The sequence below is a fragment of the Arachis ipaensis genome, chromosome B5, assembly GCF_059453495.1.
Source record: "Arachis ipaensis isolate K30076 ecotype BB chromosome B5, ASM5945349v1, whole genome shotgun sequence".
Lineage (NCBI taxonomy): Eukaryota > Viridiplantae > Streptophyta > Magnoliopsida > Fabales > Fabaceae > Arachis > Arachis ipaensis.
Genome location: NC_142440.1, coordinates 155450734 through 155583154, shown reverse-complemented (window position 1 = coordinate 155583154; position 132421 = coordinate 155450734). Strand labels below are relative to the sequence as shown.

At 33.1% G+C, this 132421-nt stretch overlaps 10 protein-coding genes, 1 long non-coding RNA gene and 3 other non-coding genes across 20 annotated transcripts; 10 read left to right on the top strand and 4 right to left on the bottom strand.

Annotated features, from left to right (window-relative positions):
• Positions 1-8982: 8982 nt before the first annotated feature.
• On the top strand, positions 8983-9492 carry LOC148566330 (uncharacterized). Its single transcript, XM_088487507.1, has one exon. The coding sequence runs from the start codon at positions 8983-8985 to the stop codon at positions 9490-9492; it is 510 nt and encodes a 169-aa protein (XP_088343633.1).
• Positions 9493-15166: 5674 nt separating this feature from the next.
• On the top strand, positions 15167-19022 carry LOC107644682 (uncharacterized). The gene is made up of 8 exons (XR_015883705.1): positions 15167-15418; positions 15900-15979; positions 16126-16252; positions 16596-16692; positions 17620-17835; positions 17953-17998; positions 18211-18286; positions 18516-19022. It is a non-coding gene; the product is annotated as an uncharacterized LOC107644682 (transcript).
• Positions 19023-19300: 278 nt separating this feature from the next.
• LOC148566329 (U1 spliceosomal RNA) lies at positions 19301-19464 on the top strand. Its single transcript, XR_015883988.1, has one exon. It is a non-coding gene; the product is annotated as a U1 spliceosomal RNA (small nuclear RNA).
• An 880-nt stretch (positions 19465-20344) lies between these two features.
• Positions 20345-20505, top strand: LOC148566328 (U1 spliceosomal RNA). The gene has a single exon (XR_015883876.1). It is a non-coding gene; the product is annotated as a U1 spliceosomal RNA (small nuclear RNA).
• A 758-nt stretch (positions 20506-21263) lies between these two features.
• Positions 21264-23095, top strand: LOC107642194 (peroxidase 47-like). 6 transcript variants are annotated; one of them, XM_016345497.3, is made up of 5 exons: positions 21264-21560; positions 21687-21714; positions 21912-22000; positions 22081-22243; positions 22506-23095. In XM_016345497.3, exons 1-5 carry the CDS (start codon positions 21393-21395, stop codon positions 22883-22885), a joined length of 828 nt encoding a protein of 275 aa, XP_016200983.1. In that variant the 5' UTR covers positions 21264-21392; the 3' UTR covers positions 22886-23095. The 6 variants fall into 6 exon arrangements, with proteins under 6 accessions (XP_016200983.1, XP_088344577.1, XP_016200982.1 ...); XM_088488451.1 differs by having other exon boundaries at positions 21897-22000; XM_016345496.3 differs by having other exon boundaries at positions 21882-22000.
• Positions 23096-46494: 23399 nt separating this feature from the next.
• Positions 46495-47285, top strand: LOC148566327 (uncharacterized). Its single transcript, XR_015883580.1, has 2 exons — positions 46495-46730; positions 46856-47285. It is a non-coding gene; the product is annotated as an uncharacterized LOC148566327 (long non-coding RNA).
• Positions 47286-50873: 3588 nt separating this feature from the next.
• On the bottom strand, positions 50874-52341 carry LOC107641467 (Tetratricopeptide repeat (TPR)-like superfamily protein). Its single transcript, XM_016344957.2, has one exon. The coding sequence runs from the start codon at positions 52221-52223 to the stop codon at positions 51195-51197; it is 1029 nt and encodes a 342-aa protein (XP_016200443.1). The 5' UTR covers positions 52224-52341; the 3' UTR covers positions 50874-51194.
• A 1288-nt stretch (positions 52342-53629) lies between these two features.
• Positions 53630-56667, top strand: LOC107641466 (protein ALP1-like). 2 transcript variants are annotated; one of them, XM_088486458.1, is made up of 5 exons: positions 53630-53909; positions 54392-54652; positions 55049-55533; positions 55655-55886; positions 55999-56667. In XM_088486458.1, the coding sequence occupies exons 2-5, from the start codon at positions 54397-54399 to the stop codon at positions 56469-56471; spliced, it is 1446 nt and encodes a 481-aa protein (XP_088342584.1). In that variant the 5' UTR covers positions 53630-53909; positions 54392-54396; the 3' UTR covers positions 56472-56667. The 2 variants fall into 2 exon arrangements, with proteins under 2 accessions (XP_088342584.1, XP_088342585.1); XM_088486459.1 differs by having other exon boundaries at positions 53644-53909; positions 54392-54769; positions 55999-56661.
• Positions 56668-56853: 186 nt separating this feature from the next.
• On the bottom strand, positions 56854-64647 carry LOC107644677 (uncharacterized). The gene is made up of 12 exons (XM_016348597.3): positions 63938-64647; positions 61660-63083; positions 60731-60738; positions 60409-60590; positions 59786-59846; positions 59589-59687; positions 58910-59007; positions 58388-58501; positions 58184-58251; positions 57872-57982; positions 57280-57508; positions 56854-57177 (listed from the first exon to the last, which is right to left on the bottom strand). The coding sequence occupies exons 2-12, from the start codon at positions 62982-62984 to the stop codon at positions 57067-57069; spliced, it is 2406 nt and encodes an 801-aa protein (XP_016204083.1). The 5' UTR covers positions 62985-63083; positions 63938-64647; the 3' UTR covers positions 56854-57066.
• Positions 64648-73476: 8829 nt separating this feature from the next.
• On the top strand, positions 73477-75438 carry LOC107644679 (extradiol ring-cleavage dioxygenase). Its single transcript, XM_016348601.3, has 3 exons — positions 73477-73820; positions 74484-74857; positions 75131-75438. Exons 1-3 carry the CDS (start codon positions 73581-73583, stop codon positions 75336-75338), a joined length of 822 nt encoding a protein of 273 aa, XP_016204087.1. The 5' UTR covers positions 73477-73580; the 3' UTR covers positions 75339-75438.
• Positions 75439-76661: 1223 nt separating this feature from the next.
• Positions 76662-78334, top strand: LOC107644680 (extradiol ring-cleavage dioxygenase). The gene is made up of 3 exons (XM_016348602.3): positions 76662-77037; positions 77392-77765; positions 77972-78334. The coding sequence occupies exons 1-3, from the start codon at positions 76801-76803 to the stop codon at positions 78177-78179; spliced, it is 819 nt and encodes a 272-aa protein (XP_016204088.1). The 5' UTR covers positions 76662-76800; the 3' UTR covers positions 78180-78334.
• A 781-nt stretch (positions 78335-79115) lies between these two features.
• Positions 79116-81681, top strand: LOC107644678 (extradiol ring-cleavage dioxygenase). Its single transcript, XM_016348599.3, has 3 exons — positions 79116-79591; positions 80824-81194; positions 81293-81681. Exons 1-3 carry the CDS (start codon positions 79217-79219, stop codon positions 81489-81491), a joined length of 945 nt encoding a protein of 314 aa, XP_016204085.1. The 5' UTR covers positions 79116-79216; the 3' UTR covers positions 81492-81681.
• Positions 81682-81950: 269 nt separating this feature from the next.
• Positions 81951-85790, bottom strand: LOC107644681 (Got1/Sft2-like vescicle transport protein family). Its single transcript, XM_016348603.3, has 6 exons — positions 85360-85790; positions 84030-84083; positions 83679-83752; positions 83089-83206; positions 82912-82970; positions 81951-82497 (listed from the first exon to the last, which is right to left on the bottom strand). The coding sequence occupies exons 1-6, from the start codon at positions 85510-85512 to the stop codon at positions 82419-82421; spliced, it is 537 nt and encodes a 178-aa protein (XP_016204089.1). The 5' UTR covers positions 85513-85790; the 3' UTR covers positions 81951-82418.
• Positions 85791-105455: 19665 nt separating this feature from the next.
• Positions 105456-128992, bottom strand: LOC107641464 (peroxidase 47). The gene is made up of 5 exons (XM_016344955.3): positions 128556-128992; positions 128377-128431; positions 106398-106586; positions 106155-106317; positions 105456-105891 (listed from the first exon to the last, which is right to left on the bottom strand). Exons 1-5 carry the CDS (start codon positions 128990-128992, stop codon positions 105512-105514), a joined length of 1224 nt encoding a protein of 407 aa, XP_016200441.1. The 3' UTR covers positions 105456-105511.
• Positions 128993-132421: the final 3429 nt, after the last annotated feature.

Below are 132421 nucleotides of genomic sequence, written 5' to 3'. Positions count from 1 at the left end.
AGTAAAAACTACGACTTCACTACCAAGATAAAATTAAATATTAATTTTATTTTTTTAATATACTTTATTACTTTTACAACTATTATTATTTTTTATCATTATCACCACTAAAATTTTAACATCCACCTAAATTACTACCAAGAACTCAACAAAACATTTATATCAATAATTAACTCAACACATTTTTTAAAAAAATAAAACAAAATTGAACCAAATATAAACAAGAAAAAAAAAAAAAGAAAGAAATATGTTGATGGAGGTGGAGGGACCAAGTGGTGCGGCACAGAATTGGGAACATTTGTCAAACACTCAACACCTGATGGAATTTTATTGGCTTGCCGGCCGATGACTTCGTGGTCAGCTTCAGTTCCGGTATCGTCCTCGCTTAGAATTCTGATCTCGTTCCTCTTCTGTCGTTGATAACTGCAAAATTGTTCATCTCTGTCAATGGTCTTTCATTCTAATTAAGATCCATCGCACGCATGATCTCCACTATAGATTCAGTTCTCCAGTTTCACCTCCTTCTCTCTGTTTTAATTTATGTTTTTGAGTATTGGTTAATTTAAACTGCAAGTGCGAGAGTGTAATTATATCTAATAATTAAGGGAAATGTTATTTGTACACCAAAATCAGCCACTAAACTCAGCTACCAATATAGTTATGTATAAATACATGTGTAGTTTAATTTATTTTCAATATGTATTTATATTTCAGTGTATATTTTATACTGGTGACTAACTTTAATAACAGATTTTGATGTACACATAGCATAACTCATAATTAATATCCATATCTCAACAAATAAACACACTCTTAAACACTTTTTCAACATGCTGGAGGGCCAGTTAGGTATTTGCCTACTATTTTCTCAATTCTTTTTGGCATCACATTACATGTATCAATGCCCTATATATCTAGCTTGTAATTTTGTTTTATGAGCGCCTAATTCATTTAAGAATGTAGCTAATAAATGTGTCTAAAGTCTTAAAGTGGATCATGTAATTGGTCTTGCAAATCGAAATTGTATTTGAGATTCTAATTACACTAAAAATATTTTTGAGATTGACCAGGGTAACCTACTTTAATTTATTAGATGTTTTTTGCTAATGATAGTTTGATATGATATAATGACATTGATAAATAGATAATAATATTTTATGTTACGATATAATATAGACAATTTATAGAAATAAAATTATTGAAGAAACCTATACGTAAATACAATATTGACAAACTCCAAACGCAAATGCAACAAACGCAATTGTATGTAATTTGTTATACTCTGTAGCGGAACTCAATTGTACGTAATCCGCTACAAGCTGTCGCGGATTACGTTAAAAACTTCAATACTCATAAACCACTACACCATATAGCGGTTTATGGCCAAATTGTGTTTGTGCATAATCCGCTACACCCTATAGCGGATTATGAGTAGAGTGAGTAATTATATATACCGCGTGAGGCTGTAGCGAAAATCATTTGAAATAATTTAGAAAGAAAGTTAGAGAGAGAAAGTAGAGAGAAGAGAGAGAAAATTCTTGAGCATTGGAAGAATGGAGGATGAACGGTGGTTGTACCGGCTCGACGGCGTTGCTCACGTATTGATGAAAAGGTAAGTGTCTCTATTTTCTTTCAATATTTTAATAACTGTATATTTTATTCAATATTAAGGAAGTAATTTATTAATTAAAAAGATAGAGACTTAGTTTAACTTTTGGTTTGAAAATGAAAATTTGAAATTTAAACTTTGACATTTAACATTTAATAGTAAAGGTAGAGAAGTAGGATTTTAAGTTGTGGATGGTAAATTAGTAATTTTAAAACCTAAGTAGCTTAAGAATAGAAACATAAGCTATAGTTTGGTGATGTCATTGTTAGAAATTAAGCCAGTGTTCTTTATTTCTGAAAATGCAGCCAACCCGATGTGTGTATAGCGTCTGTAGGCAACAGAATATGTCGTTACATGATAGGATCATATCTTGGAGAGGGCTGGATTGTACCACCTGGCTAGGCTGAACGCGCATTGGTTCTAGTTGGATGAGCCTCTGGTCAGCGCATTTATCGAGAGGTGGCGGTCTGAGACCCACACTTTCCATATGCCATTCGCGAGTGGTGCTAGCTCGACGACACGATGCAGGAGGAGCATGTTGATGGTGATGACGGAGGCCAGGCAGATCATCACCTTCGTCGATCTAGTGCTAGACGACGTGTTGCTCGTGCTGGACGACCACCTCCCGTCCACCATGATGACGAGGCTGGATCGTCCCGTGGACACCCTACTGACACTCAGGTTGGTGGCACTGCGGAGGCTAGTATGGGTGGTACACCTTTTACTCACGTATCTAGCTCTCCGGTACTGCATGAGTGTAGCACGCAGATGTTAGCTGATCTTGCTACCACTACTTTCACCATGGATTTGGACGATCAGCTGGCTGGACCCCACTTCTATGCAGATTTTGCTGAGATCATACGGGGTGACGACGTTCATCAGTACCAGAGTTCGATTCTAGGCGGCCCGTCCGACCCTCCGGAGTATAGGCCACAGCCAGCGGATGTGCCGTCCTAGGTTCCTGAGACCCAGCTCCCGGTCGACCTGAATGAGCCCGCAGGCAGCCCGTACGACACTTGGTTCGACATGGGGGGACACCACCATCTGCATTTGGAGTTGGGCTACAGGAGGCTCCACCCGGAGATCGGCGAGCGGCCAGGGTTAGGCGTCCGACTCGATGTGGTACAGGCTCACACCTACTTGGTCCATTCGGGGGCGACCATGATGTTGATGGTGACTAGCAGTAGCGCCCATTGTCTTATTTCCGATCGTTATCCTTGTATGAATTATGACTTATTTATTTTCTGTTAGAGTTAACGACTTGTGACAGTTATATTTGTATGACTTATGTAGTTAACTTATTTTGTGTTATTGTTACTGTCTAATGGCTATTATTTTCGTACGACTTATTGCAAATGACGATTACATTTTGTATCAATTCGTGCATTTTGCATTATCAGTTGTTACTATTGCACATGTATATATAATCATCCACTTTACTCATAATGTAGCGGATTATGCACAAACACAATTTGGTCATAAACTGTTATAGGGTGTAGCGGTTTATGAGTATTGAAGTCCTCAACGTAATCCGCGACAGCCTGTAGTGGATTACGTGTAATTGGGTTCTGCTATAAGGTGTAGCGAATTACATACAATTACGTTTATTGCATTTGCATCTGAAGTTTGATAATATTATATTTGTGTAAAGATTTTTTTCAATCATTTTATTTCTGTAAATTGCCCGTATAATATCGTGGGTGGACTATATGTGTCAATAGTGATATGTTAATGCCGATGATAATGAAATATGTCACAGTCATATTATTTATGTGCCAATTTGATATCATATATTATCATGCAATTTGTTCACATTATCTAGCATGTTATCATTATAAGATCAAATTGATTATTAAATTTATATTAAGCAATTGATTTTAGTATTCGAAATTAAACAAATGCAAATTAAATTAATCCAAAGACCAATTATATAATTCTGTTAAAAAAATGAGTATTGTACATAATATCCTTATTTTTTAAATATTTTTATTGTAAAATAAACAATTTTCATCTCTTAATTAAAAAAAAATACTTTTTAGCATAATATTATCTCTTTATATAATTATATTGCAATTGCTGAATTGCTGCTCTGCTTTTCTTGGCCTGGGTAATGGCCTAATGGGCTTTGTGGTTAAGACAATGATGCTCCTACCACCAAGAAAAAAAAAAGGTAAAGATGCTCACGTTATAAAGTTTGCTAATTGTATTGAAATTTGAAACATTGTGTCTAAGGCAGCTGAGACTTAGCTCAACTGGTTAAAAATAATTGATTTTCAACAGGTAAAATCAGGTGAAGAATTTTAAGATATGCGTAAAGTTAGACTGAAAATTTTCTAAGAGTAGAATTAAGTTTTAAAAAAAAATTAAATTTATAAATAGAGTTGAAGTGGAGTCTAATTTCTACTCTACCTTAATTAACCACAGAGAGGGACAATTTCTTGTTGATAATTTCTGAATAATTTAATTTATGGATAATTTCTTGTTGATTTAGGCGTTTCTGGAAATGACATTGTATTTACATTTTATTGTGTTTTTTTTTAATCTTTATTTTAATGCATCGCAACGAACTGTATTTATTTCTTACTATATATTTTGCATCTATAAATACTAACCTAAGGCAGCATAATTGAGAGCCCAATCAACATTAATTAGTCATTTATCTACACTATCTTATTTAGAGCTATTATCTTATAAACATGATCTATAAAGTAGCGGTTGGTGGAGAGACAGAGATTAAAATAAATCTCAGTATTTTATTTGGTGTAAAATGAGAGATATAAATTGAAATACGAATGAAACTTTAATTTAATTTGCACAAAAGATAAAATTAGAATTAATTAATTGAAATAAGGGTATTTTAGATATAAAATGTTATTAAAATTTTAGTCTCCATCTCTAAAAAATTTAGTCTCTTGTGTTATCACTTTTTAGAGGTATTGAAATACTGAAATTTTGGAGACAAACAAAAATTTTAGTACCAATCTTTAAACCAACAAACATAATACTAAATCTCGATCTCTGCTGTCTCGGTACCTCAAAACAAACGCTACCTAAAATATATCACAATCTTGGAGCTTTGAGTTATCTGTTATTCGCTTCAAATACCAAATTTGTATTAACCATCTTCTATTTGCTTTACTTTTATGCTTCCCTTTTCCTTAGCTTGCATTATTAATTACATTAATTAAAATGCAAAAAAATCTAAGGAATCTTACACATGTTAAGTGGTACCACTAAACTACTAATTTAAGTTTGTTATTTTCTATGGCATAAAAGCAAAACCATGAAACTTTTCCAGATTATTTTCCTCTTTGTCTATCTATATCTCTTGTAGATGGTGGTACTTTTTTCCCCTCCTTTTAATAAATTAATTAATGAAATAAAGGCTAGCACAATAATGCTCGTAAAATATCACTTTCGTAGTTAATGAATTAATCTACTAAATTTTGCACTTCCAAGGCATTTTATTTTACACATTTGTCACTAACTTTTTCCTACATATAGAAAAAAGAGCATAAAATTAAATAAAAGTATAAAACTACTACTTGTGTATAAGGAAATGTATATCAATAAAACTAACATGCACTTCTCAACTGGTGCCATTTTTTTTCATATTTCCTTAATTAGTATCAATTTCGTTTTCTCTTTTTTAAAGTCAAGATTACTCTATTAAGAAAGATGGGACATATATATTGTATTATTGTGTAGTAGTTGTTCATCACAAACAACAGATGAATAAATTTCTTATTAGTTTCTTTATCTAATAATAAAATATAGAAGAAACCTTTTGTGGTACGACATATATAACTCAGATCAGATTTATATTTAATATATATATAATACAATAATTAATAGATGTATATAATATAATGAATATCAATTACTACACGTATGTGTGATGACTGATACTCCTAACTAGTATTAATATTTATGTGCAGCTAATCAAGATTTTCTTTACTGAAAAGTTAGATTAAGAAGTAACATACAAACATAGATAATTGTATGACGGATCAACCCAATGATCACGTATCTTAATTAAATATGAAAATTAAAGGAAGAACGGTATCAAAATATAATTAACCTGTTTCGTTTCATCTGTCCATCTGTTGATTAAGTATTGGGCCAAGTAATAAGTTATGTAAGTATTATTAATTAATTAATTTAAAGTATGTATTTTAATCGTGGGGCAAACTAACAGAAACAATATTATGTTGCTAAAGTAGGAGTAGTTAAGATTGGAAATCAAGGATGTAATAAAAAGTGACGAATATATATAACCCTAAATATTACAAGCCTTGTAATTAAAGAGTATAGATCAAACCTAAACTAAATAAATTAAAAGAACCTAACAATAGTATTTAGTTATTTACTAATAATCTGCAATAATCAGAATTTAGGAAGATTAGTGGTAGATATATAGTTGAATAAGGATATATAACTACCACTCATTTATTCATAAATAACAAAATAAATGTGTCTATATACATATAAATATTGTCATATATTATGCTGACAAAATTTCGGACACCATTTTAAGTATATGATATACTTTTTCAAATAACTAACTAGTTAGCTAACATGATTCAAAACATAAAATAAATTTGTCAACAAGAAGCTAGAAGCAAGAGAGTGTGTGTATATAAGCAAATGATATTGCATTGTGCATAGCATAGCATGTGAACCTTTTTGTGAAGATGCGTTATATATTAACTAAATCAAAATGTTCTCAATTCCAAAGCTTAGTCCTTATTATTATTCCTTCAGCAAATTCATTTTTTTATTAAAAAAAAATTATTTATTATAGAATAAAATATATTTTTTGTCCTAAAATTTTTTAAAAATTTAAAAAATGTTTTTAAGTTTTATTTTGTTTTAATTTTGTATCAAAAGTTTTTTATTTACATCAAATATACTTCCGACGGTTAATTTTTAAAAAAATTTAAGACCAATTTAACAACAATTTCATAAGAACAACCTTCAATATAAGCAAATCAAGCATAATTTTTATGCATTATTGTTAGATTGGTCTTAAATTTTTTTAAAATTTAGCCATCGATAGTATATTTAATGCACATAAAAAATTTTGAAACAAAACTAAAACAAAATAAAATTTAAAAATATTTTTAAAATTTTTACCAAACTTCAATAACAAAAAAATATACTTTACCCTTTATTATATATACAGTAGTAGCAATATGTAGTAGTAGTAATATATAGTAAAGTTATTGTAGTTTTTTAAAGTTTCTTAAAGTATGATGACAGACCTACCTGTGTAAAAGATATTTCAAATGTTGTAGTTTTTTAATTAAGAAGGATCCAGAAATTGAATTGTACTTTTTATGTGTGTCCTTTGCATATATAGGAACTTAATTAGCTTAACTCATTTTTTTCTGAAAATATTATTACTAACTTGTGTCATTATCCAAAGCTCACCTCTAGTCACCAAAAAAATGTAAAAAAAGTCACCAAAAAAAAAGCTCACCTCTAATCTCTAATGACTAATATCTCTTCTATATGACTTATATCGTTATTGACCAATTATATATTTTATTATTTTTTTCTTCCGAAAGTGTATTTCTCATATGTGTAGTAAATTAAAGTAATATTAATTTACCAACGAGTTATAACTCAAACTGCATAATCTTTTTATACTCACGTAAAGTTCGCGAATTTGAGTCATTTTATTTTTAGTAAAAAAAAGAAAAGTAATATCAATTTATAGTAAAGTGTTATAATTAAGCCAATAAAAAAGGAGTTTTAATTTATGCTTGGCCAATCTAAAAAATAACACTCTAGATTTTTTGTTTATATAATAATCATATTTTTATCATAAAACATCAAAATTTTACTTCACAAGCAATTAAGGAGCACCTGCTAAAAAAATTATTCCAATCAATAATCACAGGAATGGTAATGAAGTGAGCAAAGGATGGGTTGCAGTGAATTGCACCAATAATTGGAGGCAGTGCGATATAAATACGAATTTATTGGGTTCTACAATTAAACACATGGCACCTTCTTGCTGAAGCACGTACCCTTTGGTAGTTAAAATGTTAAATACAGTTCACTCTCTAATCTCTTTGGCTACGTTCGGAAATAAAAAAAATTTAGATTAATAGATAAAATTAAGAGACAAAGGTTAAATTAAAATTTTATATTATATTTAATAAAAAAAATATATAATTAAATTATATTTTAGTTTTTTGTTTGATTTTAAATAAAAATAAAAATAAATATTAATAATGACAAACTTAAAAAATTTTAGTAATGAAAGCAAAACTAATTTTTATTGAACATCGATATTTAATTATTTATATTATATATAATGAAATATGAAAATTAAAAAAAATTATTTGAACAACTTTTTTTTTAAACTATCATTTATTATATATAATTTATAAAAAGGATATTTTTTGGTTAGTTATTTTCTGAGATTAAATTATATATAAACAATTTGTCATAATAATAATTAATTCTGGTTTTATTATTCTTATACATTTTTAATAAATAAAAAAATAAACAAATAGATATGTTAATGTCTATTAATACATAACATTTAATTATTGTGTTGATTTATTAATAATTTTTTAGTATTATACTAAATAAAATTTAACAAAATAAATATTACTGTTTGTTAAATCAGTTTAATAGAATACAATATTTTTTTAAACATAAACTTCAAAAAATCTTTTAAAATTTATTATGTAGAAAAAATTAACATATCAATAGGGACAAATATAAGTATATAATTCTCATCATAGACAACACAACTAGTAAGAAAAAGATTGTTAATGAGTTATAACATGTCATACCATAAAATAATTTTATTGATGTGGAATAAAACGATTTTTTAGATGAGCAACTGTTATAAATGGGAGAGATGGTTGTGTGTGAATAGTGTGGTGCTAAAAAATAATTTTAAGTGTATTTTTTATTTAGTGTATGGTGCGCACTAAAAGGAAGAGAAGCTTGTCGTGTGGAAAGAGTAGAGCTTTTTATCTAAGCTTTGTCAAGTACCTTTTTGTTATTTGGGAGACTTTAACGAGGTTGTTCAAGTGGAAGAGAGGAAAGGATTACCACTTTGACAGTGACTACAGTTGAGTTTAAATCTTGGATTCAGGATATGGAGCTTTTGGACCTTGCACTTGCTGATCGTATATGTTCACATGGTTTAGGGGTCAGTCATATAGCTGCATTGATATAATTCTAGTTAGTTTGGAGTGGTTGGAAGGGTTTCCTAAAACAAGGCTTAGAGGAGGTTCGAGAGGTTTATCAGACCACTATCCATTGATTGTGGATATTATAAGATTGGGAGGGGGCCGAGACCTTTTTGGAGTTTGGATGCTTGGTTTACTCATGAGAGTTTTTTTAGGATGGTGAAGGAGGAGTGGAGAAATTTTGGCGACGTACAATTTATTGACAAGATAAAGGCTTTGACGGTCCCGCTGAGTAAATGGCATAAGGAGAATTTTAGGGACATTGATATGAAAATTATGAAGTTTGAAGTAGAGATAAAGAAAGTAGATGATATGGTTAGCAATGGGATTGTTAATGGAACTGTGGAAGCAAGAAGGAGGGCGCTGGTGAGCTCTTGTAAGAAATGGTATATCAGAAAAGAGTTACATTGGAAACAGATGTCGCGATCTAGGCATGCCAAGGAGATGGATAAGAACACCTACTATTTTCACAATCTAACCTCAACTCGGAGGAGAAACAATCGGATTGATCCCTTACTGATTCATGGAAGGATAGTGAGAAATCAAGCAAGGATTAAGGTTGCTATCAAAGACTTTTATAAGAATTTATATCATCAGAAGACCTTGCCGGCAATAGAATTCCGTGATGGGCTGGTTAACCGGAAAACTGAGGAGGAGGCAGCATAGTTGAAATGGATGCCGTCTAATGAGAAAATTAAGGATGCAGTTAAGCAGTTTGGGATTGTGAGTCAACTAAGGCACCAGGCAGTGATGGGTATAATATGAATTTTAGTCAGCTGTTTTACCTAGGGATGCGAATGTTACTTGGGTGGTTTTGGCGCAAAAATTTGTTGGAACTAAAGAAATCAAGGACCTTAGACCAATTAGTATGGTGGGTTGTTTTTATAAGGTTATATTAAAGATCCTAGTTCGGATGATACAGAAGATAATGGCAGGGTTGGTAGGAGAAACACGGAGTACTTTTGTGCAAGGTAGGAAGATAAATGATGGGGCTTTGATTGCATGTGAAACTGTGCAATAGCTGAAGTTAAAGAAAAAAAGCTCGGCAATTATTAAACTAGACTTCCAAAAGGGTTATGATCGAGTCAAGTGGAGTTTTATAGATTTTGTTTTGTAGAAGATGGGGTTTGACCGTAGATGGAGGGAGTGGATAAAAAAGTGTGTGTGTTATGCGTCTATATCGGTCCTAATAAATAGCTCTCCCTCTAAGCCCTTCAAAATGGAAAAGGGTCTACGATAAGGGGATCATCTTTCTCTCTTTCTATTTGTGCTTGATGTGGATGTTCTACATAGGATGATTAGAGAGGCAGTGCGGAATGGACGCATTACTCTGTTGTTGGTTGGAAGGGATAACATTGAGTTGTCATATTTGCTGTTTGCGAATGATACTATACTTGTTTGCCCTTCTGAAGAAGAGATGATCAGAAACTATAAGCGTTGCTGCGCTGCTTTGAGATGATGTCATGGTTGAGTATTAATTTTGACAAGTCCAACTTGATCTTGGTTAATTGTGAGTAGAGTTGGGCACGACAGATATGTCGACTATTCGGGTGTAAAGAGGCGTATTTACCTGTTAGATATCTTGACATTTCTCTGGGGGCGAATCCGAGGCTGGTCAAGACGTGAAAACCAGTGATTGACAAGGTAGAAGAAAACCTAAGTCTGTGGAAAGCAAAGTCTCTGAATAAAGTGGATAAGTTGGTTCTCATTAAATTGCCTGCCTATTTACTATCTCAGCTTGTACAAAATGTCGAAGGTAATAGCAGAAAAAATAATATATTTACAGAGAAGTTTTTTGTGGAGTAAGGAGAACGGGAGGGACGAGATACCTCTAGTGAAATGGAAAGTTGTACAGGCCCCAAAAAGGTAGGAGGTTTAGGAGTTGGTAACGCGGTAATTCAGAATGCAGCGCTCTTGTTCAAGTGGTGGTGGAGATTTTTGAAAGAGAATTGTCCACTTTGAAAGAAAATTGTATGTTCCTGTAATAACATAAATTTTTCTAAGATGATTTGTGACCAGCCTATGCCTAAAAGAGGGGGTCCTTAGAAGGATATTTGTCAACTACAAATCAGGGAGGCACAAGTGAGAGAGAAGATGGTGAGAGGCTTAGATATGGAACTAGGGGATGTCAGGATAATCCAATTTTGGGAGGATAGCTGGCTACCTTGTGGTGCTCTGAAAGTTATTTTTCCAAAACTTTTCTCGGTCTCAAATCTTCAAGGATCGGTCATAGGGGATTGTGGGTTCTGAGATGGGTTATAGTATATTTGGAATTTTCAGTGGCGACGAAAGTTATTTTAATGAGAGTTGGAACTAATAAACCAACTTCATACGGTTCTGCAATCAGTGAAACTGACAACTGAGAGAGATGACAGAGTGTTTTGAAAATTTGATAAAAAAGGTGTTTATTTTACTAACTCTTTTGTGCAGGTATTGCAGGCAGAGATACTTCCGGCGGATATCACAAGCTATAGTTTCACTAGTACTATTTGGAGAAGATTCGTCCCACTAAGGGTTAAGTTGTTTACTTGATTTACACTGGTTGGTAGGGTGAATACAAGGAAAAAATTGTGTAGATTAGGTGTTATTGGTCAGAATGATAACATGTGTATTTTATGTCACAAGTCTGTTGAAATTGCTTTTCACTTGTTCATTGGTTGTAAGCTCACTTGGCAAGTGTGGTGTGCTTGGTTGTTCGCTCTTGGAAGGATATGGACTATTTCAGGTATACTCAAGCAACACTATGAAAGTTTGACGAATATATTAGCGAGAAAGATGGAACGGAAGCGATGGTTGGTTGGCTTTTTTGCGGTCATCTGGACAATTTGGTTAGAAAGAAATGATAGAATCTTCAAAAATCAAGATTCAATTGTGGTGGACATTATTAACAGATCCTTTACAAGTTACGATGAGTAGATTGGTGGTAAACCCTGTAGTTGTTGATGACAATGTTAAAGATGGTTAGGTAGCGTTATGAATATTTATTTCTTTTCTTTTGCTCCACTTTATTGTGTTGAACTCTTTTACTTCTAAAAAAAAAAAATTATTACAATATTAATCATTCACCAATAGAATTAGCTAGAAATATTCATTATAATACATTATTAAAATAAACCATTTTATACAAGCAACAAAGTAAAACTAAATAGTTTTAATACTGTACCTAGTTATATATAATTTAAGCTACAATAGATTATTTTAGGATTTTAAAATAATAATTATTTGAAAAATCAATAGTATAAGCATGCAGCTTTAATTTACCAAAAGCATAAAAATCTTACTTTTACATAAAAAAAAAAAACTTTTTCACCTTGGTTTCTTTAGTCTGAAAAGCCAAGATTTTTAACAAAAAACTGATCACAATACAATGTAATCTTATGCATGTAATATTGAATTAATATTTAATTTGATTCTTAAAATTTGATATTAAACTCAAATTGACTTTTAAAATTATGATTGATTTAATTTGGCTTTTAAAATTTATAATAACAATTCACATTAGTTTTTTAATTAATTTTTGTGAATAATGTATTAATTTTACATATTAACTTACTAAGATTTGAATTTTTCGACTAAATTCTATGTAAATAAAATTTATTAAACCTCATAAAAATTTAATTGGTTCTCTAATATTTTTACAAAAACGATAATAATAAATTTAATTTAAAAATTTTGCGACTTTTGAAGCTACAATTAAGTTTTTAAAATTCTAATAAATTTTGATCATATAAAATCTAGATAATTAATTCAAATTGCAATAAATTAATGTACCAAATTAATATGTTGTTAATAAAAATTAACTCAAAAAATAAATATAAATTATGATTATAAATTTCAAAATTCAATTTAAATTCATTAAAATTTTAATAATTTAATTAAATCCGACTTTAATTTTAAAAAATTAAATTGAGTATTAACTCACGCAATATTAGTACTTAAATTAATTTGAAGAACAACCATAATCCCATTATCTATCTAATTTAACTACTAATTTTGAGGGCACAACTTTCAATCAAATGGGTCCCATCCTGATCCCTTTTCCAGTTACACCCATCGCATTTAATTTAATTTCTTAATGATCATATCATATTCACCTTGCACATTATTATTATATATTCAATGCAACATTGACACGTGTCTCACCGTTGTTGCTTAATTGCTTTATATATAGCCCAAAGTTGCACCTCAAATTTGGTCATGTAATGTATCCTACACTTGTTAATAAAAAAGACACAACCATGAAAGCATCACCGTCATCCATCCTAAGGTACCTCTTCTTTCGCCGGATTCAGCCGAAGGCGCCAGCGGCAGCAGCTGTTGCCCCATCACCGGTGCCAACCCAATTCGACCGAGTACTCGCGACGGAGTTAGACACACTCGAGTTATCACTAGGCAATAGTACTACTATTAGTGGTGAAATTGGTTTGGTACATTTTCTTGATGCAGCCATCACCACACAAGAAATTGCATTGGGTTCACTTTTGAAGAACACTTCTAATTTCGAAGATGACAAGGATCGTGTAGCTGCCGAAGATTATCTAGATAGCAACATTGAGATTCTTGATGCATTCAATCATCATGTTGAAAAATTAGGCCACATGAAGAACTATGTGGACTCATTGAAAATTGTTGCACATTTGATTGAAGTTGGGAGCGGAAGGCCGAATTGTGCGGCGACGGGGCGCGCATCGGAGCATTTAGTTTCATGCCATGGCATGGAGAAGAGGTTCAAAGCAATGGAGAAGCATGGATCTAGCTTGAGTAGGAGAGTGTTGAAGAAAAGACTAATACGTAACCATGAAAGAATGCTGAATGATGTTTTGTTTAGTTCTAAGGCTATGGCCTTAATGGGGTGCAAGTTTCTTGAACTTGGACTTTCATTTGATTCATCAAAAATTAGGTCAATACCTTTGAATTTGATGAAGAAGTCTCACCCTAGAACAAGTTCTTTGTCATGGTTGAGATTTGTTCAAGAGTTTGATAAGATGGGGAAATATGCATATGGGTGTTTGTTGATGAATGAGTTGTTGGATGCTTCAAAAGAAATGAAGGAGTTGCTGAAGGGTAAAAAGGGAAATAAGATGTTAGTAGAATCTTGTGTTGAGAGAGTAAAGAGAAGGTGCAATGAATTGGAGGATTTCATTGAGATTATAGAGGGAAGAGTGAATGTTCTGCATAAAAGTTTGATTGATGTTAGAATGGCCTTGATGGGAATTCTATCTCATTAGGCCTATTAGAGTAGATGTAAAAAACTCACTAATGAAAGATGTACATGGAATTGTTCTAAGATATATTGAAAATATGAATTTCATAAGTAACCAACCCCCTTTCTAGTTTTAAGACACAGAAGAAAGACATTATGTTCTATATTTAAGGATCACAATAAGGGAATCGAATTAATGTTGGTTGCTCGGTAGTAGAGAATCAACTATGACGATATTCCTGTGACATTGCGCATAAAGGATTCAGATTCAAATGTTTTTAGAATTTGTTTATGAAATTGTCTTTAGTTTTCTTAAAGAAAAAGATTAGTTGGCAACGAATTAACTCCAGAAAAGGAGCTTAGGAATATCTTTGAATTACAACGTATGTCCCTTCCCTCTACTCTAAATGGTTTTTGGAATCCCCCATCCATTGGTACTTTTAAGATTAATTGTGATGCTAGTTATTTTGGTTCGGGTGATAGTGTTGGTTTTGCTTGTGTTATTAGAGATTGTAATGGGAGCTGGCAAAGGGGGTGTTTGGGAATGATTGAGAGTAATAGTATTCTTCAAGGAGAATTATTTGCTATTTGGAGAGGATATCTCTTAGCTTGGGATGTGGGTCAACGAGATGTTATTTGTGAGACGGATTGTGTGGAAGCATTTAATCTTGTTACTCAAGATGATTTTGGGTTTATTGATCCACTGGTGCTCAAAATAAGAGATATTATGTATTGGAATTGGCGGGTTGACTTTCGTTTGATTATGAGAGATGCAAACACGATACTATGGCAAAGATGACGATGAAGTTACAACTTTCGCATGTGGAGCTTTTTTCACCTTGGGAGGAGTTTAAGAGTAGTCTTAAACGGGACTGTCTCTCTATTTAGGCAGTTCCTTATTTTGTTTGTTTTATTTTTCTTTGTTTAATTTATTTCAGTCACCAAAAAAAATAAATGATATAATCTCTTTTTACTCATCTAAATATTCCTATTTTTGAAAAAAAAAAAAGAGATTAGTCACTTTAAAAAATATTATCTGTACAAACAAAAATTAACTACTAAATTAATTATCCTATTATTAATTTATTATTCAAATTTCAGCATAAATTTTATTCTTATAGGGTGTACAAGATTCTATCCGGTTGGAATCCGATCAAATTGAACCAAATTTACGGATCTAACCATTAACCCTGGACTGGCCTGGTTCAGAGAGTACTAACCCGGTCGGGTTCACACTAGTGCCTGAGCTGAAGCCTTGAACTCTCTCAGTCTCTCACCTTCTTCTCGCTGTGAAGCTCTTACGCCATCTCGCCGAGCTCCGTTGCTGTCTCGGTTCGTTTGAGGGGTCACCGTTGGAATTTGGAAGCCGTCTTCTGCCACTTCCTGCAGGTGATAATCCTTCATTATTACCGTTGATTATATATTGATTTTGAATGGTTCCTGTGCTATTGATTCGGTTTTACTAATTTAAACACACTGAATTTCGAGTGCAATTGATTTGGTTTTACTCTTGTGATTACTCTTGTAAGCTAGTTCGTAAAGAAAAAAAAAGAAAGGGGGGGGGGGGGGAAGATGAGTAGTCTTACCTTGCTTTGTGAATTGTGATTGTGATGGATGGAAACCTCATCACATTGGACGATGCACTATCATATCATGCATACAACGATTTCTTTGACAAGTTACTGATGTTGCCACAAAAATTTTTCATGTTCTTGTTACTTTCCAGACTTATATGAAGAATCTTGAATTATCCCGTTTAATCTGCATTCATGTTCTTATTGCTTTTGGTGTCTTCGTTACAATGTTTATCACTTTTATGATTCTGTATGACATCTTATCTTCTTTTAATGGCTTCGGGTGCAAGTTTCAGGTCCAGATTGAATACCTATAACTATGAATATTGATTCTTTCAAGCGGGATGTTGATGAATTAATTGGTGAATTCACTCAGGTATTATTAAGATCTTACCTGTGTGTTTACTAGTTGTGTTGGTTTGTTTGTAAAGTCAAGGTGCTTCCCATCCTTTTTTTTAGTTAGATATTTTAGCCATAGATTTTTTACTCTGCAATTCCCTGAGAGATTTTGAAGAGTCGCAGAATGAATCAACTACTTTGGCTGACATGAAGAGAGTATGGCTTTCTAAGAAGTTCTCCTACATTTATGAATCTAGTCCTTCTACCAACCTCGCCTTCTTTATGCAATCACTGTATGCTCAATGTATAGGTGTGTGTTTAGATTCCACGATGACTGTTTTAAACAGATATACAAGCTTGTTACTTAAATTCAGAATTTTCAATCAATTGTGTTGGTAATTTTTATTTTCAATGGTTTTATTTTGTACCAAAACTTTTATTAAAAAAAAATTGTGCCAAAACCTGAAAGAAATTCCACAAGTGGAGGTCACAAATGTAAAAAGGCAGAGATGCAAACTTACAGTAAATTTTATATATTTATAGAACTCCCACTATTGTGTGATGATTATGATATTTTCAAGCGTAGAAACTTGCAGTTTATTAGCTTTAGATCTTTATTTCAGTATACAAACTTTCTTTATGTTCCTGTGCAGGTTACATGTGTGGTACTGCTTCTTAATCACACAGATTGGGTGGCCTTTATTGTCTCTATTGTCTGTATGAGACACAACCATTTAAACCTACTTTTATGTTAATTTCTAAGCTTAAATGATTATGATTAATGTACTTTTATGTGATTTGATGCAATTTGATTGGTCAAAGACTCACAGTATTTTTTACGTTTCAATGATCTATTTGTAATTTGTACAATTCAAATTCCAGTCTTGTAGCTTCTTCTATACTTATCAAATTCCTTTTTTTTATTGATGGTAGTGATTGAGAAAATTTGATTTATGCAAAACACTTTGATTGTCATTTTGTATTTACGTTTATGTGTGTGTGATTTCATAGGATTACAGTTTGGCATTTAGTACTCATAATCATAATATGTCATATAACTCAGAATATTACACATGCTTTTGCTCCAGCATCTTGTCTACTTCCTCAAAAGGGAAAAAAATTGCATAATGAAGAACTTAGCTATTCAATATAGGGCATTCATGCTTTCATGGTGTTATGGTTTAAAGATAGACCTTCCTTTTTTTATCCTCATCAACTTTTATCATGGCCAATGACGTGTTTGATTTGTGCTGATGAATATTAATGAGGGTATTATGTGAAGTTGTCAACCTCTTCATTGTCTTTTTATTGTTTGGAACCATACATGCCTCATGTAATCCATGTAAAACCCCCTCTAGTGGGAAAAAGGCGTCTATCATTGTTGCATGTTGTTAGCAGCATAGGCACATGCATATTTTAAGGCTGACACCGGCTATTTAGATGATTGATGCAATGATGCGTGGCAGAAGAAACATATATCTTTTCTTATATGATGTTGATGAGTGTTTCTCTAATAAAGCATGAGTGTTATCAGATTGGTCTATTACTGAATACTGAAACAGCCCTTTTTAATTTTTTATGTGTTGTGCATTGTCCAACTTGATGCTTTGTATTTTTTGTTTTTCCTCCTTATTTTTTCTATTAATAATGGTTGACATTTTAAAAAACATGCTTAAGCGTGTCCATTTACACAGGAGAGATAATGAAACTCAGAACCCTTATGGTGGATGCAAAAACAAAGGATATTAAAGTGGTACCTTCTTTGGTAAAGAGAATGCTGGATAGAAACATTTTCCTTTTTGGTGCTGTTGACTTAATGGCTGATTCTGTCACGGAGACAGTTAACCAACTCCAACAATTGCAGGATGCTCGTATCAAACACGCATATGAAAAGTAAACAACCATATTGGACTGATGCTATATTTTCTCCTTTCCTTTTCATGTTATTATTCATGATAATGTGATTATAATAACAACTCACTGCTTTCATGTTTTTCCGGTTCGTGACAGATTATTTCACAGCACACCAATTGACAGATATGTTCACATGGACCTTGTAAGTATCTGCATGCTTTGTGACTTGCAAAAATTATCCAATCTCATTATTGTTTTACTATTAGATGCTCATCCAACATGAAATGGTGCTCTGTAAATTGTATAACATGCCTTTTTGTGACAACTAATTCCTCCAACTTGAGTTGAGGCTTCGAGCGGAAGTAACAGCATTCAAAAGAATTTAAAAGCTATTTGACTGCAGTGTATAGCCAGGAAATGGAAGTTGACCTTGGAAAGCTGCAGAAAATGTCATCGGAATATGCTGTGGCCAAGAATGTAGCCATTGCAGGTATTTTTCCCTTTTGTATAGGTTGAAGTTAATTGCTTATTCAAAAGCCAAGTGTTTGTTTATTTATAATATGACTCTCTTTGGTTTAAGAAGGTAACATGGCTACCTCATTCTTAACCGTTTTTCTTTCTGCGTCGATGTTCTCTATGACGTTGTAATTTTTGTAACTTGTGATATGTTTATCTGATTTTGATTCTTTGCCTTTTATTTTTTCCCCTCCCTGATAAAGAAGCAAGCAATATTTTAGATGTTACAAACATAAAGCACCTATCAGAAGATAAGGAATCGATAGGAGATGTTGTGAAAAAGATTGCCGATGACTGGAATGACCAGAAAGAAACATTTTATAAGCAAACCGGGTGTGGAGAGGATGAAATGTATGAGCAAGAGCTGCTACAACAACTTCTGAAAGACAACGATGACGACGAGGATAATGAAAAAAGAGGGTAGTAAAGATTGAAGGTATACATTTGAGCTGGGGAATTCATAATGCTAATATGTTAGCCATTATTTTGGTATAAGGAATTCATGCTTTCCCAGGGGAAATATGGTCTTATAGGTCCCTTTTTTTTTCCTTTCCCTCTATCCACTTTGTTATCAACAATGTGTTATCAACTACTTTCACACTTTCGATTCTTGTTGCGTGTATTTTGGTCTCTTCAACTTTCTTTCTTTTGCTGGATCGGCTTGTTTGTGGAACTAAATTATGCAATCATAATTCTTATCCTTCTCGCTATCCATGAAATAGCTTTGGTAAAGATAACATAGTCTTCCAACATCTGAATGTCTACATTTTTGGAATATGAAGTTTTCCTTTCCCCGTTCTATCGCCGAGAATCACTACATCTGGAGACCAATAACCAGCTGTTCAATGGCTTCATTGAATGAAATATTCAAGTCTTACATTGAAAGCAAGAGGCAAGATGTCTGGAATTGAAGTCTTATATAGGGTGAAGATGAGTCTCAGAAGTCTGCAACACGACATAAAAGGGAAAGCACTACAACAATTACAAGATACTTACCTGGACGGGTCAATGGACGGTCAAAAAGACCTATGGCCTAGGGCCTAGGCTGGTGACTTCCATTGCACTTTAGAAGGGTGTCCGCTTAAGGTCTACTCAAGTGGTGAAGCCTACGTCATAATTTGTGGTAATAGGGATTTACGTTTGCAGTCTCTGTATAAGTGAAGTTTAATGTTTGTTTATGTAATTTAAATATTTTTTTAAACATTAAATGAATGTAACTAAAGGTTTTTTCAAATATTAAATTTATTAGGATTTTGTGCCTCATTAGTATAATTATCTACAGTGATTACAATTTATTTTTTTATTGGACAGTTTGGACTCACCTAAAGTCTTTTAATTTTTTTCATATAATAAATTTTTTTTCTCAAGAAGCACCATTTTTTCTGATCCTGTACGAATGAGTTAACACTTAACAGTTCAGAGATGTTTATTTTATCTCGAGATTTTTACCATCAGCAATGGCAAGTTTAAACTCAACGATAATTTAGTAATAGTTGTTTATTATTTCTTTATTTTCCAGAGGCTTCAAGAGTTAATACAACATTTTTTTTCATCCATATCAACATAGATGCATTCTAATTGACAAAAGTTATTGGACCTCTAATTTGATAATACCTGATACTAGAAAGTTGAGAAAACGTACAAAGAAAATAAAAACTACTCTTTCCCGATTAAATTTTTTGGAGAGTACACGAACTATTTTTGTAGGTAGAGCAACACAAATGTTGATATTTTAATCATAAAAAAGGACACAAATGTTGATATTTTAATAATAAAAAAAGGTTCGAAATTTGCTTAGAGTTTATGGTTTCACTTTCTTGGTTACAGTAAACTATGCTAATTATTGGTATTTGATTGCTTGGGAGACTCTAAATTTGTTATTCAATGTCATGGTTGAATAAAGTAGTGGAGAATTTGGGTAAAAGATGTGATGGAAGGAAGACAATTTACATTCAAGTATCACATCGAAGGAATATCTCGCTGACAAAGCTGTCATGCAGTATAAAATGAAAGGCACGACGACAATTGCAATATACTTACCTGGACGGGGTCAATGGGTGATCAATAAGGCTCATGGCCTAGGGCAGTGACCTTCATTGCACTTAGAAGGGGTGCTGCTCTAAGGTCTACCCAAGTGGTGGAGCCTACGTCATAATTTGTGGTAGTGGGAGCCTGCGTTCGCGCGGTTCCTACCAATAATTTAGTTAAACCATTTATGTTATCTATAGTTATGTGGATTTGGAAGTTGTGTTTAGCTCGATTCATTTCATCATAAACATTTTTCTTGAATTATGTTGGATAAGTAACTATTGTCAAGGATGATTGATAACTAGTTGTTTGTTTGCAACCTTTAAACTTTATGGACCATACAAGTTTATCATTACATTTCAAATTAGGTAGATGATATAATTTAGGAGGAAGAAAAAAAAGCCAACCATTACATCCAATGTTCTTCATTTAACTGCTAAGATCACAAAGTTAAATACACACACAACAATACTCTTATTCTTATGGGAGTGGATTTTTCCACACACTAACTGATAATATCAATCTTCTATTATATTATTTTTAAATTTCTCTCAATTTTTATGGACCATTTTCTATCACCAAAAAAAAAATTCATGAGGATAGAAGGTAATTTGAAAAAATAATGACAAAAAATGGTATTGGCACTATATTTAGTTATTTACACTAAAGCTTAGTTGAAATTTTGCTAGCATGTAACTTGTACACCTAACACCAATCAAATCAAACTAATAATGGGACCAATCCTGAAGTGTCGTTGTAAATTGTAGAAGACAACTTTGGTTCTTACTTTTGGAGGAAACAATCTCCCTAACATTCATCGATGTTGACAGGAGACTGCATCTAATAATGACATATGGTTTTCAGCTAATAGTTTCTTTGTTGCATATTTGCAGAGAGATTGGAAGAAAACTTGTGCTAATCAATCCCAAAAATATGGCCCTCAATTACATTGCAATATACAAATTAAAAAATTCTATAATGATTAGTAGTGTCAAATTCTAGTTCCTCCTACACAATCCATTTTCTTGGAGAATAATCATTCCTTCATTTTGATGGAATTGTTCCGACTAGAAATGTGCTACCTAACTTTCAATACTGTAAATTCCTTCTCATTCTTATTCCATCTTATCATCATTTCATTCAATCATACTAAAAGTATAGCCTCAACAACAATCAGGTCTTATCCTATAGGCAAAGTTGGCTACATGGGTCATAACGCCGTAGTATCCTACTATCTTAACCCTTGTGTATTTCTTGAATTGCATTTGTTATGTACTACATGTGTATCAAATAGTAAGATATGCCTGGTTGACTAATGTTAACTCTCTTTTTTCAATTTTTAAAAGGTATATCAGAATGGAGGTTTGCAAATTGGTAAGCTTGTGTCTTTCTTACTCTTTATTACATTGAGTTATATAGCATGTATATTTAAGCTTTTTTGGAATGCCTCAAGCCATGGTTTTGTGGTTCCAGAAAACTAAACCAAACATGTTAAAATTCTATTTGATTTATGCTTAAAATTAGCTGTCATATCCATTTAGTTTTCCTTTTGAGAGGCTATGAAATCATAGATGACATCAAAGAAGAGCTTGAAAGACAATGCCCTGGAGTTTCATGTGCTGATATTCTCGCTTTAGCTGCTAGAGATGCAGTTTTCTTTGTAAGATCAACCTACTTATATATTTTTCTACTTACCATTAATTTTATACTAATATATATTATGAATGGCACAATGAGCAGGCAGGGGGGCCAGTTTATGACATACCAAAGGGAAGAAAAGATGGAACAAGGTCCAAAATTGAGGATACCATTAATCTGCCATCTCCCAACTTCAATGCTTCTGATCTCATCAAGATGTTTGGCCAACATGGCTTTTCAGCACAAGAGATGGTGGCTCTCTCTGGTAATTAATATACATATATGTCCCTATGCTTCTATTTCTATCTATACATGCTTCTTGATGAATAATGAATATCATAATTCAGTGAAACTTTTGACAAAGGCTTCTAAATTCATAATTACTAGCTTTCACTCTGTCATTCCTTCTGTTACAAAATATCTATATATTAAACTATAAATGCATATAATTTTCAAATAGAATAGTTGATAGAGATTATGCAACAAGGAAGCATTTTTAATAATGTTTTGTGGTTTTGAATTTTCAGGGGCTCATACAATAGGAGTAGCTAGGTGTTCTTCTTTCAAGAACAGGCTAACAAAAGTGGATCCAAATTTGAACTCAGAATTTGCAAAGACACTGTCCAGAACATGCAGTGCCGGTGACAATGCTGAGCAGCCCTTCGATGAAACAAGGGATGATTTCGACAACTTGTACTTCGACGCTTTGGTCTCCGGCAATGGGGTTCTCACATCTGATCAAACATTGTTCACTAGTCCAAGAACTAGGAATTTTGTCAACTCTTATGCACAGAACCAAGCCTTGTTCTTCTTGGATTTCCAACAAGCCATGGTCAAAATGAGCTTGCTTGATATCAAAGAAGGTTCCAAGGGTCAAGTTAGAGATAACTGCCGCAAAATAAATTGAATTGGAGGATCTAGCTATGCCTTATTTAAAACAAATATATGATCTATGTATTTATATATCTATGGTTTGATAAATATTACATTAGCACTGATGAACATAATTGACAATTATTAACAGTTAATATAGAATTGAATAATTTCTCCAGAAATTTTGTAATTTCATTGAAATTGAATATGTTACATACATCTGAATAGTACATTGTTCCACCAAGATTGGTATCGACTATATGGAAACTCGGCTTATGTAGGTTATGCCTCCTTAAAAAACCCCTATGGACAAAACCCCTGGAGCTTGGGAAAAAATCCAATAGAGGAAAAAGAGTACATCAACCTTGCATAATTTAAGGAATAATGAAAAAAGAGCTCAACAATTTTTATAATCTCATACAACTAAGCTCTAGAATAAAGAACACCCTTGGAGTCGGCAAGAAGAAGGTGAGTGAGTTCCGGCGGAGTCCTATTCAGAAGAGAAAACGCAGAACTCGAACAAGAACCTATTTTTGCCAGAAAATCAGCACACGAATTTGCTTCTCTCATGACATGGTAGATAGTGACATCCCACTCAAGAAGCATGAACTGATAAATTTCTTCCACAATGTCTGCGAATTCTGGGAAATCTTCGGCATTGTCATGAATAATCTCGAGAGCCACCATGCAATCACTTTCACATTCCACCTTTCTATATCCAAACTGCCACGCCAACCACAAACCATGGCGAATAGCTACTAGTTCCGCTTCAACGCTGCCGGCGAAACCAATATGACTGACAAATCCGGTAATGCAGTTGCCATCTTGATCTCTAAGTAAGCCACCACATCCGGCTCTTCCTGGATTTCCTCTTGAACTTCCATCCACGTTGAGTTTGATAGCCACTTCAGACGGTGGAACCCAGCGAACTAACATCCTTTGTATACAAACACAGTAAATTGTCAAACTAAACACAACTATATCTGATCTTGGTTGCCATATTCAAAGATGCTATTATAATTTTGCAAGGATTTTGTAGTGTGTACATAGCTAAGGAAAACCAATGGCAAAGAGAAAAACATGTGGGCACCAAAACCACAGGACTTCAATTTAGAACGAACTTGATCATACATATGTGAAACATTTTTGTATATAAAATGGTACATGTTCGTAGCCAAAATAAAAATATTAAGTAATAATAAAGAGATTATTTACTTGATTTTAGACTGGGTTGGATCACTGATTGAGAGGAATAGAATGATGTGATGAACAAAAACAAGAACTAGAACTTGAGTGGGTTGTAGGTTGATGGTATAACTGTAAGCGAATGAAATGGTCAATTATTTTTGTACAGATTTATAGAGATTCATTGTCGCATCTTATATTGTTTTCAGTGAAGGGTATCAGGCCTCAGTTGGAGAGGATGAGGAAAAAGAGGGATTTGAGATGAGGTGAGAGAAGAGAGGATTTAAGAGTGTGAGCTTCAGATTGTAATTGTATTCGTTCAATAACCGTTTAAACTGCATTGCTTAAATAGCACAGAGTAACTAACTGAACTCTCACGTGTAACTAACTGTTGACTCTCAAGTTATTTTATTTACATGTCTAGTATAGAAATTTATATACCGACTGAATCTCCATTTTGAAGTGGTATCTTTTTTTTGCCGATTTAGGAAGAATAATTTGGCAATATATATTTTCGTTACGTAATTTGAGCGACGAATCATTACAAAATGTGTCCCCCTTATAATTACTAATTTTCCTTTTGCTGTGTACTAGCAGATAAGGTCTAACATAAATAATAAATCTAATAAAAAGTCTAGAGTCACACTACGGTACAGATGTAAGGTATAGAAATTCTCCCTGAAATTTTTGTTTATGGACACATGTCTTTACTCTCTCTCTTGTAGCAATCAGAGCTTGTGACCATGGCTGTGGAAAGGCTGGCTTGGCTAAAATCATATTTGAGTGATCATATGTAAAAATTTGATAACTTAATTTATTTTTTATTCAAGAGTTTTAAGAGTTTTGTTCAAGAATTTTTTTTTTGCCTAATAACAATTTTATAGTAATATAAATTTTTAATGGAGGTTTATCAAAAAAGTTATTTTTAACAAAGATTATACGTTTTTTTAAATACATTTTCATAAATAAATATCTACATAATTAGTTAACAGTACCATAAATTTCTAAAAATAACTAGCAATAATTACAATTTTAAATTAAACTTTAAATAATAATTTTTGGATTAGCAATGTATTGGATAATAATAGAGTAGAATTTAGATTTTATCCTAATTCTATCCGCGTGTTTAAATTATTTTTAAAATTCAACTCTGTTCTATACTTCTATTCGCAAGCTAAGGATCTTTGAACTCTAACCATACTGGTATCTTAAGGTTCTCTATCTAAGTCTATCTACAATAAATTATTTTTTTAATCAAACATAATATTTAATTATTTCTTAATTCACAAACACACTGATTTAGTATCTTATTTTTTGTGTATATTATTATATCGAATATAAATAAAATAAATTTAGAGTCAATGCATCAAATATTAGTATATCAGTACAGACAAATGTTAGTACACTTTAAAAAAAAATAAAGAATGTAGTGCTCTGTAAATTTAACTTGCTATTAAAAGTAAACAAAAAGAAAAGAGAAAACAAAAAAATAAATAAATAATAAAACATCATAAACTCTAAATCTAAAACTTTAAAACGTAAACCTTACAAAATCATAATTGATATGATCGTTATAAATTGGTCATACCTTATAATTCGGCCAAAAATGTTATAAATTGGTTATCAATAATGATCATCAAAGCAGATATCAAAATGCTCAAATGCGCTATTATTCTCCGTTAATGGCAAAATTACTCGGAGACTCAACGGGGGTGAACGCAGATTGGATCAGATCGGATATGACCAAAATTTCGATCCGATCCACACTAAAATCATCAGATTGGATCGGATCCAATATCCGCAGTTTTTAAGTTTGATTCCGATCCGATTCACACAATTGCGGATTGGGTCGGATCGGATATGTACGCAAAACACAAAAATATTTTTAAAAGTTTATTTTTATTAAAAAATATCAATAAAATTCATTTTTTCTGTTCTTTTAAATATGTTTACTCTTAAAATAATATTAAACATACTTTTCTTAAATAATAAATGAAAATAATACAACATATATGATAATTATTAGTTGAAATAAAACATAAAAAAATATTTACTTATTTATTTCTTTATTTTTGTGGATACGCGGATATGTGGATTGGATATGCATACATACACAAAATCCGCAATCTGATCCATATCCGCAATTTTCGGTTCAGATTCGGATAAACACCGCGGATATATATCCAGCAGAACCGCCGCTTAGCAGCGGTTTATATGAGGACTAGCGGCGGCTTTTAACCGCCGCAAAATGAATTACCAGCGGTTCAAAAACCGTTGCTGTATAGGGCGTAGACATTTGATTTTGCTGTGGTTTCGTTGAACTGCTGGCACAACCGCTGGGAAACCACTTGATTGGCGTCGATTGATTTAGCGGTGGTTTGAAACCGCCGCTATTTGGCCAACAGGAAATTCGGCCGCATTTTCTGGCGGTTTTGAACCGCTGCTGTTCTTTTGTATTTTTTAAAATGTATTCTCCGCTGCTATCCGATTTTTCAAAAAATTTAAATTTATCTTCGGCCATTTGATAACTGCAGCTATTGTTTCGTCTAAATGGCCGCAAAATGACTGTATTTTGCACCGGCAATCAACGCTCTTTTAATTACTGAATTATTTTTTTTGGTTATTTTTTGAATTTTTTCTGATATTAGAAAACTTAATTATTTTGTAATTGAATGAATAAATTGATGGGTGAACGAATAAAAATCAAAAGAAAGGGTAAGAATGTTGTTCAAATTATTACAACTTGCAAAGCCTATTATTCACTTATTGACTTGAGCGTCGGAGTGATTTTTACAGATATCCACCCTCTTATTCTCTTATTGCCAACGTATAACTCATCTCAACAAAAAATTTGCAGAAATTTATCGACAAACGAGCTATATAACCACCAACCTCCATTAAAACAATAATAATTATAACCCTAAACTAAAACCCAAGTCTTATACTCTTAAATCTTAAACAATATAAGCTAAAGCTTACTCAAGTAGTTCAAACTAACTTTAACCAATTTTCTTATTGAGATCGTTTAGTTTTAACTAGGACTAGATTTAATTGAAATTTTATTGTTTCAGTTGTGGATTAGATTACATTTTAACATTCTTTTTATCTTAATTAAAAAAAATCCATTCTTAATTTTTTTAATTTAAAACAATCTATTATTTTTACTTTTTTTAATTTAAAGACAAATAATTCATTGACTAATCAAAAATATAAAAACATCTCTCACCTTCTAAGATACGAGATATGATACGTGCTTCAAATGTTCGTGATATGAAGAGTTCAAGAGTTATTTAGAAGATATTTTTGTTTACATTTTTAGAATATTTTATTTAATGTATTTTGATTTTGTTTATTTAATTACTAGATTGGGCCTTATGTTTATGGGCTTTAGGTTTTCTTTGTTTTAACCTAATAAGAGGTTATAAATACCTTCTTAGCTATTGTAATCGTAGAATAGAATTTTTAGAGGTTTGTAAACCCCTTTTCGGTTTCGTGATGAAACCATGGTGTACACAATTGAGGTTGAGGAGTCCCTCTCTTGTTGCATCGGGGAATTGGGTAGAAGGTTGAGGAGTCCCTTCGATACAATTCCCAAACTATGGCGTTGACAAGTTAGGTTGAGGAGTCCCTTTCTTGTTGCGTCAAGAAATTGGATAGAAAGTAGAGTGATTCTCTTTGTATTCAATTTCAACCTATCCTTTTTTGTTTTTATTTCAATTTCAATGTATCTTTTCTATTCAATTTCAATTATTGTCTTGTTTATTTCTTTTATTTCCGTATCATTTGGTATCAGAGCTCAGGTATTAGATTAATTCTTATTAATCTATATTTGTTCTTCTTTTATCATAAAAAAAAGAGTCCAATGTTTGTCGCGTCTTTCTTTTTGTTCTTGTGTTCTTGTTTTCGTTTGCGTTTCATTATTGTAAAAAAAAAAAAGAAGAAGCATAAAAGTGAAAAAAAAAAAAAAGAAATTATCTTTCTTATAATTATTGTCCTTTTCATATATTATTTTTTTCCACCTACAAGATTCGAGGACGAATCTTTTTTGAAGAGGAGGAGAATGATACGTGCTTCAAATGTTCGTGATATGAAGAGTTCAAGAGTTATTTAGAAGATATTTTTGTTTACATTTTTAGAATATTTTATTTAATGTATTTTGATTTTGTTTATTTAATTACTAGATTGGGCCTTATGTTTATGGGCTTTAGGTTTTCTTTGTTTTAACCTAATAAGAGGTTATAAATACCTTCTTAGCTATTGTAATCGTAGAATAGAATTTTTAGAGGTTTGTAAACCCCTTTTCGGTTTCGTGATGAAACCATGGTGTACACAATTGAGGTTGAGGAGTCCCTCTCTTGTTGCATCGGGGAATTGGGTAGAAGGTTGAGGAGTCCCTTCGATACAATTCCCAAACTATGGCGTTGACAAGTTAGGTTGAGGAGTCCCTTTCTTGTTGCGTCAAGAAATTGGATAGAAAGTAGAGTGATTCTCTTTGTATTCAATTTCAACCTATCCTTTTTTGTTTTTATTTCAATTTCAATGTATCTTTTCTATTCAATTTCAATTATTGTCTTGTTTATTTCTTTTATTTCCGTATCATTTGGTATCAGAGCTCAGGTATTAGATTAATTCTTATTAATCTATATTTGTTCTTCTTTTATCATAAAAAAAAGAGTCCAATGTTTGTCGCGTCTTTCTTTTTGTTCTTGTGTTCTTGTTTTCGTTTGCGTTTCATTATTGTAAAAAAAAAAAAGAAGAAGCATAAAAGTGAAAAAAAAAAAAAAGAAATTATCTTTCTTATAATTATTGTCCTTTTCATATATTATTTTTTTCCACCTACAAGATTCGAGGACGAATCTTTTTTGAAGAGGAGGAGAATGATACGTGCTTCAAATGTTCGTGATATGAAGAGTTCAAGAGTTATTTAGAAGATATTTTTGTTTACATTTTTAGAATATTTTATTTAATGTATTTTGATTTTGTTTATTTAATTACTAGATTGGGCCTTATGTTTATGGGCTTTAGGTTTTCTTTGTTTTAACCTAATAAGAGGTTATAAATACCTTCTTAGCTATTGTAGTCGTAGAATAAAATTTTTAGAGGTTTGTAAACCCCTTTTCGGTTTCGTGATGAAACCATGGTGTACACAATTGAGGTTGAGGAGTCCCTCTCTTGTTGCATCGGGGAATTGGGTAGAAGGTTGAGGAGTCCCTTCGATACAATTCCCAAACTATGGCGTTGACAAGTTAGGTTGAGGAGTCCCTTTCTTGTTGCGTCAAGAAATTGGATAGAAAGTAGAGTGATTCTCTTTGTATTCAATTTCAACCTATCCTTTTTTGTTTTTATTTCAATTTCAATGTATCTTTTCTATTCAATTTCAATTATTGTCTTGTTTATTTCTTTTATTTCCGTATCAAGATATCTAAGTCTTTTTGTCCAATAAATAAATTCTTCGAAAAAACTTAAATGTCGTACAAACACAGTGAATTGTCAAACTAAACACAACTATATCTGATCTTAGTTGCCATATTCAAAGATGCTATTATAATTTTGCAATGATTTTGCAGTGAGTACATAGCTAAGGAAAACCAATGGCAAAGAGAAAAACACGTGGGCAACAAAACCACATGACTTCAATTTAGAATGAACTTGATCATACATATGTGAAACATTTTTGTATATAAAATGATACATGTTTGTAGCCAAAATGAAAATATTAAGTAATAATAAAGAGATTATTTACTTGATTTTAGACTGGGTTAGTCCCTGATTGAGAGGAATAGAATGATGTGATGAACAAAAATAAGAACTAGAATTTGAGTGGGTTGTGGGTTGACGGTATAAGTGTAAGTGAACGAAATGGTCAATTATTTTTGTACAGATTTAAAGAGATTCTTTGAAATGAAATGATTTGTCGCGTCTTGTATTGTTTTCAGTGAAAGGTACAAGCCCTCAGTTGAGAAAAGAGAGGATTTGAGAGTGTAAGTTTCGGATTGTATTCGTTCAACAACTGCTTGAGCTGCATTGTTTAGATAGCACACAATAACTAAATGAACTCTCAAATAAAGGAGGATATATTATATGGAGACCACTTTTATAAAGACATTAAAAATATTTTTTTTTTTTAAAAAAAATATTTATATATGTCAGGATATTATTGGACATCTTTGTTAAATCGATTAATAATTTATTTTTTAATAAATTAGAATAAAATCAGTTTATTATAGCAATGATAATGAACCTAATTGTCTGCACTATAATTATTAGATTCGATTTGATCCGACCGATTTACCAATCTAAACCGAATAATGTTTAAATTTTTTGATAAAAAGATAAATATATTCCTGATTTTTGTTTTAGAAAAATAAAAAAAATGATCCAGTGGATTATGTAAATTAATCGGTTCGACCAAATCTAATAACAATTAAATTTATTATTATTGTTATAAAAAAATCGATTTTATTTTAATTTATTAAAAAATTTAAAAATAATCGATTCATTAATACGTCCAATAATAATACGACATATAAGTGTCTTTACAAAATATGTTTTACGCATAATATGCGAACATCCTCCATATTATATAGATCTATCCACTATATTGTTCTATATGGAATTTAAGATGCTAACAGCCGAGTATTTCAGGTTAAAAATGTCGGCAATTAAAACATGAAGCATTTAACTTAGCTATTGTGTAGTGTGTACACTATTTTTTAGATTGCAGAATAAATTTGATAAATATCAATATCTATATGAAAAGAAAAATCGATGTATATATAGAAAAAAAAAGTTGTGAAGGGAACGGAAGTATAATTTTAATTAGTGTGAACTCAATTATGTGCAAAACTTCAAAAACGTTTAGTGGATATTAGAAAATCATATTTTTAACTATAAGGGCGAATTTATCTATTTACTTCTATTTAATGTAATTGGAATAAATTAAAGTGGACTGCTGTCCATCACTTATTTTCCCTCCAAAAGAAAACACATTAGTTATAGAAATAGTCAAAGAATTAATTATAACTCATTATTATTGATTATTTCTAATACTCATTAAATTTTTTAATTTTTCCATGCGATCGAATTAAAATTCTTTCATTTAAGTTTATACCTATTTTTTATACTTATTTCAACAAATTAACAAAACTAACTATTTCAAGTAAATAAAATATCGGTAAGATTAGAAAAATAATAAAATATTAGTCTAAAGTCTAAACAGTATTTAACATTCGTTAATTCTAACGACAATGAGCTGTTTTGGGCTAAGCTTTTGTTATAAAAAAGATTCTAGACCTTATGTTTAAATCTAAATCATCCGTTTTAAGTAATTATCGGAACAAAAATATATATTGTAATTCTAATTTTGATAATATTAATATTTTTTTATAAATTCATGTAATATACAATATAAAAAAAAAATCAAATATAGGGTGACATATAAAAAATGAGAGTGAAATTATCATTTTTCTTTAAATATATATGTTATTTTTAGAAAAAAGATTTCAAAGATTATTTAAAAATATACGTTTTTTATTTAGAAATTAAGAAAATAATAAAAAAAGAGTTTGGACTCCTAATTATTTTTATACAAATTAAATAAATTAGTAAAAAATATTAATAAAAGCATACATTAAATAGACATTTTTTTTTGCATCACACAAGTATATACATTAATTTAATCATTAAAATATTTTAGAAAATTAATATAAAAGTGATTTAAATAATGTATTGTAGTAATTTTGCATTGTCACGATATTAGTATTGGGAAAATTAACTGCGAATGAAATTTTTTTTATTAAAAATAGAAAAATTTAAACTGTAACCTTTAAATAAATATGAAAAGACTATATTATTTGAATTATAATGCTAAATAAATATGAAGAGACTATATTATTTGAATTATAGTTCGTTAGCACTGAATGTAAGTTAGTGTTGTCAAAGTTGAATACTTGAATCAATGTACTAAAGACACCCAAAAAAAAGTTGAATGTAGTATATGATAAATGTTGTGATAAGGATACTTTATCATACCTTACGTGGATGACCATTTTCCATGATATATAGTTTCTCAAGAATGACTTCATTTAATATGAGGTTGAAAAAGTTACCTAATGTACGTGTATAAATAGAGGCTTAAGCCTCTAACAATTACACACAAGCAATAATACAAATACAAAATCTTCTCTTTCTTTCTACGTACAAAAGTTCTTTTCTATTCATATATTACAACAACAACAGAATAAATATATTATCCTTCCTTCCTTCTCATACAAATAAATCCTCTTTTATGTTACAATCAAATACCCTTCTCCTTATATTACTATTACAATTCTTCCTCTTCTTTTATTTTATAAGTATTTTAAATTCTATTTTCTATTACTCTTTACATATAATATTAATAGCAATATTAACCATCTTTATTATATTGAGATTGCAACAATAAACAGATGCGATTCTCTCTCTCTTTATTTTTAATACTTCTTTCTATCTTTGTATATATATACACATTACAACATATAATATTATTATATATATATAAATTATTATTGGGCTAATTATTTTAATACTAGAGTCTTCTATTTGTACATCTCTATTATATATATCTTTTATTTCACAACACGTTATCAGCACGAGACTCTGATCAAATCTTTAGGAAGACTCAGGTAACAAATTTTCATTATGTCGAAGCTCTCTCATCTTGAATTCAATGCTCTCGATATATCTGGAAACAATTATTTATCATGGATACTAGATGCTGAAATCCATCTTGATTCAATGGATCTTGGAGATACCATTAAGGCTGAAAATAATGCATCCCAGAAGGATAAAGCTAAAGCCATGATTTTTCTCCGTCGTCATCTTGACGAAGGATTGAAAAATGAGTATCTTACATTAAAAGATCCTGCAGATCTTTGGAAAGACCTTGAAGAAAGGTATAATCATCAGAAAACGGTGATACTTCCTCAGGCCCGATATGAATGGACGCATTTGCGTTTACAAGATTTTAAATCTATAAATGAATATAATTCTGCAATGTTTCGAATCACCTCACGAATGAAATTGTGTGGGAAAAAAATAACGGATCATGATATGTTGGAGAAAACTTTCTCAACCTTCCATGCCTCGAATGTGCTCCTGCAGCAGCAGTATCGAGAGAAAGGGTTCAAAAAATATTCTGAGTTAATTTCTTGCCTTCTTGTTGCCGAACGCAACAATGAGTTGTTATTAAAAAATCATGAAGCGCGCCCAGCTGGCGCCGCCCCATTTCCTGAAGTAAATGCGGCAAATCATTACCCCAGAAGAGGTAAATGGCAAGCTTTTAATAACAAGAAAAATTATGGAAGGAAAAGGAATTATGTTCAAAAGAGAGGATCTCACCAGAAGTGGGACAAAGAAAAGAATATCGGGTAGAATAAATCAACCGAGGAGAAGTGTTTCCGCTGTGGTGGAAAGGGCCATTGGTCTCGTACCTGTCGTACCCCAAGGCACCTAGTCGATCTTTACCAGGCATCTTTGAAAAAGAACGACAAAGGAAAGGAAACAAATTTTGTTTCAAATGATGCTGAGAACTCCACCACTCATTATGATGTATCTGATTTCTTTGAAGATCCTGAAGGAAATATTGGTCATTTGATCAATGATGGAATAGTTTAATCTATGGGATTGTGAAGTATATATGTAAATAAATAATGTAAAGAACTTATTGTTAAGTTTTATTTTCTATGTATTTAAGTTTCAAATGTGATGTACATAAATAATGAAATATTAATATTTATGAATTTTGAAATTATTAATTGTGTCAAATTTTAAAATAAAATTTTAGTATATGACATTATTTTATGTACAGTATTTCTTAGAAAAATAATTCTGATCAAGTATTCAATTTATCTGTGCATACTACTCATTCTATTATTATTTGTTTTTGAAGAGAATGGCAAGGATATGTAATGAAGATGTATGCCTTGCGGAGTTGCGGATAGTGCAAGTTCGCACACTATTCTCAAAAGTGATATATATTTTACCCATCTTGTGCCAAAAGAGGAATATGTTAACACTATTATTGGCTCAGGCAATGTGATAGAAGGCTCCGGAAGAGCTATAATTTTGTTTCCTGGAGGAACAAAATTTATAATAAATAATGCACTATTATCTACCAAGTCTCTGAGAAACTTGTTGAGTTTCAAAGATAATCGCCGAAATGGATATCATGTTGAGACGATGAATGAGGGAAATCATGAGTATTTATGTATCACAACTCATGATTCAAATAAGAAAGTTATATTAGAAAAATTACCCTCACTTTCATCTGGGTTGTATTATACTAAGATTAGTGCAATTGAATCACATGCCACTGTAAACCAGAAGTTTACTAGCCCAAATGAATTCATAACTTGGCACGACCGTTTGGGCCATCCGGGAACAACCATGATGAGAAGAATTATTGAAAACTCTCATGGACATTCACTAAAGGACCAGAAGATTCTTAAAACTAGTGAATTTTGTTGTGCTGCATGTTCTCAAGGAAAGTTAATTTTAAAGCCATCACCAGTAAAGATTGGATTTGAGTCTCCTGAATTCCTGGAAAGGATTCAAGGTGATATATGTGGACCTATTCATCCACCATGTGGATCTTTTAGATATTTTATGGTCCTGATAGACGCATCTTCGAGATGGTCACATGTGTGCTTATTATCTTCTCGCAACCTGGCGTTTGCGAGATTACTGGCTCAAATTATTCGATTAAAAGCACAATTTCCAGAAAATCCAATCAAAGCAATTCGTCTTGATAATGCTGGTGAATTTACTTCCCAAGCTTTTGATGCTTATTGTATGGCTAATGGAATAAGTGTTGAACATCCAGTAGCTTATGTTCACACACAAAATGGGTTAGCAGAATCACTTATTAAGCACCTCCAATTAATTGCTAGACCCTTGCTTATGAGAACAAATCTCCCAACCTCGGTTTGGGGGCATGCTATTTTACATGCCGCAACACTTATTCGTTTGAGGCCAACGAGTTATCATCAATTCTCTCCTATACAATTAGCTTTTGGCCAGCAGCCAAATGTTTCCCATTTAAGAATATTTGGGTGTGCGATATATGTTCCCATTGCACCACCTAATCGCACCAAAATGGGACCCCAAAGAAAATTGGGGATATATGTTGGATATGATTCTCCCTCTATAGTGAGGTATCTTGAGATACAAACTGGTGATGTGTTTAAAGCCCGGTTTGCGGATTGTCATTTTGATGAATCAAAATTTCCAACATTAGGGGGAGAAAATAAGCTTCCTGAAAAGGAACTTAATTGGAATGCATCATCATTGATGCATTTAGATCCTCGATCAGCGCAATGTGAACTAGAAGTTCAGAAGATTATACATTTGCAAAGAATAGCAAATGAATTGCCTGATGCATTTTCCGATACAAAGAGGATAACCAAATCTTATATACCAGCGGAAAATGCCCCAATTCGAATTGATGTCCCAGTAGGACAAGTAGCTACTGAAGCGAATTCACGCCAGAAGCGTGGCAGGACGGAAAATGTCCCAATTCGAATTGATGTCCCAGTAGGACAAATAGCCACTGAAGCAAATACACGCCAGAAGCGTGGCAGGCCTGTCGGTTCCAAAGACAAAAATCCTCGAAAGAGAAAAGAGGTAAATATGATTCCTGTTGAAAAAGACATAGTAGAGACACCCGCAGTTGTCCAAAATTCTGATATAACGCCAGAAGACGTTCAGGTACCTGAAAATTGCGAAAATGACGAGATCTCGATAAATTATGCCTTTACAGGAGAGAAATGGGACCGAAATAAGACAATTGTCAATGAAATATTTGCATATAACGTGGCATTAGATATCATGCATGAAAGTAAGGATCTTGAGCCAAGATCAGTCGAAGAATGTCGACAAAGAAGTGATTGGCCAAAATGGGAAGCAGCCATGAAGGCTGAATTAGACTCACTTGCAAAACGTGAAGTCTTTGGACCTGTAGTTCGTACACCTGCAGATGTAAAACCTGTTGGATACAAATGGGTATTTGTGAGAAAACGAAATGAGAAAAATGAAGTTGTGCGCTACAAAGCCCGACTTGTGGCACAAGGTTTTTCACAAAGGCCCAGTATAGATTATGAAGAAACGTATTCCCCAGTAGTGGATGCGATAACATTGCGTTATTTGGTCAGTTTATCTGCATATCATAAACTGCATATGCATTTAATGGATGTGGTAACAGCCTATTTATACGGCTCATTAGACCGGGATATCTATATGAAAGTCCCCGAAGGACTAAAGATATCTAAACCATCCAATGAATATTCGCAAGGGTTATACTCAGTCAAATTACAAAGATCTTTATATGGTCTAAAGCAATCTGGACGAATGTGGTATAATCGTCTTACTGAGTATCTGGCCAAAAACGGTTTCAAGAATGATGATATATGCCCGTGTGTTTTCATAAAGAAAACTGCTTCTGGATTCATTATAATTGCTGTGTACGTTGATGATTTAAATATCATTGGGACTCCTGAAGAGATTCCAACAATTATAAAAATTCTAAAAGAAGAGTTTGAGATGAAAGATCTTGGAAGAACTAAATTTTGTCTCGGCCTGCAGATCGAGCATATAAAAAGTGGGATCTTTATTCATCAAACAACATACACAGAAAAGATCTTGAAAAGATTTTATATGGATAAGTCACATCCATTAAGTACCCCAATGATTGTAAGATCTTTAGATGTGAAAAAGGATCAATTCCGTCCTAAAGAAGAAAATGAAGATATCCTTGGTCCTGAAGTACCATATCTTAGTGCCATTGGAGTACTAATGTATCTTGCTAATAATACGCGACCTGACATATCATTCGCGGTGAATTTACTAGCAAGGTATAGTTCCTCTCCAACCAGAAGACATTGGAGTGGAATCAAACAAATTTTTCGATATCTTCATGGAACGGTTGATATGGGTTTGTTTTATCCCTATGGATCCAAGTCACAATTAGTTGGCTATGCAGATGCTGGATACTTGTCTGATCCACATAAAGGGAGATCTCAAACAGGATACCTGTTCACATATGGTGGTACAGCTATATCATGGAGGTCCACAAAACAAACGATTGCAGCAACCTCCTCTAATCATGCTGAAATACTGGCGATTCATGAAGCTAGTCGCGAGTGTTTTTGGCTGAGGAGTTTGATCCAATATATTATGTCATCATGTGGACTGATTGATCATAAGATAGCTCCAACTGTCCTGTTTGAAGATAATACAGCATGCATTGCTCAACTTAAGGGTGGATACATCAAAGGTGATAGAACAAAGCATATTTCTCCCAAATTCTTCTTCACTCATGACCTTCAAAATCAAGGGACAATTGATGTCCAACAGATCCGTTCAAGTGACAATCTGGCAGATTTATTCACAAAGTCACTCCCAAAATCCTCCTTTGAAAGATTGGTACATGAGATTGGGATGCGCCGATTTCGAGACATTAAGTGATGTCGGCAAGAGGGGGAGACTGTACTCTTTTTTCCTTGGTCAGGTTTTTTTTTTCCCATTGGGTTTTTCTTGACAAGGTTTTTAATGAGGCAGTCCCCATCACAAAGGATTTTGTACTCTTTTTCCTTCACTAAAGTTTTTTTTCCCATTGGGTTTTCTTTAGTAAGGTTTTAACGAGGCATAATCCTAAATGGTCATCCAAGGGGGAGTGTTGTGATAAGGATACTTTATCATACCTTACGTGGATGACCATTTTCCATGATATATAGTTTCTCAAGAATGACTTCATTTAATATGAGGTTGAAAAAGTTACCTAATGTACGTGTATAAATAGAGGCTTAAGCCTCTAACAATTACACACAAGCAATAATACAAATACAAAATCTTCTCTTTCTTTCTACGTACAAAAGTTCTTTTCTATTCATATATTACAACAACAACAGAATAAATATATTATCCTTCCTTCCTTCTCATACAAATAAATCCTCTTTTATGTTACAATCAAATACCCTTCTCCTTATATTACTATTACAATTCTTCCTCTTCTTTTATTTTATAAGTATTTTAAATTCTATTTTCTATTACTCTTTACATATAATATTAATAGCAATATTAACCATCTTTATTATATTGAGATTGCAACAATAAACAGATGCGATTCTCTCTCTCTTTATTTTTAATACTTCTTTCTATCTTTGTATATATATACACATTACAACATATAATATTATTATATATATATAAATTATTATTGGGCTAATTATTTTAATACTAGAGTCTTCTATTTGTACATCTCTATTATATATATCTTTTATTTCACAACAATAAAAAGTTATTTTTCGGTGTTCCATTATTTTTTTTAGACAGACAGTGTTCCTATTATTAACTACATGTACAAGTTTAAGCTTGTTCTTTTTAATTTTTTTTTTTTGGGTCAAGTGGATTGGACAACCTCCAATCTTAGGTATCACAACACACTCACCCACAAAACACTTAAGAGTTCATATTCAACACTTGATGCACTCACTAAGATTTAAATCCGAATGTACTACACACTCACCCACACAACACTTAAAAATTCATATTCAACACTTGATACACTCACCAAGATTTAAACCCAAATGCAGCATATTAAAAGGCATATGGTTTAACCAGTTGAGCTAGACCTCAACTGCGTTCTTTTTAATCTTTGAAAGTTATGTTGGCCCTATTCATTTAAGGCTAGTGTGAAGGCCCATAAAATGCGTCCGGGTAAAACCTTAATCCCATCTCCTGTTAACTCCATCACAGAACTAAGGCTCACTCCAACACAAAGCCGATGAGCCAAGCTACAGGATACATCATCATGCTTGCAACTTATGAAATACGGATATTTTGTTGAGCTATTGTGTTCGCATATTAAATATATTTCAAACACAATATTCATCGACACTCGTTCGACATGTATGTTTACTGTGTCTAATCTTGTCTTGATAAAAAAATTCGGACATACTTGGACACACTTAAGTACCATTACGTATTAGCGTGTCCAATCTTATTCTTAATATATATTTTTGAAATGAATTTAGATATAGTATATATTATTATTTATTAAAACAAAAAATATTTTAAATATTTGATATAATTAATAGGAGTGTGCATGGGTCGGTGAAATCGGGTTTGATGTGACCCATACCCGGCCCGAAATATATATCGGGCCTATTTATTAGACCCGAACCCGACTCTAGACCCGATGAAACCTATACACTTTCGGGCCACGATTATACCGGGTAAAAATCGGGTGAAAACCGAGCCGTTAACATTACATTACCTTGATACCTTCTTATAAGTTAGCATGTGAAAATATCCAAATTTTCAAGACTCCAACCATTATTTGACATGGTAAAATTCACTTAGAAAATATAACAAGAACCAACTCTTCTCTAAAATTAAAGCATAACCATAATCAATACTAATATTGTCTAATAACACCAAATATTTAAATCAATACAAATAACACAATATTATGCATTAGTCTAAAATCTTATGCATTTTAAATATAAAACATTAACTTATAGTCTTATAATAACTAATAATACAAAATATTAAGGTTTACAATACTTAAATTCCACATAAAAATAACCATCATCCATCACTAATAACACAAAATATTAATTGTGTATAATGACCGGGCCGAGTTCGGGTGACCCGAGCCATGGCCCGGACCCGACCCGAAATAATGATTGGGTCTATTTTTTGAGACCCTTACCCGACCCTAAACTCGATGAAATCATACCAAAATAGCCCCTAAAATGTTCGGGATCGGGCTGGGTCTTCGGGCCAGGCTGGGCTATGCACACCCCTAATAATTAAAATAAGACATTAAAAATAATTTAAAAAATTAATTTATATTTTAATATCAATAAAAAATCAAAATTTGATTACGATTTATCCAAAAAATACTTTATATTTTATATGTATACGTGTCCCTGTGTCTTATAAGATTTTAAAATTCGAATGTTGGCATATCCCGTGTCATGTCGTACCCTGTGTCCGTGTCAGTGTTCGTGCATCATAACTTGCAACGCTACACCCCTAATGGGTAGGGCTGGACATGGGCCAAATAAAATTGGGTTTGTCCTAATATATATCCGAATCTAAATATATATTGGGTTTATTCTTTAGATTCTAACTCGATCTTAGACTTGATGAAACTTAAATATTCTTGGTCCACAATTATATCGAGTCTAAATCAGGTGAAAGCTAGGCCATTAAAGAAGAAATTTGTTATTGAGAAGTTGATATCTATATTTGAACTTAAATTTGTCTATAAATTCTAATTTGATGCTTCTTTTATCTATTTTTTAATTCAATAAATATGACTAAAAATAAAATAATAAGCTTATAATTAATATAACATAATATTGGAATTAATTTAAAACATATATATTTTTTTAGTTTCTTTAAGGTGCACATAGGTCGGATAAAATCGGAATCATCTTGACTCGGACACAATTTAAAATAATAACCGGGTCTATTTTTTAAATTTTTACTCGATTATAAACTCAATAAAATCACACTAAATTAACACCTAAAATATTCAGGTCCAAGACGGATATTCGAGTTTTTTTTTTCAGACACAATTTAAAATAATAACCGGGTCTATTTTTTAAATTTTTACTCGATTATAAACTTAGTAAAATCACACTAAATTAACACCTAAAATATTCAAGTCCAAGACGGATATTCGAGTTTTTTTTTGGGTGATCTAAGGGGGGTTCAAACACCCCAGCAAAGGGAAAGGAAAACAAACAGAGAAGAAAAGGAATTAAGTTCCCCTAAGTCTAAGGGTCCCTATACAGTCACATCGCAAGGCATAGTTGATATCTGGAGGGGTGCTATCAAAAATGTGCAGTCCAAGGGGGAGTTCTTGTCCCTTCTTGGCTTTTGATCAGCCACCATATTTGCTTCACGCAAGACATGCATCCACGAGACTTGTTGAAGGCGTGCAGCTAGAATTCGGATGTCCTGAATCAGCAGGGCACAGTAATGGCCTGGGGAACTTCCATCCTTGATGAAATTAATAGCAGCCGCTGAGTCAGACTCAACCACCAGATTTTGGTAACCATTTGTGGTAGCAATAGTCAGCCCATGAATGATCGCCCATAGCTCCGCGTGCATAATCGAGCAATTGCCTAGATTTCCCGAGAAGCCTTTTAGGTATCTCTCAGCAGAGTCTCTGAATACTCCCCCACAAGCAGCGTTACTTCTATGAGCATACCAGGACCCGTCAACATTTAACTTGATACAATCTCCATTCGGTCTCGACCAGCTAACAAGACACCCGCTAGTAGCTTGATTGTTTTTCGGACTCAGGTTGCTATTCACCACCTTTAAGAATTCCTTGGCTCGTGCTCGGATTTGGTAGCTAACACTAGCAGCATTGACAATCTCTCCATTGAATACAAGTTTGTTCCTAAAAAACCATAATGACGAGATTGCAACTCCAAAGAGGCAAGACCAATAGTTATTCGTGGTAAGGTTTAGAGCTAGCCAATCATGGAGGCTAGTGTTAAAGAAAGAATTGATGCCATTAGATGGGATAAACCTTCGCCACACGCTTCTAGCATAGAAACAGTCCCTAAGAAAATGGAGGATTGATTCTTCATTTTGTCTGCATTGGGGACAAGCATCGTCCGTGGTTAAGTGTCTGCAACTTTTTTCCACATTAGTGAGGATTGCATTGTGTGTCACCGGCCAGAGAAAAGTTCTCACACGCTTAGGGCCCTGCCACATCCAAACTAACTGAAAGTTCTTGTTGGGAGTGACTTGGGTGTCCCTGTGGTTTTGATACGCTATTTTAATGCTGAATTGACCATCTGAGGAGGGTCCCCAGGCTATGTAATCAGCTTCCTTCCATGGAGACGGCGAGGAGATGGTTACTATCCTCTTGACAATATCCTCCGGCAAAATCTCTTGGACCTTCCTAACATCCCACTGCCCTGAAACATCAAGGAAGTCTATTAGCATATCTGAGGAGTTGGCATTGTTACTAACCTGGTTTGTAGTCGCACTTAAGCTGCCTACACCCGGGATCCAGTAGTGTTCCCAGAAACGAATTAGGGAACCGTCCCCAACTCTCCAGATGCAGTTTGACATTCTCCCAGGAGGAGAAGATGCCCTTCCAAAGATTTGAACTGTTCTGCCTCCTTTCCACTTTGGGTATGATATCCATGCCGCTGTCATACTTTGATCTGAGTACTCTAGCCCAAAGAGCCTCCTTTTTTTTCAATCAGTCCCCATCCCGCCTTCATCATGAAGGCCTGATTCATTTGGCTTGCATGTCTAATACCCAGGCCCCCACAACTTTTAGGTTCACAGACTCTCTTCCAACTAAGAAGATGGATTTTCTTTACTTGTTCTGTATTCCCCCAGAGGAAGTTCCTGCAGATATGGTCAATAGTATTACAAGTAGCAGAAGGTAAAACAGCATATTGCATATTATATAAAGGCATAGATGAGAGGACAGATTTCACCAAGGTCACTCTTCCCGCAAGGGACAGAGAAGAAGCTTTCCAAGTATTGAGCCTGGCATGAAGCTTGTTGATGATGCCCTCAAATGTATGTTTGGAGACTTTTGAATGCAGAATAGGAATGCCTATGTATTTGCCCAAATCATCCATTCTGGCAAACTGCAAAGCATTACTCAACTCTGCTCGCACTGTGTGGCCCACATTTTTAGAGAAGAAGACCCTAGTTTTCTCTCTACTGATTCTTTGACCCGAGCTACTACAAAAGGCCTCGAGACACTTATTGATGACATTCGCTTGATCCATATTAGCCTCTGCAAACAAAATAATATCGTCTGCGAAGCACAGGTGCGAAATTGTGGGACCGTCCTTCTTGAGTCGAATTGGTTTCCAAAAATCATAATCCACTGCAACACTAATGAGTTACGAGAGCCGCTCAATACAAAGCACAAAGATGTATGGGGAGATGGGGTCCCCCTGTCTAATACCTTTGGAAGGTGTAAATTCTTCCAGTTCCTCCCCATTCCACAGGACCCTCATCCTGGGAGTCGAGATACAGGAGAGAATAAGGTTCACAAGATTTTGGGGAAGCCCAATATCTGCAAGGGTCTCCTTGATAAAGCACCACTTTAATCTGTCATACGCTTTTTCCAATCAATCTTGATAGCCATCCATCCTTTCTTTCCTTTCTTCTGCCTCATAGAGTGGATGACCTCTTAGGTGATGATGATGTTATATGAGCTTTGCCTACCGGGGACAAAACTACACTGATTAGGCATAACTAATTTGTCCATCACTTTTCTTAACCTGTTTGCGAGAATTTTAGTAACCACCTTGTAGGAAACACTACAGAGGCTTATGGGCCTCAGCTGTTTTAAGTGCGAGACAGGTTCCACTTTCGGGATGAGAGTGATTAGTGTCTCATTAATCTCTTTGATCTTGCTCGGGTCTTCGAAAAAATTCTTGGTCAGATCACAAACATCAGTGCCGACTTTGTTCCACTGACTCTGGTAGAAGATAGCTTGAAGCCCATCTCTGCCAGGAGCCTTCCAACTGCCCATACCAAAAATAGCATCTCTTACTTCCTCATTTGTCACATTTTGGGCTAGGGTATTGTAGTCGGAGCTACTCAGAGCTGGGAAGTTATTTTTTAGAATGAAAGGGGTATAAGCAGGGCTGTCAGAGTAGAGATTCCGAAAGAAGGTGGTAGCCATATCCTCCAGAGCAGTCTTATCTGTTATCCAGTCCCCGTTGTCATTTTGCATTGAGGTAATCTTGTTTCTCCGTCTTCTAATCATAGTAGAGCCATGGAAGAATTTGGTAGTACGGTCCCCAAACTCGATCCATTTGGTTCTAGCTTTTTGGAACCATAAGATCTCCTCCTGAATAAGAATGTTTTCATATTCTAACCACAGCTCTTTTTGCAATTTTTCCAAGTAGTAGTTATGAAAGTATCCCAACCTATTTGTAATACCTTAGAGCCTTCGAAGGATTCTGTTTTTCCGTTTAAAGATATTACCAAAGACTGAGCTATTCCACTCCTTGATTTTGTTTTTGAAGTCTACGATTCCCTTGTCCTAAGAGTTCTTGACATTCCATGCGGCATCACCGAAATTTCCAAAGTCCGGATGGGTAATCCAGGCTGCAAGAAAGCGAAAAGGCCTTCTCCTTCTGTTCTGTGTGACAGCATTAGAAAGTTGCAAACAGATAGGCGAATGATCTGAGTTGAACATAGAAAGGTGTTTTACATATGCCTCAGGGAAGGCAATTTGCCACTCCAGGTTGCTTAGCCCCCTGTCCAATCTCTCCGCAAGGTTCCCTCTCTTCCAAGTGAAAGGCCAACCTGAGTAACCCAAATCAACCAGGCCGCGAGTCGAAACACATTCTTGAAACTCCCTACAGGCACTTTGGTTATTGTTGGTTGACCCACTACGCTTTTCATTGTTATGCAGCATAGCATTAAAATCCCCAACCAGGCACCAGGGAAGATTAACGTTTCTGGCATACGTTTCAATAGAATTCCACATGGCTCTTCTGGTCAACTTTTGGGGGCTACCATAAACAGCAGTGAGGAGCCAGGGGATTGAGTTCTTACCAGAAACTTTAAGGTGGATGTATTGCCTATCCTGTTCCACCACATCAATGCTCCAAACAGAGGAGTCCCAGAGACACCATATACCTCCAGAGTGACCTATAGCATCCACAACACAAGATTTATCAAACCCCATCTTGTCTCGAATCTGTTTGCCTCGAGTTCCACTAACATGAGTTTCTAACAGAATGAAGAAATTAGCCTTATACTCCTGTCGCAGGTCCCGAATAATTGACGGGAAGGCTTTACTGGCAGCACCCTTACAATTCCAACTGATGATATTCATTATTAGAGATGTAAAGGAATAGGAGCCATCAACGGCCAGGATTACTTGCGGGCAGAAGCCCCTTGTTCCGGACCTATACGGCCCTTGGAGGACGCTTCCTCCTTACTGTCCCTGCTACCAGCCTCTATCGTAAACACATCTGATTTCTTCACTTGGTTGCTTCGGGGATCACCAATCCCTGAACGATCACCGGTTGAATAGTGATTTGTCTCAAAATTGAACAGCATATTTTCTCGGACGACGTGGTGATCCAAACTCATACGGGCATTCTTTGAAGAATTGAAGGCTTCCCATTTCTCTCGCTCCATCCTCTTCATATAATCCCTGACCACAAGTTCCATGCTTTCGAGTTCAGGATCAGTATCTTTCCCTTCGATAGCTTTCAGTTATGTTTCCAGCCCTTTAAGGTTAGGGGAGGTAGATATCGGGTTTTTTTCCCTGTTCCTGTTGTGGTTTAGTTTTCCATCCGAATCGGGTAATCCGTTGGGGGAGGTATGGCTTTTTTTTTATTTTGGGGGGGGGGGGGGTTTCCCAGCCCCATGTCTCAGGATCCTTTTTTGGACCGGGGTCTTGTCCATTCTATTTTGGGCTTGGGTTTGTTGCAGCACGTCAACTTCTATTTCCTTTTGGACATTCTCGCCACGTTCCAAGCTTCCCTGGGCGTCCTCCGAATTTTCCTCATGCAAGACCGTGAATCGAAATCCATCAGAATCTTTCCTTCTTGGAGACTCGTCCTTTTCATCGTTATTTTTAGTAATCTGCCTTTGATTGCCATGGGATTCTTTCTGTCCTATTTGGATCTTCTTTTTATTAGAGTATCTTTTGACCATCATCCAAGGCCCAAAGTCAGGGTTATTTTGACCGTTGCCATGAATTTCGTTATTGTGCTGATTTCGTGGATCCCCAAACTTTCTATTTTGGTCATCACCATGTTCAGCCGTACTGTCCACCGGGGGATTGCTTCCGGCGCCGACACCGTCCATAGGATTTCCATTAGTTGAAAGGTTTTCCGAGCACTGCTCTGATCTATGTCCATATCTGCCACAGGAAAAGTAAATTTGATACAGACCTTCATATTCAAGATGTAGCTCACATCCAAACACCGAGATACGTGGGACAAGTTGTTTTGCCAGGTCGATCTCCACGCATATACGGGCAAATTTTCCCCTCGAGTGGATAGACGTGGTTCGATCGATTTTGAGCATATGACCAATGGTCGAGCCTACCTTCCAAAGAAATCGGTGATTATAAAGTTCAATAGGAAAATTCGGGATGCGAATCCAGGCAGCGATTTTCCTAGCTTCTGTAGGTCCTGACAAGAAAAACGGTCTCTATTTCTGAACAATAAGATAGTGCCCAACAACCATCCAGGGCCCTTCCATAAGCGCATGAGTGTAGTCCTCCTCATCTGAAAAATGAACCAAAAAATAGTCACGATTCATATCAATGACATGAATCTTACCTTTACCTTCCCAGTCTCTTTGAAGGTGCTGCTCCATAAAAACAAAAGTCACACGCTTCCCCAAGACTTTGACCATAAGAACATTTTTTTATAGTTTGCACCACTCTTCAAATTTCTCTTTTGACACTGGAATCGTAGGACATGGGTTAAATGGTTTTCCACCATTCACCCCATTCTCATCATCTTTATACCACTTGTCCTCCGAATTGGGTTTATCATCGTCCATAATGGACGAGAACTCATGGTTGCCTTCCAATCCAGAACCGGTCAGCAGAAATTCCTTATATAAACATTTTTGGATTGGTGTGTTCCTCTCCTCAACTGGTACAATTTCCTTGCAATCAGGTGGGTGATTAAGATTCACTTTTCCTTGCGTTTTAACTTTCTTAGTACTTCTCTATACTAGATCGTCTTCTTGAGTGAAAACCTGACAGAACGTTGATCAGACATATGAATGTGTATATTTTCAGTACCGCAATAACATTTTTACGGATATTCGAGTTACATCGGGCCATGTATATCCTTACACCTACTAATGGGAGACAAAAGAATCCACGTGTAAGATTCTGTGCAGAAGAGTGTGCTGGAGACACGTGTCTCTGGTTTTTCAGAATTTTGAGTTGCGTGTCGGCTAATGGTCTTGAGCCAGCTTGTAAAAGTAATGGTGTGAATAAGGTATTTGAGTTGTAGAGGATTGGGCTGTCAAGGATGGGCCGGATAAGGGGAATAGTTTGGTTGAGGGTGGCCTATTTTGTTATTAGCATACTTGTTATCATCCAATAAATATGTATTGTTTGGGCCATGATCGCTAAACCAACTCAATGGACCAGAGGGGTCGATTTCGGAAAAAGCCGAAAAATGACCAAAATCCCAAGTATATGATGATGCTTATGTTTTATCTTTTATGTGTTTGTCATTGTTCTTTATTGAGATTTGAGTATATTAAGTTCTTTATTATGCTTGCATTGATAATTTTAGGAAACAAAATTTGAAATAATTATATCTCCTTCGTTGTAATAAAACAAAATCAAACAACAAGATAAATTATCCATTTATAATTCTTTTATAATTGATTATTAATGACAAATAGTGCTTTGAAAAATGATAATAAGAGATATTATCAAACAAAAAAAAAAACTCTTAAACCGATAGAAAAGAATAAAGTATAAAATAGAAAAATAAAAGTGAAAAATATTACAAAATGATAATATCGGAATACTGAAGTATATATGTGTATAATATAATATCTTATAATTTTTTTTTTAAATCAATTGTCTGCAACATAAACCATAATGCACAGAAATATAAAAATAAATTTTAATATTCTATAAAATTATAGGTAGATAATACTGTTCGTAAATAAATAAATATATTTAAGCAATGACTATTTATTAATTATCTCAATTAAATTTTATTACGATATAACATTTTATTCATAATTCTTTCTTAATATCTTCCTTTTTTTAATCTCATTTTTCAGCTGAACTTTTTCTTATATTTAAATTTTTTATTCATCTAAATGCAAAATAAAAAATATACTACAAAATTACTCATATCCCACAAGTATAAACATTTTCAAACGAAAACTATCTAATGTTATAGATCTTAAAGAATTAAAGCATTATATAAAGTAAAAATTTAATTTATAGGCAATTTATGATCATTTTAAAATATTCTAATATTTTGAATAAAGTAAACCTCCAGAAAGCACCATAAATAAACTTAAGTATTGACAAAAATATTATTAAAAGATTAAAATAGTGAAGACACATCTAAAACATTTAAAAACATGAAACAATGTTTGTAATGGTTTTTTAATAAGTAAATAAAAACATAGGAACCTTTTTTCATCCTTTATTGTTTGATATATTCATGTATTAATGATTTCGTAATCAGTTGAATTAATTCTTTTTTTGATGTTATAAAATAAAACTTAGACATAGATTACTAATTTTTCCTATGTATTTTTTTATTTGGATAAATATTTTTAAACAACAAATCAAATTATATCATATGTATTTCGTATTTCTTTTTTATTAGTTATTTTAAATTTTTTTTTCATTATACCATTCACTCTTACTTTGGAATTAGACATAAAATACATGAAACTATTGAGTTTTTTTTTTTATGCTTTTTTGAACCAATAAATTTTTTATTTTTTGGTTTTGTATTCTTAAAAAGATAAAAATAGCAAATAAATAATATGATCTTTAATTTTTGAGAATATACGTAAAAATAAACTTTTAAAAAGGGTTGCTACCATATATATTAGTAGATATATTAACATATTCTTAAATTCTAAGCATATGTATACGAGTTAAACTCTAAAATGGTCATTGAAATTGGTATCGTATACTAAAATCGTCCCTAAAATTCTAATTGCACCAAATTACGTTATTGAGATTGACAAAAATGCACTCATTAGTCCCTAAACCATTTTTCATTAACAACATAATGACGTGAGTTGTTAGTGATACGTGTCACTCCATGATTTAGCCACGTGTAATGGTATGATGATGTGTTGACCAATGACATGTGGTATGCTGATGTGGATGATTATGCCACATGTCACAGTGCTATTTGGCCACGTGTCTATTTGTGCCAAATGTCACAACAGTATTCGTGTACGTGTCATCCATTATGTCATCATTGTAAATGCACCAAATTAGTTTCTCAATTTGCGTTAAGTGACTCATTTTAGTTCCTGAAATTGAATTTCGTGCACAAAACTAATCCCTTCACTAGTTTTTTCTCTTTTTTTTTTCTATAAATTCAAAATTCTCAATATCTTTGAATCCATTAATTTCAATTCTATTTTTTTACATGTTATTTAAATACAAGTGTTTTTATAAAATATTTTTTTCTCTTGCGGGTACTCCTAACTACTATTTTGGAGTTGATGTGAAGATATTTCAAGCACTCCCACTACTAGCTCCGACCTCGGAGCTCTTTCGTCTAGATTGAAGAAGTCGGAGATGGTAGTGAGGGTGCTTGAAGTGCCTTCAATCTAGCCCATTTACACACAACAAAAACGTGCATTTCATAAGAACAGAAAAAAATGTGTATTTTAATTATTGATTTCTTGTTAAAAACACATTTTTTTTATGAAAAAAAATGTCTAATCACTCATATAATTCTTTTTTATAATAACATACTTATATATTACAAAATTTACCAAAGTTAAATTATAATAAAAAAATTATATAATTAAAACTAAAATCTTAAAAATTTTTATAAAATCACTTATATTTAAACCATATGTAAAAAAATAGAATTGAAATTAGTACATCCAAGATATTGAAAATTTTAAATTTTTAAAAAAATGAGAAAAAAACTAGTGAAGGGACTAGTTTGTTACACGACGTTCAATTTTAAGGACTAAAATGAGTCACTTAATACAAAGTGAGTGACTAATTTGGTGCACTTACAGTGAGGACATAATGGATGACACGTGAACGAATACTGTTACGATATGTGGCACAAACAGACACGTGGCCAAATAGCACTGTGACACGTGACACAACCATCCACATCAGCATGCCACGTGTCACAGGTATCATCATACCATTACACGTGGCCAAATCATGGAGTGACACGTGTCACTAACAGCCCACGTCATCAAGCTATGTCATCACGTCGTTAACGAAAAATGGGTCAGAGACTAACGTGGTACATTTTTGTCAATCTCAAGGATGTAATTGGTACAATTGAAATCTCAAGGACAATTTTAGTGCACGACACCAATTTCAAAAACCATTTTAGGGTTGAACTCTATATTTATAGCATGTGATTTCTATAACCATGGTAATAAAACCTAACAACTTATCTAATCCACACATAAAAGACTGAAAATCTATAGCAATTACCATAAAATAAGCAGAAAATTTTCTTGCAAATAATTCCTAGAATTATAGCTAAAACAGAAAACCTCATCAGCATTTCTAAACTTGATCCATGTTGCTAAGCACTTTGACATTCAAAGCTCATAATATGCAAATGCTATACTAAAGCATTGTCTAACCTGCTACAAGTTAAAGCAAAACAAGGAGCATAAAAATCAAAGACAGAACCAACAGAGAGTTACAAAGAGGAATTATCTTGTCATTCTTTTTCTTCTTTTGTTTTGGTTAATTCACATCATCTTTAAATCAGTAAATAGTAAGAACAATAGTTAATCCAAAATAAAACGAAACTCTTAATTTACACAATAAACTTCCTTAACCTGCCACATATCATCACAAACACTTACTTAAAACTAAGAAAATGGAGGAATTTTCACGACATACAAAAGTAGTTTGTAATTAGCGAGCTAATACTTTCAAGTTTCAATTTCAAGTCAAAAGCAGCATATTGGTAAAACTATAACGAACACAGCAAAATTTTCCTTATACCCATAATTCTACTCATGTTAACCCATTTCACCCTAGAAGTCTAGATTCAGTTATTCTATCTACTACTAACATGAATTGATATGCAATCCAAACTATTGCAGAGACAAAATTTTCAATTTTTTTTTTCTCTCAACTTTAACCATAACATCACTACATCAGTTTATATCCTATGATTTCTCCTACAACTACAAGTACTAAATACTAATACTAGCATGCAAGTATTTCCTAATAAATTGTTTGATTGTCATGTTTCAAAATTCCCTCCCCAATGTTGAACTCTCAAAAATATGAATTCTCACTAAAAAACAATCATTGCACATTTGCACTAAACAAACTATTAGCCCCTCATTTTCAAAATATAAAAAAAATTGTAGTAATTACCAACACGTTCACATTCACTCTGAAAATTTCAACCCCATCAACCACTCCTCTTCTTCTCCTTCTTCTTCTCCCCTTTATCTTCATTTCCAGCATTCTTCTCATAAAAGATTCTCAATTTGTGACCCATGGGCAAACCCCTTTGGTCCATTTCCTCCAAAACAATCACTGCCTCCTTAATCCTCTTCAACCCTACAAGCTGGCTAGCCAAATACCCAAAAAGTTCAGCATCCAAAGCTTGATCTTTTCCACCAAAACCCTTCACATACCTCAAAGCTTGTTCATAGCATTTCATCTGCAACAAACCCCTAATCACAAACATGTGTGTTGAATACAAAATAGGAACTCCATCATCCACCATCCTTCTCACTAGCATCATAGCACCATCCACCTTCTTAACCTTACACGCGCCCAACACAAGCGCGTCGAACGTACGCGCATCCGCACCAATCCCATCTTCCTCCATCTTCTTCAAAACTCCGGCGGCGGCAGCCACGTCTCCAGCGTAGCAGTGTGCAACGAGGAAGTAGTTGTGTCCCGTCAGATCCAGATTCACGCCAAGCGTGGACATGAAATCCACCACGAGCCGCGCGTGGTCTATGGCTTTCTGGCGCGTTAGGATGTTCAGGACGGGGTAGAAGGTGGTCGCACTGGGGCGGCAGCCCCCGGCGTCGGTACGTGCCATATATTTGATGACGTGGAGCGCGTCATCGACGCGCTGGAGCTTGCAGAGGCGCGTGATGAGGGAATCGAACGCGTTCTTGCGCGTGACGCCGCGGTTGAGGGTGGATAGGGTTTGAAGGAGGTGGTTGATGAGGGAAGAGGAGAAGGTTTTGTCGGTGACGAAGTCGAAGGTGGACTTTGTGTTGAAGCAGTTGTCTTGGATGCGCTTGTTGAGGGCGTCGCGGAGAGCATGGAAGTCGCCGGAGCTTCCAGCAGCATTGGTGAGTTCGTCGTAAGAGGTGGAGGTTGGGTCAGCGGGAAATTGCTTGGCGGTGGCGGTGAATCGACGGAGGGTAAAGAGGGAATAAAAGAGGGTTTTGTTGAGTGGTTTTGAGTGAAACGACATCGTATTGAATGGACTGCGTTACAGTTCAAACTTAAAGAGAAACTCGCTTGCTGTGTGTTGAGCACACACCATGCAAATGCAGTTCAACTTCAAGATATGCAGGTGAAAATGTAAAATGAAGTGTGAGTTTAATTTTGAGACAATACTGTAAAAAAGTGTTAAGAAGTCGTTTTTTCAGAATTATGTAATCTGAACTTTTTAAATAACATCTTAAAAAATTAGTTAATCTGATAATATATGATTAAATATTTATCAAATATTGTTTTGCCTCCTAATTTTTTTAATATGAAATTAATGATACATATTTTGTTAGCATTATTTTTTTAAGAAAGAAATCAAAATTATTATATTTTACAAAATAAAATAGTGTAGAATTTTATTTTTCTATAAAGTTTATGAAGGTATTTTCTAGTAAAAATTTATAGGTTTATCCTTATTAAAAATAATTTGTTCAACTTGAAAGCATTTTTATGTTAAAAATATGACCTTACATAAGTAGTACTATTCTTCGTGCTGAAAATTGAACTAACAAAATGGTTTATAAATTAATTAAATCAACCATGTTTATTTGTTTTAAAATGTTAAATAAATTTTCATGGCTTTCAAAACATGATAAAATGGTTTCTTTTTAGGGATTTTTTATTTAAATTTTAAATAATTATATAATTTATCGATATACATAAATTATAGAATACTTATCTAAGTAAATAACATACTACATCTTGGATATTATGAGTCCAATAATACTAAGATTTCAAGCTATAATACGGGAAGAATCTGACGTATTCTGGACATATCTGGTATATGTTGTAAGTCGAAAAACAAATACTAAACACTCGAAATGTGTATAAAATATGATTTAACTTAAGTCTTAGTATCCGACATATAATCAAAATAGAAATTAAGTCACAACACTCAAAATGTAGTATATTACTTATTTAAATAATTATTTTACAATTTATATATATCGATAAATTATATAATTATTTAATTTAAATAAAAAATTTGTTCTTTTTAATTTCAATTAAACACATTTAATAAACCTTATTTAATTTTTTTCCTAATGGTTTATAAAATTATAAAACCTATATACATATATAACTTGATGTTTTATTTGTATAAATGATCGCAAAATGAATGCAAAATTTCTTATTAATAAAAGATGACAACTCATGTGTCTTTATACCAAGATATTTGATATTTACAATCGAATTTTCACTTTAATAAATAGAATTTAATTTTAATATAATTATTTTATATATATATTTAATTATATAATATTTAATTAATAAAAATAACTAATTTTTATATAAATTATAAATAATTATTAAAAAAAATAATTATAATTATACAATTGAATAAAATCTTTTACATCAAAATTAAACCCTATTAACATTGGATTCAAAAGTCAAGAGTCAAAAACCAAAAGAATACACTGGCATCGAGTGTACAAGGGAGTGAAACGAATGCGATTAAACTTAAATAGCGGAGGTTTTGGGGATTCTGTAATCTTCGTCGTTGTCTTCTTCTACGATTTCCATTGTGTTAGGGTTTTCAGCAGTTATTATTGATTTCACCGCTCTTATTTGAATCGCGCTTCTTCCAAACCCCACATTATTCCCACTGTACCGATTTCCTTCATCCAGAAATCGAAAGAACCCCGCGCTCCTTTCGCTCTGCCAAAAGGTACGAAGCTTTTCTTCCTTTCTCATTTGTCAAATAGCATGCCAATCCAATGCAAAAGGTCGATTTTTTCTAAATATTTTGCATGCCGAGGTCGAATAACTTTCTCTTTAGCTTTGAAAAAAAAAATTCTTTATTGTTCTTTAAAAAAAGAGAAGGAAAGGAAGCAAGTATAACTTCTCTCTTAATATTGGTTACTAACTGCTAAATTTTCCAAATTTCCTAATAATTGGGGCTACTGAAGAAAACCTTTTCGTTTTTGCCATTTTAGAAAAAATGTTGTTGAAAATTGAAATTTTGCTACTATGGAACTGGCTTTTTGAATTTTTTTTTCTGGGTGGGTACGAATTTGAGTTCTGAGATTATTGATGTTTCAGGAGCCTTCCCTTTATTGTGATTTCGAATTTATGTGTATTTTTTTTTCTTTCTGCTATGTCATGCATTGTGATATAGAGACCTGAGCTGTGTGCATTTTGGTGTTGCAGTGGCAATGACTTATGCGGATGAGGATGGCTCTTCGGGCTCTGGAGACGATGCAATCATGTTGGATGGACACAAACGCCATGCTGGCGTGCCATCTAGTTCCGGTGCCAGCCGGAAGAGAGGAAGGAAAGCTGCTGGTGGTGCTATAGTGGATGCCATGCTGGAGATAGCTGCTGCTTCGAAGATGAGGGCAAGTGCAATTATGAAGAGTGAGGACAGATTCTCCGTAAGCAAGTGCATCAAATTGTTGGATGAGACGCAAGGTGTTGATGATCGGATATACTTTCTTGCTTTGGATTTGTTTGAGGACCACCCCAATGCCCGTGAGGTTTTCATCTCTCTTAAGGATGAGAAAAGATTGCCATGGTTGCAGGGCAAATGTGGGGTTTCCTCTGCACAAATTGTTTGAGAAAACTTTTTGTTTTTGGTTTAAATGATCAATACTTTTGTACAGTTAAGTAGACTACAAGGGTAATGCCTGTGTTTCCAAGTTTATCAATTTGAAGTTCTGAGTGCAAACAAAAACAGAGCAGTTTTCTTTCAAACTACTTTTTTACTTGTTTTATGCATGATTAGAATGCTTATAGAGCTCTGAACTCAATAGATGAGAAAGATATATTATCTTGCACCATTCGAACCCTTGAACTCTATCTTTACAGATGCACCAATAAGCATGGAAGACATCGATCTAGAATTGGATGAGATGGAACTAGTTGCGGCTGCTGCTGGCTACTATTACTATAGCTGTCTAACCAAGCAACCTTCTCGTTGTCTATCACCTAGGAGATGCGAATTTGTGTCAGAAGTGCTGAATGGTCATGATGACTACTGCCGGGAAATGTTGCGGATGGACAAGCATGTATTTCACAAGTTGTGTGACATTCTCCGTCAACGAGCCATGCTACGTGATACTGCAGGTGTAATGATAGAGGAGCAATTAGCAATCTTTTTAAACATCATTGGCCACAATGAACGTAATAGAGTGATTCAAGAGCGGTTTCATCACTCTGGTGAAACCATTAGCCGCCATTTTAATAATGTATTGAAGGCTATTAAATCACTGTCTTGTGAAGTCTTGCAGCCTCCTCAGCTCACTACACCTCCAGAAGTTATCAACAGCACTAGGTTTTTCCCGTATTTCAAGGTTTTCCAATGACCTTTTTGCTTCTTCACTTTGGTATCCTCTCTTCAATTCAAATTGACTCCTTTATTTACTACTTGTGATAGTTGACTGACCTTTTCCCCTTACTCCTCTATGATTTCAGGATTGCATAGGAGTAATTGATGGGATGAGCATTCCTGCTCATGTTCCAGCCAAAGATCAATCTCGATTTCGAAATAAGAAAGGTGTCCTATCTCAAAATGTACTGGCAGCCTGCACATTTGACCTGCAGTTTATATTCATTTATCCTGGTTGGGAAGGCTCTGTCACAGACTCGCGCGTGTTAAGGGCAGTCCTTGACAACCCAGATCAGAATTTCCCTCAAATACCTGAAGGTTTGACAGTATGTGATCTGTATTTTCAGGTTCAGTATCTGTTAATGCAATGTATTATTACATTTGTAATAACTTGCTGAGTTTATTTATATCCTTTGTATTGGTCTTGTAGGAAAGTACTACCTTGTTGACTCGGGATACCTCAATACAGGAGGGTTTATTGCTCCTTTTGAAGGTGTTCGATACCAGCAATACGAGTTCAGAGGTGCGAATCAGCTACCCAGAAATGCAAAGGAGCTGTTCAACCATAGGCACTGTTTTCTGAGGAATGCTATCCTGAGATCATTCAATGTGTTGAAGGCTAGATTCCCTATCCTTAAACTTGCTCCTCAGTATTCCTTTCAGATTCAGCGGGACATGGTCATTGCTGGATGTGTTCTGCACAACTTCATCCGCCGCGAGGAAAGAAATGAGTGGTTATTTGATAGCGTTGGAGCAGCACCAGTGGATGAACCGTCAGACCCCGATGATCTACCTGATGTCCAGTTTCTCTCTTCAATGCAAGAACAGTTTGCGTACTCGTTAAGGGATTCAATTGCTGCATCTATGTGGGATGATTTCCTTAATAAATGGGACGAGTGGTGATTCTTAGCCACCCAAATTTCACAACCTTGTGAATGATTCTTTTTTGGACTTTGGGTCAATACTGATGACCACAGACCACTGACAATAGATTTGATAGTTAGGCCAATACTCAACATATTTTATTAACATGAAATTTTGTATAGGCCCTTATATTTTTTACTAAATGAGATTATGGAGGTTGCTTGGGTTACTTAAATGCAGATACTGCTATGGGCATAATCACATTGTTAGCTTGCCATGGAGCTTGATCATAGAACCATCCTTAACACATCACATTCCTTAGCTTTCCATTTTAACTAAATTGAAGGCATGCAACGAAAGTGGTGTCTGAATACGGCATTCCCAACAATGGGACATAATCATAGATTCATAGCTACGAAAATAAACAATGCAAAGCATTTTTATTGGAAACAAACATGTTCTAGTTACATGAACTGACTATATCTGTCTTGTTCTTTTTCTTTTTATAACTTAATTACATGCAAGTGTTAGTGTTATGTCGACGTATTACTTCTCCCCACACCCACCAAATAAATAAAAAAGACTATTCTATCACCCCTCACCATTTTGACACCACTTTTCCACCTGAGGTTAATTAATTCATTGACAAGAAATGGACCCGTGCTAGTGTATACTCCTTTCCAGCAATCCAAACACCAGTTTGCGACCATTGTACGTCTTCCCAGTCTAGGTTCTCCTCCAGTACCTATATTGGAAAATACAAATTTTCAATTATGGTGAAACTGAAGCAGAGTTTAATTTGATGAAATAAGAGTAGAAGTATAGGCATGATGAACACTGGCTATACCTCTACATGTTCAGGAGGCAGAGGGATGCCAATGGTGCGCATAACTTTCTGGGGTAAAGGCTTCTTACACCGAGACCAGCGAAACACATCAATCATGACGCTATCAGAATCGGCTTTGTCCCCATTTGCAGAATGATGGTGATTTTGAGATTTTTCTGCATCTGGGTTATGCAACTGACTGCTGGGTGTAGTCTTGACCATTTTCTCTCCGGCAAAACCAAGTTCATATCTGCAAAGAAATTATTAACAACATAATTATAGTGACTTCCTGACTTAAACATTGAAACGATATTTCAGACTCTAAGATGGCCATGAAAAAAGACAATTCTTTTGAAGGCTGTCATCATGAATCCTTTGAGTTACATGGATTAAGTGAGCAAACTTTGATTGAAAAACAATGACTACAGAAGGAAATAATACTACGGATATTAAGAAGCAACTACTAAAAGAAGCAGATGGACAAACATGGTTTCATAATTATAATAATATTCCGGTTGCATGCAGCATTTGCTAGCTAGTGCATACTAATTTTCAGACAAGTAATCATATATAAAACCTGTTACAATTCACACATAATATGTGTCGAATGTACCTGCATGAGTGCGTCTCTAGATACAAAACTTCCCCCTTCTTCAACCGAGCAGATGTATAAAGTGCCTTTTTGAGACCCTTGTCAGCAACAATGCTTATACTATATTTAATCCTGTGATGATTACAAACAGTAAATACTAAGAACAAGATAAACTGCAGAAAGAAGTATTGCATCTGTCTAAAGGGGTACACTCCAGAAATATCATAAGCAAAGCTGCAATGCAATTTTAGAAGCTAAGATACGTTAAAAAACTAAAAAAAAAAATACTGCAAACTATGAATCTATGTTCTTTGGTAACTACAAGTAGCATACCAAGGTTCATTGCATAGGTTGTACTGTATTGTGACTTCCCTAACAAATCTTTGCTGCCGCAATGCATTCTGAAGAAGGTCCACATAAGTAAGATGATAACATAAAACATGAGATAACTATCAATTCAACTTACCAAAAAAAAAAAAAAAACTATCAATTCAATTAAGGATGAAAAGGGGTTTGTTTATTAGAAGCTAGACAAACCGAAGCTGCAGCCCTGGTGGTCATTGTCCGCTCAACAGCTACTGGTGCAAGGGTTGGCTCGATGGTTGATGTATGCGTAAGGCACGGTTCAAGATCAATCGTTCCACCTCCTCTCTGAAGACCATAAATTAGAAAACAGTCAGTACTCAGCACCATTATTAAGTTCTTAATCACAATTTCCATCCAAGATATAATGCCCACAATATAGAGTTTTCATGTTATCTAAATATCAAAACTGAAGCATTTATGTGAAAAATAGTCAGCAACTTCTCCAGAAGGACATAAGATCATCAAAAGGAGAGTAGACTACCATTTCGGCTCCCACAAGATTCAGTTTATGACAAAATGCTCCCCCAAAAGTTTGAATGCATTTTGTCTTCTTTCCGGAAACTGAATCATTTGGGAGGGGGATAAAATGGTGGTTTACTCTCAAAAGGAAAGAGGACATCTCGTTTAAAAAGCATAATAGTGAAATAAATCATGTGACAAGAATCTATAGTAGATAAGGACTTAGATAACTACCTTCACTATGCAACACCGCTCAACTCTATAACTACAACCAATTGTTGCAGCACCCCAGGCACGGGAACGTACATTGTTTCTTAGGGTAGAAATATAGCCTGATATTTATTGCACAAACAATATGTCTTTAGATTTTATCCATGAATGGCTTCAAGGGTAAAAATGATATCAGTAACTGTAATGAGCAAGGTAAATCAACATAACCGACTAATAAATTTCCAAACCAAGGGCTTCACATAGTAAGCATATCTGTTTGTAACAGAAGCAATTAACTTTATACTAGACCTTAATAATATTAAAAACAAAAACTTTAATTCTCTCACTTCTTTTGCATTTGCTTTTGGAAGAAGCAAGTCCTTACGTGCTTTTTCAAAATAAATAAACAGAAAAAACTACTTATTTTTGTTTCTGTCTTTCTTTAAAAGCACAAGCAAAACAAGTCCAATATTTTTTTTTTTTAAAAAAAGGGAGAAGTACCTTGTTTCTCCAAGAAGCACAACTAAACAAACTTTTTTTTTTAATTTCATCATACATGTAAGTTATGAATTATGCTTTAAATTCATTTGCGATTATTACTTTTAAGACTAGTTAAATGCAATTATATGTTATCAAATATAACATTGCAAAGGTGTAATTAAGAAGTCGAGCAAAATTTCATCTTTCTGTCTACATTACATACAATCCTGTCTTGGTAGCACACGAATGGTTGCACGCAACTCTTGTATAGCCGTTGGAGGCGGAGAAGCTGTTGGGCGACAGTAACCTGTATGCATGAGAACTATACAACAAATTGCAAAGTCAGTACTAATTTCAAGCATGTCAAATTTGTCACTTAGTAATCAAAACTAGTATCCCCCTTCTTATAATAATACCTACCTGCAACAAGATCTGAGTCATATGTGTAGACATCAGTTCCCCATAGCTGGCCACCTCTGACCTGAACATATTAATATTAACTCTCAAGAGTTGGTATAGCATCAGAATTCAGATACTAGAGGCTAAAGGCATATTTTAATTTCATACATTGGGTTCCAAATAAAAAATATAGGTACACTTTTCTAATAGCAAAGTGAACAAATGAAAATTTTCATCTCATCTCATTAAATCATTTTATTAACTGGATTAATGTAAAAAAAAATTCGTGCCAGCATCAAGGAAGCATTAGTGAAAAGTATGCATTAAAATCACATAAAACATTGGCAAATGGAATGTAAACATTGCATTGACTGCAAGGATAGCAAGCAGCCATAATGAATCAAACTGAAAATCTTAAGGTTCTCTCAATAAATAACAAGTTACACATTACAACATCAGAATAAGCAAGAAGAAATAAACTAACAGAACACAAAATAAATGATTACTTTTACCAGCAACAAGAAGCATAATAAAAGTCATCAATCAAAAATAGGGATGGGAAAGTAAGCCAGCAAACTGCCTCTCAAATAACTAATTAATTTATCAATTACAATATCAAAGTGACATCAATAACTTCATCTTACTTGGCGGTTTGTAGCAGTAACATTCTCAGCTGGTATCCGAATCTCAAGAGTAGGGCCACTATTAGAGCATTCACCATTTTTCTCCACTTGAGATTGAGATGATGCATAATCATCCCACAACTTTATCAGCTCTTGCATGCTTTCACCAGCTCTATAAACAACAGAAGTTACTTCTGTTTTACCTGAAATACCAGAAATTACTTAATGCACATGCAACTGAAGGGGGAAAAAAAGAGATATCGGGCTCTAAGTTTCTCCACTCCAATAAAATCTACAAGAAGCCAAATGACTTTGAGCACCAGTGAAACAAATACCAGAATACCTTGAGACCTGAAAAATAATGAAACAGAAAGTAGTTACCTAAAGAAATAATGTCGTAAAATAAAAAATGGTTGGGTTAAATCAAATATCAAACAGAAGACATTAATTCAATAACCATGGTGCAGTAAAGCACAAAGGATTAATAAAGCATTAGCAAAGGACTGAAATGTTGGTTCAACAAAATAATAAAAACAACACGAAATTAAGTTTGTTACAAGTTCGATAACAACCACATCCTCTAAGAATGAAATTCTTCAGTTGAAAATCGACTATTACATCAACAACTTGAATTTCTATAAAGGTCATATGCATGTTTGATGGCATACTATTGGTCTGTAACTAGATTTCGCCCTCAAAAACGAAATTGAAGATTTTGTTATATAGAAGAATGCACATAACTGTATATCAAATGGACAAGGCTTTTCCTTCGAATGTCCATATATAACAATGACTAGTAACACAACAAAAGAAAACTGGACAAAAAACCTTTGTAAAATATAACCTTATTGTCATGTAACTCATTCATTTTAAGCTGGTTACCTGCCATAGATTAATTATTGCTGAAATCTACTTGTTATCCCTACAAAATTTAGGCTAGAATCCTATCAAAAATAAAATAAAAGATTAACCGGAAAAGTTAGGCCAGTGAAATAACGATGATCAATTGTTGACTACAATTATGCTACTCCCAAAAAGATACTACTAACTCTTAAAATGGGAGGCATTTGGCATCCTCCCAAATGAAATTAAAAAATTTAACTAAATAAAGGATTGAAAACATTATCAAATCATTCTAAATTTCTAGTAGGACTCTGAGGCTCCACTTTTTACATCCAGGGAAAACACGTGTGTAGAAACTCTATATTGCAAGAGAAAATATACATAATTCCAAACAATGAGTAAAAAGGAAAAATGGAGGAAGAAAAATACTCGTCATCATGTTGGCCATGGGATCTAAAACGAGGCTCGCGATTGACCAACTGAGGGCTTCCCCTTGATCTTTGTATCCTCTTACGATGTTGAACATTATAGTTGTGGACTTCCCTCTCCTTATCTCCTGTCTCTTCCCCATCAGCACTGCCATCTTCTGATTGCTTGTCAAATTTACTGCGTTTTTCAGGCCTATCTCCCTCCACATCACCATCCCTTTCTTTCCTCCTCTCTCTACCTTCTCTGTCAACATTTTTCCAGCTGTCAGCATCTTTTAGTTTCTTCTGTTCTGGTTCTTTCTCTGTGATTTTTGCGGATCCATCACCAAGCTCCTTCTCATTATTTGAAACTTCTTTCTCCATTCCATTCCATAATTCCCTTTTGAGATTATCTTTTTCTCTATCTTTTGAATTATCTCTTTCTTTTGGAAGATCTTTCCTCTCCTTGTCCCATTTTTCTACATCTCTCTCTTCTTTGGAGGGTTCTTTGCCTTCACCACTAGTATTGTTAACCTGCATAATATTTCTGTGATCACTTCTTTCTTTTTCCTTGTCCCCCAACTCGCGATGCTTTACATCCCTTCTCTTTCTGTCTTTGAATCTATCTTCGCTTTTAGAGTCAATTTTGTTTTCCCCAACAGCCTCATGAGCTTCCAAATAGTCCCTTTCTTCTGCTGTCGAGCTGTCCATCCTCTGCTTCCCAACTTCAATTGGTGTATTCCCCCGTGAAATATGCCAAGGGTCCAAACTTCCACTTGGAACATCAGGATATCTTTTCCCCCTGTATTCTTTTGATTCTTTCCAATTCAAGTGGCTGCTTACCACACCAAAGCCATCCTTGTCTTTTTTAATGTCACTGGTTGAATCATTATAAATATCCTGATCATGTCTAGTATCCTTGTTGTCATCTGATCTACCTTCAACACGCACATCCTTCTCACTCTTAGCAATCTGAGAATCCCTTCTTGCTTCACCAGGCAACTCCTTCTCTGCCTTTGTATCACGATTCTCAAACCGGAGATCTCTATTTTCCTTTAGATCCTTTGATTCTATCCTATTCTCAGTTCCAGTGGCATGATCTGCATGGGAATCATTGAAAGATGATGGCATCCGATACACTGAGTGAAGAGGTGATCTTCTATCTGCATCACGCGGTTCAGCACGAAGTGTCTTTGCCGCACGGGAATCTTGACCTATATCATAAGGAAGATGGTGCTCACCGGAAACTGATGGAATTAACTTTGAATATGCACCAGAATCTTCATGTGGGTGCTTTGAAGATTGATGAACAGTCTCATCATGAGGTCTCTTAGGTACACCACTCATAGTGAAGACTCAACAAAATCATAAACCACAAAAGGAGGTAATTTGACAGCACAAATAAATCCTATCTTCACCGTCTGTCTTACATATGGAAGTCTGTAACTGCAATCCAACCATAAAAGTTTGTAAATCATACAAGGCCCCAATACTTTTTCATGCTAAAATAAATTCAACTCAAACTCAAACTCATTGCATGAGAAGTACATAAACATTAAACAGATTAAATTGCATGCTATATACTACAAAATGCAAACTACAAGGTATGAAATTAAGAATAAGGTAGAGCAATGAATGACTTCTAGCTAGAACTCTAAACTTTGTTCAGACTAATATCCAAAGTCAGTACACATAATCATAACTAAGAAATGGTTTAGCTTCCAGTTAAAACTCTAGGTCTTATTCAGACAAGTAATAAGCTGAATAAATGAATATCTTTCTCTTCACCCCTCAACTGAGAACAAAATAAGCTCAATTTAACACTATAATTGATTACCATTACATAACAAAATGGTGAGGATGAACCTATAAGACCAAGCTCATGAATGTAGAATCTAGAAGGGGGAAAAAGAAACGAACAGCATTAACTAAGACAGTAGAACAAGCTGGCTTCAGTTTACTCAAATAACTGAAAAACAAAAGCTCGAACCTTTGCTATCCAAACTTAGATTCCCTCTTGAGAAAATTGGAACCAAAGAAAAAAAGAAGTTAATATTCTTTTTTGAAAAAAATGCAAATTGAGGAAATAACATCAAAACTCAAGACAAAAAAAATTCGAGGATAAGGAGGTGGAAATTGGGGTAATCGTAACGTATAAATGAAGTGAAATGAAATGCAAAAATGTGTTTGGGGAAGGGGAAGAAAAAGAGCATTGAAAAGAGTTTTGAAAGAATTGGAAGGAAAACCCTAGAAAGAATGAAGTGAAGAAAAGGGAAGTGAGTGAGGTAAAGGTAACCAACCTTGTTTATTCTGAGTAACTCTTCTCTTCTCTTCTCTTCTCCCTTTGTGTCTGAATATGACTCTACCGAAGGATAGATAATTCAGACAAACGCAATTGCAAATTGAAATTCTCCTCAAACAAATAATTAAATTAATAAATTAAAATAATTAAATTAATTAGTATTAACAATTAGGATTATGAAATGACAATTTTGTCCCAACGCGAACACTAACTGTCATTCATATAACAGAGATCCGATGGCGCGCGGAGGAACGTGGCGGCTTTGTGTTCCGTGAAAGAGACAACGGTAATTTCGTAGATTTGAAATCCATTTTAAACGGTTTGAATTGAATTCCATAAACTTGTGTGCGTTTCTTTCATCTTTGCTTTCTTCAGCAATCTCAATTTGGTACTCTTTCTACACTGATTCAAGCCCTTGAATCTTGAATCATGGGATTTTGACATTTTGTGGTGTATATGCTTGTATATGGGAATATGGTGTGCAGCTCCATGAAAAAACAACCTTGTGAGTTGTGATTGTAAGTTGTTCACTCTTCATTCCATTATGTATTGATAAATATTCCATTTCTTCCTTAATTTTGTTTCAAGTGTCTTATTTCAATACAATTCTATTCCACATAAAATCTCAGACACTGGTTTGCTGCACTTCCCCGAAGATAATCATGGCGGATTACGTTCCATTTCACGCTGATATAACATATTAACATCTCAAACGCTGAGATTCTTGGTCACTGCAATTATATCATGTTGTATTGTTAGCATTATTTAAAGAATGACTAATACCCCAAATCTCACAAGTTTTAAATGGGATATGTTAGTCTTTAAAAATTTAAAATACACAAATTAATTTTTAATTATGTATTTGTTTGAGCGTTATTATTTTAAAAAATAATAATTTTTTTAATAAAAAAGATTTTTTTTTATTTTTTAATGTGATTAACAAATTTTTAATAGTAAAAATAAAAATACAAAAAAAATAAAAAAAATATTTTTTTGAGAAATTGTAATTTATATTTTTTTTAAAATATCTTTTTTTTTTAAAAAAAAAAGATATTTTTTATGTAATAAATAAACAAATTTTTATATTGTTATACCCAAACATAATTAAACATAAAATTACTTTTACTTTTCTATAAAATCTTTTAATAAAAGATAATTCCAAAAAGATCATTTTTTTTAAAGCTCGCCCAAATAAGCTTTATATGTATGATGATGATTAGTTATGTCACTTTTTTTTATAGTGACAATAGTTTTTTACAATTGATTTGTGTATTTTAAATTTTTAAGAATTAAAGTGTCCGATAGCTAGAGAATTTTTGAATTTTGAGAGATCTACTTTTTTTTTTGTCCTAAATCTAATTTGGGTAAACAATTTAAATAAGCTCTTTTAAAAAAAGATAAAGTATAAGAATTTTTATTAATAGCAGCTTACAAATAAATTATTTTGTATTTAGATTTTTAGTTATAGAATTACTTATTTTAAAATTGTAGCGTTTGGATAAATAGCTCAAAAAATACAACTTTTTTTCACAAAAAATGGATATTAAAACAACGACGATAACAAATACTTTTTAATATTGAATGTTGATTTTCTATAACCTAATCACTAAGATTACAACTGTTTAGGCAATTAATTCTTTATTTGCTCTCTTATTGGTTCCATTTTTTAGGTAGAAACTGGTTCTTCTACTTCATCTTCATCCATAACAGTATTCTTGTATGTGGTAAATAGTAATAAAATTTTAATTCACAATAATCTTGATGGCAATGCCAAAGAAATTATTGTGCAGTTAGTCTTTGCTGTTTTATTGTGTATGATATGGTAGATAAAAATAAAAAATAAATGTCAAATGTGTGTCAATGTATATTTTGTTGGTGTTTTTTATTTTTTTTATTTTTTTATTATGGTCAAGAACTTGTTATAACTAACTATAAAGATAATAGCAACTATATAAAAATAAAATCACATGGAAAAAATAAAATTAAAACTGAGATTTTATATTACACACAATGTTAAATACAAATTTAATCATAAAAATAGAGTGGTAAAATGATAAAAAAAAAAAAAAGCTGAAAGGAATATATGCAATAAGTAGTTCAGATGGAACATTGTTTTAAAATGGTGGTGGAAGGTCAATATTTTCAACAGATAAATCATTAAGTAAAAATAATGGTGAAAGGCCAATACTTCTAGCAGATAGAACCTTGGGTGAAGATGGTGGTGGGGCCAATATTTCCAGTATTTTTTTTACAGAGAAAGTAGATTTTTTTGTTTTGAGGTCATTTTTTTTACGGAAATGATAGAATGACTTATCTAGGAGGAGAAGTCATATATTTTGGAAATGGATCATCCCCAGTTTTTTTAACACTTGAAAAAATAAAGTGTGATATTTCATTATCTCACCTTTAATTCTATAAATGGGACTAAAAATAAAGAAGAGAGAGAACAATGAAAGATGAGATGAAACACTGAATACCATCCCTTTTTTTTTATTGGAGAGGGTCGACTCCCATATATTTCTATTTCTTCAAAAAGTTATGAATTAACTTTTCGAAAAATTAAAATTTTTTTTAAAATAGTGCCAAACACACTTATTGTGACTTTTCATAATTCAAAAATCAGAAAAAAATAGCTTCTGCTATTTCCCAAAAGAACTCTAAGTAATCATTAGCTACTCTTGCAGTGTTTTGTTGAATATATTTTGGGTACAAGGATAATATCTCCTGTATTTCATTTATGAAATGAAATTCACCTTTTCATGAGTCCCATTTTAATGTTGATGTCCCTGGCTGTCATGTTTTGTGGAATGTCTCTACAAATTAAGAAAGAAAGACAATTGGGAATTTTTGAATTGCACTAACTTAAGATTTAAGGATAATAGAAGCTTTTTTTTGTTAAGAAAATAAAAGAGTGTTGACTAGAGGCTAATTTGAATAATTTATTCAAATAAAACAAATGAAGCAAATGTCTATCCATTGAGAATTACTTATTTATTTGTCCTATTTACATTATATATAAATTATGAAACTTCTTCCACTTTTTAAAAAAAAACACATGAATCGTAATATCTTTTTAAAGGTTTATAAAAAAAAATATGTGGACGTAAATGGTGAAATCCCTTCATGGTTTAAGAAGAAAATGTTGTAGACATAAATTGTGGTACCCCTTCTACAATTTATGAATAATTATATATATATATACATAATTCACAAGACCAAGTGATGGATTACATAGTTGAGAGTTAAAATTGATGGAGGTGAGCATTTGGGAGAGAATCAGAGGACTACAAGACTTTAAAGTGGTGGAGCCATGGAAGACCAAAATCGTATGTACCGATTGAATACCAAAATCGTATGTACCGATTGAATGGTATTGTTCACGTGACTGGAAATATTAATCAAGAAGTTAATTTTTTATATATTAAAATTTCATTAGTAAGGAGTTTTTTTTTTAACTTATATGTTAGAATTTTATTTGTGCTTTGTGTAATTCGTAAGTAATTAACAGTGAAATGATTTGTACGTTAAATTTTGATTAGTATCGAATTAATTTTTTTGTTAATGAACTATATTTTTTTTAAATTTGATTTTTCGCGAATTAATTTTCTATATTACTGAACCAAATTTTTTTAAAATTTGATGTGTGGAATTAATTTTTTTGGTTTAAGAACCATATTTTTTTAAAATTTTATTTTTTGCGAATTAATTTTTTTGTTAGCGAACCATATTTTGTAATAATTTGATATGTGTCGAATTAATTTTTTCGTTAATGAACCGTAATTTTTTAAATTTGATGTGTCGAATTAATCTTTTCATTAGTGAATCGTATGTTTTTAAAAGTGGAAGAGTGTCGAAATAATGTTGTCTTCTACATGTTGCAGCTGACTAGGTGTATTTCTTGTGTTAGGAGACAACAGAATATGCCTCTACATGAACAGATTATACCGTATTTAAAAACTGCGAGTTTGTATCACTTGGCTAAACTGAACAGTCACTGGTTCTGAGTTGATGAGTCTCTACTTAGCGCATTCATTGAGAGGTAGCATTCTGAGACGCACACCTTCCACATGCCGTTTGAAGAATGCACCATCACTCTGCAGGACCACTAGCCACCTCATCTGTCTGCTGCCGGACCGAACGGCTCTCGAATGGTATAGAACCAACTGCCACCGTACGGTCTAAATCAGCCGCAAACGAAGGAGATGCAACGTACGGATGAGTTGGTGCAACCGCAGCCATCGAACTAGAAGCACCGCTCATGGCAGTTGAGTAAGGAATCGGAGCTGATGTCCCAAAACTGTCGACACCGACCTCCAACTTAGCGTACAACTTGCGTTCTGACCTCTGAAAAACTCCTATGACAATGAAACAGAATCCAAAGATCTTCATCAAACGCTATCACAAACATATCATATTTCACAACGGTTGACACAACTATGATAGGGATCTTATAAAATAACTTCTTTACCCACTTGTTCCTGAACACCCCAAACTTTTGCAATATGCTGTGTTCTTTAGATCTGACAAGGTATTTGATAAATTGATAAATACACTCAAGAATTTTCTGTCAGTAAACTTCACACCATATTTCTTGCTTCTATGAATTTTTCAGAGCAATGTATTAGCACTAGGAAACTCTCTTCCTCAATAGCCATTGTAAAAATGATCATTTTATACACAATTGATTTTATCGTGTATATATATACTTTTAAATCCTCATAAACCGTAGTAGGAGAAGAGAGGATTATGTATGCATGGCTACTATTCGTAAACCGTAAAAGGGGTACCACGGTTTATGTGGTTTTTACCTTGTTCATAAACCGCGGTTTATGTGTTTCTTCAAAAAAGTGAAAGGAGTTCCACAGTTTACATATAATGTAAATAGCACAAGTAAGTAACCAGTTCTCAATTGTTGTATTTGGGTAAACATTTGCTTTATTTGTTTTATTTGAGCAAGTTGTCCGGCTAATTTTTTTCGATATGACACGTAGGTTGGTGTAACGCCGCGTTAAGGAAGTTAGGGGTGTTTTACACTGTTGTAATGACAGTTAACTGATGGAAAAAAATTGAACGGTCTGATTTCTTGGAGATGAGAAGAGACACAAATCGGACACTGGGCATACATTATTTACAAAAAATTTTTTAGACAATGAAATCAGACCCACTAATTTTATGCACACAAATAATAATTAATTTATTATCACACCTATAATCTTAATAAAAATTATTACTACAATAAATTTATTAATAACAATTAATAATAATTGTTCGTACCTATATCTTAATATAAATTATTACTACAATAAATTTATTACTAACAATTAATACTAATTAATTAATTTATTTATTATCATACCTATAATCTTAATAAAAATTATTACTACAATAAATTTATTAATAACAATTATAATAATTAATTTATTATCACACGTATAATCTTAATAAAAATTAGGGTAGAGTATATTTTTTGTCCCTAAAATTTGACAAAAATTTTAAAAATACTCCTAAATTTTATTTTATTTCAATTTTGTCCCAAAAATTTTTTATTTGCATCAAATATACTATCGACAGCTAAATTTTAAAAAAATTTAAGACCAATCTAACAATAATGCAAAAAATTATGCTTGATTTGCTTGAGTTGAGGGTTGTTCTTATAAAATTGTTCTTGAATCGGTCTTAAATTTTTTGAAAAATTAGCTGTTAGGGGTATATTTGATGCAAATCGAAAATTTTTTGGGACAAAATTGAAACAAAATAAAATTCAAGGATATTTTTAAAACTTTTATCAAATTTCAGGGACAAAAAATATACTTTATCCTAAAGATTATTATTACAATAAATTTATTAATAACAATTAATAATAATAATTTTATTATCATACCTACATCTTAATAAAAATTATTACTATAATCAATTTATTAATCACAATTAATAATAAATTAATTTATTATCATACACCTATAATCTTAATAAAAATTATTACTACACTATCTATTTCTATTGATCTCTAACATCACTATTATTTTAATTAAATCAAAATATTTAAAAATTAAAACTTACATAATTAAGATGATGAAGATAATTAGTAATGTGGAGTTTCGGACGATTGACGTTTTTTATTCTTCTTCTCTTTGGCATTATTAAAGGCTGGTGGTCTAATTTTTTTTACCTCCCAAGGTCCGATTCTTCAACAATGGAGAGTGAAATAAGTGGAGTTGAAAGTGAGGTTGGGGACTTGAGAGTGAGTGAGGAAAGAGTGGGACGAGAATGAAAGGGATGAGGTAAGCAGCCGTAGTATACAAGCATGGGCTAGGGGTGCATGCATGTGTAACGCGTGGCATGCAGTCCGATTTGTGCACCTGCAATGCCTCTAATCGGATCGTCTGATTACTCTCTCTCAAATTGGACCGTTCAATTTGTTGATTAAAGCCGTCACATTTTGGTTAAATTTTTTGCACTCTCATAATGTAGCTATACATCATATTTGTCCCAATATTAAAAACAATTTCTGATTCTAGAGTTGAAATTTATGATTAAAAGAAAAACTTTCTACAATGTTGTATTCGAAGAAGAAAAAATATATAAAAGAGCATAGGATATAGAATGTTCGGTTTTAATGTTGGATAATGGATATTAGGACTGTCAAACGGGCTAGTTCGGCTCATTTAAGTCCGGTCTGTTAAGTCTGTGGATTAAATGGGTTGGTCTATTTAAACCCGTTTTATTTGCGGGCCAGAATTTTTTAATCCGGATCGTTTATGGTCAGTCCGACGGGATTAAACGGCCAGCCTATTTATCATTTTATTTTATTTTTTAAAAATATTTTGACAAAAATACCATTTTTAGGTCAAAAACCATTTAAAAAATAAATTTTTTAGTTGATGAGTCGAATTTTCGGGTCAGATTGGGAAAAATATTGGCTAAAAGTGTTTTTTTTTAAAAAATGTAAAAAATAAACGGACCGCCCGTTTAGCCCGCAGACTAACCCGTTTAATCCATCATTTTTTTCGGATTAATCGAGTTCAGCTCGTTTAACCCGAAATTTCAACGAGTTTAATTTTAGAGGCAAAATTCACCTATTTAAATGGATAAACAGACTGGTGATAGGTTTAGCATATAGCTAGTTTTCATTTTTTTTTTTGATAAAAAAACAAAAAAGATGGAATGTGACTATCCAAAATTGTTACCTACCGCTATGAAGGACATTTGACTCCAACGCACACGTAATCAATGACGCACCCCTAATCCGGGGTCCTCTCCAAACATGGTATATAAAGAAGATCCTATATTAATTACTTATTTTAGACACCAAAAGTTTTATATTGATATTGTTATCTTAACAATAAAATATAATTTGATAGTGAACCATTCAAATTGCCATTTCATCAAAATCTAAGATGCTATTATAGTATTATGAAAAGACAATTTGGATAAATTAGCTTAATTGTTAGTTATCAGCTTATTTTTTAGTGGTTGAAATAACTATTTTTCCCGCAGAAAGGTTTTAGTAAAAAGAAAAAAGATTTCGGATTTCTAATGATGTTAAATTCATTAAAATTTAATTTTTTTACAAATAGTTTTTACTTTTATTCGAAAAATATTATTTATCTTTTAAATTTTTAATTTTTAGTCAATTTTTTATTTAAATAATATTGTTTAATTAATTTAAATATTTATTTTTATAAAAAATCATTTATCTTTATAAAAAATCATTTATTTTTTAATTTTTTTTAAATTAAATGATAGACAATTTTTAAAGGATATGTAATTGCATTATTTTTATTCATAACAAGTATTTTAAAAAAATTATTAACAAAAAGTTACGGCTATGCCTTCTTACACATTTTATTCACGTGTTGTTTCTTAAATTATATATATTTAATATTAGTATTTTTATTCGTAATAATATTACGAGAATATACATTTTTTTAAATTACAATCCACTTTATTCTGACAGTATAGATTATGCATGGCACAAAAGATTTATAAAATTAAATTACTTTTACAAAAAAAATCGTAGGTTGACAAAAATCTCTGACTAAAAAAGCCAAGGTATCTATAGATAAAAAATCAAATAATAAGATTTTTAGTTATTATTTTTATATAAAAATGTCTAATTTTTTATTAACAATTAATTTTAACATTCGTTATCTAAAATTTAAAACAATTTAACGTCTATACTTTTATATTTAATTAGGTATTAAGTCTATTATACAAATAAAAATTATTAATTTTTATACTTATTATTTAAAAATAATATTTTTTTCTCTATATATATAAAAATATAATTAGATATTAGTATAATAAAATTATATTGATAGTTATAAAATTAATTCAAAATTAATATTTTAAACAATTGAATTTTGATTCTAACTTTTAATTATAACATTAGTATTCTCTCCAAATTATATGTAATAAATATTTGAAAAAAAATAAAAATATAAACTAGAAAGATAAGTGGTAAATATTTAAAATTAAAAAATATGTATATAATAATAATAATTTTTATTTGAATTATATTATTTTGTTAATTTTGTTTTCTGTAGAACAAAAAGGTAAAAAAATAGAGAATGAAAGAAAAGAGAACGAAAGATAAAATAAAGAATGAGAGTGAGAGTAAGTTTGTTAATTTTTGAAAAAAAAATTTATTTTAATTGTAATAAAAAATATTGGATTACATATTTTGATTTGTCAAAATTACTAATATAAAATATAAATTATATATAGCTTAAAAATGGTAGAGAGAAATAGAAAAATTGAGAGGTAGATGAGAGAATTTAGGAAGGGGGTTTATTGATTTTGGAAAAAGATATTTTCGCTCAATTTTAATAAGATAGTGTCATGTGACACATTTGATTATTAAATTAGATAGTAATATATGATACATAATATATGTATATTTCAATTTCAATTTTAATATTTTAATTTTAATTTTAATGCAATTAAAGAATGTCATGTTACACATTTTAATTGTCAAATTAGTAATTAGTCATTGATATTAATTATAATATATAAAATAGATAGAATAGTTGAAAGAATAAGAGAGATAGAGAAAGGAAGATGGAGAAGGGGGGAACTCTTTAATTTTGAAGAGAAATATTTGATTTCAACTGTAATGAATGAGTGACATGTGATACATTTTGGTTGTAAAATTGGTATGAGAGAGGGGAGAACTCTTTAATTCTTTAATTTTGGAGGAAAAGATTTAATTTCAATTGTAACGAGGAGTGACATGACATATAACACATTTTGGTTGTAAAATTATTATGGAAGAAGGAAAAATTTCTTAATTTTAGAAGGAAAGATTTTTTTTTTTGGTGACTTTAGAAGGAAAGATTTAATTCTAATTACAATTACATGTGGCACATTTTGGGTGTAAAATTAAAAATATATAATAGGATAATAGATAATAGAATCTAAAATAATAATTTCCATTAACGTGTGTTGAAATTCAACGACGGGGACGGAAAGTGGTTGGAACCTAACGTCATTAACCATAAACGATTTCTGTATATATAAGACACAGTCATCACAAAGTCATATATATTCAAAACCGAACAAAGAAAGATTGATAGAGAAGAATCCAGAAAGAAAAGATATTCATAGTTTTGATTCGTTGATTGGAAATTATAAAGAAGGTAATGGCTTTGATGAGTTTGAAGGACACTTTCTACATATCACATGGATCACCAACGTTGGCCATTGACGATTCGATTGAGATAAGGAAGGTTCTTAAATCGTGGAATCGGATTTTCCCGCAGAAACCTTCTGCCATTCTTGTTATCTCCGGTCATTGGGACACAGCAGTTCCCTCCGTCAATGTTGTTCAGAGAAACGAAACCATTTACGACTTTTATGGCTTCCCTAAACCCATGTACCAGGTTTCGCACTCTTTCTTATCTTAAAATATATATATTTTTTTTGGGGAATATAGTTGTTTAATTAGTTCATCAACTTACTTAGCTATAATTAACTTGGATTTGATTGGTTGAGTGGTTAGTTCACATGCTTAAACAAATATCGTGGTTCCAATCCTGCCTTGTGTATGGAGCTGATCTCAGATTCGCGACAGATTAGTCCTTAGGATACCGTGAGCAACCAAAAACTTACTTAGCTATGAAAAACTCTGTTGGTTATTCGAATCGGATTAGTCAAATTCCTGCAATAGGTCCAAAAATCTTAGCCAAGTGCACGAGTTAGTTGTAATTCCTATTTCTTGCATTGGAATTTGTCCGATTCTTTTATGGTAGAGACTCACGTTTAATTATTTTCATGTGAAGTTGATAATTGAGAATCATTAGATAATTGATATATTTATGAAAACTCACATGCAATTGTTTAGGATTTAGCAATATAGCTTTAAGATACTAGAAATGATTTCTTCTTGAAGATTTGCCAATGACTTTGTTGACACAATTATGTCTCAAAAGTTCGGCTTTTGGCATTTCATATGATGCTAATGCTTGTCATTTGGCATGGTTCTCGGTTATCCATGGATGATGATCTTAATCTCTTCATTGCTTATATGCTTAATTTGCCAACAGCTTAAGTATCCAGCACCTGGGGCTCCAGAGTTGGCAAGGAGGGTGAAGGAACTACTTCAAAAATCCGGTTTTGGCCGTGTCGACGAAGACAAGAGGAGAGGGCTTGATCACGGTGCTTGGGTTCCACTCTTGTTGATGTACCCCGAAGCTGATATCCCGGTATGTCAATTGTCTGTTCAATCTGATAAGGATGGGACTCATCACTATAACATGGGAAAGGCATTGACACCTCTTAAAGATGAAGGTGTGCTTATAATTGGTTCTGGAAGTGCTGTTCACAATCTGAGAGAGCTTAGAGTTCATTCCGGCAACACTGCTGTTCCCTGGGCTCTGGAATTCGATAATTGGTTGAAAAGGGCTCTTCTTGAAGGAAGGTAACTTATTTATGCTTTGATGTTCACGTTTGCTAATTGCTTGGTTGATCTTATTAAGGATGTTAACCGCAATAGTCTAATACTCTCTCCATTTCGTAACACCTCTCACTTTGGAAATTTGATATATTCATAACTCAAATATATCTTGAGAATGTACCAAATTTGACAAAGTGACAGATATCATGAATGGAGGAAAAACATTTTAAAGCTAGCAAGCATTGAATGTTGGTTCTTGATGGATTGGTTCTGAAGGCTTTTCACTTGCTTTTGTAGATATGAGGATGTAAACAATTGGGATAAGAAAGCGCCGCACGCGAAGAAGGCTCATCCATGGCCAGATCACTTTTATCCACTTCATGTTGCCATTGGTGCAGCTGGTGGAAATCCAAAGGCCAAAGTTATCCACAGCAATATCGAATTAGGATCTCTCTCCTATGCCTCTTTCCAGTTTACTGAAGTTTCCGACTCGTGTTCTGCTTAATACTTTGTAAATGCTGTTCAGTTGTTGATAATATAGTGAGAAAAATTGATGTATAACGAACTGTTTTAATAAAAGATATTTAATGATTTCCCTTTTTGAATTGAGACGATGATTGGTTCAATATTCTTTAAAAGGGTAATTAACTCTATTCTATTACACATGTGGAATTGCAGTGATGCTTGTTGTAGCATACTCTTAATGGATTAAAATCAAGGTCTGAAAGATTCATCCTTATATTTTAGTTGTGAATTATCTGCTGTCGTATAAAAACCAAATGAAGAAGATCATTGATGTATGCATATGTATCTCTTGGATGAAAATGATAACAATGTTGTTTCCTGTAATAGTCTCTGTTCAAATTAATGTGTAGTGATGAAAAAACTGTGTGATGCACCAGAACTCTTTTCTTCTCTGCTAGAGAATGGCTTGAAACTTGATGCTTTTGCCTATAGCAGATCATGCAGAAGTTCATAGCAGGCCACTTCTTTTTTCTTATTTATTTATTTATTTGTTTGTTTATTTATGTGGAAACCACATGTATTCCTAGATCAGAGGTGACCACAAAGCTACTTGTAGAGATAAAACATTTTTATGCAGAATCTGGCATCTGAAGTTAGTATTTCAATTTTCATGTTGTTTGGTCTTTCTAAGTTATGTCTCCTATACTGCATGGAATTGAATCCCCAAGAAAGCATCAAATTTGTTAAACCTGAAACTTGATTGTGTAGAGCTGTTATGACTTATGAGGATAAGATGTGTATATTTTGGGTAAATGTGTGATATACTTTTCTTTTCCTAATAAGTAATTTAGTATCCTTTAGAAAAGACTTGCAAAAATAATTACTAATATATATTGAGGTATATCATATGTATTATCATTTTATCTTTCAGAATCTCAATGTAATTTATCATTTAAATTTTTTTTTTTTTAAAGAAAACTTGACTTTGTTATGTTTTTCCTATTTCACAGTATTAGATTATAAGAGTTTTAATTTGATCTACTCTGTTTTTCAATGTTAAACCAAGCTAGAAAAATATGCTTGAATTTGTAGATTTGATTTTGAGTGGTGTGTCATCAAAATGGGTCTAGTTTTTCTTTTGTATTTATCATATGATATATTGACAATTAACTTATTTGATATTACTTTTATATTTAAATGGTAAAAACTAAAAAATAACAAAGAAGTCAACATTTTTCCTTTTCTGGTGTTCTACACTTTTACTGTTGTTACCAGAATCCTATGTAGTATTTTAGATACACAGCAAGATAAGTTTTTTTATATGTCATAGTTTTAAATAAAAGTAGCTAAAAATACATATTTTAATTCTTAAAATTTTTCTATTTTTTTTTATAAAATCTTTGTATTCTCTCTGAAGATTCTCTCATTATTATAAGTTGAACCTTGCATCATCTAACCAACCAACCAACAAAGAAGAAAGAAGAAGAGAGCCATCATCAATCATGGCTTTGAGTTTGAAGGAAACTTTCTATATATCTCATGGATCACCCTTGTTGGCCATTGATGATTCAATTGAGATAAGAAAGGTGCTCAAATCATGGAAGAACATCTTCCCTCAGACTCCCTCTGCCATTCTCATCATCTCTGCTCATTGGGACACTCGTGTTCCATCTGTCAACATTGTTGAGAGGAATGACACCATTCATGACTTTTATGGATTCCCTAAACCTCTCTACCAGGTTTCTTTCCTTTAGATTCATTCATTTCCTTCTTTGTCATCCTTCTTATGCAAAGTTTCATTAGATTGAACTTGTTCGAATCGGATTAGTCAAAGTCTTGGTTATATAGTCTCTGGATGTCAGTGGGAAAGACCAAACAATCTTTTAAGTCTTGAACAGATTTAGAATACTCAGTTGTTCTTTTTTCAGAAATGATTGAAAATTTGGTATCTTTTTGTGATGGGGAATCTTAGCTCTTAATCTTAACCATGTTATGTTTTTGGCTCCTTTTGAAGGATACTACAAAGTAGAACAATTTTTGGTCATAGTTCTTGGTTAGCCATGAATTGATCTTAATCTTCTGTTGGCATATAGATTAAGTATCCAGCACCAGGAGCTCCACAACTTGCAAGGAAGGTAAGAGATCTACTTCAAAAATCCGGCTTCAGCGCGGTGGAAGAAGACAGAAGGAGGGGGCTAGATCATGGTGCTTGGGTTCCATTGATGTTGATGTACCCGGAAGCCAGCATTCCGGTATGTCAGTTATCTGTTCAATCTCATATGGATGGAACTCATCACTATAACATGGGAAAAGCATTGTCTTCTCTTAAAGATGAAGGTGTTCTTATAATTGGTTCTGGAAGTGCAGTTCATAATTTGAGAGAGTTAATTAGAGATGGAAGCAGTGATGTCTTTCCATGGGCTCAGGAATTTGATGATTGGTTGAAAACAACTCTTCTTCAACGAAGGTACCCTTTTCTATGTAATTGTTTACATGTGAAGTTGATAACTTAAAACCAGAAGATAATTTGACATATTTGACTAAATTATTATCTAACAGTCTTAATTATCAACTTACTTTTAGAAATTTGTTACCTTCACTGTTGAAGGTATCTTGATGCAAATTATGTCTAAATACATTGAATTATGAATTTACTAAATTTTGATATTTTAGATATGATGATATAAACCATTGGGATAAGAAAGCACCGCAGCCGAAAAAGGCTCATCCGTCGCCGGAGCACTTTTATCCGCTCCATGTTGCCATTGGTGCTGCCGGTGGGAATCCGACGGCCAAAGTTGTTCACAGTAATATTGAAATGGGATGTCTCTCTTATTCATCTTACCAGTTTAATGAAGTTCCTGGCTCTTGCTCTTCTTAATAGTGTTGATTGGGAACTGACTTATCTACGTGTGATTTAATTTAAGGAACTGACTTATGTAATAAATTGTGTTTGGATGGACTTTTTTCATTGTGTGTATTTTAATCCATGAAATAATCTTACCTAATAGAATAAAATGCTATTGTTGTCGCTAATATTTTTTGTTTTATGTAATTTAATTTATACATTTATTAGCTAGTGGGATAAGATTTCGGTGTTGTTAACGTTATCATGCAAATTTGATAAAGAAATCTTATTTGTTTTCTTCTCCTCGATATGTAATGTTGTTGATATTTTGACATGTATTTTCCTTTACTTATTAGAAGAAGCTAAATAGAAGTTTTTCATTGTTGCACAATTTTTTTTCCAATGTATTATCATCTTATTTGTCAGAAAGCATTTTGGTTGAACGAAAAAATAAATAAATAAATCAAGGGGAAAAAACAGGGGTGATTGTTACATAAAATACTTATGCTGTGATATTACTAAGAGTATAACTATTTTCTTATAAAATTTCTTAGAACCGCATGATAAACATAAGGGTTATGTTATTTGTACACCAAAATTAGTTACTAAAGTCAGCCACCAGTATAAAATACATACTAAAATATAAATACACATTGAAAATAAATTAAACCATACATGTATTTATACATAAATACATTGGTGGCTGATTTTAGTATACAAATAGCATTTTCTGATTAAATTATAATGTGTAAGATAGTGTGATCTATCTTTAGTGCCAATACATCAAAATATAAAAAATAATGTTTATTATAATTATATGAATTAATTTGTCTATAATGATGGCTGGCCGGTCCATATTGAAAATTACTCCCTAGAAAGAGTCATCACAACATCAATGATGGCCAATAGAATCATTAAGAAAATTATTGGTCAAATGTCAAAAGCAAAAACACTGAGGATTTAAGCTATAATTATATAAGATATGAATACAATTACAAAGTGCTTACATTTATATATACATAATTCCTTCATTCTTTTGCTTATCTCTTTCTAGATAGCTTGTATTTTCAATGAACAAGATCTTTAGATTGTGTTACACTTCTAGTAATTCTACACCAAAGAAAGAAATGATGAATAAAGAAAGTGGTGATTCCAATGATACAACAATAGAAGAAGTGGAAGAGAATAACAGCAATAACAATGTTATGGGGTTGATGAGAATGAGAGAAACATTCTACATATCACATGGATCACCAGAACTTGCCATAGATGAGTCAATCCCTGCATGGAAGTTCTTGAAGTCATGGAAGGAGGTTTGTCCCCAAACACCCTCTTCCATCCTCATCATCTCCGGCCACTGGGACACCGATGTCCCCACGGTCAACATCGTTGACCGCCACGAAACCATTTATGACTTCTATGGTTTTCCAAGGGCCATGTACAAGGTTAGTCTCTTCTTCATGTTTTGATGAGTTTGATTTTATTTTCATACTTCTCTAATAACTTCAATGATTCATGTTGAAATTAAGTTCCTTATTTCTTATGATAGATTTTTATGATGAGAATGAAAGATGAACGAATATTTTGGTAGTAGTGTTATTTGTATATAATATTTTTTAACAATTATATCGACATATTTTTAAATTGATCAAATAAAACGTATATTCTATCTAACAGTAAATAAAATTGTGTGAATGGAATCCCACAAATATTACATGAAATTCTAAAGAATTCAATGAATTTGGTCAAAATGTGCCAGCTTACATAAAGTTGGTCTGCATAAGCATATGAATATCAATAAGCGAATTGCTTTAATTTTTAAAACTATTTACGATTTTACGTTATATAAAGTAATTGGCCAAAAAACAATAAAATAATAAAACACGCTTTGTTCGTGTTGGCATAATAGCATGTGAATATGTGATGTGAAGCAAAAATCAAGATATAATAATAAAAAAAAAACAAATAAAAATAAACATAAACAAAAACATAAAATTAAATGCTTCCTTGGCGCTTGTTTTATCGCTTCCATTTCTGACTTTGATTTTTTTGCTAAACTTCATATAATAATCATATGTTCACGACTTCACGCCAACGACTTCCTACTACTGCTGATTAAATATTTGTGGTAGTTTTTTTGAGGTGTTAACGTTTTTGTACCACCACAAATCCAAAATACGTAAAATTGTATACTACAAGGCTTATACATTGAATATTCTATGCCATAAAAAATGTCCTAGAGATCATCGGTACATGATTATAATGGCAGTTGGCACAAACAATGCAAGGAAGCTGTATGCTAATTTAATTTAAAATCATGATTAGGAGGTTGATTAATTAATACATATTCTCTGCTTCACTTTTAAGTGAGTATCAAGAAATTCTTAAATAATTTTAGAGCATCACTTAAATATGGTTACAACTAATAAGAAGATGACTATTTAAGATATAGTTCATCATTAACTTAAACTCTTATTTTAAATAGAGTTTTTCTTTAGTTGTGAGTATAATATATATAAAAACAAAAAAAATCAGTAAAAACAAAATTTTATTTTCTATTTTACTTTCTATTTACAAAATTAAGAAAATAAACAATATCGAAAAATAAAAACATAATGCAAAGTTTGTTAGAATAACTCAAATAGAGCTGTCATATTGAGTAACTGTTGCAAAGCAGATCAAGTATCCAGCACCAGGGGCACCAGAATTGGCTAAGAGGGTGAAAGAACTACTAACATCAGCCGGGTTCAGCCGTGTGAAGGAGGACCGGAGGCGGGGGCTTGACCACGGCGCTTGGGTGCCTCTCTTCTTGATGTATCCGGAGGCAGACATTCCAGTGTGCCAACTCTCTGTCTCAACAGGCAGAGGTGCAACTTACCACTACAACATGGGGAAGGCATTGGCATCTCTCAAGGATGAAGGTGTTCTTATCATTGGCTCTGGGAGTGCCACCCATAACCTCAGGGCAATCGCGCCTCGGAATACCCCTCCAGCTCCCTGGGCTTCAGCATTCATGTCCTGGTTGAAAACCTCTCTTCTTGATGGAAGGTATCTAATCCTTTCAACTAGCTCAACACTTTTTTTTTCTATCTTATGTCTGTTAATATAATAAGTGCTTGCTTTGCAATTCCATGGCTGTAACACAGATTTGAGGATGTAAATGAGTACGAAGAGAAGGCACCATATGCAAAAATGGCTCATCCATGGCCGGATCATTTCTTCCCATTGCATGTGGCAATGGGGGCTGCTGGTGAAAAAGCAAAGGCCAAGGTTATCCATGACAGTTGGGATGGTGGTTCTATGTCTTATGCTTCTTTTGGTTTTACAGCTGCTGATACCATTTGAAACATTCATATTTGTTGGATCTCCTGGATTTCTAGTCTTATTATAGCAAAAAAAATATTCATTGTTACAATTGTACATCAAACTGTAGTTCATTGTCCATTAATCTTATGCTTCTTTAATGTGTATTTCGAATTCTTATAAACATTAAGTAATTACAATTTTTATTTAATACTTTATTTTTAATATTACATTTTTCAAAATTGTAATGTAAAGACACCTGATCTCTTAATTCCATGCAATCAATTGCAGAGAGTTATTATTTAAAATTTAATTTTGATTCACTCTAAGCAAAAATAACTACATTAAAATTAATATGAGAAATGTAAAATGACCAATAATATTTTTCCTTTGTATGTCTTATATTTGAATCAACACTAGCCAATTCTCTATTTTCTTCCTACTAAAAATATTGACTTTCTAGTAGTCTCCGAAACATGCATATAAAGAAAAGGTTTGAAATTGTGTAATGCATGCATGAAAATGCAAAACATATATTCAAGATTCTCAAACGTCAGCTATTACGAACAAAATTGTGGTATATGAGGCCTCTAAAATACATCTCCCCTTTTTAACTTTCGAATAAAAGGTTGCACACTGAAACATGGTTTTCCCTCAAGCAGCATGTGGATTTGAAGTTCCAACATGAAATTGGGGATAAAACAGTCAGGAGAGGGCAAAGTTAGGATAAACGAAATCTTTATATTAGCCCATACACAGTACACGACAAATGCACATGATTTTACTTGTTACTTTCAAGTGGAACCTAATCCTCCATGGAGGTGCAAGCAATTCAGAATCACCAATCCGTTCATTGTATTTCAGACTCGCAGTTCAGCAGCCAAAATCCCTTTCCTTTGGATAACAAATATATTGAGAGGGGTTCAATGCGATTCATTTGACAAGGCTATTGTGGCTTCAGTGTAAGATCTAAAACTCAGTATCGAAGCATGAAACCATGATTTTAGAAACCATGGATCTAGCAAAAGGGATGTAGCTCAAGCTATACCTGTCAATCAAAATATCAGAAAATAGTCAGTTTTACAAGAGAGTAACAGAGATGAGGCCATAATAGAATCATATTGCATCCAATAAATTGAAATGGCCAAACAAAGGGTGATGCACACGTTAGATTTTTATTCTTTTCCCCCCAGTGTACTTTGGCTGAGTTAAACCATATCACGTTAATTAGAGAGGACCCAAGCCATTTCAAATAAAAACAGGTCTTTTGTTAACTCCATAGATTTTCAGAATCTCTTTTTTGCTAGTGCCAGAAACCAGAAAAGTTGCCAATTGAACTTATCTAGAAGTCTCCCCACAATTGACTCGCACATACAGCACATGTATTTAATGGACTTAAACAGAAGAAAATATAAAAATAAGTTACATGGAAGGCATTTGGAAACTATAAAATATGACGTACCAAATCAGTGCTCCAAACTCCAAAATAATTGCCAGAAGTGTTAGCAACTTGTTATGAACCTGCTCAGTGCAAAACCAATAAGATGAAATGCCATTTAATAAAAAGAACGTTTTTCCTTTCCTTTTGGTTTTTTCAGTGCGGAAATAGAAGAATCTAAAGAGATGCACTTTTACTTACATATAGAGCACAGAACAAAGCAATGATCATACTTGCAATGTATATGGCTGTGGCATAGATACGAACAGGATCAAGCATCATTGTGAATTGCCGTTTAGGACCAATGAGGAAGGCTGTGCTGCCATCATAAAAGACTCCAACTTATCATTTGAAGAAATCAAAACAACTATTACACCAAATTTAACAGAACATAAATAAACAAAAGCCATCCACACTTTTTTGGCTGTAAATTATTGTCAATGTTAATTTAAAATGTTAAACACTTATGGATTAAGATGAAAGAATAAGGTGTAACAAGAAAACAGTTAATTTAGTAATAAATACAAAGAGGGACATGGGCATCAATTCCTCAAATGATGAGAGAAGGCAGAGTATACATTCAAGGCACGTATGGGGAAACTATCATTATAAGACCAGCAATCCCTCAACACTGATCAATCTAGCTACTTACAGCAACTATACAAGAACAACACAAGATTAGATGCACATTATAATGAATGTCAAACCACTAAGAGAGAGAAAAAAAAAAGGGGGGGGGGGTGTCAAGAATCACTGAATCAGTCATTATCCAGCTCCAAAACAGTCAATACCTTCCAAGTGAAAGCAAATTGCCAAGAGTGAATGCTACCGCAAACTTGATTGGTTTGAGAAAAACAAGCATTGACTGTACAATGGTAAGAATAAATGACACTACATTAGTTTCTAGCCATGTAGTCAAATATAAGTTGGAGATAAAAACCTAAGATTATACAGAAAGTACCGAAAGAATCATAGTTGTATTCTTCTCTTTGGTTTTTTTTTTAATAATAAGATTCTTTTATAGTTCAAAAAGAAAAGGATACAACAAAAGGTTTCATTATGAAGAATAATTTGCACTAAACCAAAAGCTAATATATAGCAGAAGTTCTAATTAGAAAGAAAAATCATGCTTATAGACTTACCAATAGTGTAAAAGTTAATCCAGCCGAAAAGCATATTGCAAAACCATATAACCTCTGCTCATAAACAGAGAGCTTATTAGTCCAACAGTTCACATATAGAAAGCTTACCGAGTGAAAACAACACAGGTTTTAAGATGACAAAGATTTCCAGTAAGGAAGAAAACTAGAGGAGGTTGACTCGTTGACACATAATGACATGTTTCAATACAAAATTAAAACAATACAGAAACAATAGCAACAGATTAGGATAAGACAAACATCAGCTTAAAGGGTTAACAGATCCACTACTCCTGTGGTTCTAATGGGAAAAATCAACAAAATTGGTGCTACATTGCATAAAGTCCTAACAAACCAATCTCCCACAATAAAAGTAATCTGAATGGGAAACAAATTCATTATTCAAAAGTCCTGTATATGTAATTCTTGACCCAAACAATAATATTCATCACCTTAGAAACACAATCCATCAAAATTATCTCTGCTTAGTAACAAAGTCACATCTTACAACACAAACAAGCCTCAAAGTTATACTATACCACTCTTATATAACCTGTATAACTCATAAGTATTCATACCAATAACAAAAGTACTGCATTCATGACTCGTCCAATTCATAGATTTCCTAAGAAATATTTCCCAAAGCATTTTGGTGAAGATATTCATAATTTCTCTACAAACGACCCGCCAACAATTTTCACGCATCACCTAAACTCCAGCATAAATTATCTTCTAACAACACAAAATTCAACACATAACATTTCTAGAACAAAAAGGATATCTCAAGTACCCAGTCGCCATGTCACTTGATTAATTTCCCAATATGATATCGTCCAAGGACAAAAACACAGCAACATCTTCTTCCTTAAAGCAACACTGACCATGCAATTCTCTACCTCTATATTGCATCCAGCTCATTCATAATTAAAGCATTGAAGACCAACCGAAATCTCACTGAGATTAACTCCCTAAGTAGAGCAACCTTTCTCGTCCAACGACACTCAGATCCACAATTTCCATGCCATCTATCTACTAAATCAACACTACACACACATCCAAATATAACAACAGTAAAATTAAGCTAAAATATCAAATCCTCTGAACGTTGAAAATGACACAAATGCATAATCACACGCTACGAGATCGCAATGTCAAAAATGCCACAACTGAAGCACAGATCCAGCTAACACTTACATTTCGGAAATCGAATAATCAAATTTCACTCGATTTTTTCCCTTCTATTTTCCTTTCTCAGCTCATAATACGTTGTTTTATCTCACACACAAAAAAACAAGCAACCAAAAACGGTTGAATCGAAACTCGAAAGGAATACCTGTTTGGTGGACAAGGTGCAGTTGCGGTTGAATTCGTCCATGAATGCGTAAGAGCTGCTGTCGTCCAATGCAGTAGCTCGCTGCTCTTCGTCTTCGACTTCCATTCCTACCATGATCTTCACTTTCTCGAAGGCTCTGTTCATCGTTTCCATCGTGTTCTCTTCCTCTATCTAACACACTTTCTCGAGAAACAAAAGGAAAATACACCACACAGTTGCTGAGGCACTTTAAATTGCTTCAATTTTCAGAAATTCGTTTCGGAAGTTCGTTCGATGGAGACATCGCAACCACACCACTTCACTGAAACTAAGCTCATGTGGACGAAGACCTTTCTCTCCTCATCGTATTTTTTTTTTTCCTTTGAGAAAACTTTGGAATTTGGAGTAATCTGAGATATCTAGGCCTGAGTTCAAAGCCTATAACTAAGCCCAAAACATTTGTTTCGAGAAGAAGTATGATTTAAAAAAAAAACAAATAAGTCCAGGCTTATTAATTCAAAGACAAATAAATTTTTGATAAATTAAAAATATAAAAACGTCTTTTACCTTTTAAATTACGGTATTTAAGTTTTTTCAAAAAATTTATTTATTGGACAAAAAAATTTAAATGTCTAGTTTTCTTGATTCAATTTCATTAATCATTCGTCAAGATTCAATTCATAATTACAGATGAATATAGAAGGGTTTCATTAAGGGTTTCATTTTTTTAAATCCCTATTAAAATTGACAGTAGCAGGATAAATTTGGATAACTATATTTATAGTTGGTTTCTAAATAATTCGTTAACATCCAATATCTAGTATCACGTATACATGTATTTCTTCTATACCATAAACCAATTGTTCGTGTAAGGATGATAAAAAGTTTAAGACATCTCTTATTATTTTTCAATATGAAAAAGTAATAAGAATTCAAAATGAAAAAGGTCTTCTTATTCATATTTTAGAAGGTAAAAGATGTTTTTATATTTTCAATTAGTCAATAACTTATTTGTCTTTAAATTAAAAAAAATTAAGAATGGATTTTTTTTAATTGAGGTAATAAGAATGTTAAAATGTAATATAATCCACAACTGAAACAATAAAAATTTCAATTAAATCCAGTCTTAGTTAAAACTAAATGCTTTCAATAAGAAAATTGGTTAAAGTTAGTTTGAACTACTTGAGTAAATTAAATCTTACTCTTAATAAAAATAGATTGAATTTAAACTGAGCATAAAATAAAATTTTCTTGACGAGATTCTCTCTAAAAATATTTTTGGAGTCTCTAACGGAATCATTACTAAATTTTTCTTTTGTTAGATTCAGTTTTTATAAGAGATGACGTTTTATGTATGTACTATTTAATGATGATAAGTAACAATATTTTGAATAATTATTAGATTCTAGCCTATTTTATTCACTTAAAACAATATATTATAATATTTTTAATGAATTTATGTATAACAAAGAAGTTATTTTAATGTTTCATGACGCTTATATTATTGACTTAAATTATTGTTAATTTTATTTTTGTAGCAAATTCAAAATATATGTTAGTTAAAAATATTGATATATTAATATGTTAGTATATTTGGATAGATATTATATCTAGGTAAAATTTTGAAAATACCAGAAATTTCAAAATGAAAAATATTTTATCCCAATCTTGAATTCAAAATATGAAAATCATTATTACTTGCAGGTTGCAGGTTGTTAAGATTCGTAAATTAAAAATCAACAGTTCAATACATTATTAGAAATCTTCTCTTGAAAAAAAAAATAGTCACATTCTATTATTTTTATATACAAAAACTGAACAGAACTTTCATTGCGCATACCATTACATACACTATCAACCGACCGAGCTCTAATTCAAGCTTTGTTCATCATATCGCATCACATTAACGAAGTCTAGGCCAAGTAAATATCTCTTGATAGCATCTTTGAATATTGCAATAAAGATCGAATATAGTTGTGTTTGGTTTGACAATTTATTGTGTTTGTATGTAAAGAATGTTAGTGTTAATTATTTATTTTTGGACTGCATTAAGTTTTTTTTTATTATTGTTTCAGTTTGTTGTTTTAGTCAATTAGTGGTTCCTGCACTTTAGGAGAAAAGTAGTTTTTGTTATTTCACTTCCTTATCTAGTGGGTATGTGGTAGTTTCTGTTCATCCCACTTCCTAGTTTAGTGGTGATGTGGTAGTGTCATGGATTAAAATCCTATAAATGTACTGCTTCAGTAAAGTAAAAATGTGTGATTCTCATTCCTTTCACCTACGTATTTTTCTTATATCTCTGTCCTAAATATTTCTGGTTATACCATAAACCAACAAATTGGTATCACAGCATTCTTTTTACGGGGCCTGTGAAAATGGAAGGTGAAGCAAGTCTCTCACAAATTGCTCCGCCCACCTTTGATGGAGAAAACTATGACCTTTGGGCAGTTAAAATGGAGTCTTATTTGGAGGCATTGGACCTTTGGGAAGCCGTGGAAGAGGATTACGAAATTCCTCCGCTGCCAAACAATCCTACCATGGCTCAAATAAAATTGCACAAGGAGAAAAAAACAAGGAAGGCAAAGGCAAGATCATGTCTCTTTACTGGTGTTTCATCAATAATCTTCACCAGAATCATGACTCTCAAAACACCAAAAGCAATTTGGGACTATTTAAAGGAAGAATACGCAGGGGATGAGAGGATTCGAGGCATGCAAGTGCTCAACTTGATGAGGGAATTCGATATGCAGAGAATGAAAGATTCTGAGACAATCAAAGAATACTCTGACAGGTTGCTTTCTATTGCAAACAAAGTTAGATTACTCGGCACTGAATTCACTGATTCTAGAATTGTGGAAAAAATTCTAGTTACAGTGCCAGAGAGATATGAAGCATCAATAACTACTTTGGAGAATACGAAGGATCTGTCCAAAATCACCTTAGCAGGAGTGTTACATGCCTTGCAGGCCCAAGAGCAGCGAAGGCTTATGAGACAAGATCACGTGGTTGAAGGTGCTTTACCAGCCAAGCATCATGAAGTTGGAAGTAGTCAAAGCAGCCAAAGCAAAGACAAAGGTAAAAAGAAAAATTACCCACCTTGTGAGCATTGTGGCAAAATGGGTCACCCACCCTTCAGATGTTGGAGAAGACCAGACGCAAAGTGCAACAAGTGCAATCAGCTTGGACATGAAGCTGTAATTTGCAAAGGCAAATTTCAACAACATGAAGCTAATGCCAATGTTGTAGAGCAAAATGAAGAAGATCAAATCTTTGTGGCAACATGCTTCTCAGCAAGGAGTAGTTCTGAATGCTGGCTGATTGATAGTGGTTGTACAAACCACATGACATATGATAAAACTCTTTTCAAGGATTTGAAGCCTGCTAAATTCTCAAAAGTCAGAATTGGGAATGGTGACTATATTTCTGCAAAAGGAAAAGGAACAATTGTAATTTCAACTAGCTCAGGTATGAAAACCATTTCAGATGTTCTGTATGTGCCTGACATTGACCAAAATCTGCTTAGTGTGGGTCAATTGTTAGAAAAGGGATTTAAAGTTTTTTTCGAAAATCTACATTGTCTTATCTTTGACACTACCGGTCGGGAGATTTTAAGGGTTAAAATGAGAGGAAAAAGCTTCTCATTTGATCCAATTGTGGAGGAGCAGACAGCTTACATCACCCAAGTCAGTCCCACTGAACTCTGGCATAAGCGACTTGGTCACTGTCATATTCAAAGGATGCTGAACATGAAGAGGAAAGATATGATTGAAGGTCTACCAATACTCTCTGATCATTTGCCAAATTGTAATGCCTGTCAATTTGGTAAACAAAATAGAGTGTCATTTCCCAAAACAGTTTGGAGAGCCTCTCAAAAGCTGCAACTCATCCACACTGATGTGGCAGGACCTCAAAGAACTCCATCGTTACAAGGTAGTCGATACTTTATTCTTTTCATAGATGATTTTACAAGAATGTGCTGGATTTTTTTCTTGAAATTCAAGCATGAAGTGGCTGGAGTCTTTGTAAAGTTCAAGAATATGGTGGAAACTCAAAGTGGGTGCAAGATACAATTTCTAAGATCAGATAATGGGAAGGAGTACACCTCAACACAATTTGATCAATTTTGTGAAGAAGCTGGTATTGTACATCAACTCACAACCCCATACACTCCAGAGCAAAATGGAGTTAGTGAAAGGAGAAATAGATCAGTAATGGAGATGGCCAGATGCATGCTGCATGAGAAGGAATTGCCTAAAGAATTTTGGGCTGAAGCGGCCAACACAGCCGTTTTTCTTCAAAATCGACTTCCATCCAAGGCTTTGAAAGACAAAACTCCTTTTGAAGCTTGGTATGGATATAAGCCTTCACTAACCTCTCTTAAAGTGTTTGGTTGTGTTTGTTTTGCACATGTTCCACAGGTTAAGCGCGACAAGCTTGACAAGAAAGCAATTCCGGGTATTTTTGTGGGTTATAGTTCTGTTTCAAAAGCCTACAAAGTGTATCATCCTCAATCTGGAAAGTTGACTGTGTCTAGGGATGTGCATTTCAATGAAGATCAACAATGGGATTGGAAGAACCCACAAAAAACAATTGAACCTTGTAACAATATTGAAGATGATTATGGCGGAAACCAAACAACAGAGTTGTGTCAAAATGAATTAGAAGATGATCATCCCATCAGAGGCACAAGACTGCTGTCAGACATTTATCAAAGATGCAATGTAGCAGTATGCGAACCTAGTTGCTGTGAAGAAGCACTCAAGGATCCAAAATGGAAAAAGGCAATGGAGGATGAGATTTCAATGATTCAAAAAAACAACACATGGGAAAAGGTTGACAAGCCTCAAGACAGAAAAGTTATTGGAGTTAAATGGGTGTTCAGAACAAAGCTTAATGCGGATTGCTCTATCAATAAATACAAGGCCAGACTTGTAGTAAAAGGGTATGCACAAATTTTTGGTGTTGATTATTCTGACACGTTTGCACCAGTGTCCAGATTAGATACAATTAGATTGGTGTTAGCAGTTGCTGCTCAACAAGGCTGGAAAGTATTCCATTTAGATGTCAAATCAGCTTTTTTAAATGGAGTTTTACAAGAAGAGATATATGTGGAGCAGCCAGAGGGATTTGTTATGCATGGAGAAGAAGATAAAGTCTATCTACTAAAAAAAGCCCTTTATGGATTAAAACAAGCACCAAGAGCTTGGTACAGTAGGATAAATGAACACCTATTGAGCATAGGCTTTGTAAAAAGCTTGTCTGAGGCCACTCTTTATGTAAAACATAAGGGAAAAAATTTTCTCATAGTTTCCCTCTATGTTGATGATCTTTTAGTAACTGGAGATAATACAAGTTTGGTTGAAGAATTCAAGCAAGAAATGATGCAAGTTTTTGAAATGACTGATCTTGGTCTTATGTCTTATTTTCTTGGAATTGAGATCAAACAAAATGAGGACGATGTGTTCATATGTCAAAAAAAATATGCTAAGGAAATCTTAAAAAAATTCCAGATGGAGGAGTGCAAAGCGGTTAGCACACCAATGAACCAAAAGGAGAAGCTGAGCAAAGAAGATGGTGCTGATAAAGTTGATGAAGGCTATTACAGGGGCTTGATTGGATGTTTAATGTATCTCACTGCAACAAGGCCGGACATTTTGTTTGCTGTAAGTCTTCTCTCTCGATTTATGCATTGTGCTAGTGAAATGCATTTAAAGGCAGCAAGAAGGGTATTGAGATATATTAAAGGTACTGTTGATTATGGTGTGAAGTTTGAGAGCTGTCAAAATTTCAAGTTGTGTGGATTCTCTGATAGTGACTGGGCTGGATCCATTGATGACATGAAGAGCACTTCCGGATATTGTTTCAGTTTAGGCTCAGGAGTTTTTTCATGGTGCACAAAGAAGCAGGAGACAGTAGCACAATCCACTGCAGAATCTGAATTCATAGCAGCAACAGCAGCTGTAAATCAAGTTTTGTGGCTGAAAAAGATCTTATGTGATTTACATCTCCAACAGAATCACAAGACAGAAGTGTTTATCGACAACCAGGCAGCAATTGCGATTTCAAAGGATCCAGTGTGTCATGGCAAGACTAAACATTTTAACATCAAGCTCTACTTCTTAAGAGAGATGCAGCAAAATGGAGAAATAACTTTGGTTTATTGCAGGTCAAAAGATCAATTGGCAGATTTGTTTACAAAGCCACTTCCTGTCAGCAAGTTTGAGCTATTGAGGCAGAAAATTGGAGTTTGCAGATCCTAAAGCAAGGAGGAGTGTTAATTATTTGCTTTTGGACTGCATTAAGTTTTTTTTTATTATTGTTTCAGTTTGTTGTTTTAGTCAATTAGTGGTTCCTGCACTTTAAGAGAAAAGTAGTTTTTGTTATTCCACTTCCTTATCTAGTGGGTATGTGGCAGTTTCTGTTCATCCCACTTCCTAGTTTAGTGGTGATGTGGTAGTGTCATAGATTAAAATCCTATAAATGTACTGCTTCAGTAAAGTAAAAATGTGTGATTCCCATTCCTTTCACCTACGTATTTTTCTTATATCTCTGTCCTAAATATTTCTGGTTATACCATAAACCAACAGTTAGTTCGTTAGGTTCCACCGTCTGAAAGGGGCTATCAAACTCAACGTGCATGGAAGTTCAAGAGGAAATCCAGGAAGAGCTGGATGTGGTGGCTTGCTTAGAGATCAATATGGCAACTGCATTGCCGGATTCGTTAGTCATATTGGTTTCGCCGGCAACTTCGCAGCGGAACTAATAGCTATTCGCCATGGTTTGTGGTTGGCGTGGCAGTTTGGGTACAGAAGGGTAGAATGTAAAAGTAATTACATGGTGGCTCTCTAGATTATTCATGATAATGCCGGAGATTTCCGGAATTCGCAGACATTGTGAAATAAATTCATTCCTCTTGAGTGGGATGTCACTATCTACCATGTCATGAGAGAAGTGTGTTGATTTTCTGACAAAAATAGGTTCTTCGAGTTCTGCGTTTCTCTTTTGAATAGGCTTCCGTCGGAACTCATTCACCTTCTTCTTGCCGACTCTAAGGGTGTTCTTTATTCTAGAGCTTAGTTGTATGAGGTTATAAAAATTGTTGAGCTCTTTTTTCATTATTCCTTAAATTATGCATGGTTGATGTACTCTTTTTTCTCTATTGGATTTTTTCCCAAGCTCCAGGGTTTTGTCCATAGGAGTTTTTTAAGGAGGCATAACCTACATAAGCCGAGTATCCATATAGTCCATACTAATCTTGGTGGAACAATGTACTTTTCAGAAGTTTGTAACATATTCAATTTCAATGAAATTACAAAATTTTTGGAGAAATTATTGAATTCTATATTAATTATTAACTATTAATAATTGTCAATTATGTTCATCAGTGCTAATGTAATATTTATCAAACCATAAATATATATAAATACATAGATCCTATATTAATTTTAAATAAAGTATAATTAGATTCTCCAGTTCAGTTTATTTTACGACAATTATCTCTAACATGCCCTTGGAACCTTCTTTGATATCAAGCAAGCTCATTTTGATCATGGCTTGTTGGAAATCCAAGAAAAACAAGGCTTGGTTCTGTGCATAAGAGTTTACAAAGTTCCTAGTTCTTAGATTAGTGAACAATGTTTGAATACTGCAATGAAAATCGGATATAATTGTGTTTAGTTTGACAATTTACTGTATTTAATTTAACCATTACAGTGATGATGGTGGAATGAATGAGATAAGATTATGAAAATGAAATAATATGAGTGATTACTGATTAGCATAGTGAAATTATTCGAAAAAAAATTAAAGCAAGACAAACACAATATTAAAAGTATTCAACAATATAAGAAGAGACTTATTTATGTTTTGTCATGTAATTTTGATTATGATTTGTTTTAGGGTATTTTGTTATGTCTTGGTTGTTAGTTTTTTAGTTTATTTTAGTGTGATGTGTATTTTGTTTAATTTATGCTTTTTTTTATAGCATTGCTAAAAGAGATCATTTACAAATTAAATTCTAAATCATCTATTTATATTTTATAAAAGTTGATGCCAAAATCATTCTATATTCAAATGATGACACATTAATTGCTTATAATTTTGCCACATATAAAAAATATTATAGTAGATGTTATTTTATTATGAAACTAAGCATATATAACTTTTTTTCAAACTTAATGTTATTTTTTGTAACAGTTTTTACAATAATTAGCAAGATGTCTCATACTATTAAAATCTCTTCTTAATAATATTAATGTCCTCTCAATTATTCATATCTTTTAAAATATGTAATTTATATGCATATAAACATTCTATGCAATATTTGAAGTAATAAACTCATAATAATGATGACAAATATTATAAAATATTAGAATCTCTTAAAGAAGTGATGGTAAAGAGGATGAGTTATAAAATCAGCAATGTAAAGTATTATATGTTATAAGATACTTAAAATAAGAAAACGAAAAAATATTATATAAAATTACTAGCAAAGATATTTAAAAAATAGTCTACATTTAAAAAAATTATATTAGAAGTAGTAATAGTTAACTTTAGTAAAAAATTAAAAAAAGCATTAATCAATTTATCTAGTTAAAACTAATTATCTACTAAGTTAAATCTTCAAAGTTAAAACTAATTATCTAATTACAATTTAACAAATAATTGACAAATTCAATAAAAAAAAACTAAAAAAAAAAGCATCAATCAATTTATATTTTTTATTTGTTATAAATACTACCCATTGTGACTAATTTGAAAACTATCAAAAAGATAGAAATTTGTTGTAAATAAACCCATAAAATTTACAAACTAGTACTCTGTACATATGTTTAAGATTTAAGAGTGTGTTAATATATCTACTAATATATATGTTGGCAACCTGCAGTGTGATTTTTAAAAATTTATTTTTACGTATATTCTCAAAAACTAAAGACCATATTATTTATTTGTTATTTTTTTATCTTTTTAAGAATACAAGACCAAAAAATACAAAATTTATTAGTTCAAAGCGGGAAAAAAAATTCAACATTTTCATGTATTTTATGCCTAATCCCAAAATAATAGTGAATGGTATAACGAAAAATAAATAATAAAAAGAAAATACGAAATACATATGATATAATTTAATTCATTGTTTAAAATTAATTATTCAAATCAAAAAATACATAGGAAAAATTAGTAATCTATGTATAAGTTTTATTTTATAACATCAAAAAAATAATTAATTCAACTGATTTACGAAATCATTAATACATGAATATATCAAACAATAAAGGATAAAAACAGGTTTATATATATGTTTTTATTTACTTATTAAAAAACCATTTTCAAACATTGTTTCATGTTTTTAAATGTTTTAGATGCATTGTGATCATTTTAATCTTTTAATAATATTTTTATTAACACTTAAATTTGTTTATGGTGTTTTTTGGAGGTTTACTTTATTCAAAATATTAGAATATTTTAAAATGATCATAAATTGCCTGTAAATTAAAATTTTACTTTATGTAATACCTTGATTCTTTAAGATTTAGAACATTAGATAGTTTCAATTTGAAAATGTTTATACTTGTGGGATATGAGTAATTTTGTAGTACACTTTTTATTTTGTATTTATATGAATAAAGAAATTAAATCTAAGAAAAAGTTCAGCTAAAAAATAAGGTTAAAAAAAAAGAAAAGATTTTAAGAAAGATTTATGAATAAAATCTTATATCGTAATACAATTTAATTGAGATGATTAATAAATAGTCATTGCTTAAATATATTCGTGATTTATTTACAAATACTATTATCTACCTATAATTTTACAAACTATTAAAACTTATTTTTATATTTCTGTGCATTATGGTGGTTTATGTTGCAGATAATTAAATTTAAAAAAAGAATTATAAGATATTATATTATACACATGTATACTTCAGTGTTTCGATATTATCATTTTGTAATATTTTTCACTTTTATTTTTCTATTTTATACTTTATTCTTTTCCATTGCTTTAAAAAAAATTTCTTTTTTGTTTGATAATATCTCTTACTACTATTTTTCAAAACACTATTTGTCATTAAATAATCAATTATAAAGGAATTATAAATAGGTAATTTATCTTTTTGTTTGATTTTGTTATATTACGTCAAAGAAGATATAATTGTTTCGAATTTTGTTTCCTAAAATTATCAATAAAAGCACAATAAAGAACTTAATATACCCAAGTCTCAATAAAAAACAGTGACAAGCATATTTTTTTTTATAAAGCATCGGGACTAAGAGCCTAAAAAGAATTACAAAGCTGAGATTAATCAGAGGGTAGAAACTTCTTACATTCATCATTTAGAATGAGTTATAGAACAGGTGAGGAGTGATCCACAAACTGAAAGTTTGGGTGAAACTTAAGACTCTCCCTAGTCAAGAGGTCCACATTTTTATTGCCTTCACAGAAGGTGTGCCTAAATTTAATCCTCCATTCTCTATTTATTAGACCATTAATGCTTTTGATTATGGGATCAGGATAGTCTCTGCGCTTGCTCTTGTTAGAAATTAATTCCAAGGCAGTCTTCGAGTCCATCTCCATAACTTTTCTAAACTCAAGTTCCCATGTCATATTAAGGCCATTCTCAAACCCCACATCTCTACTTGATATGCAGAACAAGTGCCAATATTGTGTATAAATCCTGCTACTCATCTACGTGTTCATCTCTAATGAGTCATCCACATCCAGTAAATCCTGAATTTTCTTGAGAGGAATCATCTGTATTGATTTTGATCCATCCATGTGGTGGGGGTTCCACCGAATTTCTACCTCAATCTTCCTTCTTCTTCTATTAATGCTCAACTCTCTTTGAAATGCTACATGCACTGCATTTATAAAGTTATATATCACTAGACGAGAATCTTTTCGTCTTTTAAAAGGTGGAACAAAGATTTCACGATTCCTCCAATTCCAGAGCATCCAGGTAGAGATAAAAAAAATTGAAGTCCAATCATTTTGGTTGTGGTTTTCAATTTATTCAGTCAAATTCCAGCAGAATCAGACATCGAAGGAAACTCTAAAAAAATTATACCTTAGAAGGGTGTATTAATTTATTTACTAAAAAACTCCTCTCTCCTTGTCGTTCTGCTAGGGCACAAAGAAAGTAGCAAACAGTACCATTTCTTTAGCAAATCGTGAATAGATTCGCCATACGTGCTGAGACAGCAGTACAATCCTAAAAAACGAAAGTTGCAACGTCAGAACCAACAGAGAAAAGCGTGCAAACAACTGAGGTAGAAGAAGGAAGGGAAGAATACATTGAATATGAAGAAAGAGACGTAGAAGAAGGGGTACAAAAGTGCAAACACAGTGTGGTAGGTAAGTTGATAACTACAAAAACCATTAATCCTGTGTGGGTCCATACAGCCATGAACAACATCTGGAGGAAGCCTGTGGGTTTTAATATGATAGAGATCAGACCCAAACTATACCAGTTCCTTTTTGAAAGAGAGGCTGACATGAGGAGAGTACTCAAAGGCAACCCTTGGACATTCCGAAATGCATGGTTGCTCGTCAAGAAATGGGAAAGGAGCATTAACCCCATGGACATGAATTTCTCAAGTGCTGAAATACAGATTCAGATCTAGAACATGACCGAGCATTGCAAAACAACAACTCTGGGTAGGAAGATAGCGAACACAATGGGAAGAGTAAAGGAATGCGACCTCTATTCAGCAGGCCTAGGAAAAGATAGCTTCATCAAAGCAAATATTCAGATGAACTTGGCTGAACCGGTGAGAAAAGGAATCTATATGGGAAGCAAGGAGGACGGGCAAACTTAGGTGGATTTTAGGTTTGAAAGGATTCCAACCTTTTGTTATTACTGTGGCTTAATAGGGCATGATGAGGTAAGTTGTGAAAAGCGTGAAGCTGAAGAGGATAGTGGTAGAGCGAAGTCAAAGGAGCTAGGGCCATGGCTAAGGGAAGAGATAACAGGAACAAAAATGGAGCAGTCAGGACCACAAAAGCAAACAGAGAAAAGACGACTAGTAGCTAGAGCAAAAGGAATAACACAAGCTGGAAAAAGAGATGTCATAGAGAAAAGGGCTGAACTAACAGTGAAAGAACCCATTACTAGCATTGAAAAGAAAGTAGAGCAAAACCAAGGATAGAAAGAGCACGGGAAAGCCTGAGAAGAGACCGAACAGAACCAAAAGACAGAAGAGGAAGAGAAGATAAAGGAGCCAAAGAAAAAATATATAGACAGTTCCAAGAAGGTGGACAATATAGAAACACCAAAAATAGCAACAACAAACAGGAGCAACAACCAGAAAAAATTAAAAGCCAAGAAAACAACTGCAAGAAATGGAAAAGGATGGCAAGGGAAAACTCAAATACAACATCCACAGAGGAAGGAAAAGCAAAAGAACTGGGAAAGAGGAAGATGGATGAGGTCAGAGAAGTAGGGATTAAAGAGGGGGAAATGTCTACCAAAAAACAGCAACGAGACACACTACAAAATATGGCAGAGGCTGCCTTGCAGCTCTGCCCCCATCAATGAGGCTTATAAGTTGGAACTGTTGTGGGCTTGGGAACCCATGGACAGTTAGAGCTTTGAATAAGCTCTTGAAACAACAAGCTCCCAACCTTGTGTTCCTAATGGAAACAAGGAGAAAAGCAACGGAAATAGGAAGGATAAGGAACAAAGGAGGCTTATAAAATGTGGTGGGTGTGGACTGCGAAGGGGAAGCGAGACATGGAGCAGGAGGACTAGCAATTTTATGGGATGATAGCATAGACATGAGTGTTAACTCTATGTCTTTAAACCACATAGACATGGTGATTCAGGCAAAGACCGGAGGCCAGCCGTGGAGGGTTACTGGTTTTTACGGTTGTCCAGACTCAGCAAACAAGTAAAAATCCTGGGAGCTACTGAACACCCTAGGCCAAGCGCAAAGTATGCCATGAATGGTATTTGGGGACTTTAACCAAGTTCTAGAACAAAAGAAGAAAAAAGGAAGGTTGACCGTGACTTTCACCCAAACAAGAGGTTTCCAAGAAGCTTTACAACTAAACCAGCTCCTTGATTTGGGGTTTGTAGGGCATTCCTTCACCTGGACAAATAACCAACCAGGTGATTCTAATGTCCAAGAGAGGCTAGATCGAGCTGTAGCAACTATAGATTGGCAAGAGGCCTTTCCGGAAGCAGTGGTACAACATCTACAAAGGTATAGGTCTGATCATTGTCCTATATTAGTTGATGTTGCAGGGACAAAGGTAAGAAGAAGGAAGAGGCCACATCTCTTCAGGTTCGAAGAAATGTGGTTGAAACGTGCAGAATGTAAAGAGATAGTAAGCAGGGCATGGACAAACAGACAGAACAAGATTTGGGGAAAGCTAAAAAACTGCAGCAAGGTGTTAGATGAGTGGGGGCAGGAGAATTTTGGAAAAATACCAAAGGAAATAAAAGAACAGTAGAGAAAACTAGATCAGCTAACAACAATGGAGCAATCTGAAGAAACAATCAGGAAAACAAAAGAGGTCCAAGGAAAATTGGATGAATTGCTCAAACTTGAGAAAATCTAGTGGGCTCAAAGGTCGAGGACAAATTGGTTGAAATTTGGAGACAATAACACAAGATATTTTCACCAAAAAGCATCCCAAAGGAGCAAGAGGAATCGGATAGAGAGAATCGGTGATGATGCTGGGATCTTATATGAAAAAGAAGAAAAAATTGAAGAGACTATTGTCAGTTTCTGTGAAGAGCTGTTCAAATCAGAAGAAACAATGGACATAGAGCAAGCAACAGAGGTAGTTAAAGGAAGAATTACACAAGAGGAGTACAGCTTTTTGGAAGAAGAATTTACAAGAGACGAAGTTAAGAAGGCCCTCGATTAAATGCACCCCACAAAGGCCCCTGGACCGGATGGCATGCCGGCCCTTTTTTATCAGAAAATGTGGGACATTGTTGGAGAAGATACCTCTAGTTGGGTGCTGAATTTTCTGAATGGTGAAGGTGATCCAACCGAGATGAACAAAACCTACATTTGCCTAATCCCCAAAACAAATACAAAAGAGTTCAGACCAATATCCCTTTGCAATGTGATTTTCAAGATAGCAACCAAAATCATTGCAAACAGGATGAAACAAATTCTGCCAAAGATAGTGGGTGAATATTAGAGTGCCTTCGTTTCTGGAAGACTGATCACGGATAATGGTTTAGTGGCTTTTAACATCTTTCACTATATGAGAAAAAAGAAAACGGAGGCAAGGGGATTCATTGGTATAAAGTTAGATATGGCAAAGGCGTACGATAGAATTGAATGGCCTCTTCTTTTGGAAGTTCTCAAAGCTATGGGGTTCCCCAAAAATGGATCAACCTGATTGGCAAGTGTGTTAGGACTGTTTCTTTTTCGGTTCTCATTAATGGTATCTCCTCCACAAAATTCAAGCCATCAAGAGGAATAAGGCAAGGGGATCCATTATCCCCATACCTTTTTATTCTGTGCACAGAAGTGTTATCCGAACTGCTTATTAGAGCTCAGGAAAGGAAGCTAATTCACGGGATCAGAATATCTAGAGAAGCACCAGAGGTTTCTCACCCTTTTTTGCAGACGACAGCATTATTTTCACAAGAACATCAGATCGAGACATTCAAGAAGTCAAAGACATTATTTAAATCTACCAACAAGCATCTGGCCAAAGAGTCAACTTGGATAAATCGGAACTCTCTTTTAGCCGAAACGTGCCTCCTATTAGACAGATGATCATCGAAGATTGGATCGAAATTAAGGTGGTGGAGAATCACTCAAAATATTTGGAAATTCCAAAGATCCAAGAAACAAATATTTGAGTTTGTTCAAGATCGAATTTGGAAGAAGCTTAAAGGATGGAAGGAAAAATGTCTCTCAAAGGTTGGTAAATAAGTGTTAATCAAATCCATCATCCAATCTATACCTTCTTATATCATGGGGTGTTTTCAAATTCCTAAGGGTCTTTGCCAACATATAAAAGGAATGGTCAGCAGGTTCTACCGGGGGAGCAAAAATGGGGAGAGAAAAATTCATTGGATAAAGTGGTCAAAGCTGTGCAGATCGAAAGAAGAAGGCGGTAGGGGTTTTAGGAGTTTCGAGGCATTTAATCAAGCAATCTTGGTGAAGCAAGGATGGAGGCTTATTCAAAACCTGGACTCTCTGGTAGCCAAACTGCTCAAAGTTAGATATTACAACAGAAAAAATTTTTTGAGATCGGATTTAGGCTACAATCCAAGCTACACTTGGAGAAGTATATGGGGAGAAAAGTGGGTGATACAAATGGGAGGTTTATGGAGAATAGGAACAGGCAAGTCAGTTAGAATTTTGGGGGATCCGTGGCTTCCTAATCAAAACGGGTTTAAGAGCTGGAGCTCATGTCCAAGCTTTGATCAGGAAACCACAGTGGATAACTTAATTGACCAAGAAACTCTGCAATAGAAAGAACAACTCATAAGGCAAAATTTTCTAGCCTTTGAGACAGAGCAAATTCTCAAAATTCTCATAGACATCAATCAACAAGAAGATTTTTTTTTTTTTGAAAAAATTCAGCAAACAGAGAGTATGAAGTGAAGAAGGCATACCACATGATTATGTCGCAAACATAAATCAAGCATAGGCAAGCATCCAAAACCATCACCACACCTTTCCCTGAAAAGCGTTCTGAGCGATCAAAGCTCCCAAATGAACCTTGAACTTTGTCTGGCGGCTTATCTCCAAAGGCCTCCCCACAAAAATAAATCTGCAAAAAAGAGGGATAAACGGCTCAACGCTATGCCCACGGTGTTAGCAACGAGAAGAAACTGAAACTCACCTCTTCAGAGATTGTCCTTGGTCACAGAGGCTCTAGTTTGGATCTCCCTTTACCCTTCGGACTGCCTTTACAGAGGAGCAAATGTTGGAGGAGTGGATTGAAAAACTCCTAGAATAAATCGAGAAAAAGAAGAGGGGTTTCTTTTTGGAGTGTCTCCATGAAATTTGGTGGGAAAGGAACAGGTTGATCTTCGATGGAATCTCCTCCAACCCGGAAGAATTCATCGAGCGCGCTGCCGCCAGGTTCTGCAAATTTGAAGAGACAGAGAATCATCGCTCTTCAACCGCTGCAGCACCTCCACCGGGGAGTCTTAGTCACAGTTCATGGGAGGCGCCACCATCAGGAGCGTACAAGCTCAATTTTGATGCATCTTGTTCCAGCGATAAGGAGAGGGGAGCAGGAGCAGTAATTAGAGATGGAGAGGAAGTTATTATGGTAGCTGGCATATGAAAGCTCTCAACTGATTTATCAATTGCTGAAGCAGAGGCAACCGCGTGTCTTCTTGGCCTAAATATGGCGTTACATGGGTATTTTTTTTTATATAATCATAAAGGGTGATAATATGAATATTATTAGGGGCCTTAGGAATGCTCAGTCTTACAAGAATAGTCTGGGCTTAATTCTCTCAAACTGCAATCATTTTTTGAATAGGTTTAGAACTTTTCAGATTTTTTATGTAAAGAGAAATGGAAACCTTGTTGCACATAATTTAGCAAAACTGGCCCTATCCAATTTAGATACTATATGAGTGGAGAAAGCTCTTCTTGAAATTTGTAATCTGGCCTATTTGGACTTGCTAGGCCCGCTTTAATATAATACTATCTTCTTCAAAAAAAGAAGGGTGTATTAAATGTGTCCATAAACTTGAATCACCAAGAAAGTCTCTCAAAACATATTTTATGGTTTCTGGACATCCATTGCATCTGTGGCAGTAGGGGAAGACACCAAAAAAATGTGCACGATGTTCTGAGGTTAGGAGTCTCTTGTGTAAGGCCAGCCAGTTAAATATTTTTATTCTGAGGCTGTAAATTCTGAAAAATTAATAAATAATTAGTCAATAAATTAATTATTATTCAAAAAATTAGAAAATTAAATTTTATAGTTTAGAAAAGTAGAAATATTAAAAATACGAATTTTGACACTAATATTAAAGATACTTTGAGTGTTCGGAGCTCTATTTGGGGGACTACAATGAAAAAATCGGAATCTTAAGAATTACATTGAATATTTGCGCTAATCTCAAGGACAACTATGGGTATTTACTCCAATTTCACTACAATCAAACCTAAGGTCCATTTACATATAAACATTAAGTAATTATACTTTTTTTATAAAATTTTTCTTTGTTTGTATTTTTTAGCCATTTTAATACATGTACCAATATATAAATTAAATACTATTAGAATTTAAAAGCTTTTAACAGATTAATAAAAAAAATAGTTAAATAAGTATGTAAATAATTAAAAATATGCCAACTTTTAAATATACTTAATAATTAGAATATGAGCAATGCTGTATAGTCGTTAGCAAATATTATTATTTTTTGTCAATAATAATTTACATTTATATTTATAAATATTTTACATATAGAAGCATATAATTTGTATCTATATTTAATTATTTATTAAAATTTTACACACATAAACTAATATAATTTGTATCCATATATTTTTTTAAATTTGTCCATATAAATTAATAAATTTTTTTTAAAAATAATTTAATATTTGTACTGATTAAATAATAACCAAAACTACTAAAAATTGTTAACTCCAAAAATTTCTCTTTCTTTTTCATTTTTGAATTATACAAGAAAAAAGCTCTCTTTCATATATAATATATAAAAGTAGTTACCAAATTTCTCCATCAATTAAAAAGTGCATATGCTTTAACTTTTTTTAAAAATAATTATATCAATTAAAATTAAATTTATATTTTAGCTAATTAATATCTTTTTTGTCTTAGCTAATTAATATTATTATTGATATTAAAACTCTTTCTTTATTTTTCTTGCAGGATCTGTTAAGAAAAAGAAAAAAACCAATCTAAGAAGTCAAGGACCAACCCATATATAGAGAGGGTCCAACATGGATAACTTCCCCGTTTTTGTACCTAACTAAGCCCTCAACTTAGTAGACCACCACAACTTGTCTAGCTACTTTTCCAATATAAAGACAAAATTATACTATAACCAAAAAAAAAAAAACAAAATTATACACGTACTGAAAAAGAGAAATGTTATAAAAGTATCTGTAAAGTGTAAACGTAAATCTGTACCATATAACAAACCTTTTTTAATATATCTCTAATTTTGTTGTTCCTAATTTATGTTAGACCCTATCTGCTAGTACACAGCATAAGGGAAATTAGTAATTATAAGGGAGACACATTCTGTAATGATTTTGTCGCTCAAATTAGGTAACGGAAATATATATTGCCAAATTATTCTTCCTCAATTGACAAAAAAAAAGATACCTCTTCAAAATGGAGATTTAGTCAGTATATGAATTTCCATACTAGACATATAATTAAAATAACTTTTGTATGTAAAACTTAGGTAAGAAAGATAGTTCCAAGCCTCCAACACAACGTGAACGGAACTCCCTTCTGTTCTTTTTTTTTTTATCCCCTTTACTTTATTTATTTCCTTACTTTAATTGAATAACTGGGAAGAGTTTTCAAGAACGATCATCATTTAATACAGTTATAATAATCTTTTCCATCAAAAAATAGAAAAAAAAGTTTCGCTCCATAAATGCAGCAAGCCAGTCATCTACCCCTCCTCTCTCCTGCAATGATTGGTAAAGTAGAGGCTGAGTCCGCAGTTAGTTACACGTGAGAGTTCGGTTAGTTACTCTGTGCTATTTAACTATTTAAGCAATGCAGTTCAAGCAGTTGTTGAACGAATACAATTACAATCTGAAGCTCACACTCTCAAATCCTCTCTTCTCTCACCTCTTCTCAAATCCCTCTTTCCCTCGTCCTCTCCAAATGAGGCCTGGTACCTTTCACTGAAAACCGAAAATGAATCTCTATAAATCTGTACAAAAATAATTGACCATTTCATTCGCTTACAGTTATACCATCAACCCACAACCCACTCAAGTTCTAGTTCTTGTTTTTGTTCATCACATCATTCTATTCCTCTCAATCAGTGATCCAACCCAGTCTAAAATCAAGTAAATAATCTCTTTATTATTACTTAATATTTTTATTTTGCTACAAACATATATGATTTTATATACAAAAATGTTTCACATATGTATGATCAAGTTCGTTCTAAATTGAAGTCCTCTGGTTTTGGTGCCCACATGTTTTTCTCTTTGCCATTGGTTTTCCTTAGCTATGTACACACTACAAAATAATTGCAAAATTATAATAGCATCTTTGAATATGGCAACCAAGATCAGATATAGTTGTGTTTAGTTTGAGAATTTACTGTGTTTGTATATAAAGGATGTTAGTTCGCTGGGTTCCACCATCTGAAGGGGCTATCAAACTCAACGTGGATGGAAGTTCAAGGGGAAATCCAGGAAGAGCCGGATGTGGTGGCTTACTTAGAGATCAAGATGGCAACTGCATTACCGGATTCGTCAGTCATATTGGTTTCGCCGGCAGCGTTGCAGCGGAACTAGTAGCTATTCGCCATGGTTTGTGGTTGGCGTGGCAGTTTGGGTATAGAAAGGTGGAATGTGAAAATGATTGCATGGTGGCTCTCGAGATTATTCATGACAATGCCGAAGATTTCCCAGAATTCGCAGACATTGTGGAAGAAATTCATCAGTTCATGCTTCTTGAGTGGGATGTCATTATCTACCATGTCATGAGAGAAGCAAATTCCTGTGCTGATTTTCTGGCAAAAATAGGTTCTTGTTCGAGTTCTGCGTTTTCTCTTTTGAATAGGCCTCCGCCGGAACTCACTCACCTTCTTCTTGCCGACTCCAAGGGTGTTCTTTATTCTAGAGCTTAGTTGTATGAGATTATAAAAATTGTTGAGCTTTTTTTTCATTATTCCTTAAATTATGCATGGTTGATGTACTCTTTTTCCTCTATTGGATTTTTTCCCAAGCTCCAGGGATTTTGTCCATAGGGGTTTTTTAAGGAGGCATAACCTACATAAGCTGAGTATCCATATAGTCGATACCAATCTTGGTGGAACAATGTACTATTCAGATGTATGTAACATATTCAATTTCAGTGAAATTACAAAATTTCTGGAGAAATTATTGAATTCTATATTAACTGTTAATAATTGTCAATTATGTTCATCATTGCTAATGTAATATTTATCAAACCATAGATATATAAATACATAGATCATATATTTGTTTTAAAAAAGGCATAGCTAGATCCTCCAATTCAATTTATTTTGTGGCAGTTATCTCTAACTTGACCCTTGGAACCTTCTTTGATATCAAGCAAGCTCATTTTGACCATAGCTTGTTGGAAATCCAAGAAGAACAAGGCTTGGTTCTGTGCATAAGAGTTGACAAAATTCCTAGTTCTTGGACTAGTGAACAATGTTTGATCGGATGTGAGAACACCATCGCCGGAGACCAAAGCGTCGAAGTACAAGTTGTCGAAATCATCCCTTGTTTCATCGAAGGGCTGCTCAGCATTGTCACCGGCACTGCATGTTCTGGACAGTGTGTTTGCAAATTCTGAGTTCAAATTTGGATCCACTTTTGTTAGCCTGTTCTTGAAAGAAGAACACCTAGCTACTCCTATTGTGTGAGCCCCTGAAGATTCAAAACCGCAAAACATTATTAAAAATGCTTCCTTGTTGCATAATCTCTATCAACTATTCTAATTGAAAATTATACGCATTTATAGTTTGATATATAGATATTCTGTAACAGAAGGAATGACATAGTGAAAGCTAGTAATTATGAATTTAGAAGCCTTTGTCAAAAAGTTTCACTGAATTATGATATTCATTATTCATCAAGAAGCATGTATAGATAGAAATAGAAGCATAGGAACATATATGTATATTAATTACCAGAGAGAGCCACCATCTCTTGTGCTGAAAAGCCATGTTGGCCAAACATCTTGATGAGATCAGAAGCATTGAAGTTGGGAGATGGCAGATTAATGGTATCCTCAATTTTGGACCTTGTTCCATCTTTTCTTTCCTTTGGTATGTCATAAACTGGCCCCCCTGCCTGCTCATCGTGCCATTCATAATACATATTAGTATAAAATTAATGGTAAGTAGAAAAATATATAAGTAGGTTGATCTTACAAAGAAAATTGCATCTCTAGCAGCTAAAGCAAGAATATCAGCACATGAAACTACTTCAGGGCATTGTCTTTCAAGCGCTTCTTTGATGTCATCTATGATTTCATAGCCTCTCAAACTCAAATTTGCTGGTGAACCCTTTTCTGCTTTGTTACCCTTTGTGGAATCAATCAAAATCGATCCATCACATCCCTAGTAGCAGATCACACAACGATACATATATGTTAGAATATTTATAATCTGCAATATATGTTCAATTTTATGGCAGAGAAATGGATACAACATGCATGACATATTTTTAGTGAGTTACTTATTTACTATACCAATTTAATAAGAATGACACTTTTTTTATGCATTGTTGCAATTCGTATATTACCTTTTTTCCTTTGTCATTGGTTTTTCTTAGCTATGTACACAGTATAAGATCATTGCAAAATTATAATAACATAGCTTGCCCTTTCAATTTCCTGCAATTAATGATATTGTGGTTAAGTTTAGGAATATTTGTGATTTTAAGACAACAAAGAAATAGAAGAATATGGCTATGACAAATAATAACCATTAAATAAAGTGGATCACATCAATTGAATATAAATATATATGCTAACAACGGTGAAATGAATGAGGTGAAACGGTGAAAATAAAATGATATGAATAGTTTACATGGTGAAATTATTTGGAAAAAAATTAAAGCAAGACAAATATAATGTTGAGACTTGAGAGTGTTCAACAACATATAAAAAGAGACTTATTTATATTTTGTCATGTAATTTTAATTATTGTTTGTTTCACAATCTTTTATTATGCCTTGGTTGTTAGTTTTTTAGTCTATTTTGGTGTGATATGTATTTTGTTTAATTTTTGCTTATCCTTGATGGCGTTGTCCAAAGGGATAATTCACAAATTAAATTTTTTCTCTCCAATTTTGGGTCAAGTATGTAACATTGGTAGAAAAAATTAAATTATAAATTCTTAATTCTAAATTTTAAATTCTAAATCATCTACCTATTTATATTTTATAAAAGTTGATGCCAAAGTCATTCTATATTCAAGTAATGACACATAAATTGCTTATAATTTTGCTATGTAAGAATATTATAGTAGATATCATTTTTTTATGAAATCAAGCATATATATCTTCTTTTCAATTTTAATGTTACTTCTTGTCATGGTTTTCACAATAATTAACAAGATGTTCTATACTACTAAAATCTCTTTTATTAATGTCCTCTTAACTATTTATTTTTTTAAAACATATAATTTATATGCATATAGATACTCAATGTAATATATATTTGAAGTAATCACAATGATGACAAATATTACAAAATATTGAAGTCTCTCCAGGGAGTGGTGATAAAAAAGATGAGTTATAAAATCAGCCATGTGAAGCATTACATGTTATAAGATACTTAAAATAAGAGAATGAAAAAATATTATATAAAATTACTAACAAAAATACTTAAAAAGTAATCCACATTAAAAAAAATTATATTAGAAGTAGTAATGCTAACTTCAGTAAAAAAAACTTAAAAAAAAAAAGCATCAACCAATTTATCTAGTTAAAACTAATTATCTACTAAGTAAAATTCATAAAGTTAAAACTAATTATCTAGGTTCAATTTAATAAATAATTAATAACTCCAGTAAAAAAAACTTAAAAAAAAAAGCATCACACAATTAATTTATTTTTATTTGTTATAAGTACTATTCATTGTGATTGATTTAAAAACTATCAAAGAAGTAGAGAATTATTGTATATAGACCCGTAAAAAATTATATATTAGTATTGTGTATATATGCTTAAAATTTAGGAGTGTATTAATGTATCTAGTAATATATACGTTGGCAACCAGTGTGATTTTTAAAAGTTTACTTTTACATATATTCTCAAAAAACTAAAGATCATATTATTTATTTTCTATTTTTATCTTTTAAGAATACAAAACCCAAAATGCAAAATTTATTAGTTCAAAGTGTAAAAAAAATTTTAAGAAACTCAAAATTTTCATGTATTTTATGCCTAATCTCAAAATGAGTAAATGGTATAACGGAAAAAAAAAAAAACGAAAACTAAAATAACTAATAAAGAGAAAACACGACATACATATGATATAATTTAATTTGTTGTATAAAAATAATTTTCAAAATAAAAAATACATGAAAAAAAATTAATAATCTATGTGTAAGTTTTATTAAAGAGATATTCTCCACATCCAAGTAATTTTAGCATCCAACTAGCTCCAAGTTCATCCAAGCAATTTTAGGTCACGCGTTTCTTTACGCTTCTTCTCTTCTTCTTCTTCTTCTCTTCTCCTCTGCGCTTTTTCTTCTCACGCTCGTTAACGCACGGAGTGTCGTGTTCTTCTTCGCCTTCTTCTTCGCATTCCTTCTCCTCCTCATTCTCCTCCTTCCTTTTCGTGTTTCTTCTTCTTCATGTGTTTTCTCCTTCTCGTCATTCTTTTGTTGTTGTTGCTGCTGTATTTTTTTGTCTTTTCCTCCTTCTCTCCCCGGTGAAGAAGCAATAAAAGGTGAGAAGGAAGAGTTTTGAATTGTACATAACAGAAATGAGCAGTAAAATGTGAGAAGGAAGAGTTTTGAATTGTGCAGAACAGAAATGAACCGAACATGTTATTATGGTTAAACAATTGTATAGTACTAAAGGAATGGAACATTATCCATTATATAAATTCAAATTCGAACTTTCTGCATAATGAACCGAACACGTACTCATGGTGAAACAATTGTATAGTACTGAATGAACGAAACATAATCCATTATATAAAATCAAATTCAAACAGCTTTCTGCATAATGAACTGAACACGTACTCATGGTGAAACAATTGTATAGTACTGAGTGAACAAACCATAATCCAGTATAAAAAATCAAATTCAAACAGCTTCCTGCATAATGAACCGAACACATACTCATGGTGAAATAGTTGTATAGTATTGAGTGAACGAAACATAATCCATTATATAAAATCAAATTCAAACGTGTAAACCCCGTAAAATTAGTAAATAATTAGCCAATAAATCGAATTTTAACTAGAAAAATTAAAAATGTGAATCTAATATCAAAATAGGATAGAGCTCTTCAAAACAAAAATTTTGACACCAATTTCGAAGAATTTGGCCAAAAATTAGGCCAAACAAGCCGAACCAGACGAACCGGGCCCAAAATGGGCCCAAGGCCCAACTCAGCCCATTCCCTTTTAATGAGCCAGCTTCTCTTTTCTCCTTCTTCTTCATTAACGTTGCACAGCAAAGGAAAAAGGGGGAAGAAGCTTTCAACCCTAACTTTCACTTCAATCCAACATATCTTCTTCATCCGAGCTCTGATCGCCGCACCGTTTGCAGCTACGCGTCCAACGCATCGAGCTCTACACTTCTATCAGATCAATTTTATAGGTAAGTCACACCACTCATCCCAGCCTCTCAGTCTCTTGAAATTTCGAAAATTTAGGGTTTTGGTTATTGAAATTCGATGTCTTGATGTTTAGGCTCAAATTGACTCGAGAAATTTGCGGGCCTTGGCTCAATCAAGATATATATAAGGTGAGGACTCTCAAAATTCTACAAATTCTAGTTTATATGAGTTGGGTATTAAATTTAGATATGTATATGTGTGGTAATATGAAATTAGGTGCATATATATATATATATATATATATATATATATATATATATATATATATATATATATATATATTGGAGCTTGATTTGTGGACACTTGAGACTTGGTGGGGGTTGGATGACGTTGCCTTGGTGATTTTTGGAAGCTTGTGAGGCTGTGTGTATAGCTTGCGTGGCTGTCTTAGACCAAACGTGGTGATCGGCCAAGGTATAGTTTAGGTTTCGCGTGTATAATATATAATGTCCTGTGAAAACTTAGGCTAGAGAACTATAGGATAAGTTAGAATGCAGGTGTATATTTGATATTTAGTATCTTGTTGATGAACATGTTTGGTTTGATGCTTGTTGGTTGATTGGTGATAATAGATGGATTGTTGTTGCATGGTTTGAGGTTATAAGTAAGTGAATTTGAAAGTTGTTACTTATAGTTTTGGAATGAGGAATTTTGGGAAATGTATGAGTTTTATGGATTGGTATGAAGCATAAATGTGTTAGTAGTTGGTGTAAATGAAAAAGGATATGTTATGTTGCAAATATGCAGGTTTGGTGGTTAATGGCATGGGGATTGTTTTGGTTGAAAGTGTGAATGTGGTAAAAATAGGGGTTTAGTATAATTTGGTAAAAAATTGATTTTTGATGAACTTTGGTAGTCCATAACCTACTCTTCAAATTTTGGATGAAAATGAGGTTTGTTTTAAATTAAAGAATGTTTTATAAGCTTAAGAATGATACAAGGTTTGCGAAAAACCGAATTCTGTAGAGAAAGTTGTGGACGCCGAAAAGTCGATGCAAAAAACTGAAATTTTTAAAGTTGCAACAGAATCAGGTTTTTCTGGTGTGTGTCCACGCACATTGCTGTGCGCACGCATGCACCAGGATATGCTTTCTGTTGGTGGCGCTCGCATAGGTGAGGCGCACGCACACCAAGTAATTCCTGGTTGGTGTGCGCACGCACGTACTCGTGCGCACGCACAAGTTCTATTTTTCACAAGTTGTGCGCACACACTCTATTTTTCAGTACATTTGTTTTTATGATCCAAACATGGTTTCGAACCTCTAAACCTCTGTTTTTGCCCTGTAAACCCTAGATTTTACTAGTAAGCTTAGTGATAAGTTGGAGTTAGGAAATTAAGGTAACTTGGAGGTGAAGTAAAGTTAAAAAGGCGATGATTTAGGTATGAGAAGATAGGTGGCATAATTATATATGTATATATATATCTTTTAAACTATGAAACTGGCTAATGAAAGGAATAAATGTTACATTTGAGCACTCTTTCTCAAAAGAGCGACCCCAGGAGACGGTGGAAGGTGAGGATCCCCTTCTTTGTTCCTCCTGGTATTGTAAAATCGCCCCTAATGAGATGGTGGGAGGGTAGGATCCCCTCCTTTGTTCCTCCTAGGCATATGAGAATGTACCTCCTGGGTAGATGCAAGGGTTGTGGTTTCGCCCCACTTGTTCCAGGTTGGTTAGTATATAGAGGCTCCCTGGGTAGATGCAAGGGTTGTGGTTTCGCCCCCACTTGCTCCGGGTTATGATGAGTTATGTATAAAGTACAAAGACATGATGAGTAAGTAATGAATGATTATGAAATGTTAATGAATGATTATGGAATGATTATCTGAGATACGAGTCTCCCTGGATAAAGTATCGTGGCTTGCCACCACATGCTCCAGGTTGAGACTCGATACTTTGTTGACCCTACGTCGTAAGGGTGACTGGGCATGTATAAATTCTCGGGAATAATAGCCCCCATTGAGCAAAGTTTTATATATGAAAGTATGAATTATGAATGATATGAGAAAAAACTATGCATAGACTCATATGGATGCGCGACAGGGGGACAGTCTAAGGTTTTCGGACTTGTCGGGTTGGATGGATAACCGACAGATGAGCCTCATCAACCATAGGACAAGCATACATCATGTGCATTCTGTTTGTTTTGTTTGCTTTGCATTACTTGGGATTGCCTACCTGAATATATATATTATGCTAATTGTTATGTTTGCTACTTACACTACCTATTCTCTACATGTGCCTGAAATTGTTTGGTTGTTTGTCTCTGGTAAATCATTGGTGATGGAGGAACGGAGGAAGGGTGGACTGGTTTAGTGACAAAGTTAGGTTTAAGTATGTAAGTTTAGATTTCCTTAGAACACTTACCTTTTTATGGCTTCTGTTTAAAATTTAAGTTTTATAACTGAGTGTCGGCGTTCTAGGATTGCCTCTGACATTCCCAGAACCTTATATATTATATACGTGGCACCTTTACCATGCTGAGAACCTCCGGTTCTCACCCCATACTGTAGTATTATTTTCAGATGCAGGTCGAGAGGCTCCTCGCTAGGCGTCTGGATCCCTGAAGTGGAGCGATTCCTGGGTTCTTGTGTTTACCAGTTTATGTATATATGTACTTAGCTTTCTCTCCAAGAAACTTGATTATTTTGTTCCTCATAGAGGTTAAAGGAGAGTTAGGACCTTATGTCTGTATTTTGGGATACTTATGTATGTATGTAAATATTCTCCGACCAGCCTTGGCTTCACAGGCTGAGTTAGGAACTAGTTATGCTATATTCTTGGCTCTCTACTCACTCTTTCGCTTATTCATATCCATGATCTTTAGGTTTCTTCACACGCAAGTTATTCCGTTTCCGGAGCATTGCGCTTTTTATTTCGCGATTTTGTTTTACCCATTTTTCAAGGCTCCTAGTTTTTTATATTCTTTCACTATTATATGTATCTATTTTATTTTAGGAGTCATAGCGCCTCGCCACCTCTATTTTACATCCTAGGTGTAAAACCCTTTGTGGTAGGGTGTTACAAAACGGCTTTCTTTCTGTATAATGAACCGAACACGTACTCATGGTAACACAATCGTATAGTACTGAATGAACGAAATATAATCCATTATATAAAATTAAATTCGAAACACCTCTGTCTACAATTTAGAGATTATCAATTCAATTTAGATTCAGAACACTTGCGTCCATTCAATTCAATTCAATTTAGCAATTGCATTCCATTCAATTCGATTGAAAAAATAATCCATTAACAAAATATTGGTGTTGTTGGTGATGATGTTCCCTTTCGAAGTCCTGGAGAGGAAGATGCATCTTGGGTTGACATATAGTGCGACTTGTCCAAGGTCTTTTGTTCTTCTTGGCATCGATTATTTTGGCACAAATCTTCTTGGTTCTTAAAAAGAAACAGTTTGAGAAGGTGCAATTGTCCGAGATGAATTTCTAATTTACAGGTCCGCGAAAAATCCAACGATTTACAAATCAAATACTAGAATAAACTCTATTAATTGGACAAATTCTTCATTAAAAAAAAAAGATATAAATGCTAAACGAAAGACAATTATTAAAAAAATGAAAAAAATGGCCAAAGAAAAGAAAAAGGGGGAGTTTAACAGCAAAGAGAAATGAATTATGAGTTCAATACATCCTATTTAGCAGAAAGACGGATATTCCTTGCTCATTATCAGACAATCACTTATTCACAAACCGCCTGTGGGGCTAATAGTTTTCATTTCCCATCTCATGGGAAACCCTTTTCGCTCCGCTTAGCCCTACCCCCCAGGAGTATTTTAGTGATAGATTCTATAGGAACTGGACGGAATCATCTCCGAAGATCTCGGTCAGAGTAGGCATATGCCAAACGTGAATATCCCCGAAGCAACGGGAAGAACAAAAAAGATTCTATTTTTGCTTAAGATTTAATAAATGAAATAATCGGACTAGAACCAACAGAATTCTATAAAATCTGGATAGATAATATGGTAGAAAGAAATCAACCAACCCAATGTGAATTTTTCTATTTTGATGCCGTAATCGAATGAGAATTTAGAATAGATAAAAAGAATTGTATTCTAATTATTTCTTTTTTTTTTCTTTGTTTTTTTTTATAAAAATTATTAGAAATTAAATTATTTATTCACTTGAATATATATTTATATTCATATATTCAAATGAATAAGAAAAATTCGTATATATAAAAAGAGCTTAACAAAAGATATAAACATTTCACAATAACGAAAGAGGAGAATAAGAAGAAGAAGAAGAAGAGAATGAGGAGGAGTAGGAGAAGCAGAAGACGAATCTGCGTGCGCAAGGAGGAGGAGGAGGTATACGTGAATTTGAAAGAAGAAGAAGATGACGTATGCGTGTATTTAAAAGAAGAAGAAGAAGCACATGGGAGAAGAAGAAGAAGAAGAAGCGCGGGAGAGGAGAAGAAGATAAAGCGCATATAATGACGCTCTTTTAATGAGAGTGATTTTTGTTAGTGTTAGGCCTACTTGAATAAAACTTGAATGAAAAATACTTGGATGTGTAATATAGTCCTTTATTTTATAACATCAAAAAAGAATTAATTCATGTGATTTACGAAATCATTAATACAAGTATATATCAAACAATAAAGGATGAAAAAGAGTTTATATGTTTTTATTCAATTATTAAAAAAAGTCTTCAAATATTGTTTCATGTTTTTAAATGTTTTTTAGATGTGTCTTCGTTAGTTTAATCTTTTAATAGTATTTTTGTCAATACTTAAATCTGTTATGATGGTGCTTTTTGGATCGGAGGTTTATTTTATTTAAAATATTTGAATATTTTAAAATATCATAAATTGCCTATAAATTAAATTTTTACATTATATAATACCTTAATTTTTTAAGATCTATATAACATTAGATAGTTTTAGTTTGAAAATGTTTATACTTGTTGGATATGAATAATTTTGTAGTGCACTTTTTATTTTGCATTTATATAAATAAAAAAATTAAATCTAAAAAAAATTCAAAACAGGAAGATATTAAGAAATAATTATGAATAAAATATTATATTATAATAAAATTTAATTGAGATAATTAATAAATAGTCATTGTTTAAATATGTTCATTTATTTACGAATAATATTATCTACCTATAATTTGACAGAATATTAAGACTTGTTTTTATATTTTTGTGCATTATGATTTTTGTTGCAGACAATTAATTTTAGAAAAAGAATTATAAGATATTATATTATACACATGTATATTTCAGTGTTCCGATATTATTGTTTTGTAATATTTTTTACTTTTATTTTTTTATTTTATACTTTATTCTTGTCCATTGCTTTAATAAATTTTTTCTTTTTTCTTTGATAATATCTCTTACTATCATTTTTCAAAGCACTATTTGTCATTAAATAATCAATTACAAAAGAATTATAAATGGATAATTTATTTTTTTGTTTGATTTTGTTTTATTACATCGATGGAGATATAATTATTTCAAATTTTGTTTCATAAAATTATCAATGCAAGCACAATAAAAAACTTAATATGTCCAAGTTTCAGTAAAGAACAATGACAAGCACTTAAACATAAGCATCATATACTTGGAATTTCGGTCATTTTCGACTTTTTCCAAAATCAACCACTCTAGGAATAAGTTTTTTTTATTGTACACAGTATCTCCTAACTCGACAGTCTAAGAACTAATTCGTTGCGAATCGAAACTCATTTAAGAATTTGTCACTGGCCAATGGATTGTTGCATGCTGCATGCAGAAGGCAGAATTCGAATCCCTAACACTTGTTTAAGCAGATGAGTGAGCTGATCACTCGACCAACCCAAATTGGTTCATTCTAAAATTAAGTTAATAGGGTTCGGTCGGACGCATTTTATGGGCCTTCACACTGGGCTTAAATGAATGGGGCCAACGTTACTTAATAATGGAAACACTGTCTGTCTAAACAAATTAATGGAACATCGAAAAATAACTTTATCATATAGTACATTTAACTTTGTTTTTTTGGTGTCTTTAGGTCATTCAAGTATTTAATTTTGACAACACTAACTTACATTCGCAGTTAATTTTTTCAATACTAAATATCGTGACAATGCAAAATTACTACAAAATACATTATTTAAATCATTTTTATATTAATTTTCTAACATATTTGAATGATTAAATTAATGTATATACTCGTGTGATGCAAAAAAAAAATGTCTATTTAATTTATGTTTTTATTAATTTATTTAATTTGTATAAAAATAATTAGGAGTCAAACTCTTTTTTTTAATTATTCTCTTAATTTCTAAATAAAAAATTTTATATTTTAATATTTTAAATTTTTTTTAAATAACATATATATTTAAAGAAAAATGATAATTTCATTCTATTTTTTATGTCACTCTACATTTGATTTTTTTTACATTGTATATTACGTGAATTTATAGAAAAAATGATTGATATTATCAAAATTAGAATTACAATATACATTTTTGTTCTTATGACTATTTAAAACGGATAATTTGGACTTAAACATGACGTTTAAACTCTTTTTGATAACAAAAAGTTTAGTCCAAAACAGTTTAAATTTGTTTTATTTAGGATTTATTAATTGTTTCTAGAATTAACGAACATTAAATAAAGTAAATTTTGACTGCTTGGACTAATATTTTATTGGTTCTCTAACTTTACCGATATTTTATTTACTTGGATTAGTTAGTTTTGTTGAAATAAGTATATAGGTATAAATTTAAATGAAAGAATTTTAAATTGATCGCATGGAAAAATAGAAAATTTATGAGTATTAGAAATAATCAATAATAATGAGTTATAATTAATTCTTTGATTATTTTTATAATTAATGTGTTTTATTATTATTTTGTCAATGAATTATAGTTCAAATGACATAGTCTATTCGTACTCATCTAAGAGGTTACGAATTCGAATCTCCCTATTTTTAGTGAAAAAAAAAAGTGTTTTATTTTGAAGGAAAAATAAGTGATGAAGAGCATTCCACTCTATTCCAATTACATTAAGTAAAAATAGATAAATAAATTCGCCCTTCTAGTTAAAAGAATGATTTTCTAATATCCACCAAACATTTTTGAAGTTTTGCACATGATTGAGTTCACACTAATTAAAATTATACTTCCGTTCCCTTCACAATTTTCTTTTCTACATATACATCGATTTTTCTTTTCATATAGATATTGATATTTATCAAATTTATTCTGCAATCTTAAAAATAGAGTGTACACAGTAGCTAAGTTAAATGCTTCCTGTTTTGATTGCCGACATTTTTAACCTGAAATATTCTGTTGTTAGCATCTTAAATTCCATAGAGAACAATTTAATGAATATATCTATATGATATATCCTCCTTTATTTTTACCATAATAAATACCTACAAATCAAATGTTATTGTCATTGATAATAGGTAAAAATAGCGCCAACACAACGTGAATGGAACTCCCTTCTTTATTTTTTTTATTCCCTTTATTTTTTTTTTTCACTTTAATTGAATAACTGTAAAGAGTTTTCAAGAACGATCATAATTTAATGCAATTAATAATCTTTTTCAATAAAAAGTTTGCCTCTTCCATAAATGCAGCAAGCTAGCCATCTGCCCCACCTCTCTCTTGCAGTGATAGGTAAAGTAGATGCTGAATCAGCAATTATTTACAAGTGAGTTAGCAGTTAGTTATAAGTCTGTTATAAGATGTTAGTTATGAATCTAAGTGAACAGTTAGTTACTGTGTTATTTAAGTAAAGCAATGCAATTCAAGCACTTATTAAACGAATACAATTTGAAGCTCACGCTCTCAACTTATCTCAAATCCCTTTTCTTCTCATTTTCTCCAACTGAGGCTTAGTACCTTTTCACTAAAAACAATACAAGACGCGATAAATCATTTCATTTCAAGGAATCTCTTTAAATCTGCACAAAAATAATTGACCATTTCATTTACTTATTACAATTATACCATCAACTCACAACCCACTTAAATTCTAGTTCTTGATTTTGTTCATCATATCATTTTATTCCTCTGGATCAGTGATCCAACCCGGTCTAAAATCAAGTAAGTAATCTCTTTATTATTACTTAATAGTTCGTTCTAAATTAAAGTCCTGTGGTTTTGGTGCCCACATGTTTTTTCTCTTAGCCATTGGTTTTTTCTTAGCTACCATGTACACACTACAAAATCATTGCAAAATTATAGCATCTTTGAATATTTGCAACGAAAATTAGATATAATTGTGTTTAGTTTGACAATTTATTGTGTTTAGTTTGACCATCATAGTGATGATGGTGGAATGAATGAGATAAGATTATGAAAATGAAATAATATGAGTGATGAGTATAGTAAAATTTATTGGAAAAAAATTAAAACAAGATAAATATAATATTAAAAGTATTTAACATCAATATATAAAGAGACTTATTTATGTTTTGTCATGTAATTTTGATTATTATTTGTTTCAGGATATTTTGTTATGTCTTAGTAGTTAGTTTTTTAGTTTATTTTAGTGTGATGTGTATTTTATTTAATTTATGCTTATTTTTTATAGCATTGCTAAAAGAGATAATTCACAAATTAAATTCTCTCTTTTTAATTTTAGGTCAAATATGTAACAATAATAAAAAAATTAAATTATAAATTGTTAATTCTAAATCTTAAATCTTAAATCATCTATTTATATTTTATAAAAGTTGATGCCAAAATTATTCTATATTCAAGTGATGACACATTAATTACTTATAATTTTGCCACGTATAAAAAGTATTATGGTAGATGTTATTTTATTATGAAACTAAGCATATATAACTTTTTTTCAATCTTAATGTTACTTTTTGTAACAGTTTTTCCAATAATTAGCAAGCCCATACTATTAAAATCTCTTCTTAACAATATTAATATCCTCTGAACTATTCATATTTTTTAAAATATGTAATTTATATGCATATAAATATTCTATGTGTAATATCCTACTACACAAAGCTTTACACCTAGAATATAAAATAGAGGTGGTCAGGCGCTACGACTTCTAAAAGAAGGAAAAATTTTATACATAATATAGTGAAAAGATTTATAATTAGGAGCTTTTGGGGAAAAGTTAAAATCGAAAACAGTAAAACAAAAAGCGCAACATTCACGCTACGTAAGCGATAAATGGAAAAGATAAAAGAAGCTAATATAGATATAACCGAAAGGGAGTTCCAAGGTACAAATATCAAAGCTCAAGACTTGCCTCGCGAAAATAAACCATCTTGAGCACATAAGTATATAACATATATATAAGAGAACCCAAGAATAAACCCAAAATACAGAGTTACAGAACCTATTTCTCCAAAATAACCTCTAAGAGGAAGTTAATATATCGCATACAAACGCAGTGGAGATAAAAGTATCTACATATATACATATATCCAAAATAAAGCCCCAAAGATAAGGATCTCCGCTATCAGAAGCTTCCAGTATACCTTAGCGAGGTGCCTCACGTCCTGCATCTGAAAACCACAAAATATGTATGGGATGAGAACCAGAGGTTCTCAGCATGGTAACGGTGCCCACATAACTAACATATAAAGTCCCAGAAAAGTCAAAGGCAATCCTAGAACTTCCGGCAATAGATTCAAACTTAAAACTAACATTTTAAACCATAAACAGAGTGAGGTATCTAAGAATTCCTGGTTCTATCTAACTTCCTAACTTAACCCCTAAGCTCTTCATCTCTTTCTCCAATCCTCCAAAACACCGATGCACAGACAGACAAAGCAGACAAAGCAGACAAGGCAAGCACAAGTAGATATTCAAAAATAGCAAATATAGCAAATAAGCATAGATATTCAAGTAAGCAAATCTAAGTAGTGCAAACCAAACAAGTTATATAAATACATATGATGCATGCCTTTTCTACTGGCCGTGAGTTCACGTGTCGGTTATTTTGGTAGAGCCCGACACATCCGGTAGCTAACCCGAATATCGTCCTCTTGAAAATCGGTGGGCGGTACACAGTGACGGATACAGAAAATTTTGATAGTGGGGGCAATATATATATATATATAATAATTTTTATAATAAAAATATTATGTGTACATAAAAATTAGTTATCAAATTATTTATTAATCATTATGTATTCATATATAAATATATGTATTGTTTAATTTATTTTTAATGTGTATTTTTTATTTCAATATATATATATACAAGTAGTTATTTTCGATGTAAATATAATATGATTAGTTTTTATAATATCTAATTTTATAAATTAAAATAATAATTTATAAATAGGATAAAGTATATTTTTTGTCCTTAAAATTTGACAAAAGTTTCAAAAATATCCTTAAGTTTTATTTTGTTTCAATTTTATCCCAAAAGTTTTCGATTTGCATCAAATATACCCCTGTCGGCTAATTTTTCAAAAAATTTAAGATCGATTCAACAACAAGCAAATCAAGCATAATTTTCATGCATTATTGTTATATTGGTCTTAAATTTTTTGAAAATTTAGCTTCCGAGGGTATATTTGATGTAAATAGAAAATTTTTGGGACAAAATTGAAACAAAATAAAACTTAGGGGTATTTTTAAAACTTTTGCCAAACTTTCGAGACAAAAAATATACTTTACCCTTATAAATATCTATCTTTTTATATAGGATAATGCTACATATTCATATTTTTTTGTTAACCAAGTCCAATTAAATTTGTCTAAGACAACAAAAATCAGTTATGACTAATATTATTTTAAGTTTTATTGTTTAACTTGTTTAGACTTAGTTCATAAAAAGACTTGAATGTGTAGTATTTCTTTTACATATATATAAGTAAATACTTATTTAAAAATTTACTTCTTATACAATTAGAAGTCAATTCTTATTGAGATTCATAGTTGAAAAAGTTCTTTCAATTAATGTAGTTACAGAAAAAAATTAAAACTAATATAAAAAAAGATAAATAACACTCTTTTGAGATGATTTCTAAGAAAAAAACACAAATTTTATTTAAATTGAGAATTGATCATTCTAATGACATCTAATATGAAATTTTTAAATTGACTATGAAGTACCAAAAGTTGAGTAAAAAATTATTATGGGGTCAAATTTAATAATTTAGTGGGGGCAAATAAATATTATTATCATATACTACTCAAAAAAATTTCAAATCGTAGTGGACAAATAAATAAAAGTTTAATAATTTATTGTTGAGTATAATTCTTTTATTTCTATTTTTTTTAAATATCTCATTATAATAAAAATAATTTAAAAATTCTAATAGATTTTAAACTCAAAATATCATAAAATTTAATTTAATTATTTTTAGAAAAAAATTTAAATAAAATAATAAATCATAAATAATTTATTATTTAATTTTTTCAAAAACTTGGGATGTTATATCTTACCCACCTTATAAAAATTTTCGCTCTCGAAAATTGATATAAGATAAAAAGATTCATACTAACTTCAGAACTCCAACTGCTTAAACTTCAACAAGTCCAAAATTAAATCAAAGAATACATAAGCCAAGAAAAGAATTTAAACAACACAAGATAGTTATCCAAGCTTGAGGAATTGCAAGTTACTCTAAAACAAGCTTGAGTTACCTAAAAGGATATCAAACTTAGGAAGAGAAGAACAAAATTTATGGACGGGGTTTATAGAAATTTAAGAAAATGTTTAAGAATACAATCAGATATGGAACAAATCAAATCAAAGCTTCTTCCCAATATAAAGTTAAGACAAGAACATCAAGAAGATACCAAGGATACAATCCGGTAGGGATATTCATGAGACGTAAGACATGAAGCGAACAACCAAATTGCATTTCAAGGAAAGCAGACATATGCCTTTAAGATCATCGAGAATGCATATGAACAGGGAACATGATTGGAGAATAAGCAAACTACTTTTCAAGAAAGAAATCTCGAATATGAACTTCAAGGTAAACTATAAAGGAACAAATCACATGAGACTAGCAGAGTCCAAAACACGTAGCCGAGTAACCTCGAGACGCAACCTCTAGCATTCCCCAAACCCCGTAATTAGCGTTACTAATTACTTCTATTTCGTCTATGATAATCCATTAGTGTTCCAATACATAAATCATCAGTATTAAGTTGGCCAGACCTAATACCATGAGAGATGCAACGGTCGACTAAGAGCATTAATAAATAGACAGTCATGTATCTAAAACTCAAACTCTTGTCATTAAGACAAGTCCTACTGCATGACAGACACTCAGAGTATGCAGTAAAGCATAGTCAGTCCATTCCTAAGGCTCTAACAGGAATGAACGGCTCTGATACCATAATGTAACACCCTAATTTTTAGCACGTCATGATCGTACCAAAAGTGAGGCGTTACTGACCTGTTTTCCGTATTTACTATTTAATATTGAGTCTTTAGTTCAATTTCGCGTTTCAATTTTTAAGAAAATGCCAAAAAGTTTTGTTTCTATTAATTAAAATCATACATCAAAGATCTCCAAGTAATACTAGTCACATAGTTAGTAAGAATAATAAATATCATACAAAAGAATTCAAATGAAACTCAGAGAAAACTCCTATCCCTCTGTATAAAATAGAATCTTAACTAACAAAGGCGAGGAAATTCTAGGAAAGCGACTCAACACATAAACTTAACTCAAATAAGACTAATAATCGGCCGCAGCTTCAAACTGAGTCTTCGAACCTGTGTCACTAAAAGGGTGAAGATTTTGGGGTGAGAACAAACCACGCGTTCTCAGTAGGGAATGGGAATGCCGTAAGAGTAATGAAATAAAATGCAAATAATTAACTTTACTCAATAAAACTATATTTTTATCAAACATTTTGAAAATATTTTTTACTATTACTTTATATAATTAATTACCTTCTTTAAATTTCCGAATTTAAGACAAATCTCAATCACAACCTCAGTTCTCAGTCACCTCAATACACAAACTAATAGCATAGGAAACAGATCAACACACAAACAAATAGCAATAAGACAAACAGCACAAGCACAAAGAGACAAGATAAGCAAACACAATCAAATGCAAATGTGCAAACAATGATGATGCATGTCTAGTACTATCGCATGTAATGAGTTCATTTGTCGGTTTCGACCCGCACCCGACGCAATCCGACTCGCAAGTCAGATAAGGCATTCCAGCGGCATAACCTCTGCAAGTTTCTACTTCTTGCAGGCGTTGATTCTCCAGCTGAAGTATGCCGAACATGACCTCTGTAAGTACTTGCAGGCGCTGATTCTCCAGCTGAAGCATGTGCCACTTTCTCCTGGAAGCCATTCCATACACACGGGCATCCCTGCACAATCATTCACACATAAAGCCCACGACTTAATATTCTCACATCGGCACCCTAACTAGTTACTTTTCGTCACCCTCTCGTGACCTTTTATTCATTTCATAATCACACATGCCGTATTCTCTTTCCTCTTTCCTTCTTTCTCTTAACAAACCGAACTCAAATCATAACTTGAAACAAACTCTATTCTCAAAAAAACTGAATGCAAAACCTTATACTTTCTTAATAAATCAAACTAAAAATAAGACTTTCTATAACAAATCGAAATCAAATAGTTTTCAATAATTAAAACGTTTTCTTTAAAGCTAAGTCAGTTTCTATTTTAATAAAATTCAGAGATTTTTAAAATAAAAATCACTTTTAGTATATTTTTACAAAAATTGGACAGCATCTCCCCTTAAAATTGGACTTCATCACCCTTTTCGGGTCCCAACCGAACCATTCTCAATTTTTTTTCCAATCATTTTCAATAACTCAATTCAATACCAACAAATCAAACCAAAACCAATCTCACCAGTTAATCACCCACAACAACGAAACCAGTCATAATCACAGCCACAATTCAACCAATTTCATCACATTCAATTATATTCACAATCACTAAGAATCTCAATTTCATCAATTTTCATCAATTAATTAAACGAGACATTTATAAATTATTTGCAGTTACTCACTAAACTTCAATGGCATTCGTAAATTAAAACAGTTAATTTTGAAATAAATCTTCTACCTTCGTATGAAATCAAAATCATCGAAAGCTCCGAAGAAGCTTTCTGACCGAGCTGCTGAAGAAGAAAACGTCCAGAATCGTCTGTACCTCCTAGAACTCCAGTTGGTCGAACTCAAAGGGTAGAGGAGCTACGTCACCATTGACTTTCACCGATCAAAAGTGACACCAACACGTAAAGAAGGAGGATACGGACATTTTTATCGGATTATATTTTTTATTGGAGTTACGAATCTCAAGAAATCGAAGCGAGAAGGTCAAAAGTTTTTCACGGCAAGCTTCGGTCTCTCTCTTATTTCCTTTGCTTATGGTTCGGTAAGAAGAAACAATGAAGCAAAAATTGATGATGGTACTTAATGAATAACATAATGTGTCACGTTTATAAATATATATGTATGCTTATTAAGCCACTTTGGTGGCTTTCCTTCATTTCTTCCTTCCCACATGGCATTCCGCCAAGGGATATAATAATAATAATAATAATAATAATAATAATAATAATAATAATAATAGTATAATTTTTTTATTTTTTTTTAAATATCTCATTATAATAAAAATAATTTAAAAATTCTAATAGATTTTGAATTTAAAATATCATAAAATTTAATTAAATTATTTTAAAAAAAATATTTTTTTAAATAAAATAATAATCATAAATAATTTATTATTTAATTTTTTCAAAAATTTGAGATGTTATAACCTAAACCATCAAAATCATCAAAAATACTTAAAACTCAAACCAATTTCATGAAGAAAGAGGGCACAGAGAACTAGGTGCAAATTATAGAAATACTTACCACTTTATTTGAATAGAATTGAAGATAACTTCGAGACGAACATGTGGCCACCAACGGCTCGTCAATCGGAGCTACAGATCAAAAGTTATGGAAGATTGAATATTTGAGTGGCAGGGGTTTTATGTTTGCTTCCCTTCCCTTTCTTCTCTGCAGACAGAAGCATGAATAGGGATGGCAACGGGTCCCTATGGGGCGAGGACATGCCCCCCGCCCCCCGTCCCCAATATCTGTCCCCGCGACGGGTAGCGGGGACTCCATATCCGCCGGGGACATGGGTCTCCGTGGATTTTTGTAAAAAATAATAAAAATTAAAAAAAATGAAAGAAAAAGTTAGAAAATATTTAAAAAAAACAAAGATAATTCTCAATTGTCATTACAAACATAATTTCTATTGTCTTTAAAGACTTAAATAGTAATAACCAACAAACAAAAACATTCAAACATATTCATAAAACAATCAAATATTCCATAAACAACTAAACATATCTATAAACAACCAAACAAAGTTCATCACATTGTAAAAACATAATTCTAAATCCTCCTTTCATTCTTAGTGATGGTAAATTTCGATTTACTTGAATCCTACATAAAAAAGAAAACAATTTAGAGTTAAAATCGTATAATAACTCAACAAATGCTTCAAAATCAAAATTCCATAATCAGAATTAGCATAATCATAAACACAAATGCTTTAAAATCAAAATAAAGCAAAGAAAATAAAATCAAAATGAATTAGAAAAATTTCATAATCAGAATTAGCATAATCATAACAAGAATCATCATAATCATAAACACAAATGCTTCAACATCAAAATAAACAAAAAAAATTTCATAAATCAGAATCAGACAAATGCTTCAAAATCAAAATAAACAATGAAAATCAGAGTTCTGTGACTTACACGAGGAGAAAAGGCAACGGCCGGCGAAGAGGCGATGACCGGCGAAGGCGCGACGACCAGTGAAGAGGGGACGAACTGCAAATGCGCGATGACCGACGAACTTGCGACAATGGGAAGACGCGACGACGACAAAGATGACGGACTCCCTGTTGGCTGTTGCAGTGTGCGTGACGGTGAAGCGTGACTTGACTGCGTGAGAGACTGAGAGGTGGTGGTGAGGGACTGAGGTGTGGGAAGTAGCGGTGAAGGACTGATGGGTTAGGAGGTGGCGGTTGGCGGTGGTGATGGTGAGACCGTGACGTTGAGCCGCCGTTCACGTGTCTGAGAGGACAGGGGCAGGGGGAGGTTTGAGGTTGAGGGACTTCAGATTTGAGTTTGTGAATTGTGAGTTGTTAGTGCGGCTAGGGTTTTCAGCTTCCCTCATAAGATATATATATATATATATATATATATATATATATATATATATATATATATATATATATATATATATTAAGGGTATTATAGTCTTTTTACACATTCGGGGATTAAACGGGTCTCCACGGGGCGGGTACCTCTATCCCCGCCCCCGCCCTGTTTAATAAACGGGGCCCCGTCCCCGTCCCCGCAGGTAGAAAATCCTCCCCATATCCGCCCCCGGCGAGTAAATCCCCGCGGATACCCGCCCCGCCGGGGGTTTTTGCCATCCCTAAGCATGAATGAAGAAGAAAGCTTGATTTCAAGCTTACATACATGGGGCTAGGTTGGTGGGCTTGGGTCCACTTGGGTCCGGTTTAATCGGTTCGGTCCGTTTGGCTCAATTTTGGGCTAGATTCTTTAAAATTAGTGTCAGAATTCTTATTTTAATTAGCTCTACCTCATTAAACTATAAATCCCATTTTCTAATTTTTTTATTAATAATTAATTTATTAGCTAATTATTTATTAATTTTGCGCGTTTTACATCCTACCCACCTAATTTAGAATTTTGTTCCCAAAATTCAACTACTTACGACCAAGCGTGGTTAGTTCTCTCTCATCCCTGTTCAAATATCCTCCGGCATGCTTCTCCTCTTCGGCTTGATTCTCATGTTGCCTTTACTAATGAGACCTCCTATCTTCGGAGTTTCTTAATGTTGACATTGTCAATCCTAATTGGAGTCATTCGAAATTCTAGATCTTCTTGAACTGAACTGGTTAAGGTTCTCGGACATAAGTTGCTTGGAGAAATACATTTCCAGAGCTGCAAGGTAAGGAATCCGTTGCGCAGATTCAAAAGTACGGTAATAAAAACACTTGAGATACTACTAGTTCAGTTTGTTTTAATACATCAAACAGCCCAACATACTTCGGGTTAGACTTTTTTATGTTGATTGCTCATCTGTTATCAGTTGTCAAAGTAGTTTTCAAGAATACACAGCTTCTCTTTGACTCTCTAGGTTCCCTCTCTGGTTGGCGGAATTTCTCTGACGGCTTTGCACAATTAGAACTCTTAACTCAAATTTCATTTAGTCCCTTTTTGTTGTTTTGGCTATCAATCCAATATCTAAAACACTTAACTTCTTCGGGTCCACATTAATACAGAAGCAATTAGCACCCTGCCTCAAACTCCTGATATTTGGTATATAAGTCCTCTCTTTAACCCTCTACACTTTTTCCCTATCCTTCTCGCTCTTTTCTTGACTCCCTTGGTCAACAGACTTCAACATTTTTGATAGTTCCTTATCCTCTTACTGTACTTCCCAAACTCTCTCGATCTTACAATTTCTTGAAACTCGTAATCGATCCCATCTAATGCCTCCAACTAATACCTCAACTCTCCACTTTAGAATGCCACTTACTTAATGTTTACTTCTCCTTATTTGTCCTTCATACAGCACTTGGAGACTTTCTGCTGAGAGTGTCCATCACCACACAACGACGTTTCCTCTACGTGCCCCCAGAGTCCTTCGACAATACTTTACAGTGTTTTCGAGTGATTTGCTAAGTTCAAGTATCACGAATGCTAGCTTTAAGGTTGATCTTCTTCTTGAGGTTCGAAGGCTCTCTTTTGCATTCAGGTGTCTGTATACACGGTATATCCTAGCGTGTCGACTTAATCCCAGGAAATGCAGTCGGTAAGAACTAAGGTTCCAAACTCCGCTTGATGTCGCATGCTTATACTCCTCATCTCCCGCGTCCCGAATTCTTGCTTGAAGGAGCTAGCGTCATGATTATTATATCAAGGAGTTGTACGAGGTATTAACTAAGTTTGAGTTGATTTCAAAAAGGATCTTAAACTTAAAAGTGTTCAAACAACACATGGGTATTTACTAAAAAGCAGAAGGATGTATAGCATGGTGACTAAACATAGTAAGGTTACGAAGGAGAGTACTGCATTTTCAAAAAATTTTCAAAATTCATGGATCATTTATTCATATCGTAACAAGGTCAAGCTCACCGCTGAAAGGACAGATTCATGTGCGTTAGGAATTGAGTTCAGAGAATGATCAGACTATCGTTTAGGAATAAATCCGAGATAGCACCCTGGTACAACTTCTGAAAGAAAGGATGGGTTGAGTCATGAAGATTTATTGACATAAATACTATGGTAAAAATTGATTTGAATATTTAAAATAATCCCGTGATACGTGGTATGTTGGTATCCCGTTCAAACCATCCAGCGGCAAGGAAAAAAAAAAGAAGAATTTTAAATTTAGCCGTTATAAGTTAAGAAATTAGTATATGTGCATTCAAGTCATCGGTAAAGCCTGACACCTTTAACTCAAAGTCCTCATCTCTGTCATAAACTAAAATTAATTGTGGCATCCCAAAATCATCATAAGCAAGTAAATTTATATTAGCAATTTCGTGATTACCTCCGCCTGGTGACTACGCCCGATCGGCGTCCTGAGTTCTCCGATGGGGACAGTCCTTAGAGATATGACCTGGCATCCCGCATTTGTAACACAGTCTTAAACCCTTTCGGCACGGCCTATTCGGGTGGAAACTTCCGCACCTTTGGCACCTCATATCCTCTGAGTAATTAGTTACTTACTTCCCTTTATCATTCCTCCAGTGACTACCACTTTTCTTAAACTCTTGGCCCCTCGGTGCAAAGTTTCTGTCCCAATCTCTCCTAACAAACGTCTGATGGTCATCCTTATCCAAAGCCGCCTTTCTCACACAATCCTCAGCAACACGGCTCTTGTTTACCAATTCAGAGAAAGTTCGAATCTCCATAGGCCCAACTGAGCTTAGAATATCATTCCAGAGTCCTCCTTCATATTTGATACATTTCCACTCCTCAAAGTCTTCCAGAGCACCCTGACAAATTCGAAAAAACCGGTACAGTTCCTCAAATTTATTTGTGTACTCCACAACAGACAATTGACCCTGTTTTAACTGCAGCAGCTCAAGCTCCTTAGCGTTTCTCACTGAATTAGGAAAGTATTTTCTGTGGAACTCAGTCCGAAACACACTCCAAGATATCATAGTGCCTTCTGGTTGTAGAATATATTGTGTTCCTTGCCACCAGTATTGGGCTTCATCCTGTAGTTGGTAGGTCGCGAACTCCACCCATTATTCCTCAGGAACCTGCTGAGCTTGCAAGCCCCCTCTATTGCTCGGAGCCAGTTATCAACTTCAGTAGGGTCTGTGGTCCCTCTAAAGGACGGGGGATGTACCTTCAGAAAAGTGGCTAAGGTTATCGGCCCATCATTTCCGTTTCCACCATTTCCATTATTAGCTTGATTTTCTAAAGCAGCAGCTGTGGCCTGCATAGCCGCAGCCATGTTCTCCAGGGCAGCCATGAAGTTTGCGGGGTTGTTCAGATTAGTCTCGTGTTCCTCATTTTGATTCCTACCTCCCCCTTGCCTGCGACCGCATCTACGAGTCGCCATTTGGTCCTGTTCACACAAAACAAGTGATATCAAGGTGATCAGTCTCAATATCGCAAGTCTAGCGCTTCAAAGTTCCAAATGCAAACTCATGAACATTATACTATGTTTTTCAATTAGATATCCTAAATAGCTCGTAAACACAACTCAGAGTATGCTCAGAAGCATAGTCAGTCTGTCCCTCAGGCTCTACAGGAACAAACTGCTCTGATACCATAATGTAACACCCTACCACACAGAGCTTTACACCTAGGATGTAAAACAGAGGTGGCGAGGAGCTACGACTTCTAAAAGAAAAAAAAAATTATATAAATAATATACTGAAAAGATTTATAACTAGGAGCCTTTGAGGAAAAGTTAAAATAAAAAATGTTAAAACGAAAAGTGCAACATTCACGCTACGTAAGCGATAAACGGAAAAGATAAAAGAAGCTAATATAGATATAACTGAAAGGGAGTTCCAAGGTACAAATATCAAAGCTCAAGACTCGGCTCGCGAAGATAAATCGGCTTGAACACTTAAGTATATAACATATATATAAGAGAACCCAAGAATAAACCAAAACTACAGAGTTACAGAACCTATTTCTCCAAAATAACCTCTAAGAGGAAGTTACTATGTCGCATACATAAGCAGTGGAGATAAAAGTATCTACATATGTACATATATCCAAAATAAAGCCCCAAAGACAAGGATTTCCGCTATCAGAAGCTTCCAGTATGCCTCAGCGAGGTGCCTCACGTCCTGCATCTGAAAACCACAAAATATGTATGGGATGAGAACCGGAGGTTCTCAATTTGGTAACGATGCCCACATAACTAACATATAAAGCCCCAGGAAAGCCGAAGGCAATCCTAGAATTTTCGATAATAGATTCAAACTTAAAACTAATATTTTAAACCATAAACAGAGTGAGATATCTAAGGATTCCTGGTTCTGTCTAACTTCCTAACTTAACCCCTAAGCTCTTCATCTCTTTCTCCAATCCTCCAAAACACCGATGAACAGACAGACAACGCAGACAACGCAAGTACAAGCAGATATTCAAACATAGCAAATATAACAAATAAGCATAGATATTCAAGTAAGCAAACTCAAGTAGTGCAAACCAAACAAGTTACATAAATGCATATGATGCATGCCTTTCCTACTGGCCGTGAGCTCACGCGTCGGTTACTTTGCCAGAGCCTGACACATCCGTTAGCTAAACCGGATATCGTCCTCTTGAAAACCGGTGGGCGGTACACCACCACGAACCCCACCTGGTGGGCGGTACACCACCACGAACCCCACCATTGCGAGCGGTACACCACCACGAACCTCGCAAGATCTTCAATTGGAAAAAAAATACACGTGTGGGCGGTAAACCACCACGAACCCTACACAACATTCTCTTTTAAAAAGATGTGGGTGGTACACTACGACGAATCCCACATACAATCTCTTTCTTTTAAAAACATGTGGGCGGTACACCACCACGAACCCCACATACGTCTCGATAATGGGCAAGCAGTAAACCACCACGAACCTTGCCAAGTCAAGCTCAAAACAATTTCATATTTAAACCTCTTTCTCAACGTTTCACCAACCTTTTATCAACAAGTACTATAACAGTACATTCTCAAAAATATTTGATAATAATATAGGAATCTTTTCTTAAGATCCATACCCAAGGTAGTTACCAAAATAACACCGGCAGACTAATTTCAATTCTGTTTTTAAAATACCAAATGAAATCGAAATTGCACAAACTTTATATCCAGGTAACCGTCCCGGATTAAGCTTTCTAATAAATAAAAAATCATAATTTTCTTATCAATCTAGCCTCGATAATAGAAGGAAAATCGTGCCTAGTCTACAGTGCTTAAAAACCAGAAAAACAACAGCAGTGTGTAATATTCAATATTCTATATAAAATTCAAATTAATTTTAACCACCTTCAAAATTAATATGGTTAAACTTAACTTATCCAAGTTTCTTTTTCAATTAGTTTCAGGTCAATATCATTTTTAATAAAGAAGTTACATAATTTGAAAGTTAGATAGAAATAATTCAAAATCTGTTTTATAAATCAGGCAGCTTAGTATCTTTGAACTTGTATAACTTTTACTACAAAACTTCAATTAGGCTAAAGTTTGGTTTGAAAACTCCTAACTTATCTAGCAATAAGTGCGTCTTAGTTGCAGCCCAATTGCTATTCATTTCTAAGAGTTACAAGCATTGGAAGTTGATGCATAACTTGCTGAAAACTGATTCTTTTCGGCTTTGATCACCAGTTTTCAAAACTTCAAAACTCCCAATCCTTAACTCCTAAAATTCTGAAATTCTAGAACAATAAACCAAGTTAATCAAATTTTAAAAAAAAAATTGGTTTTACTCTAAAACTCAGCTCGTAGGAGTCACAGCAAGACAAACAAGTTGCTGCTCTGTTTGAACTTCTCTGTTGCAGGACAAATTTATCAACTCAATTTTAAAAATTCACCATAAATTATAAATTTAACAAAAATACCTCAAATTTTTCAGTCCAATTCCCTATATTCCCAAGTTTAATCCAGATTTGGTCCCACGCAATTTCGATCATCACAGAATTAGTTATAACTTTTCAAAGTTTCTGACTTTGTTTAAAAGTAATGTAGAAAATCAAATTTCATAATTCAACTTTAAAAAATCATAACTAATTCTCTAGTTAATACAAAATCTTTAAAATTGAATATTGATAATTATACTTGTTGTAGATCGCTTAGCTTTTAGTTTCATATAATTTCAATCACTATTAAGATGCCGGTTCACTTTCAAAGTTGCCGTTTCATTTCAAAACTTCAGATTTTCAACAAGTAGTTTAGTATTTTAAAATTCAACCCCTTAATACTTCTCAAGATTAATTCCAAATCAACTACCAATCAAATTCATCGCCATCACAATACATCAATAACCAGCTCGACGACAACAATCCAATATAATCATCAAAATTCTGAAATTCTCAACAATTGGTCATCAAACAATTCCCAATCCACATAATCAATC

Bases quoted from the DNA above. Each gene is read 5' to 3' on its own strand.
- LOC148566330 (XM_088487507.1), top strand. From the start codon at position 8,983: ATGGTGAAGGAGGAGTGGAGAAATTTTGGCGACGTACAATTTATTGAC.
- LOC107642194 (XM_016345495.3), top strand. From the start codon at position 21,393: ATGGAATTGTTCCGACTAGAAATGTGCTACCTAACTTTCAATACTGTA. The intron at 21,564-21,686 runs GTATCCTACTAT...AATTTTTAAAAG, and splicing joins ACATGGGTCATAACGCCGTA to GTATATCAGAATGGAGGTTT. The intron at 22,244-22,505 runs GTAATTAATATA...TTGAATTTTCAG, and splicing joins AGAGATGGTGGCTCTCTCTG to GGGCTCATACAATAGGAGTA.
- LOC107641467 (XM_016344957.2), bottom strand. From the start codon at position 52,223: ATGTCGTTTCACTCAAAACCACTCAACAAAACCCTCTTTTATTCCCTC.
- LOC107641466 (XM_088486459.1), top strand. From the start codon at position 54,397: ATGACTTATGCGGATGAGGATGGCTCTTCGGGCTCTGGAGACGATGCA. The intron at 55,534-55,654 runs GTTTTCCAATGA...CTATGATTTCAG, and splicing joins GGTTTTTCCCGTATTTCAAG to GATTGCATAGGAGTAATTGA. The intron at 55,887-55,998 runs GTTTGACAGTAT...TTGGTCTTGTAG, and splicing joins TTTCCCTCAAATACCTGAAG to GAAAGTACTACCTTGTTGAC.
- LOC107644677 (XM_016348597.3), bottom strand. From the start codon at position 62,984: ATGAGTGGTGTACCTAAGAGACCTCATGATGAGACTGTTCATCAATCT. The intron at 58,502-58,909 runs GTAGTTATCTAA...TATGGTCTTCAG, and splicing joins AGCGGTGTTGCATAGTGAAG to AGAGGAGGTGGAACGATTGA. The intron at 57,983-58,183 runs GTATGCTACTTG...TAATCATCACAG, and splicing joins AACCTATGCAATGAACCTTG to GATTAAATATAGTATAAGCA.
- LOC107644679 (XM_016348601.3), top strand. From the start codon at position 73,581: ATGGCTTTGATGAGTTTGAAGGACACTTTCTACATATCACATGGATCA. The intron at 73,821-74,483 runs GTTTCGCACTCT...ATTTGCCAACAG, and splicing joins TCCCTAAACCCATGTACCAG to CTTAAGTATCCAGCACCTGG. The intron at 74,858-75,130 runs GTAACTTATTTA...TTGCTTTTGTAG, and splicing joins AGGGCTCTTCTTGAAGGAAG to ATATGAGGATGTAAACAATT.
- LOC107644680 (XM_016348602.3), top strand. From the start codon at position 76,801: ATGGCTTTGAGTTTGAAGGAAACTTTCTATATATCTCATGGATCACCC. The intron at 77,038-77,391 runs GTTTCTTTCCTT...GTTGGCATATAG, and splicing joins TCCCTAAACCTCTCTACCAG to ATTAAGTATCCAGCACCAGG. The intron at 77,766-77,971 runs GTACCCTTTTCT...TTGATATTTTAG, and splicing joins ACAACTCTTCTTCAACGAAG to ATATGATGATATAAACCATT.
- LOC107644678 (XM_016348599.3), top strand. From the start codon at position 79,217: ATGAACAAGATCTTTAGATTGTGTTACACTTCTAGTAATTCTACACCA. The intron at 79,592-80,823 runs GTTAGTCTCTTC...GTTGCAAAGCAG, and splicing joins TTCCAAGGGCCATGTACAAG to ATCAAGTATCCAGCACCAGG. The intron at 81,195-81,292 runs GTATCTAATCCT...GCTGTAACACAG, and splicing joins ACCTCTCTTCTTGATGGAAG to ATTTGAGGATGTAAATGAGT.
- LOC107644681 (XM_016348603.3), bottom strand. From the start codon at position 85,512: ATGGAAACGATGAACAGAGCCTTCGAGAAAGTGAAGATCATGGTAGGA. The intron at 84,084-85,359 runs GTATTCCTTTCG...GTTTATGAGCAG, and splicing joins GCACCTTGTCCACCAAACAG to AGGTTATATGGTTTTGCAAT. The intron at 82,498-82,911 runs GTACGTCATATT...TTTGATTGACAG, and splicing joins GAGTTTGGAGCACTGATTTG to GTATAGCTTGAGCTACATCC.
- LOC107641464 (XM_016344955.3), bottom strand. From the start codon at position 128,992: ATGATATCTTGGAGTGTGTTTCGGACTGAGTTCCACAGAAAATACTTT. The intron at 106,587-128,376 runs GTAATCACGAAA...ATCTGCTACTAG, and splicing joins GGCGTAGTCACCAGGCGGAG to GGATGTGATGGATCGATTTT. The intron at 106,318-106,397 runs GTAAGATCAACC...CACGATGAGCAG, and splicing joins CTAGAGATGCAATTTTCTTT to GCAGGGGGGCCAGTTTATGA.